A 123,103-nucleotide genomic window follows, 5' to 3' on the forward strand; every position below is an offset into this window, starting at 1 on the left:
GAACATTTAAATTAGGTGTCATCTTCTCACAAAGTGATCTGACTAAATTAGTGTATGACAGCTTGTGTTTATCAGATAGGGCGGCTATGTTTGAACTCTCAGATCTACTGATTTTCAGACTTTGGATAGTGCAGAGTAAATTCAGCTAATACAAATTATGGCAATGTTGAGTTTAATTAAACGTTTCTTAAAAGTAACAAAAAAATGCTGCAGACCCTTTGTAATGTGCAATTTCAATGTAGGCTGACGGCCAAGACAAGGTACTCCCCACTCAGTATTCCTGGGGTGATTCTCATCTCTCCTCTGGTCCCGCTGACCTTAGACTGCCGCCACACTCAGGCTGAATTTGACTCCTTCTCTTCATCTCCTGCCACTTCCCATCAGATCAGATCAGATTCAGGGCGTTGGCTGTCTTCCCCCACCTCTTCTGTCTCTCTTCTGCGGACTGACATCACCTCCCCTGAGCAGCTTCTCTAACTCTATCTGTCAAAACTTCCTCTAACTGCTGTCACATTGGCCCAGCCCTGTCACATCACTCTGACCCTAATGAAGAAAAGGCAGAGAGAGACGGAGAAGAACAGATGTATGTTTGATATTTGCTAATCCTCAGTAACGTTGTTGTAATGTTAGTTCAATATATCTCCCTTCTGCCCTTTAAACATGTTTTGCAGCACAAGAGCTAGGCTATTTATGATCCAACACAGAATTCATTGAATTTTTAAGGCCCTGTCAGCTGATAATAAACAAAGCCTTTATATGCACATTCAGAGGGAGTACCCTGTCTGCAATCCCTGCGTGTAGTCCTGGAAAGCTAATGTACAGTCTCTGACACTGCCTGAAATATGACTTTTAATTTAACTTTCTCATAAAAATTACAGTAATACAAAATGTTGCTGATAGAATATTGAAGAGAGCCTTGTAGCAACAAGGCTAAATTACTAGTGGAGTATAATCCTAACACTTAAACCGCTGATGTTGCTAATCATTTGCAACTAATCACTGTAACTAATCATTTGATCAGTACATTAGTGATAAGCCTAAAATGTCGGTAATTGACAAAAACTGCATTTTAACATTTTATTACAAGTTTATATGCTAAAGATAAAGGTCAAACTTGATGATTAGCATAGATTAGCTTAGCTTAATAGCAAAAAATGTTGTTTAAGACATCCTATTATTCTCTTTTTTCCAGCTCTTTATTCATATTCTTGAACTCCTCTAGAGTATCTTTAATAACCTTTATTTATCTTATGCCAAGACTTGGAGCAGCCTCTCAGTTCATCCAATCTCTAAAACGAGCTCCTCTCTCATTAAGCTAGCCCTCTTCTGATTGGCTGCTCCTTGGAAACAGAAAGTTTGACCAACAGGTGAGTAGGGCTCCTGCTCTCAGAAGCAGATCCATTCCCCTTAGTACCAGCTAATCAGTGTTTAAACAGCACAGCCTTCATGAGTATTGTTGCTGACCATTTGCACCTGAGCTAGAATTGAGGAAGTCACTACCTTAGCAAACTGTTTGTTTTTTGTTTTTTAGGGATATTAAACAATGAAACATGACTTTGTTTTAGAGGTGCTGAAAGATTTTGGATTTATGTCATGAAACAGCTGTGTGGCAGTCAGGACTTGGGCCCAAATGAAGGACTCAGGAGACAAGAAATTAACTCAAAATGCACCTTTAATGCTTATGTATCTTCCAAAATACAAAAACAAGGTAGAATTGGGGCCAAAAATGCTAAACCCATCAAAGGGAAACCACAGAACAAGGGGAGAGCACAGTGTTGAGGGAAAACCAGGTTATGAGGGAAGAGGAAACAGGTGGGAGCACAGCTGACACTTATCACAGAGGACCAGACAAGGGAACGAGAACTAAATATATAACATGAGAGGAAAAATGACTGTCAAAATAAAAGAGGAACTATCACTAACACTTAGACAGAGACCCAAACAAACCAGCTTAACAAAGAAACAAGACTGGATGAACAAAGGGAGCACAAAAGGGAACTAAAAAACCAATAAACAAAACCAAAGCAAGAAAGTAGAGGCACAAATTACCTCATAAGCACACAGGAAGCTGGAAAAGCTATAAAGCTGGAACATAAACTCTTTCTCAAAACAAAAACAAATTATGAGCCCACAAAAACTAAAAAAACCTGGATCCCAGACCTAGGGACCGTGATCATTTAATAGATACAGGCAGATTAAGTGTTTCCTCTATTTTTTTTCAGCCAAGTTAACAATTTCTTTAGCTTGAAAAAGTATTGACAGATCACCTAACTCTCAGCAAGAGTCACACACACCTTAGTGAAATAATTTGGTTTGCAGAGCACATAATGACTGGAAAAACACAGGGAGAAAAACAGAGTTGATCTCTGAGACCATCACATCACCAAAACAGGTTTTACAGCCTGTTTTCATGTCAGTGGCGATTTGCTAAATGCTGTGGTGGATGGTGATGGAGGGCTAAAAGAAAAAAAATGCAGGATTTTGTCTATTCCATCTCAAGGCTATTCATCTGTGTGGCTCTCCTTGAAGGTGATGGATGCCTGCTGAGTCACTGCCATGGCCCAAATCTCTGCCCTGCACAGCACATTAAAGCAGAAAATATTGGTGAGTTTTACCCAATCCCCACTATATAGATCCGTGGAAAGCTGATTTATTAAGAAGAGAATATTTGCAGACAGCGTGGACCAATTTCATAGATACAGATTAAAATAGGACAGCAGAGAGAAGTGATGATAAATTGGGAGAGGAGAATTTTTTTGTAATACATTTTGGAGGATATGGAGCAAAACTTCGCTTAAATCCAAGCTTGGTTATGATTCAGCTCCAGAAACAGGGCGTCCATGAAAGGATGTCGGGTGGGCTCAGCCTGAGCAAAGCACAGTGGAAGTTAAGTTCCTCTCATTCTCTTTCCTCTTCGTGACATTAAAGGTCATCGCAGGCTGTGAGGTGGACAGGGCTGTCAGCGGAGACAGGAGCTGAGGGGACAGGCAGGGGAGGAATTCCAATCAGCCTGAGCCATCTTTGGAGTTACGTGCTGAGAAGTTCTTAGAAAGACTGTGAAAGGCAATTGTGTCTACGCAAACTCGAAGCATCAGTGAGGAGGGATGGACGGTCAAAGCGAGTGATAATAAGGGCTGGGGAGGCAGGAAATAACATACCGCTAGACTCTTGCTTCCAGCCAGCACTTCATTAACTTTGAAGCCATTCGTGAAAATTACAGAGGTCTTAAAGTGGCACGATGATGTTCCTGTAGGTGAAAACAAGGGTGGAAAGGAACATTACATTCCTCACTTACATTCCTCATGGGCAACAGAGTAATGGAGTCTCTGGGCCGGGAAATATTATGAATAAGCACCGTGAGAGAGCAGCATAACACATTAGGTCACTGTCTCTACGTCTACAGACCGCTTCAGGGGCCTTCGGTGATGAATAAGAAGAAAAGTAATTTTGGCTTGTGGTCGGAAAAAGAAACCTGCTTCCAATTTTCAAGCCAAGTCTCGTGCGTAGACGTCTTTTTTAAAAGACCAAAAGAGCGCAAAATGACTTCTGATTACTGGGAATGATTACAGCTTTGCAAGGTATAGCGCAGGCTGCTGATAGAAATCATCCACGCCTTTTCATTCCACTATCTCTCAGTCTGTAGCTGCTTCTGTATCACATTATCTTTGGTATCTGTCAGCGTTTGCAGAATAAGTGCATCAAAAAGTAAACATCCCGTACCATCGCTGATAAGGAATAAAATGCCAAATGCTCTCTGGGAGCTGACAAGACGAGAAAAATACTTTCAAAAACTTCTCAAAGTTCAGCACCGGGTCCGTAAGGGGGACTGGTGGCAGCCAGGCCAGAAACATATTAATATTTTATTCCAGCCTAAATGTCTCTTTGAACCGTGTGGTCTCACTCTGAATTTTGAAGTCGTAAATAGATGTTTCAAAGCTGCAGAGCAGCTTGCACTTTAAAGGTCCTGAGAGGACAATAAATCATTTGGTCACACGTTCCGTAGCTACACCGGGCCCTCTCCGGATCAAACAGCTCTCTCAGCAGTACCACTCTGCTACTCAAGTATAAAGTTCAAGATTAGAGAGAGCTCTGTGAGGACTTACATTCCTATAAGTGTTGCATAATCCAATTGTCATACCACAGACACATCAATGACAAGGTGTATAACAGCTCAGCCTTACTTGAATTAAATCATCTTTGTGGATTAAAAAAAAATCCCACAGAACTATCAGATCGTCTCTGGTGGTTGAAAATCTACACGCTCAAACATTTCTGCAATCAAGTCAATACCGGGGATTCTTGTTCGACCCCCCTGGAGGAGAAAATTACAGCTATGAATGTCATCCACAGTATAAAGTAACTTCCCATAGTCTGTTTAGTGGCTCATTTCCTTACACACCCTGCACTCTTACCTGAGTGGAAAAATAAAGACTCGGGTATGCAGGGTTTTTACTGATACTTTAATATTTTATCTCTGAATGCTATTCAGCAGATTCTCTTTGTTTTGTTTTTACATGTTACTAGAGACTGTTCTCTGAGACTGCGGTTAATGTGTGCTACAGTCACAGTAGTGTAACCACAGCTTGCTAAAGAGTGCCCTCTTGTGGTTAATTTCTATAATGTCTGAACCATTGAGTGACTCCAGCAATTGCCATGGACATTATGAATGAATTAATAAATGAATGAATCATCTTTATTGGCTTTATACATAGATGGTTTGACATCTCTTAAGATTAAAAAAAAAAATAACAAAAATAAAATGAATACATAAAGGATGGATAAAGAAAAGAATAGATGGTAAGAATAGATGAGATTATCAGCATCATTGTAAACGATTTGGCCAGTTTAAGGTGTCAGAAGTGTCCTCGGTGCCGTCTTGTGCGTTATCTGTATTGAAGTTTCTATGATATGTCTATAATTAGTTGTGTAGTGTGATGATAGCTAAAAACTGTTCCTGAGGCTGTTGGTTCTTGTTCTTATTGTCCTGAACCGTTTGCCAGATGGCCGCAGTTCCAACAAAGAATGTCTCTAGAGTGTTCTGTGCTTATTGCTACTGTCTACCTTCTACTTCATCCTGATGCCCAGAGAATTACCCTTGACCCCCTGAAGTCAATAATCATCTCTTTTGTTTTTGAGGGGTTAACAACAAGCTCATTGTCTCTACATCACTCAGGCGGATGACCCACTTCCAGCATATAGGCACTTTCATTCTCATTAAAAATTAGGATGAAGTCCAAATCGACAATTTCTTGAGTTACTCGCACACAGCAGGCACCAAGCAGGTTACCACACACAGCACAATAATCTGGCATCAAATAAGGGGATGTCTCCATCTTAAAATAGACCAACTGCAACCAGGTGTGTAATCAGTGATGCTTCTCAGGTGTGAAGTAGTGAGGGTGGAGACCAGGGCAAAACTCCTACTCTGAAACACAACAGACACACAACACACACACACACTTACAGAAAGGACGGGGGCAGACTTCTAAGCACATTGCAGTGGCTTTCATCTAACTGTTGTGTATATTGTTGCCACATTACTTTTAAGAGAACTCTCATGAAGAGAGTTGCCTAAAGTTTTAAGATTTGTGTCTAACCTGTTTCTCACATCTCCTCCAGACTCCACCTGGCCTCCATCCAGCAACACCCAGGAACTGTCAAACCAGTTTGGGTCTTTTTGGCCTCCTTTTATAGTCATGGTCCTAGGAGGGAATGTGCCAAGTGTATTGGAGACTTAAATAATCTATTCATTTTAAACATTCACAGAACTGGGGCATTTTCTATACTTGTGCTAATGTTCCCACTGTTAACTTATCATTAAATTGGATGAAAGATTAAGCCTTGCTATTAACTTATTTAATCCTTAATTGATATTTAATTGTTATTTCAGAGGGTGGGGAAGCCACTGGCTATTTAGTCAGCAGTTGCTAGTGCTCTCAAGGACTAGTGTGTGCTAGGTCAAGATGGAGACTAGCCATAGTGGCTTATTGGCAGGCGCCCTAGTTACAGGGCTTGTATACCAGTGCAGAGCTGTTTCTGTTTAGTTTAGGATTATCTTTAAGATGTGTTATTTTTTCCGCTGTTTCCTTAGATTATTCATGAATGAAGACAGTGATTTGATGCATGTAAAATATGATTGACTGTCTTTATTGTTTCCTCCTATCTCTCTACCCTGTGTTCTCAAAAGTGAACACAGGGTAGAGAGATGAGAGATGAAAGGAAGAGGTTGGTAAAGAGTGTGAAAGAAGAGGGTGGAAAAAACAAAGGGATAGAAAGGTGGAAAGAGGCAGAGGAGAGAAAACCCCAACAATTCCTTCTGAACAAGCACTAGACAACAGTGGGGAGGAAAAACTCCTTTTAAACCGGAAGAAACCTCCAAAAGAACCAGGCTGAGGAAGGGACAGTCAACTGCCAGATGGGGAGTGAGGGTGAAAAAAGAAAGGAAAAGAAAAGAAAAAAGAAAAGAAAAAGGATGAAGAGGAAGGGGTGAACGAAGAGAGGTGATAGGAGAGAAAGGGAGAGAGGGGAGAGGAGAGGTGGAGGAGGAACCAGGAGGGTCCTTCCTGAAAAAGTGGAAGCGTTTTTTCTTCTTTCTCGGGCACTGTTCCTGGAGCTCTTTTATCTGAAGGATGAGATTTTTTATGTCATCGATTGTTTCTGCATTTTGCTTCTCAAGTTTCTTGAGTCTTTTCTCCAGTTCTTAAATGTTGCTTCTTTTTCTTCAAGCTTTTCTTTCAGTTCTTTAGATTTTGCCTCCTGTATTAGCTTTGCCTCATGCATGTCTGTATTCCTCCGTTGTACTTCATTGTAAATGTCTTCTAACTCCTGAATTCTCCTCTGCATTTCATTGAACCTACACTGCATCTCTGAGCATTGTTTTTGCAGTTTTTCCTTTTTTCCTTCTAGTTCAATGGTTTTGTCCTTCTTTTTGTTATAACATACTTGTAGTTCTAGATTTTTCCTCTCAGTCTTGGAGAACAAGTTGCATTATTTTCTGTATTTCTTGCTGTTGCACTTTTTCTTGAAGCATTTCTGCATTTTTATGCAGTGCTTCATCAAGCGTTATTTGAAGCAATTGGTGTTTTTCATCCATGTCTTGGAGTTAACACTCCGTTTGTTTCTGTTTTATTTCCAGTTGTTTCTTCTGTTGAAGAAACTCTTTTTTTCCCCAGCCCTTCATCAAGTTTTACTTGTAGCTCCTGGTTGTTTTTCCTCTGTGTCTTGGAGATTCCACTGTATCTGCTCATTAATAGCTTGTGTGTCTTCAAGCTCATAGGACATTTCTCTTAATTGAGTACAGTTTTTCTTGTTTTCTCTCATCAGGTCTCTAATCTGCTGGCGTGCTTGACCAAACATTATTCCCCAGCCCTCATTTATAATCTGAATGTTGGGCTTGTATTGTGTGTTTTTAATTTGTTGGTCATGTCAGCACCTACAGACAACAATGATTTTTTTTTTTTAATAAAAGAAGAACAAAAAATTTTTTAAAAAAAACTGTTTGAATAAACATGAAAAGAACAATGGAAAGGATTTCCACACTATTAAATTTTATTTTAACATTATGAAATTCTGTTATTCCAACTTAATGTACGCATTTAGTGCAACTGAGTCCAACTTAATTTAAATAACTTAAATTAGGGGCCAGGGGCAGGGTCATCCCCGGATAGGTGGTCGCCAGTCCATCACAGGGCTAACACAGATAGACAAGCATTCATACATATGGGTAGAATCACCAATTAATCTAATCCTACTAGTTGCGTGTCTTCGGATTTGAACTCAGGAGCTTCTTGTTGTGAGGTAACAGTGCATATAGCATACACGTAGTGTGTGTATGCTTTTCTGCCTCTTATAACCCCAGTGATTTTCCTGTGGTTTGAAATCTCGTGTGATCTTGTGAATTTCGCGAGTCCAGGTAACTAGCCACTCTTACTAGATTGTATCGTGTCATCTCACCAAGAATACATTAATTTGTTGAATTTCATGCAGATCATACATGATTTAATTACGTTCACCATAGAAACATTAAATTATTTTGTTCAAATTACAATTTAGACTCTTGTAAATGCAACAACAACCCAATTTATTTTTTTGAGTGCGTAGAGGCCGGAGGTCTCGGCTGTGTCACTGAAGGGTATTTCTCTACACCCGCCTCGCCTCCCCGTTCCTCCCCTCCACAGAGGGTATCGTGTTGACCTGACGAAGAGTTCAACTCCCTGAAGGCTTTGTCCCTCTCCAAAGCCGCCAGCATGACCTGCTTTAAAACGACCTCATATTTCTCGTTCATCCGCTTGATCGCAGGTTCGTAGCTGTCGCACTGCATCTTGGCTTTCTTCATCTCCTCGATGAGTCTGTTTCTCTCCTGAACAACACGCTTATGTTGCATCCGGTGAAAGTCTCTGGTTTTTTGCACCTTCGCCAGAGTCCCGGCTGCTGCAGAGACTGCACGCCTGTACTCCTCCATCTCCTTCAGAGCGGTTCTCAGCTCGTTTTCCAGACGCTGGTTTTCAGTGTGCACGAATGGGGTCACCATGAGACCCTCTTCCTCCAGCAGTCCTTTCTGCACCATCTCACTCCACTCGTTTTGAAAACAATCGAGGGTTTCTGTCATGCCCATTTGGAAGAGAAAGTTCCGTAAAAAGTCAACTACGGCTGGTGGTTTGGATGTTCTGTTGGTTGAACTGGGCCTTGCACTGGCTTCTGCCCGGTCTTGGATGGCTTTCACCGTCGCTTCCAAGTCTTCTTCACCTTCTTTTAAACTCCATTCGTCTTCTACAGAAACGTCTTCACATTTAAAGTCATCGTCACTGTCAGGTGATGTGCCGTCACCCACTTTTTCTTCACTTTCCTGAGCTGCATCCATTGCTTCGTTCAGCCAGAGTTTGACGTTGCTATGGTAATACGGCGCTCACTCAACGCGAGATTTCACAAGCTCGCGTTTGCCACCGTTCCAGCCGTCATTAAACAATCATGGCGGACTACCGAGAGGCGCCCTTGGCCACTCGGCCAAAAACATTGGATCCAAACGAATATTTCAACCTTTCGCCGGAGCAGAGGCGTGCCGAAGAAGCCAGGGGTGCAGTGCGAGCAAATCTGAAGCGCCAGTATCAGCTGCAACTCAATAACCCGCACAGAAAAGAGCTCATTGTAAGTGGCTACTTGCTAGTTAGCAATGTCACCCTTGAAAAGGGCTCAAGTTATTGGCCAGAATGCTAACGGGTAGCATTAGCGGAGCACAGCGGTGACTATATGTATTTATTTAGTCTAAATTTTACATAAGATTATAAACGACACCTTCCACTCTATGCTAGTCACTACTACATTACGATGATCGCTTACGTCTTGGGACTTTAGAGACAGAGAACCGTGCGCTGCAGTACATATTGCTTTCTTCCTGGTGTGCTCTGAAAACTGACAGGTGACAGAAAAACAGGGGAAAAAAAGACCCCTGCAGTGTGTTAAATTAGGGGGTCTCGTGGTTCTGTTATGCTCCTAGGAAGCATTTCGCTGACATGGTTTGGGTCCACTTCAGTCTTTAGTGTGAAGAGTCACTGTATCCTGTGATGAAACATGTCTTTACAGCTTGGAGTAGCCCCCATCCGTTAGGCACCAGGGTTCACTGAATGATTTCATCGTTATATAAAATAGTTTGAATCATATGCCATGGCCTTTGCAGTCACCGGACCCCAACCCACCTCGACACTTATGAGAGATTGTGGGCCAGCATGTTATACAGCGTGGTCAACCAAAATCATTAAAACACAATATAACTGAATATCTTGTATAATATCTAATGACTTGAATCGTTACAGTGCAGGTTCTGCACTGAAACTTAAAGTCATAGCAGATGTCCACCAAAGTAGTTGTAGCAGCCCTTCATGCTGACTTAGTTTGTCACCTGTCTGGATATACTTCAGTTGTTCATAACGCTTTGTTTCTCGTCGGTGTATTTGGATTACCTCATTTTTCCATCTATACTGTGTGCGCTGTGATTGTTTTAAAGGCAGACATTTTGCCATGTTACTGTTACATTTTATAATGGCTTTGTTCTATTAAGTTCATGAAACTGACCAGCAAGCACAATACCAGTAAATTACATTTACTTTACTGGTACATTTAAACTGTTTAAAATATGTACACCAGGATTTTTATGGAAAAATGTCCTGTCCTTAGAAAATGACCCCCCCCCCCTTCTCTCTTTTCTGCTGTTTCCTGAGTTTTCCCCACCTAAAATAAAAGGTTTAAGTATAATAGATATTAATATTTTTTAACGTCACTATGAGACTTTTACATTTTGGTTGATTTGTTGTAAATATTTGAGTCTATTTTTCTGCTGTGAATTCTACATTTACATTTGGTGATAAATGTCATTGCTTACTTCTGTCTGTACAGGAAGACCCTGCCTTGACACGCTGGGTGTACGCACGAGCCAATCCCTACGCACACTTCAGGCCCACAAACAAGACCTCTCTGCTGGGTGCAATGTTTGGAGTTGTACCTCTCTTTGCCCTCTACTACATCTTCAAGACAGACAGGGTATGAGACAAGAAACACTGTAGCCTTCTCACTCGCTGTCTGCTTGATCTTAATGGGTAGTTTAATCAGCTCAGCTGTGTTTTCTCATCACAAAAGTTTGTAGAGAGCTCTTGAACCACAATTTAAGCCCCACTGGCCCTCTTTAGGCTGTCTAAAGGCATGCGAGACTAGAACCAAAACAAGAACAATAGAAACTAGGAGTAAATTGCCAAGTATTGTTGGAGGTTAACAAAATATCAGTACATTTACTGCAGGAAACGAAATAATTCAGTATTGAACACATGGTTACTTTACACTGTTACAATAGTGGTCATTTTTCAGCCACTGTAATAATTTGACCATTTAGAGTATTTGATCTGGGTATTCATAAAATGTGATTTGGTCACAAATGCTATCATAGAAACCTGAAAAGCTATTTAGTTGATGATTGGGACTCATTATTCCCATGTAGGTGCACCGTTGATCTGGTTTTCTTTCTTTTGACACAGACCCGCTCACGTTAGAAATGAATGCTTCATCCAAAATGCTGCCTGCTTTCATTTTCTACCCCATTGTCATGGAGATTCACCGTCAAAGTCCTCGCCAATTGAGATTCCAGGGAGAATTTGGTGCAATTGTCACACTGCTGGGCTATCATATTTGTCCCCACCCCCCTTTTTTTGCTGCTGGGAAGGGGGAAAAAAAGCTGCTTGAAAATCATAAAATGCTCACTCATAAAACATGGAGTTTGAGAAAACGTCCGGAAGGCGATGAGGGTGAGGGCGATATGACTTTGTTTCTATGGAAACCGGACTAACCTATCATCTGTTTGTCATCTGTTTTACAGGATAGGAAGGAGGAGCAGATTAAGGCCGGTACCCTCGAGCGCAAGTTCAGTTTGTCATCTTGAGCCCGGATGTAGAAAGACCCTCGTCCTGTGTGTTCTAGAGATGATGTCCATGTGTGTAATTATTATTAACCGAATAAAATTATATTGTCAAACCAGAGTTACGTGGCTTTCATGTGTGAAAGTACCATTTGCATGTCTGCAGTTATACACAGAGGCAAGGAGGATGTACTTGGAGACTGAAGGACTCGATTCCCCCCTCTCACATAAGTTCAGATTTGCACAGGAAAAGAAAATGCAAGATATACTGATATCAATGATCCCCGCGTCACATAAAGCAAGACTATATATAGTCCAATAAAGAAGCGCTGCAGTGTCATTTAGATATTAAAGGATAATGGCAATATTGGTACAACAGTGGCATGAGGGGTAAAGACAGGGTCATTAGTGGTCCTACCAAACACCTCTTAGTAAAACAGAATGCTGGGCTAAGGTTACCTCTTATTGTTCCTTAATTTTGCAGTTATGTTTCTTAAAAATAAAAATACACATGTCACAACAATTTGGTTTTATACTTCTGTGAGAAGGAAATTACTTTATTCTTCCTGTTTATTCTGTCAACAGATCCACTCGGGGAACACAAATAAATCGTTGGATTGCTTGGTTACATTTATAAAGTGAAATTTTTATTTTGACATATTTATTTTGATTTGTTTGCTCTTAATGCATTCTGAATCGCTGGGTTTCTACTGTTTGCCCGGCTTCCAGTTGGGGTTAAAGTGGCTGCGTAGAGGTTCCCAACATTGGTAGTAGTTCTTGTCAAGCTTCTGGCATGTATGAAGACCCCACTTCGTCACCGCCATGCTGAAGGACGACTCGAACATAAAAGCCTGGTGATAGGAAAAAGCATGCTATGATAATCGATACTGACTTGGTCATGTGTTAACCTTATAACCTTATATTTTGTTTGTTTACCATGGTTCCCTCAGCCACCCTCTCAGGTTTGAGTTCAGCAGTGCTGTTCTTCTCAAAGCAGTCCACGTCCGGGCCGTGCGGGGTCATTATGCTGTGGAGGCTGGCCCCTCCTGGCTGGAAACCCTCCTCTTTGGCCTCATAATGGCCTTTGATCAGACCCATGAATTCACTCATGCAGTTACCTACAGTGACAAGCAGGAGGAGCTGTAACACAGCAGCATCATGTGCCTAGTTTGCTGTTGAATATGCCAGGTGTAACACTGATTTCCGCTAGATGGCCTTATAGGTCTGCGATGAAATCGGACAAAAGGGGACTATTGTGGGGTCTCCATTGAAGTGAGTCATACAGCAGGTGGTTTGTTCTCACCTACTGCCTTGACACAGGCTGGGTAAATGGATGTGTGTGCGTGTGTCTTACGGTGATAGTATGGTGGGCGGAAGGTGTGGTCAGCCACACCCCACCGTGGGGGGAAGATGACAAAGTCAGCAATGGCAACCCCTGGTCTAGTGGATTTGGCAGTCAGCACAGTAAAGATAGATGGATCCTATATAGAGAGATCATAAACATGCGACGGGTGAGGAGCACGGCTATTTGCATTCAAAAGTGCTGTTGGTGTGTCCCTAAACACGACTCTCACCGCATGGTCGAAGGCCACACAGTTGATAACCATGAAGTTCTTCAGGTTGTATTTGTAAGGCGTGTAGTTACCGTGCCAGGCGACCACATTGAATGGCGAGAAATCCTACGTGCAGAGCACAGAACAAAACAAATAAGAGGAGTCTACCCAAGCAACAAACACAAAAGGTTTTAAATTGAGCTTTTCACAGGGAAAACGGAACAATGAATAATGTCTTTGTAATCTTAAATTCCCAGAGAGAGTACTTCTTCACATAAAGAGAAAAAAAACTGGTCATAATGAAAAGGGTTGATTGTGAAAGAGGGTGTGCTTCTTTCATCCTTTCTTCTCTTTCATTCCCCCCTTTTCTTTGTGATACGAGGCTCCAGGTATTATGGGGTAATTGGCTTCACAATCAAACTTTCCCAAACTTTGAGCATTTTGACGCTCGCAGCAGCGCAGTTATGGGGAGAGGGGAGCAGCGGCAGCAGTGGGTGCAGAGATATTTCTTTATCTTGATTGTTAAAACCACAGCAATTTTATATAGTTTCTCTGTTCTGATAATGTCACTGCGAAAAAAGACATTCAACAGCAGCTCTAAAATCAATATAGTTCATTACAACTCAAGCTGCCTCCATACTGACCTCCCTGCTCCTTTACACACAAGCTTTTCCACACACGAACAGCTAATACACACCAACGATGAATACTGACAAATACATATACATATACAGATGCATTCACACACACACGCAAACATTCGTGACTAATGAACGCCGAAAACAACTTAACACACACTCAATTGACAGTAGTCGACGTACAAAGAGGCCTTCGGGAAATCCAGTGCAGGTAATTTCTTGGACATTCATCTGTGATAACTCCACTACATTCGATTAAAATGAAGGGAGGAAAATGGAGGCGAGCGAGCACTTGCGCACACACGCACACAAAACACAAACATATTGGTCCAGTCAAGCAAATAATAAGTTAATTTGAGCAATTTCGGCACTCTGCGGGGGAACAAAACAGCAGGACCAGGCAGGAGCGGCAGCATCTTCCCTTATACGAGGCCTCCGCCGCCCCATCTTATTTTCTTACCCCTGCAACCTCTCTTGTCCACTCTCTGGGAAGAGTGGACACTGGGAAAAAAAAGTGTTCCCTCTGACCCCCCCCCCAGCATATAACTGGTGGCAGAAGCAGTGAGGAAGACGGGAAGAGGTCTGTTTTGCTTCAAAAAAAGAAAAGACAGTATCTTGCCCTAGTGTACTTCCTATGATGAATAATAACAGTGTGGTTTGACATGGTTTCCACGGTTACAACCCCCCCAACCCCCACCCCTGACAAACCTCTCCTCCCACCTCCTCCCTGCCTCAGTAAAAAACCTCCTGTCAGACATTATGTGTCGATCCAATTATGCGCCCAACAGGACATTTCGGGAGGGGGAGGATCATTCCCCGGCTGAAATATGTTGAAATTAATGCTTAACTTGAAAAAGGTTTTTTCCTACAAAGCAAAAGCTTCACAGGTACACTGTCTGCAGCTCCAGAATGCCTTAACTAATTATGAGTGATTAAGACTCATAAGGGAGTCGAGGCGGAAACCTGCTGAATGGATAACAGCTAATGCTTCGATATTAAATCATCAGGGATGGCAATTCAGTCGGCAGGAGCAGCTAATGGATCATATGCTTCACTTGGACAGTTTCCTGTTAGTCACTGCGGCAGTTCGATGGCGTTCACTGAAGCAGACACAAAACTAAATAGGGTAATAGGGCAAGTAAGCCGTGTGTGTGTGTGTGTCTGTGTGTGTGTGTGTGTGTGTGTGTGTGTGTGTGTGTGTGTGTGTGTGTGTGTGTGTGTGTGTGTGTGTGTGTGTGTGTCCCTGTCAGACCACAGGTATGCGTGGAAGTACAGTGATACAGATAAAGTTGTGTGCCACAATAGCCACCTGTTGGCATGCAAACAGCTTCCCCTGGTATTTATTGATGACGGTGTAACCAGTGGGCACTTTGCGATCTTCATACCATGCAACGGGACACAGGAAGTCTCTTGGGTTAGCCAGACCATTGGCTCCTGCAAAACACACGCAAAGTGTCAAAGTAAAGGCAGTGTAGGCATAACTATGATGATATCCATATATCAGATCATGTAATCACAGGTGGTTTCATGTAGTTATGTTGTTAGCTTATTTAGCAAAGATTATGTATCAGAATTTCAGGAGCGGAACCACGCCTCCAAACACGCTGTCATCTATATAGGTTCCCCCAGTTCTGCAAGCTGTTCATTCTCGTTTACGTGCCCCACCCTCCCTCCCTCCTTGTTTTCAATTCTTTAACTTCTTCATTTCTATTTAGTGCTTGGGGATCTGCCAGGCCCGGGAGCCGTCGCCAGTCCCCTTCGAGGCCTTCCCTCAAGTCATGTCAAAGCATTCACTTTTACCTATTAAAACGCTGTCAAACCTAAAATGAGGACGTGGGCCCAGCTAGAGAATAAAGGTAAAATAAAGATTAAAACAATTGTAGGTGTGAATAAATTAAATGATAAAACATTATTATTAGAGCCACGATGCTTTGTCGGAAAGCCAAAACATCTTTGGTGGGCACAAGAAATATTTTTGTTATATGTAGGAAGACAGAAATCTCGAGCTAGTCACTAGTTTCCTAAATGACTGACAGCAATATGCTACTCAAAGAAGGATTTTGTGTTGTTGTTGCTTTTTATATGTACCCTTAATGAAATTTCTAACTAATCCGTGACTGGTATTTCATTGCAATCCACAAATCCACAATTCGTTGGAATTTTCACTCAAATCTTAAATAACACAACAGTTACACCGTAAATAATCACCAAGGCAAGCAGGGTTTATCCTCTGAGCACTGAGTGAGTTATGCAAAGTGTGAACAGTTTTAGACATGGATAGTCTGTTCCAAGACATAGATGTAAAAGAGCTTGGTGAGCACGTTTCAAGGAAAAGTGAACACAAAGACATATGCTGCACTTATATAGACTCACAAATATCATACAAACCTATTGGGCCAAGGTCAGGCAGTTCAAAATGGGCACCATACACCTCGAGTATGTAGCCTCTGGTTTCCCCAAACACATCCACACTGAAGCGCATCCCTTGCTAAAAAAAAATGTGAAAAGTGGCAGTGAGAGGAAATTTTGTCCTATTAAGTATCAACTGTGTGCTGTTTCAGTTCTGAACGGACTTTGAAAAGCACACGTGCTGCTGTCCAGGTGGTCAGGCTTTCGGTAGCTTAAAACCTCTTTTCCACCGTCGCTTATTTTTGAGGTCACTTTCAAAAAGCACCAAACAATGCCTTTCTAAATATGGTAAGTGGGATGTTGGGGCAGACACAACGGCAGATTTCTTTGAAAACCGGGGAGATGGAAAACATACAGCCCACCTGGATGACACAGATCTCGTTCGGCTCGACCATCATCTTCCCAAACTCTGTGGTGATCAAGATCTCTCCCTGCTGAGGGACTGCACACACAAACAGACAAGACAAAGAGAAACACAGAGAAAAGAAAATTTGAACAAGAAGGCAGGCTGATGTTTGAGCTATCATTGTTCTTATGATAGATGACAGTGAAAACAACAACAGCGCTCCTTTCCTCACCAATCAGAAAGTCTCCGTCTGAGTTGTTGAAGCACCTGGAACAAGAATAAAATAAGATCAAAGGAAGGATGGAAATGTTTTTCATTAATAAAAATATATCCTTTTGTCGCATAATGTATACATTCTCACCTGTCGACCATGGAGGTGTTACAGGTGTACACGTGGACTCCAATTCCATTACGAGATTTGGCATCTCCAGCACCGCAGAGAGTGTGCAAACCCTGAACCGTGGAGAAGGACGCAAATAAAATCAGATGGAAATTTTCATAAAAATTAAAAATAAGAGAAAAAATTAGCTTGACTTACAGCCACAAAGTCCACTTTCTTCTCTGAAGTTTTGGGGATGGTGAATGGCAGCCATCGAAGCTGTGAAAGAAACCTCAGAGTCAGAATCAAACAAATTTTTACTGTAAAATTATAATAAACTACCATAACCACCATTATTTCACAGTGGGCCTGCTTTACAGCTTTTTTAATTGTTTGTTTTTATTACTTACCAGCTTGCTGTTTATATTTAGTTTCCCAGCTATTAGTACTTACAGTACTAACCGCTACCTATGAGTAGCAGTAGATTGCTTTGCAAAATACTAGCTTTTACTTGAAGCGGTTCGTTGTAGTGTACTTATTGTGCACCTTCAGTGAATTTAAAGAAATCAATCTGTGGAAAATATTTTCTAAATAAGTTACTATACATAAATATATCTACTGTTTATTATGCTTCATCGTTGCTTTTTGTAAGCTTGTCTGAAATAGACAAACCTGATGATGACGTCAAGTACAGCATGTCTCCACCAATCACAGATTTGAAATTTGTGGCTTTATGTGCTCTTATGTCGCCAGCATTTTTTAATGGAATGAAACAACACTGTTACTTTTAACAGTATGAAGAGCTTGAAATTGTTTCCTTGTGGAAAACATTGGTATAGCTTCGGTGTTTGTGTGGTAAAGCTAAAGGCACAATACTGAAAATGAAGGGAATCTGCTGGCCCCCAAACAATGTCATTTACCACAATTTTTGTATGGATTAAAGAAAAAAGATGAACCGCATTAATGTGAGGTTTAGAGAAGACAGTGCATAGATTTGGTTGCACTGGGGCATCTAAACACTATGCTAAACTTTGTTATGGCTTCAGCTGAACATTTACCACACACATGTTAAAGCGATGAAAGACTTTTGATTTGTAACTAAGCCCAAAATGAGCAGAGACTCCTTGTGTTGATATACCTGGTTAGGATCAGGCTCCACTTCGTTCCAGTTCTCTGTTAGATCCCCACAGGGAACCGAGGTGAATGGCTTGTGTTTAACAGATGGAAGGATGCGGTACAACCAGCTAGAGAAAGAAGAGGAAGGGAAATGTTTAGTTATCCATAATGTCTGGGATCCATTTGGAGTCACTATAAAGCCTGCTTTAGGTTTCAAACAGAGATGGACACCTCCTCTTATTGGCTGGACGCGGGCAGGTGAAGGCAGAGCCGGAAAGCTGCTCAGCATAGAGGCCATATGGGCAGACTTGAGGATTATTCTGCAGAGACATGGAACAAAAACACAATGCTGATGCTGTAATGTGTGCATATGTACACTATATATGGTGTTCAATTACCCTCATTTTCAACAATTAGAAAATAATAATGAATAAATAACAAAAGGAGCCCAGGGAGGGTTTTTACCTGTCCCTCGGGTAAGGATCCAGGACAGCGAGGGTCTTCAGATGAGAACTCGTTCCCGAAACCGCTCATGTACTGAAAGAGACAAACACACAAGTGAAGACAAGTTGAAGTGAAAAATAAAAAAATACATCATGCAGCTTCATTGTAATGCAGGATAAATGTGTTCATGCTGGTTATAATTAAATTTGAAGGCTTGTCATTAAGGCTTGTCTTTTTGTTAATTGTTGTCATATTGATTCACATTAGATCTATGATAAAACAAACTGCAGTTATGCCAAATTTCCCCCCTTGCAGTCATCCATTATTTTGTGTTATTGTGCCACAGAAACAGCCTAATTACACTTACATCCTCTGCAGCATGTTTTGATCAATGTTCCATCTAGGATAAGAGTGTTGTTTTGCATCTCGCCTGCACCTCTACTGATCGCGTCTCTTCTGCCACAGGAAGAGCAAACTTGTCACAGTGTACATGCATCTTGCTGAGTCATTGTGAGTTTGCAAGAAAGCACACTCACAGACACAGATGGTTTCCATATGTGCGCGATCATGTGCCAAAGTGCTTGTTGGAAGCTCCAGAGTGTCCCAAGTTGAAGGAACGCTTTACAAAGTCAGTTTTCTGTCCTCTTAAAAGTTTATTAGAGCTAGAGCAGCAACGCTAGACTTAGCAACGATCCCAGCATTCCTTGGATAGTTTGTTAATAAGCCGAAGCTATTCCACTATAGCCAAAGCTTGGCATTTGAGTAGGTGTCATGACTATGAAACCTTCAGTCAAATATTAAAGGTCCTATATAAAAAAGTAATCTAAGCAAAGGCCTACTTAATGCAGCCCATCACCATATTTCTGCAGCAATGGCAATAAATTGGAAAACTGGGGTTTAAAATCATGTTTTTGCAATTAAATTGAAGCGTTCCCACTGAAATTAAAAAAAGATTTAGGCACTTCAAACCACATCTGGGCAGCTGCAGAATGCAGCGCTCTGATTGGTTGGAGGAAACGCCTCCCTTCGGTCAGCGGCCACGGGAGCTGTGGTGGCTTTAAGGCGCATGAATTTCGCACATTCTGGTGCAAAACAAATAAATAAAAAATAAAAACTTTTCTTCTGTATTTTTGTATAATATAGCTCTGCACCCTAACTCCACATGCATGCACAGTCTGATAGTCGACACAGACGCAGCTCATAAGCGATAATAAATGAATATTTACACATTTAGCAACAGTTTTGCTTCGAGGAATTGTCTCCTTACCTTGAGTCCAGCCATTTTTGTTGTGTGTCAGAACTTTGTCTATGGCAGCTGTTTCACAGTGGTTACAGATCGACTTGCAGTTTTCTTCTTAATGTATTCCCTTCGACTAAAATCCACTTCGGGGTGTCTGCATGTTGCTGTTTGGACAGACTAGGGAAAAGGGGCTGGGATTTATATGCTTTCCCAATCTGGGTTTAATTAGGCCTTGACTGGCTCCGTGACGTAACAGCTGGGGGACACGTAAAAGGGAAAGGACGGGTCGGATGGTCAAAGTGTGCACAAACAAGGGCCGGTGTCCCTGCCAGGACAAACAAGGACCGATTAAAAAGAAATTTGTGATGCAGGTAAGGAACACTGAGGGATTAAAGTCCAAGTCATGGTTTTAAATGCCACCGCGATCCTAGCACTGACAGCGCATACAGAGAAAAATGTACGGGTGCTAGGTGGACAGAATCTTGTATCATACATGGAACACATTATGCCAGAGTTCTCATTCTGCTTAAGTGGTGACCTCATGCGCACTACTTGTGCAAACACGGGCGCCATGCACATCCACACGTCCTGCAAAGCAAACATCTGGGCAACAAGAGTTTATTTAATGGCTTAAGCCCCCATATTTGCAGTGTAGCCCAATATTTAGCTGCATTGTTCAATCTGCGTGAATTGTTTAATATGCCATCGACCCCTGGGCCCCGCCAGTCCTGCAGATTTCAGTGCTTTCATCAAATTCGCCATGCTCAACACAATCTCACTTCTTGTTTCGTGTAAAGTGAGTTATCATTCTTGTACACCTACAATTAATTTCGTTTTCCTAAAACCAGGATTCGCCTCTGTTCAGATGACCTCTGCGCGCTGCAGCGAGCCCGTCATTCCTCATAAAGCGAAAACAACAGCGCAAGGCCTCTAAAAGGCCTATACATTACTTCACGCAAAATTTATTCAGTTCATTTCTTGAAATAGGTGGTCAAACGAGGTGTGCCTAATGTCCCCCAGGCAGCATGTATCAAAAAGAATCAATTTCGCCTTTCTCATTCTTGCCTCGCTTCCCCCTGCTTGTCTATTTCTTTTCTCTTTCTGGAGGGGGGCGCTGGGGAAGGGTAAATGATGGCAATTCTCATAGCGAGGCGCAAATAAACTCGCCGCGGCAGAAGTAACTGTTCTCCGGCGAGGCGTGCAGTCAGGCCCGGGCCTCCCGCTGGCAGCCAGTCAGGGTGCTGTGCCAAAGACGAGAAAGCCCAATGGCAGGAAAATATCACGTCCCAGTCTCCGGAAATTGATCTGCTCCTTGTATGGAGAAAGAAAATGAGCGATTTTAATTTCATCCCCGAGTCTGATGATAGAATTCTAGAGTATCTGGGTCCAATCCGGATGGTGCCTGTGTGTTTTAAGAGAAGAAGAAATAGCTGGAGACGGAGAAAAGGGACTGTTGTTGCCTACTGACAGTTATATCTATGCATGCGTAAGTGGGCCATAAATGCTTTGTTATTAGATGCCTGCTGAATTCAATGGTTTGATGGTAAACGGTACACTCACCTGGCACAGTCTATCCCAGTGTGCATAAACAAGCAATCTCTCTCTTTCTCTATCGCACACACACACACACACAGTAAGTATTCTGTTTTGTGATGGCATCTTTAGCCTTTCATATCACACGCAAGTACACTCACTTTTGCCCCCTTAGCCTTAGTCTTACCGTTAAAGGTTCAGTTCACTCAAAATACACACAGAAAGAAAACATTGTGTCAAATCCTCCGTGATATACCCTGATCCAGGACAAAGCATATCTTTCAATCTGTGCCCAGACCTTTCTGTGTACAGCTTTTATTGTCACAGGCATTAAGGACGAAACCTTTTTTCTGCTTTGAGAAACAAAAACATTATTCAGGTAAAGCATTGTTAGAAATATCAAAGAGAGATTAACCTTTTAAAAAAAGATTTCCTGGTATGTTATTAGGTTGAATTAGTCCTTTAAGTGTCCTGCATGGCTCACAGTTGTTATTTAGGGTTTCTTTTATTTTTTGCTGTCTTTTTTTGTTTGTTTGTTTTTCACAAACTGATCAAATGTATGCTAGGGACAATGCGTGGTAATACACATAAAAATTATACGTTGCCCCGTTCCACCAGGTATTTTCAAGCAAGCAGAGTCAGGAAGCTGTCGATCAGTGATCATCTACCCACACATACATAAAACCATAGCTGAACAGCACAATGGTATTTTCTCTTATCGAGTCAGTGTCAGGGCCTGAAGCATTCACCTGAAGTTTTGTCATACAGTACATATAATACTTTAAAAATGTACTGTTTACACCCTTAAACTACAGTTAAACTTCTACCAGAGTCTGAGCAGGGAATTGTAATCCAGTGTGGTTATAGCCACAACATTAAAACGTTGTTACAAATATTTTGCAAGTCCTCTTCATGTCACCAAAACAGCTCAAATCTATCTTGGTTCGGACACAGGAACTAGGGGTCTGCAGTGGTGAATGTTTGGTTCCGATACAGCCTCCAGATGCTCGACTGGTTTGGGATCTGTGGAGGTTTGAGAACAGTTCAGCACTTTGGGCTCTTTGTGAGCAGTTCCTAAGTAGCTATTATGTAGTATTAAGTAAAGTATAAATGATCAACATAGTGAAGCTTAAGATTAATTCCTAATGAAGAACAGGGATTTGGCTACAAAAAAAATTACAGATGTATAGAAATTAATAGGAAAACAGCCCTCTGCTTCTTGAAGTATGACTACAGAAAATGCTTTCCTGGTCAGTTCACGCTCTCAGTCTGTAGTTTCATTTCTTATCTTCCCTATTTGTGTCCAAAAGGACGATAAAGCAGGGTGGGCTTAGCCTTACCTTCTGTAAACTGAAGTATCCGTCACTTAGGGAGGCACATTGTCCAGCTGGAGGCTGGTGCCATCGGGGAGTGTTACTAATCCACATGATTGTGAAGAACAGAGACTTGTAATGAGATGGTCGATGCTATTCACTCCACCTGTGAGTGGCTTAGACATGGCAGAGTGGCATATACTATATCCATACTAATAGCAATATACTGTACAGATCAACAGCACTCTTGACTGCGCTAATCAGGTAGTGGCAAGTAGCAACAACTAATTAGCGTGTGCTGGCACATTTTCCTGCTCTTTCTGTTGGAATAAGTCTTTTCTTCTTTGAGCAGGGAAGAGCAGCTGCAGATCCGACAGTCCTCAGAACAGAGCAAACCACTTTGAACAGCATAGCTCGGCGTGCCTATAAAAAACACGGATTTCAGCCTTTTGTTAGTCTGCTGATGCTGCACAAAATGCAGCCATCAATGCAAACAATGTCTGCAATTTAGAAAATGCTAGTAATGTAATTTGTTCTAATTAGCTACTTCTTTGTATTCCGTAGAGCTGCTGCCACAAATACAATTTGCGCGACACATTAAGAAAAAGAAAACATTAAAACTCAACTTTGTGAAGGACATATAAGTGCACACGCCATTTGGTGTTATTTTGTGTATCACCAATAAATGACTGCTGTATTTAGATGTCACATCTGGATTCTTGCATTTTGTAATTACAGCCCTGTTATATACTGTTGCGCTTTAATGTTAAATGACTCCTGACATGAGCCTTCCAGTAGCAAATGCACACTCACACAACACACACACACATTTGACAGCTCCATTTAACGCTGATTAGATTTGCAAGGACATGTAGTATACCCTCTCTGTGTCTCCTGTGTCTACTCTCTCTCTGTCTCTCCCTGAGTAGGTTGAGTATCTCCTGAATCTTATCTATCGTGGTAATGTTATGCAAATGGTTTAATATGAAGATAAAAGACTGTTGCAGCGTGTGGCGCTCTCGTGGTTCACAGCCCCGCGTTTCCAGGACGATAGCTCTAACGAGGAGGGCACTATTTGGGAGTCATTAAATGATGGCCTTCCTGACATGCACCCGCTCACCACCACCGCCACCCGCCCCGCGTTGGCCATTAAAGCGGCTCACACCCACACCAAGACACACACTACAGACACCTTTTAGCGCCAGCTCCCAGTTTCTTACACATCACAGTGTCACAGAATAGAAAATTACACTCTCCTCCCACAGAGAAAATTGCTTTGGAATTGCTTGGTTATAAAGATGTGCTTTAAAGAGAGGGGGTGCATGCAATAAAAAAAGGACACACACAAACACAATTACTTAAGCACTCTAAGGACAATTCTTACAAGTTAATCAGAGGATTTACCAATTATTGATGTCAAAAGGATTTTGTTGTGTATGTGTTTCTGGCCTATGTTTGTGTACTGCACGTACTTATCTTTGCATTCAGGATATTTAGCATGCATCCTCTCCGTGTATGCATGGCACACAAACACACGCATAAACTCAAAATGTGCTTTCCCCAAGGGCATAGATGAGTTATTAAATTAAAAAAAAGAAAGAAAGAAATAAAAGGCGATATGTGAAAATTGCAAACAAAAAAATAGCTGGGTGTAGCCAGGGACAACTGAACGAATTGCTCCATAGCAAAGACACAAGTGGACTATTGAAGACAACAGGGTAAAAGATGTGTCAGCATCAAGAGACAAGAGAGGCGTGAGCGAGCTGAAAGGGAGAAAATACAAAGTGGAAAATAGTAGAGAAGACAAAGCGAAGGAGAGAAAAGATACAAGATGGTAGCGCAAACACAAAAAAGCAGGATATCAGTGGCTCTATAGCAGTGTTATTACAGGATGGGAAAGCTCTGTCCTGCCCTTCAAAGCAAAAGGTATAGCATATCTATAAACTCTTACACTTTGCAGTAACTACAAAACAGTTTAAAAACACTGAATCCTCTTTTTAACCACACTCATTTTGTAATAAGTGAGCTCTCTGCAACAGAGAAGACAGCCAGCAAGACTGTGACGTGTTAGCGAGCTGGTGAGATAGCGCTACGATCTGCATTATAGTATAATCTGTTTAGAAAGATGACGCAAATCTTCCCATGAAAAGAAAAGTGATGTAAAATGGTTTATAAAATGCAGAAATGTAACTGTATCTGCAAAAGGCACACGGTCTTTCATGACATCTTCCAGCTCTACACTCTAGAGATGAGCTATGTTCATTTAATGCCCTGCGAGCGGGTACTGAGACTCACTGAGCCACAAATGTCCATCTATAGGATATTTTGTCACACTGTTCCTGGACCCTTCCCAGCGGCACATCATCACAAATAGAATTAGCTCCCTGGACAGAACCAAAATGACAGTGCCGGGATGTTTGGCAGGAAGCGTAATGGCATTGGGGAGCTGGTGGTGTTTTCCTTGCAGGGGAACCAAAAGGTAGCAGTGCATATCAGTCCAGACACTTGGTGTGGTGCCAGTTATGCTATTCACTCCTCCCTCTCTGGAGTGTGCGGACAGGTAGTGAGGATGCCTCCTCTAAATCTGTAGTTTAGCTGAGGTAGGTTTGAGGGGTGGCCTAAGATGTGAAGAGGAAGACTTGAGGTGAATGGTCTTTGGACAAGGAATGAGTGTGTTCAACATCAGAGAACGAGGAGGGTGTGTTTATATCTGTGTGGTTTTCTTCTCAAAGTGTGTTTTTGACTGGTGCAAGAGTGTGACTGATGTTATATCAATCTGGGCATGATTGCGTGTGAGTTTCGGGTGTGTACGTACAAAACGCGTGCATCTCCATCTGTGTGTACGCATGAGTATATCTGCGTCTGTCCCCGGCACCATCATTAGGTCGTAGGCAGTCCCAGTGCTGGGGGTGTAGCTCGGCTGCTCCTGCGGCCTCTCGGGCCAATTTAGGTGGAGAAAAGCACTTCGATCCTGGCCTGCAAGTCTGAGGGTCCCCAGCGGGAGGCAGCGCAGCCCTGCAATCTATATTGGATTTATTCCTTTCCCATCTACAGGCCCCGCACACCCCACAGAGAGGAAGTCTCAACTGCACTCTCTCTGTCTCCTTAGACAATATGTTATGGTACACACATGAGTACACATAATTGTGTAAACACACACAGGCACACACAAGGAGACACACACCCAGAGGCGCCCACACCTAGTCCATCTTCTAGGCACACTCCCCCACAGCAAGGAAGTTATCACGGCACACTTTCTGTCACTGTGGGTGTTGCACCGGGGTCAAGGTATACTGAGATTTGTGACAGACAGCAAGACAGACACAAAAGAGCCAGTCAGGGGATCATCCAAGCTACTGACACACTGAGTTATGTTTTGAGGTTGACCATTGTTTCTCTCATGGAAAATATTGTTCAGATCTACAAAGGCCAAGGTTTAAAAAATGCACTTTTATCACATTAAAGCAAAAAAAAAAGAAAAAAAAAGAATTTACATAAAACTCAGACAAGGTCAGGGAGAAACGAGGTTCTTAATTTAGTCTAATCAACTGTCATTTGCATCGCGCCATTTGCGCAAGGTATTGCCACTAACTGAATAAATGGACTTCTTCAGACTCAAGGGGGGGCACTCCGGTTTTGATAAGCTGGCAACATAACTGATTTGCATATATTACTTTGATTATCTCATTACTAGGATGATTCTTGCGGAATTTTTGACACTCGCGCAATCGAATTAAAATTAAGGCACGCAATCAATAAAAGGGCAACGCGCCTGTGAAAACACACAGCGCCCCAGGTTTGTATGGTCAACTAGCGGTGATGATGAGGATGGTGATGATGAGGATGATGATGTCGATGGTTATGGTGATGATGAAGCATGATGACCTCTTCAGTTCGCGAGCTCCCTGGACCACGCTGGAGGTTTACGAGAGTCTCGGGCTCTTGATTCCTGTGATCAAAGCAGTAATCAGTGGAGACAATGGGGGCCGTGAAATTGCCGCTCTCGTGTGGGTGACCTATCCACCTGCCATGAATCCAAGAGTGGCCCGCAGGCGTCTCATGTTCCCTCAATCGATAATAGCGCTCACATCTTTCCTCCGACTCAACCCATCTGTGGAATGATGAAATCATGCGTAAAGACGCGCATGCAGGCGCTTGGATGATTTGCGAGGCGGTAGCCACAATGACCTGCACATAGGGGGGGGAAAGATACAGCCGTGAATGAGGCTGGACTCCAGAGTATAACCAGGAATCATCTGCCACCAAACCCTTCAGATCTGCACTGATGAACTGCATTAAATATTGCATTTATTATTACATTTAACGGTTTGCCCAACTGCATCCGGTCCATATCCTTCGCGGTTTGCTGTTTGTTCTAATGTCTAAATCTATTATCCTACATTATAACAAGTGGCCCATTTGTTGCCACACACAATTTGCTTGAGAGAAGGAGACTGCGAAACTCCTTCTCTCCTCTCCTAATAGACTCTCCCCCGTCTGCGCACTAACTGGGAGCAGAGGCACACGTCCACGTTTTAAATTCATGATGTAAATAATTACGGGTCTGGAAATTGATTTCCTTACCACCTTCTCCAGCAAACTAGGCCTCCCAAAAAAAAATCCTCTCCCAAAGAAAGCTACTTCTGTTGAAGCATTAAGTCATTAATTATTTTCCTTACATAAGGACAAATTATCGAGTCAGTTGAACGAAATTAGAACCCTTTGTTTCTGATCAGACCGCATTACCGCTGGAAATTACGGATGATGGCTGCGTGCGCGCTCGCCTTTGTTGTTTCGATCATCGCCTGTCGCTCTGAACTCGCGCTAACAAAGTCATTAAATTGACTCCCTCTCGCTCTCATTATGCGGGCTGTTAATAACCGCTAATTAACTTTGCTTACGCGCGCCTTAAAAGCCTCCCTCCCCTCCCAACACACACTCGCTCCCTCTCTCCTTCTTTTTCCTGCTTGGCCTCTCAAGCAGAGCAAGTGTCCAATTATGTCAGAGCGCGGGGATGGATGGAGGATGTGCCGTCGTCACCAAGGACAGTTGGTGCAACATGGCGATGCAAAGCGGAGGCAAACTTGAGGGGGCAGCGGAAAACGCGACTGCAAATTAGTAGTTAAAAAATTATTACAATAATAATATGAAATGCCTCACGTGCTGACCTGTCTCCTAAAGGTGGGTGGAGGTTTCCGCTTTGATTACATTTAATCCACCCATATGAACTGGCAATACAGGCAGTGGTGAGGATGGAGCAGGAAAGCGCAGTTACAGATGAATGGTGCAATATGGACACGAGTACATGAACTGCTTCTCACCTGTGCGAGCAATTTGCTATTCCGTCCAGAAGATGGCGCCAGCTGAATGACCTGCTATAGGCCCATCGCAACCTGCTGGCCCTAGATGGACTTCATTAGTATCACTTCCCTGGCCTTCAGAGAAGACGAGGCATGCGCTGCAGATAAAAAAAGGCCGAGGCACGCCATTAAAATGCACGCATGCACTACTAAATGCGTCATTAGATGAATCTTCCTACTGGCGTGAATGTGTTCAGAGGCCTCTGGACTTCTAGGGTCTAGTTCACAGCTGCACAGCCACAGTATGCGAGCGTTAAGCGAACAGAAAAGCGCACAAGCCGGTGTTTCCCCTTGGATATTATCAAGTTAGGATGTTATGAAAATACAGGGTGGGGAGGGGATGGGGAGGTGGCGCTGCAACTGAAGGCGGCCTCTTTCCTCCATCTCTTCACCTGCACGTCAAACAGACGGGAAACTGAAAAATGTGAAAATTACGCTCAGGCTATTCCGTCCCCCTCTAATGTATGCGCGTAATTAGTGCATTTAAACAAAGCGCGGATGTCCTGCTGGCTGAAATGGCGGCTGACATCTCTTTTTCCACAGGGTTAATAACAGTGTGCGGATAAATGAATCAAATTGTGGCCCCCAAATTACAGAGCGACTCTAAATACCCGTCTGTATTACGCACGTCTGTTTGTGACCGCGCAGGGAAAAGGCATAACATTTTATATTGTTATTACACTCATTACATTGATTTGCGTGCAAAATAAACAAGCTCGGAAGTTTGTGACACCACAAAATAAAAAGAAATAATAATAATACTAAAAAAAAGTTGCAGATAGATTAAATGTGACACCATCCGTGAGGTGACAGCATGCAGGACTGCGTGTTTTATCGTGAACGCGGATGACGAGACGATATTGGCTGTTGTCTTTGTGCCGTCTCGTATCGCAGATTTCACAGGCCTTTGAGGAAATGTGCGGCACGAAAGGTTAATGCTATCAAAAAAGCATTACTTTTCCTCTCATATTACACTTCCGCCGATACTTCTATAAAAGCACCTATGTTAACTTTTTGTAAGGCTCTTAAACGAAAAGAAAAAAAGGAGATGAAACCGAGTTAGGTGGGTTTACCTTCTTCTAATACTAAGCGACCTGCACCTTAACTTAACTTTGCTGAGATCAATTGCGCTCTTACTCCAATTCCAATCACAAAAGGGGCCGTAAAGCTCTGACTTAAAAATAGATAAAAGAGAAGAGAAGGGGGGGCAGTTTGTACAATCTTGGACATATATTTTATTGTTATTTTTTGTCTGCTGCGAAGCTCTAGCTGGGCAGATATATACTGAGGGGAAGAGGAGAGAGAGGGAGAGAGTGGGAGAGAGTAAATTGCAGCTTGCTGAAGTTTTTGGATTGAATTCTGAAAATGATCCTTTTAACAGTGATGGGCTCTGAGGCGAGGATAGGGGTCATGCCATTCACAGCGGGTTAAATAGACTTTCATTTAAAATTACATTCTCGATCCATCTCTCCATCTCTCCCCCTCTCCACAGCGGAGTCCCTGCGTGCCATCCCGGCTCCCCGTGCGGCGTCTCATCACCGCGCGCCACCCTCACTTTTTAAGTCAATCCCCAACTCCAGCAGAGAGCAGGCAATTGAAGAGAGACAGAAAGTAAGACATAGATAGATAGATAGATAGATAGATAGATAGATAGATAGATAGATAGATAGATAGATAGATAGATAGATAGATAGATAGATAGATAGATAGATAGATAGATAGATAGATAGATAGATAGATAGATTAGATGCATGCTTACACTCCAGTCAAAATAAACTTTTGTTTTTAAAAGCTACAAAATTCTGATTTCTGTGTTGATCTTTTATATTTCTATGTGACTCAGTCTGTGACATGGCTCACGCAGGTGCAGTGGTTAAACACAAACTCCGCGCCAGATTTTTTTTTTTCTTTTCTTTTTTTTGGGGATGTTGGCACAAGGATTTAAGCCATGTGCTTAAAACAAATGTAGAAATAGCCTAAAATGTTATAGTTATAATTATAGTAGAAAAGTAATAATAAAGTAAAGACCATGAAAATGATCAAAGAAGACAAAAGCCTATTCCTTCATATTATTGTTATTATTATTATTCATATTATTATTAATTTTATTGTATTTTTTACTGTTATCGTTATGTTATAAAATTGCTAATAAAAAAAGGTAAATATCATCGTCATTATGGACATTACTACTCCCGAGTAGTATTATAAATTATACTGCTAATACCATATTTTATATATACAGTGTACATGGCAAGTAGGCTATAGCTGTTAGTGGGCCTTTTCCCCAAAAATGCTGATAGGCCCCAACTCTGTTTTATTCAGATACCTGGTTAGCTAGCGCCAGTAAGCCAGCAACATCAACTTAAAAGTCAGCTATTATTATTTTTATCGTTTACACGTGTGCTTTTATTTTGAAATGTAATGGCGTGTAACCTGGGGAAGGAAAAAAGCTGTGAAATTGTGCTTTGTAGCCTTATGTGTGGTACTTTCCTCCAAAGTCATTGTGCTAATGACATTGCTACACTTGTTAGCCTGTCAGCACCCTATTGGTTTATTAAATGAGGTTATATCGCTAATAAATTACAGTGAGTAAAAGTGTTAGAGACATTTTACACCAACGAGCAGGAGAAGCCGTTATTTTTTTTGTCTTTTTTAGTTTCTTTGGATTTTGGTGCTCCAGCCGCTTGACTCCGTTCCGCGGAGGAATGGGAAGTCCATGTCGGGTTTTGTCGCCTCTCCCTCAAATTAACTTTAATGTAAAATATATAAAGCAGCTGCGCGCTGTCTCTCTCCCCACATACACACACCAGCCAATCAAGAGCGCAGCAACAGCCCACACGTAGCCTATGCTGAGCGAGCGCGCGGAGCGGAGAAGCGCCTGGCAGACCCGGAGCGCAGCGCGAGGAAGCCAAACCGCTGTCTGTCATTAGCTGAGAGTGTGACACAGGAGTGACAGAGGGGAGAGAGGAGAAGGAGAAGGAGGGAGGAGTGAGCGGTCCCGGTAAACAGACGAGCCGGCCTGAGAGGAGCCGAACAAAAAAAGAAGAAGACCCCGAGAGAGAGGAAGGGGAGAAAGGTAGAGAGAGGGAGACTGACAGGCGTTACCGAAAGACAAACCGAAGCGTCGACATGAGCGGTCAGTTTGAGGAAGATATCCACGACCGGGGCGAGAGGAAGAGCAGTAAATCCCCGACACTGCTCTCCTCTTACTGCATAGACAGCATTCTGGGCCGCAGGAGTCCCTGTAAGGTCAGACTGATAGGGGCTCAAAGTTTGACGGGTCTGCCCGGCAGAGTGGAGCTCGACAAGACCGCCGACGGTGAGTTTATTTTAAAGAGAAAATTGGAAAGGTAGTTTACATTGGTTATTTGGCAGTGTTGTAAGGAGTGGTGAATTTGTAACAAAGCAAACTAATTTAGCCCTAAAGTATGCGAGTAACGCTTCTGCAGGAGTTGCTCTAATGAAGCTTGTAGGTGAGCCCATTATAGCCCCAAGAATCTCTCTTTGGTTAATTAAAGTGTTTCCACGACTAAGCAGGTCATTTTAAACACCGGTGAAAATATTACATTTTATTTTAGCCTTGAAGAAAATTGAAGTGCCTGCTCATTATTTTTGACATCCTTCACACGCTTCTTTCTCAGGGCCAACGAAAGAGCCTCTCTCTCTCAGCGCTGACATGCACCTGCCTCCAAAGCTCCGCCGGCTGTACGGACCTGGGGGGAAGTATCTCCATGAGCACGCAGAGAAGCTGGAGAGGGAAAGGCTCCTGCTGGAGCAAGCTAGCGAAAGCCTCAAAATCAGCCAGGCGCCACAGGTGAGCATCAGCCGTAGCAAGTCCTACCGAGAGAACGCGTCGCTGAGCCGGGGAGAGGGTGACCAGAGCCCCGGAGAGGCCTCGGAGGACGGCAGCATGGGACTGGTGGAGCTCGGTCCGCTGAAGTTCGAGGAGGACGCGGGGAAGGAGGAAGAGGGCTGCGGGGACGCGGTGGCGCTATCCCCGAAGGACGAGGAGAGGGAGAGCTTGAACGCCGGGGATGGGGACGTGAGGGACGGGGAAGACAGCGTGTGTCTGTCGGCGGGCAGTGACTCGGAGGAAGGGATGCTGAAACGGAAGCAGAGAAGATACAGGACTACCTTCACCAGTTACCAGCTGGAGGAGCTGGAGAGAGCTTTCCAGAAGACGCACTACCCCGATGTCTTCACCAGGTGAGAGAAAAGAAAAGAAAAAAAGACAAGAAAAGCAAACAAAAAACGAGGAAGTGTTTGGAAAAAATGTTGTTGTTTTTTATTGTAAAATTTTAACCTAAAAAAATACCGTTTGTTATTTTCAGTTATTCTGCATCACTCCTTAACGAATTAAAAAGCGACGATTGTAGGCCTATTAAATGGAGTTTTAATTTCCATGTAAAATATATATAACTGTGTTGCCCTACATTATTATTATTATTATTATTATTATTATTATTATTATTATTGTTATGATTATTATTATTATTATTATTATTATTATAGCTAAGAGTGAAATGAACACGCTTAAACCTTAAACGAGTCATATGTTCTTTCATACTTCCATGACTGAAGGCGATAATTAATTGCATTTATTTTTAAATAAACACTTCCCCTAGCCCATAAAATTTTTTCAGAAACAGTCCCAGTAATTCCACGCGTGTGTAACAGGACACTGCGCTGATCACAGCTCATAAAATGCCCCACACTAAATCCGTGCTTTAAATAAGTGAGCACAATGGGCCTGTAAGTGCTAACGGGGAGCCCCCCCCCCCTTATTAAAAAAAAAAAAAAAAAAAAAAAACAGTGCCTGCTTCTACATATGGCAGCGGTGTTCCTGCGTGGAGGAATAATTAAGTGGAGCAGCTCAGGTTACCTGCTGGACATGATACTGCGTGCTCAAAGTCAGGGCCTAACCTCAAGCCCAAGGGCAGGTGTACACACGCGTTGTCCCCCCCCCCCACACACACACACACTGAAAGAAATCCAGAGCTTTACAAGCTGATATTTTATACATTTTGTTAAAATTATGTTATCCAGGAATTTTTTTTAGTAGTTTGAACCAAAACCAAATAAAATAACCAAATAATAATAATAAATCTCATTCATTTTCTGTTAAATTGACACTTCTGACTTTTCTTCTGAAACATCACGCAAAATTAATTTTTCCAATTTTCCTATTTGGGATTATTCACATATATATTTATTTTATTTTATTTTTCAGTCGATCTACCTTAAGGCGACTCGTGGGTCTAATTTAAACTGCGAGCCCATCTTGTATATAGCTGAAGGGAGCGTCAATTGCTTTGTGGCAGGCTAGTTTAGATGTCATTATTTCAACCATTATGTTGTTACGGTGACAGGCCTTGGCTAAGGAAAATCTAACAATCACTAGGCCTATTTCTTTCCATCCGTGACAGGGAAAATAGAATATGGCTATGGCGTCTTTCTGCAGTTCATGTCGGGGAAGAGAGGGGGAAAAATCCAGCCTATTTTTGGTCGTCTATTGTTGACAGTGAACAACAGGAGGGGACAAAACAGCAATTCTGCGTTGCTTCCAAATGGTGGCCTGTAACCTTGAATCTTTTCTTACTGTCTCTCTGCTTTTTCTCCCTTCCTCTTTCTGTCTTTGTTATTCTTTTTATTTCATTTTTTTAGAGAAGAGCTCGCAATGCGCCTGGATCTCACCGAAGCCCGCGTTCAAGTAAGTGGCTCCTGTTTATCTTTTATATGAAAAAAAAGAGAAGCTTGACTTGTAAATCAAATATAAGGGGAGGGGGATGGAGGGGAGAAAAGGAAAAGCAGCATCCTCTAATGTTTTATCTGTCCTCTATAAAATGTCTCCGATATGCAGCGCTGGATAATAACCGGTGATATGCGTCACTGATTGAGGATCAACGATTACGGGCCAATTTGAGGCAATAATTTATTACAGTAAAATGTGTTAAATGGCCCCAGTCGCTGCGCGGGGAAGGTCCTTCCTGTTATTGAATGTTATTACACGCGAACGGGGGACGTTTTAGTGGCTATTAAGCCGAGGCCGGCGATTCATAAAAAGCATACTTAGTGCAGGAGCAAACACTGTCTGTATTCCCGGGATGAGATGGTGTTTGAATTCCCATCAGAGGGGACAGATAGGGGGCGAGGCCGAGGTGTGTGTGTGTGTGCTTGTGCAAAAAAAGAAAAAAAAAGAAAGAGAGAGAGGAGGAGGGAGGGGAGGGAGAGAAAGAGGGGAGGGATAATGCTATTTGATTTCCCATTATGTGATTGCAATAGACCTGCATTGATCCGATGCTTTGCACTTGGGAGCGAATGAGAGACCATTAAAGGTGTTTGCTCCCCCTCACCCCTCCACCACCACCAACCCCCCAATCCCACTCTCTCTCCATCCATCCATCCATCCATCCATGCCTCCCCCCCTCTCTCTCCCTCCCCCCTCCCTCTCTCCTTCGCTTTGCACTGAAAGCGTGGCTTGCATGTCGAAAGCCCGGGCTCATAACCAGAGAGACAGTTCAAACACCGTGGAAGCTCCGAGATGTTATGGCCGAAGGTAAAACAACAGATGTCTCTTTCGGGGCCGTAGGTGAACAAATCACTTAACGGGCGCCATCAGGAGGTGATAAAAACTCATAAATTCCCGAGGGGCTGTGTAATGCTAAACAGCCCTCTGGGAATAATGTGTGTGTGCGCGCGCGCAGTGCCTGTCGCTCAAGCCCCTGCTCTGTTCAGTCACTTTCCACATGTTGACATTTTGCTCATTGTGAGAGCCCCGTGCTTCTGCAGTGCAAACTGGGCAACAGTGGATGCGTGGGAAAGTTAAATAGTCTCTTGGATGGAAGTCACTCGTTCGACGTCTCTTAAGAATTTAATTTAAAGCGCATTAATTGTTATTGGAGCCAGTTCAGCGGTAATTTTCTGGATCTTTTGTTAACACCGCTCTTAATTATCTCTCCCCACCCCGAAGCCCGTCTACAGGGAGGAGGGTTTAATTAGACAGAAAGTAGATTTAAGGGACCGTGAGCGGCGGGGTTTACCTTGCATGTAATTACCGGTGACTTTCCGCCTGTTGGCCACCACCTGAACTAGACAACTATTAGACTACACTGACACAACATTCAATAGAGATTATGTTAATTAGAGTGCAACATTGCTGTGAAGTAAGCAGGATAGAGAGTTATAGATCTAATTTTAACCTTACAACTAAGTCCAGCTTTGAGCAGACCCCTCTCTTGCCTCTATGTAGGAAAAATTGCTCTTTCTTTTCTCCTTTATCACTTATTAGTGTAGAAGTAAATTCATTTTGTGTTGTATCTGCCATCTTGCTCCTAATACTAATGTGTTTCTCATCTTTTTCTGCCCTCAGGTGTGGTTTCAGAACCGAAGGGCCAAGTGGAGGAAACGCGAGAAGGCCGGGGTGCAGGCCCACCCGTCAGGCCTGCCATTTCCAGGCCCTCTTGCAGCGGGCCATCCTCTCAGCCACTACCTAGAGGGAGGACCCTTCCCTCCTCACCCACATCCAGCTCTGGAGTCTGCATGGACGGCTGCCGCAGCTGCAGCTGCAGCCTTCCCAGGCTTGGCTCCACCACCTCACAACGGCTCTGGCCCACCCTTGGCTGCCCCACTCGGCCTGGGCACTTTCCTGGGCACGGCTGCCATGTTTCGCCACCCTGCCTTTATTGGACCCACTTTTGGCAGGTGAGCTGCACAGATCGACAGACTTCCCTTGGATCTAATGAATGATAATTCTTTGCACAACACATCTCCCGTTGGACTTTGATCCTCTAATAAAAAAATTGACCTTCATGTTTATTCCTCTGTTTTATAGTAAATGACAACAATTTTAGAGGCAGACACAGACAGAAAATGCAGAGCAGCATTAGAGCTTAAAATAAACTCCCACAACTCTAATGAGTGATGTTTACACTAATCCTCAGTCACACTCCCTCACTGTTTATCTCAGTGTCTGATTACAAATATGTTATACTGTTAACCATTCACAGTGGCATGTAATCACTCTGTCAAACACCTTAATAAATTAACAGAACGTGTGATTGTGCAAGACAAGCTGTGAGGAGGGGTGACACGATACTCTCCATATGCCACAGTTACTTTCTCCATTATACACCATTATGCTTTCCATTTAGCTTTAATATAAAAGAAGTCAGCATGGAATAGATGACATAAATCTTTCCAAGGAGGAGGTTTGAGAATTCTAATGAGCAGGCAATGCTGTTCCTCTTCGTATGCCATCACACTGACAGGATTTTGGGTCATCCTGCACTCTGATATAGGAAGCAAAGAGAGTGAAGTGCATAAATTAAACTTGAATATGATTTTAATTTCAAATAATATATATAGATTTCTGCATTTTGTTCTTTCAGGCTCTTCTCCAGTATGGGTCCTCTGACCAGTGCTTCCACCGCTGCAGCTCTCCTCCGTCAGCCCGCACCTCCTGTAGAGAACCCCTCCCACACGGGGCCCGTCCTCCCTGACCCTTCCTCATCTTCCTCCACTACTACTTCTTCAGCCGCAGCGGACCGCAGAGCCTCGAGTATCGCCGCGCTGCGCCTCAAGGCCAAGGAACACTCAGCTCAGCTCACCCAGCTAAACATCCTGCCCACCGGAGCCACAGGGAAGGAGGTGTGCTGAACACTCAACACCAGCTCTAGACCTCCCCGTCCTGGGCTTATGTCCCATTCCATGACACCCCACCCACCCAAAACTCCTCCAAATACCCCATTTGTACCTCTGGAAGCTGAAGTCCTGATGCCCCCCCCCCCCCTCCATGTTTAGCCATCCCTGTTACCTCATGTTCCCCCACTCCCCAAAAATAGCACGACCAAATTTAAAGGAGCACTGGTTTTACAAAGGTGTGTGTGTGTGTGTGTGTGTGTGTGTGTGTGTGTGTGTGTGTGTGTGGTAATTGCAGTTATTATTACATTGCTTTACACTCCATACACACACTTACCTGACAGACAGTCCACTAAATTACATATTTAACTTTTTAAAATGTTTCTACTTTTGGATCATTTAAGACACAGTCTAATAGAAGTCTTTTAAATATTTCTTGATTCTTTTATAGTATACATGAATGTGGCTTACAAAGTCTAACTACCAAATACATAAAAAATACAATTACATTAATATATAAAATAAATAAATCACCATTGGAGGAAGGTGGAAGTATATTTACTAAAATAATGTACTTAAGTACAAATATTTTGAGTATTTCTACTTCACTTTTGCGACATTTCAGAGGCCTTTACGTTATTTAATTATAAAATACAATTTAACTAGATTAAAACTGTTTCCACTTATTGTAATCCATTTTAATCCAATTGTTTTTAATAAATGTGGGTGACACCAAAAGGCGATTTTTAATCCACATTTTCTGTGCATTTTTCTAATTCTTTCTCCGCATTCAATTATTTTAAAAACACTTTTTTTCTTTTCTTTTTTTAACCGACCATCTTCAGGCTGTTTTTACTTAAGAGTCTGTCATCTTCCACACACACACACACACACACATATACACACACGCACACATGCACGCGCGCGCGCGCTGTGAGAGCTGAAGAACCGCAGGGGAACCCAGACTTCTAGAAAGAAATCTTGTGCTACTTCAAATGTGGACAACGGCGAGTGCTCGACATTAACACTGCTTAATCTGTATGCATTGATGTGGGCTGAGCAGGTCTGCATCTATAACAAAGGCGTGTTGGAGGAGGTCCACCCTGAACCAAAGGAAAACTGTCCATAGACCTTCCATAGCCTTCTCTTACAAGCCTGACTCCTCTCCACTGCTCGCCTACCCGACAGTCACACTCAGCCGTCATATATACGTATATATATATATATATATAAATATATATAGGCCTATATTTTTAAATCCCTGTATCAGTTCAGTGTGATTTAAGGTGGTTTGAGTCCACGTCAGGGCGAGATTTCTGTAAATTTACTGCAATTTTTCTCCTCCCTGTCTGATTATCGCAGCGGTGGCATTTCCGCTGAGTGTGACTGCAGGGCACGCGAGCAGCGTTGAGATCTGGTGTTTCTTTAATGACCTGACTGTGTGAGAGAAAACTGTACATATTGTGTTTAAAAAAAAAAAAAAGAGGAGGGGGGAAAAAGTTAAAAAAAAAAATTCAAAACAAGGTCGTGTATATTTCAAGAGACCGTGTTTTGGTCCTTTGCACTCGGTGTAGTGTGTAATGAATGTCGCCCTGTGTAGAATTCCACCCGTGTTTATCAATTATTAGGTTTTTAGATAATTATTTATGTCCCCCCCCCCCCTTAAGGAAATGAGTGAAGAACGCTTTTTGTTTTTGTTTTTCTTATAATTATTAAGTGATTGTAAGTTTCCTGGTTTAATATAACTAATTTGAATAAATTACATTGGTAAAATTTGTTATCGTTTATTATTTCAGATTCCTTTAGGACTCACATAGGCCTAAAACCAGGAAAATTAAATAATGCGAAATAGAATATTATAGAACTATTAATAAAAAGTGTTATGGAAAAAAAAACGCTTTCTGTCTTAAATTGAATATTTATTTATTTATTTATGTTAAATTTATGCCACCGGTGCCATTAGAGAGCAATGCTGGAATGTAAAATAAATATCCAGCCAGCTTCACTCACAGGTTGCCTGGTGTTCACTCATGCCTGCAGGCCAGCTGAAACAAAGAAGAGGAATCTATCGAGATGCAGCTCCACCTGCAGAAAGCCAAAATCCACGAGGTGTTTAATCCGGTGCGCTGCGTGCGTCTATCCTCTTCAGTGGAGTTGACAAAATACTGACCATATATTCATGAGCTTAATCCCCAACATGTGAAACGCGCGACAAAGGAGAGGGGTTTTCAATTAGATCGCCCACTTTATCTTGGGGGGCCCGTCACAAAACTTCCTTTAAAACCCTTTAAAGGCGCTAAATTGGTCTTAACATCTGTAATGCCGTCTCGATGGAAGCGAGTCCCCTTTGTCATTAATGAAGTAACAAACCACTTCATCAAACGGCTTTCACACACACAACCTCGTAGAGTTAATTCCCCTCAATCCCCCCCTCTTACCCTCCTCTCTCTCTCTCTCTCCATTGGATCTCGCTATACTGATGCAGGACTATTACAGCAATCAATGGTTACTCTCCTCGGTGCCCGACCAAATCGCGTGAAATTACCCTGCGGATTAATGTAGCCCATGTTTTTATTGTGTGCATCTATGGAAGAAGAAGTAGAAGAAGAAGAAAACCTGTTCTTGTCCCTGCTCTTTGGTTTCTTACACCTGTTAATAAGCCAATTTACTCCAAACATGCAGGAATTAGATCCGGCAGTAGACTGATGGAAAGATGTATCTGAATTTATTCCACTGCAGCTTCTGACAAAGTCACCCAGCCGCCCCTTGGAGCATAATGCAGAAAAAAAGAGATAAAAACCAATTTTCTCCTATGTGTCCAAACCACCATCCACGATGTGTGAGAGCTCCATGTTTTTTAAAATTTCCCCCATTCTTTTGCTCAAGCTCGGTGGAGCGTGTGTGTTTTTTCCTGTATAGGGTTTTGATGAGATTGTCCGGGAAGTTTTAATCTTATTGTGAATATAACTAATGAATGGCAAACCAATTTGTCCCTAATATCTGGGGAATGCCAGGAGGCGGGTGACCCGCTGGGAGCGAGGCTTAAACTTTCTTTGCAGCGCAAAAAGGCGAGAAAATTGAAATGCTGTCGAAGGCCAATGGCTCTGGATTTATAAAGTCACACTTGTTGGATGTGTGCCCTTCCATTCAAGACAGCGCCTGCACTTGGGATTAGGCCAGGAGGCTCCTTATTGCATGAATGACCATGATAATGAATGTTGATATAAAAATGGGGCCGGCTGTCCAATCACGAGCTGTTTTCTTGCAAATTGGCTGCAAGAAAAAAAAGAAGAAGAAAAAAAGACGCCAAATCTGCATTATTTGCTGGATTGCGTCAGTGCACCGGGTCTTAATGCAGCCCGCCTCTCGCAGGTAAGTCCAAACGTCCAGAAAATCTCCCCCCACTGACTTGTCTGCCCATTTTCATCATTCTCCTTCCCCGAGCTGCTGGACTTGATTTGGTCCGTGATTTTGGATTCTCCCGGGCCTCGTCTCCCCCACCACGTCCCTGCCAGAGAGAATAGGCCCAATCACTCCACAGCCTCAGCCGGATCAGTCCTTACTCAGTCCCCGGGAGAGGATCTCTAAAAGGCGCTTTGATGAACGGCTCCCCCTCCTTTCCCCCCAGGCGGAGAACCAGGCCCGATGAAAGACCTGAATAGCAGGGCCATGGCTCTCCGCTCCCCTCTCGGATCGCCCCTTAATTCCCCCGTCTCTCTTGCTCTCATCCAATTAGCTCAGTGTATTAAGCGGTTTATCGTCTCATAACCGCCCTTTCAGCTCCAACAAGGGAGACACTTTGCAATAGGACCAGCTCTCCTTTTGACACCCTCTCTGGTGCTTGTATGTTCCACCGCGCTATGAATAACAGGGACAGAATAGGGGACTAATTCCCTCATCAAAGCCTACCTTGTCCATCGCTGGTCAAAACGACAAGCAATAAAGCTTAACACGACAATACAAAGAGACTTGTTCGACCTTATTAGCTTAGCAGGGTCAAATTAATGCAGGGGACTTCATTTGACTGGTTTACTGCAAAGCGGGAGGACAAAACGGGGGCCCTTACTCAAAAAACCCCGCAGTCTGATAGAGGGAACAGGAGGCCTGAGCACAGCTACTGTGAGCTGAGGGTGATTAAATGGAGGGGAAAGTAAAGAAGGAAAAAAAAATAAGTTAGTGAGGGAGAAGTAGTGGAGCTAATATGCTTTAATAAATATGTAAAGTTATGGCTGTAAATGCATGCAGACGCTTTCTCTCACACACACTCAGCATGTTCTATCCATTGCATAGTGAATCACGGTTTAAGTGTTCAGCCCACTTAAGGTTGCCTTCACAAGTCACAGTGGTTTGAAGTGATTTGTGAGGCGTACCGTGTTTATGGAAATGCACACGGCAGGATGGAGTAAAAAAAATTCCCTCGACTGTATTAACACAAAGGAGAATTCTTGGGAGGAAAAACGCGAGAAACACTCGAAGCAGCGGGTTACATGTTGAACTTTAAGTAGAGCTGAGTAAATACAGCCAGCATTTAGTACGCACAGGCTGGCATTACTATAGATTAACATGCATTTGGGCAAACGTTATAGCTTAATCCCTTTAACGGTGTGCTTGCACTGGGAGCAATCAGTGAGCAGGAATGCTTCGTGCACCGGGATTTAACTGGGTAAAATACCCTCAAATGATTACCTAGAAGAACAAACTAACATGTCAACATACAGGCTTATAAAATGTCCTAATAGAAGGCTTTATGTCTTCTCTCAGCTCCTGGTTAGACTGCTATTTCTGGGACACGACTTTTCTGTTGGTCTTTATGTGAAAATATTCAATCATCAATCCATCATCACTCCAAGCCTTAAGCTCCAGTTCTCAGGAGTGCACACATTCTCTTTCAGAAGATTAAAATATTCATGTATATAATATTAGGACATTTATTTCATTTAGTACTCATTATAGACTTTATTAGCAGCAGTTTGATGCAGGAGCAACATTATCAACACTACATATAACCTGCTGCAGCAGATTCTATATGATTCTGAAGATGCGGAGCAAAATGACGAGCTACATCAGGCTCTGGACACAGATTACTGGGTAGTATGATTGATTCATTGTTGCTTTCAGTTGTCCTGTGAGCAAATGATGCTGAACGATGCTCTATTTAGCTACCCAGATGTCCCAATGTTGTGAACATTTTTTCCCCCCATTTAATAAATCTGACTTTTATCACAGTGCCATTACACTGTGTAGTGGCAAACCAGGATCTCCCCCACCCACTCCCCAAACAACACAGGACTAATTTCTTATCCATTTAGTCTTTTATTGAGGTTTCAGTATGAAAAACATTAAATTGTTCAATATCAAAATATTCTGATCATTACAAAGAAACAGGACAAAAACCCTACCGAGAGATACAACTCTGTTACACAGAAAATTAAATGCTTTAAAAACAATTTGCACAGAGGAGGAAGGGCAGGAGAGAGAGAGGGGGGGGAAAGGTGAAAGAGACAAAATGACATCAGTTAAACAGACGCAGTGGAGGAGAAGATCAGCTGTTCGATACTGGGACAAAAGAGCGAGGGAGCAGCGCGTGTGGCCTCCCTCACCCCGTCACTCCCTGCATCCTCCTTTACTCTTTTCTTTCATCCACTGATCTGACTCACACACACACACGCACACAGACACACACACACAGGATGAATGGTAGTAATCAGAACAAGTGTCCGATCGCTGCAGGCATCCAGTGGTCTTAGAGGCTGGGGTCACTATCATTGGGTAATTAGCTGCTTTTGGACTATACTGGCTGCTCTGAGGATAAGTCATTTTTACACTCTCACACTTACACACACACACACACACACACACACATCTGGGCACAGCTAGCCTCTGCACGCACAATAGGCTGTCATTTAGGTATGATTGCTGCTCCCCTTTACCATACAGAGCCAGGGTGACGGGGTCAAATAAGAGAGAGAGTGTGTGTGCGCGGATGGGGAAGCTGTGATTGGGTTTTAAGCTATATTACAAGCCCATTAGCTGCAGGGTAGATGACATAAGGGTTAGGAGGCTGAGGTCTATATGTGGAAACTGCAAACAAAGAAAACATGTGGTTGTATGTGCATATGTCCAGCTTTTTGAGTCAGAAACTAGAGCCTCTTGGTGTTGACGTCTTCATGGAGGTTTTTGTTGTTTTACTTGAGGGAGGAGAAAGCCTGGAAGAGTTTGGCCAGGTTAATCTCCGAGTACCCGCTGGACGCCAAGGCTTTGTCTGGTACTTCCTTTAGCTTCCGATAGACCTCTTTTTCTTGATTCATCTTGATAACAAGTTCTGGAGGAGGACAGAAAGAAGATTTGATATTGTTAGAGCTCTGTAGAAGATCATGCATGCATTTCAACCTAACTATTCACTCTTGGATGACTTCAGCTGCCCTCCACCCGTGGGATTAAGCTGTGCAGAGTCCTACTGTAGAGCAACAAAGAGCACAATGACTTTGTTTCTACTCATAAAAACTTAAAGAGTGTTTTAACCTTAAGTGGAGAGAGCTAACAGATCCAATGCTATCTGCAAGTAATGCTATCAAGTTTGAGGGCTAGGAGGGCGACCACACAGAATTGGACTGATGGGTCGATGGCGCGCACACACACACACGACCATAAGATCGATAGAAAACCCCAACGAGAGCATCAAGTCAATATTTTGCCCCCGTTATCTCTCCAGGTGGGCCGTAATAAGGCCAGAGAGAAGACTGAGCGGGCAGGGCGGCCACTACAACCAAATCTTTACGGTATTATACCAAGCGTCAAGTGTAGATGAAGTATCATGAAACCAAGTAATAACACAGCATCAAACCAATGAGTGCAGCAAGCGACATCAGGTATAACAGCGAGCTGATGCAGGTGAAGAAGCAGGAAAATGGGCACTGTGTTTTTAATCTTTTCATTTTCAATTATAGGGGAGAAAGAAAAAAACCCTCACAAGCCGCAGTCATCACTTTTATTCACTTTACTTGCAACGCTCTGGTCCTCGGAGCTTCAAATAAAAATCATTTAGGCACCAGCACCACTTATTTGTAAACAACAACAATCAGAGGGTGTCAGCAGCAAATTAAAGTCAATGAGCAGTGAGGCTGTGGAAAATTGCATGGGGCATTTTTTTTTTAAACTATTATTTCCTGACACTTTATAAAACAAATGATAAATTGAGTAAATAATTTGCATATTAACTGATTAAAAAGGAAAAAAAAAAGCTGGCAGCAGCTGGGACTGTGGCCGTCTTCAGATGTTTAACTTTGGACGATTTCAGGAAGATCGCGCACGGATATTTTTCCCCAATTGTAGCACCCAGCAGGGGTCCGGGTGCTACATGTGCAGCCAAACTCATTCTCAGGACTGGAAATACAAACATGAGATTCACTTGCTAGCAGTGAATGCACCAAACAACAAAGACTTGGTGCCAAAGCAGGCTGGGAGCCGGTTAACGTCCAAGTGGACTACATCGGACATTTACGCTCTTGCAAGCACGTCTGGCGGGCGATGTCTTTAAGAATGAAGGGCTGCAGTGCATGTGTGAAAACTGCTTATGTCACCGCTCCCCTCAGCCCAAAGTGATGAGTTCACATTGCTGGTTTAGGTGGTATAATTCCATTAAATACTAAAGGCTTCATCTTTTTAAATGACCAAATGATTAAACGGACATCGATGTGATTAATTAAACAAAGTGTGTGCGTGTCTGTGTTTATCTAAATCACACACAAAGTCCTCCATATGGCCGACTGTCATGTCCTCGCCATCTCCACAGCCCTATCTCCTGTCTCGTCCTTCCTGCCTGCTGCATTAGTGGCTGCTGGATAAATACCAGCCTACCGACTGCCCAAGGGAACAAAGGTTAGATACACAGAGATCAACAGTGAGGCGCGCACACACACAAAATACATGACAACGAAGGTAGTTAAACACTTAAAAAGCACAATAACTCAGTCACTAAAGACATCTATGTGACAGAAACAGCAATCACACATGCATGTGCACACACACCACACACACATATAGAAGATGGTGTGGTTGACTTTAACACCAGCAGCCACTATTACCAGATAATCCTCACGTTAGCTAAGGATGGACAGGGATGGAGGGAGAAGAGAGGCAGGGAGAGGCAGACTAGTCTATTTATCCGGGGAATAGAAGGGGGGTGATGATGCATGATCAAGCGAAAGCAATCATGTCATCATTTCTGAAAGGTAGGAGAAAATAATTCTCCCCCCCCCCTCCTCACTCCTTTCTCGTTTCCACCTCAATCACTGCGTGGCGAACGGATAAAAGAATGATTTAAAAGTCACGGAGAGGAAAAGAAAGAAGGAGACACCTTGCTGCAAGTCGGGGCACAGTAGGGAGTGCGGTTCAAATAAATAGATTCCCCCTAAAGAGTGAGCGTGAGGTGGAGGTGTGAGGAGAAGAGAAGGGAGGGAAGATGGTGATATTGGGAAGGCCTAGATGTGAAGGGAAAAAAGGGGCAAAAATAGAAAAAAAAAAAAGAATGAAAAGAGGAACAAAGATATGAGAAAAGAAAGCACAGGCATCCTGAAAAGTTTGTCAAATTGATGAACCTGAATGGAAATTTGTCAACCAGGACACCATCTTTGTCTCCATGACACACACACACACACACACACACACGTGCACATGGTCTCTCATGCGCGCACGCGCACGGTGAGTGTATCAGGGGTTATCTCTGCTCTAACTAGGTGTTGTCACACACTCGCGCACACGCTGGCGGTGCTGGGCACGAGTAGATCGGGGCTCTGCACGCTCTAACTAGGTGTAAATACAATAACAAGCCTGTAATTAAGTGAGCATGATGAAGTTAATGGAGATCGGCCATTCCGTCGGCCGCCTCCATGAATATTCTATTAGGCTGGTGGCGACGGGCAGCTGGAATAGCAGTTAATTTAATCACCACTCGGAGCACAGGGAAACTTCTTTGTGTGAGTGTAATTGCACAGAATGAATAATTGATTTGACAATCGCACCCGCGGATTTTGCCACCCCGCTTTGTATCGCCGGAGAAAGGGAGGGGAGGCGGGGAAGATGAGGAGAGAGTGAGGGAAGAAAATGGAGAGGAAAGAGAGGGAAAGGAGGAGAAAGAAGACAAGAGTGAGGGAAAAAAAGAGAAAAAAAGACGACGAGTGGGAGGGTAGAAGAGGACCAAATGCAGAGCACTGAGAGGTGGCAGGGAAGCTGTCGGTAAATGGATCATTAGAAAAGCGCAGCTCAAGGACAATTTATATTTTATCAATGCGGCAAAATTACATTATTGCTCACACACGCAATCATACTGCCCACACTCAAGATTGAGACCTACGGAGGGTGGGGTGGGGGTGATGGAAGGAAGAGAAAAGCAACAGACAGAGGAAACGAGGGAGGAGGGAGATAAAAAGGGAGAGCGGGGGAGACTGAGAGAAGAAAAGTGACATGAAATGATTTGAAAGTCATTGATACGGGATGTTCCCAGCTAAGGAATGGACAGCATGTTTTTTTTTTTTTTATCATAGCAGTGTGTGACTCGGCGCGTGAGTGTGTGTGTGAGTGCGCGCGGGCGTGTGTGTGTGCGCAATCTATTAGAGATCTCCTGCAGCGGATGAAATTACCTCCATGTTTTACTCAGTCGCAGCAATCAGGCACAAAAATGCAATGTACATGTAGATAAGACAGGAGCACGCTTGCAAATGTGCGCACACTCACAAACATACTGAAGCACCGCAGAGGACAAACACATAACACACAACACACACAAAAGCACACGCACACACACATGCGAGCTGATCAAATTACATTCGGCTTTGAATCAGAGCTCTTATGTAAAGCTATTTTCTTTTAATGGGCTTTATTATATATGTTCAGAATAATGGTAAACATTCAGCGTTTACAATGGTTGGACAATGCATAAATACCCAGATACAATCAAAAGTATGTGACACAACGGGCAGCATATCACGATGCATGTGTACTTTTAGTAAACAACGGGAAATGCAAACACAAAAGGATGAAGCCGCTGGCGTTTTATCGCGCTTTTTCAACAAGTTCCCTTCAAAAGACCAAAACCAACATCTTGTTAGTCATCTCTCTAACATATAAACACAGCTATCAGGAGTGCTGACAGTATGGAGCATGAAAGATTGAGAGCAGCCTGCTGAGAGTAGCAGTAGTAGAAATACTACCCCTAGTACTGCAGCTAGTGGTTTCCAGTGTTGATCAGTGTCATGGGCTTCTTGTTGTATTTTCCTGTATCCTCTGTTCTGTCACTATTCGCCCGTGCTAAAGTTCAGCTCGCAGTGCAATTAAATGAACCTGGAATTCGGTGAAATTGAGAACCAAACATAAAAAATCTCCCAAACAACCTTGATCTAAACAATAGAGTATACGGAGTTTCATCAGCTACAGACGAATGCACATTTCGTAGGCTGGTAAGTATTTTTATCAGCAGGTGTGCAGAATAGCAAAATGACATGAATATATGTTTATAGCAATAAAGAAACATTTCATGCTTTGCAAGCTGAGTGCAGGCAGGGTGGAGTGGATGGAGAAGCACGTCGGGAGTGATTTGCCACTGAAAGTGTGAAAGGAATATTTTACACGATGGTAGAGAGACGATGTACGTTATATCGGTTGGAGATGGGAGGCGGAGCTGGAGGCAGGTGAGTTAAAGATGCTGAGTTTTGTGTTGGCTGTGACGGAGATGGACACGATTAGAAATGAGTGTATCAGATGGACAGCTCAGGGACAAAGTGAGACATGCCAGACTGAATTGGTTTGGACGTGCAGAGCGTGTGTACTGGGAGAAGAACATGCAAGACGGAGCTGCCAGGCAAGAGGAAAAGAGAGAGGCCAAAGAGATGTGGCGAGAGAGGAGATGCAGGTGGCTGGCAAGACAGAGGTAGAAGCAGAGGACGGGAGGAGAAGCTGAAAGAAGAAGTCAGGCAGTGCTACAGTAAGGCTGGAAGAGTTACAGGGCTGGATGATAGACATTGATAAGGTGATAATACCTAAAGTATAAAAATAGATGGTTTTGTTTTCTCAGGCATAACAATAACAGGAATCCCGAATTTAAACCTGCGACTTCTGCAACTTCAAAAACACTGGAAGAAAAAAAAAAAAAACAGCATAAAAAATATTAAAAAAAACCAAACAGATTTGACTGGTGATTCTATACATTTAATTAGATGACGCTTCACAACAAGCTCCCACAGGCGGTTTAAGATGACTGCCTAGTAGATCGGCAGCACTTTGATCCTTAATGGGCCCAGCTGCCGAAAGATGACTCAGTTTGAGTAAGATTTCATTCTAAAATCTTGATTACCTTCAAGAGTCGAAAACAAAAACTTGAGCCCCCACAGAGCCAGACCAGCTCTTTTTAGTAGCAGCACCCTGTCTCCGCTCACCAGCTAGAAAGAATTATATTATTAAAGCCTAGATGGTGTTTGTGGAAAAACAATGCTCATAAATTAGTACTGGTATACAGTGACACAGTATAGAGTATAGGATCATATGTCTCCTCCCTGTAATCTGAGCAGTGCTGGCCCCTGGGTGTGTAATGCAGTAATATGGGTTATTACTGCCCCAGGACTGAGGGATAACACAGTAAACCTATATTTTATAGCAGCGTGAGCGTGCGCATGTCTATATTTTGCTGACTTTGAGGAAACGAGTTGCGTGTGTTGTATATTAGTAATTTGCAGTGCTGTGCAAAAGTCTTGAGTAGGTACTAAAAAAAAAAAAGGTACCTAGTACCAGGTACTACCACCTGAATGAAAACCCTAAAAACAGAGTCAGCCGATTAATTCCAAGCAGATTTTAGTGGAAAAGGGCTAGTGGTGTTTTATTTTTGTATCCAGGTATCCTTTACTGCATTGGCAGTGTGTTTGGGATCACAGTCATGCTGAAAAATGAAGCTTTTGCTAATCTGACAATACTTTTTTGTATTAATATTTCCATCATTTTTGACAAGGTCGCCAAAACCATTGGCTGAAATGGAAGCCCACACCTTCGCACAGATGGCTGTGGACACCTTATGTCGCATCCCTCTCCTGATTGCCTCCGTACATCCTGATTTTAACTAAAAATTTCTAATTTGGACTCATCACTCCATAAGGCCTGCTACCACTGATTTTCAGTCCAGTTGTTCAGTTGAGTTGTTGTGTAATTAGAAATGCCTCAGCCTTTAAAAATGCCATCTTGACAGCCACCCTTCCACTGAGACCATTTCTGATAAGGCTTCAGCAAACTGCATAAGGATCAACTGGGTCAACCTGATCTCTCAGGTCCTATCTCAGGTCTTTGCTGGACCCCCTCCTCCCCTCCATTTTTCTTAAGGAAGCTTATTGACTATATAAGTTGTATACTTCTCCACTTATATATTTATATTTGTATTTTTGTGACAGGCTGATAATAAAGTGCCTTAAGATACAAACTGGTTGTTTGCTAAGTCATCTGTCATGTGTACACAACACTGAGTCATCCCTTAATATAGGTGCCTTTTTTTATGCTTGAATGACTCACAGGTCAGTGTCCAGTGTCACTGAAAATGGTCAGATACATGGACTGGACTGAAAATAAGTGACAAAGCAACCAGTGTACAAAGAAAAACTTTGAAAGATCTTCAGAAAACATGGAGAACTATTTCTCAAGACCACTTTAAAAGGTTAAAAGAAAGTCTGGATCCTTGAATGTGAATTAAAAGAAATGAAGGGTGGCTCGAGACTTTTGCACAGAACTACAGCGGACACCATTGGTTTGTTAGTATTTCCAGACAGGATTAATGGATACAGCCACACAAAGCAAAACCACTGTTAACACAGTGACGTATGTGTGATGACTGAAACATGACATGTTGAATTATTAACATTTCTTTGATAAATGCGGCCTCAATGTCATCGAGATTTTCACTTTCTAATTTAGATCAGTATTCCTAACATAGCTGTTTGAGAGATGTCACCTTGATGGTTTCCAGCATCAGGGCATTAGAGCAGCAGCAGAAGTTTGACCATGCAGGAGCTGCCTAATAGTTAATAGGCGAATCCCCAGAATCACGGCCATCACTGCATCTGTCATGTCAGTGTTAACTTTGCAGAGTGCTGGGCAGTGCAGAACAACACTGGGTGTGACAGACAGCATCCAGTCACACATTCCGTCTCTCAAACAGGTTTTAGGGGAAGAAGCATGAAAAGAGAAATTGGAGCAGTGGAGATGTGATTTATGAAACTAAACCATCCAAGTGTGGTGAAGAACAGCGGATTGTGCTGTGGTCTGGTGAGTGAGTAGAGTAACAAGTTAACATGACTTCCACTTGCAGTTAAAACCACCGTCTGGTGGCTCATCACATCCCTCCAGGACCCTTCTGATCTGTGACCCTTCACTGAGGCACTTTTTCTACCATGTCAAGAGGAAACTGGACCACTTCTCTCCACACTTGTAGCTACTCTTTGTACTCTACTACAGCTGCAACATGCTCATGTTTAACCTGAAGAAACACAGCAATTATTAGTGTGATGTGTAATGTCTGCTACGTTTCTTTTTTTATACTGACAATGAGCTCTTGTCATATTGGCAGGAATAAAATTTCTGGCCATGAGATCAGAACAGTGTCTGCACTACACTTTACTCAGTGTTGCTCTAAAGGGGAGCTAACAGTAGTTTCCTAGCTGAGAATTGACAACAAGCTGATATCGACACAAATAATCAGGCTGAATTAATAAGCAGAGTTTTAGTTTTTGGTCTAAGTGGATCTCTGCACTTAATTGGAACATCGCATCACTGAGCTCCTGGACAGCCTGAGATAAAACCTGGTGGTGTTGGATGGACTGAAACATAATGTCCCAGTATTTTTTTTTGGTTTTTTTAAAAATTGGATTTAAGTCAGGCGAGTTTGGGGACCAGTCAGTGGTATCAATCCCTTTGTCATCCAGGAAATGCCTGCACAGATCACCACATGAGGCCAGACATTGTGCACCAGGAGGAACCCAGGATCCAGTGCATCAGGGTCTTGACAGTAGGTTCAACAATTTGATCCTGGTAGCTAATGGTAGTCAGGGTGCCTGTAGAAGTCTGTGTCCCTACAAGGATATACATCCACAGACCATCACTGACCCACCACCAAACTGGTCATGCGGAGCGATGTTATAGGCTCCACGACTTCTCCAGACCCTTTCACATCTGTCATATGTGCTCAGTGTGAACCTGCTCTCATTTGTGAAAAGCACAGGGTGCCAGAGGTTGACCTGCCAGTGCTGGTATTCTAAGGTAAATGCCAATCAGGCTCCACAGTGCAAGTAGCAGAGGGCCTACTAAGCCACCCTAATGAAGTCTGTTTCTGATTGTTTGGTCAGAGACATTCACACCTGTGGCCTGCTGGAGTTAATTTTGTAGCTCTGGCAGTGGTCATCCTGTTCCTCCTTGGGCAAAGGAGCAGACACCAGGTTTGCTGTTGGATTAAGGACCTTCTACTGCCCTGTCTAACTCTCCTAGACCAAGTGTCTGGAATCTCAACGCTGCTGAGACTGTGCTGCGAGACACGAAACCTTTTGGCAATGTCACATATTGACGTGCCATCCTTGAGGAGGTGGACTACCTGTGGAACCTCTGTCAGGTCCAGGTATCTCCTATCAGTAGTAATATTCACCCAGAAAATGTGGAGTAAAATGTCAGTGGTCTGTAAATACATTCCCGTGTTAGGAGTTGTCTCATTGTTGGCCCTCTAATGCACCTGTTGTTAATTTCATAAATTCCAAAGCAGCTGAAGCTGATTAACAGCCCCCTCTGATACTTAACTGAACAGATCAATATCCCAAATCAAAAAGCTTTCAGGAATCATAAGTTAAGATGTTAAACAAACCCACAACCATCCAACCATTTGCTGTTTACCGAGCACTGTATAGTAAACTGAGTACCCTTATAGTGGATATACTGTACAGTATTGTGCTGTGAGATACAAAAATGAGAAACTGAGGACACGAAAGTTCAAAGAGATCAAAAACACTGCAAAGCACAGGAGCATAAAGAAAGAGTCGAGGATTGATTGGCGACGATTTCTTGCATCTGGGCGAAGACAGAAATAAAAGCAAAAAATGTAGGCTATAATCATGTTAGTCTCCCCCCACTCCTCTACAATGGTCCAATCCCTCCATTTTAGCTCCCTCCATCTTCTGAGTGGTCATCTGTTGATTACACGTTATATTTAACTCTGCTGTCTCACTCTTTCCCTGCCTTACTCAGGTCCCAGTGTGCACACCCGCAGCATTCAAGCATACATACATAAATAACATACATACATAAAAAATTTAATCAAATAAATAAATCACTCGGCCCAGCGGCCCTTTCTAATCAAGTGACATCAATCAGGGAGAACTATGGGTAAAGAGGCCTTGTGGCTGACGCCTACTGAGTGCGCCCAGATCACTGGAGTAGCGTCTATTTGAGTCCAAGGGGGGAAATATACGCTCCATGTCCCATTATATGAGAAGGGCTATCCTTTCGTCAGCGCGCCCATTACTCCCCCTATCATTTCCCCAAATCTAAAACCTGTTTTCAATCAACACAGCCAAACGAGTGCCTGTCCAAGAGAGGGGGAGAGAGAGAGAGCGAAAAGACCGAGAGAGCAAGGGAGAGAAAGCAGTAGAGATGGACAGTGAGGGTAGGGGTAGAGGCAGAGCGATGGAGGGCTCTCTCCTTCTTTCTTCTAGTGATTGGAGCGTTTTGCATTCTGTATGTGTGTGTGATTGAATCCGACTCCTAAATTAGGGCTGTCGAGTCGAGGAGCTGAATGTCCTTAACCCCCCTTCCCATATCCAATGCCCAGGCTCCGCTACTTTTGTGTGTGTGTGTGTGTGTGTGTGTGTGTGTGTGTGTGTGTGTGAGCGCACATGTGTGTGTGTCACATCACTGGTGAATATTTTAAGTGCAGCCTGGGTAAAAGGTTTATGTTGAGACATTGATTGCTAATGCTATGTTGTACATGTATTTGTGAGGAAGCTTTGTTAGGATATTAAAATTCAAAGTTCAGCAGTGGCTCTACTAACTTGATTTCACTTTCAGTGGCTGTATAGCAGAGAAGAAGGAAAGAAAAATGAATAAAATATGACTAAATTTACAAAAGCAGAGCCAGTTTCAAAACAAACACAAAGCAAAACTTTGGAGGACAACTCGCCCCAAAACTTACTTATTCTTTATCACAAAGAAATCAAAATACATCAATCAATATTGGTTGATGTATTAATTTGGCCTTAATTTTTCATTTGGCCTGTAGTGGGGTTCAATCATCACCTGTAGATTGTTTCGGTGTAAAAGCTGGCCCGTTTGAGACAGATCAGCCTTCCTTTGAATATAATGGAAGTGAATGGCACTTACCTTCTTGTGCTCAATGCACCAGTAAAAATAGTGACTCACAAAAAAACAAAAGTCCAAGCATCATATCGTGAGCATTTTCTTTCTACTGTCTACATCCAACATCTATGTCACTCTGAAGATTAAAACATCTGTACACCCAATACAAAAGGTTTAGCACTTTTAACACTGTGACAGGATGTAAACATTAATGCCGTCCGCCCTCAGCTGGTGGATGTAAACAGTAGAAAGACAATAGTTCCTGCATGAATGTGTTCACAACAAGGTTTCTGCATCATGTAACTAGTTATATTCTAGTAAAGGCAGACATTGCTACACAAGAGCTCTCTAAAACTGGGCGGCTCAAACCAAAACCACCTACAGGCCAGGTGAAAAACATGTATGCTGGGTGTGTATTATCTTACTTCTTTCTTCTGGATTTAGTACTTTTGTGACTGCGTATTCCCAGTCAAAGATGAACCTGTAGAAGCACAGCTGGTTGTATAGGGCCTTCTCCGAGTACTGCAGAGAAAAAACAGACACACACAAAAAGAGTTACTTCATCAAGAACCCCCCCCCCCCCCGATATGGATTAAGGCAAAAGCTCTGTTGTTTTGAGGCGGATGAAGAGCCTTGTGTATATTTTTTTGCATGTGTGGAATACCCCTGTCACCACTAGTCTTATCCAGCCACCTCACCAACAACACTACTGCTTCATTTCTGCATTAATAAGTGATTAATCACCATTATTCACTCTGCCGAGAACGGAGTCAAGATCATGACAGGAGGGGAAAAAACCTATCCACAACAGAATAATAAAAGTGGTTTACCAGTTTGAAAAGCAGGCACATTAAACATAATTCTAAGAGGGTGCACCTAGCCCAAATGACTATACTTCCCTGAAAACATCTCCCTTCCTCTGTGTGACACAGTAAAGCGAGAAAACAAATTTGCTTGCTTTGTTAATCTCCACTGCAATTAAATGGAGCCACACGACAGCCTGCCAGAGGGAGAGAGGGGAAAGCGACGGAGAGGATGAGCAAGACAGAGCGGTGGGAGGGAGGGGAGAGAAAAAAAAAAAGAAAAACAGAGCAAAAGAAAGCAAGACTGGGAAAGAAGTGAGAGATGGTGAGAGAGAACGAAAAGAGGGGATCAGGCCTGAAATACCCTCCCTCATAATAGTTTGTTGTGATAAGCCATTGTGAGAGAGGCATGTGAACAGCCGAGGCTGTCAATTTGATTAGCCATTATACTGCATGTTTAATTGCAGTTATTGGCTCGTCATTTCCCTGCTACGCTGCAGAGGGCACGCTAAGCCCCGACCCCACACTGCCATCAGGTGTGCGCCGAGTGCTTTATTATTACCACCAGGAAGAATCCCCTGACAATCCCTGTGTGTCAGTATCCGTGTGTCTCTGTGTGTGTGTGTGAGTGAAGCGAGTATGTGTGCGCCCATTATACCTGCCAATCGGGAATGTGCGTAATTGTAATTTCAGTTTTTACTGCTGTGGCATAATCAAGTGGCAAGAGTATCTAATGCAGCTATACGCAAACTGTGTGATGTGTGAAAGCGAGTGTGTGTTTAATGGCTTTCTATGGCTTGCCCACATGGCACGCACAGCTGTTGACCGCTGATGCACTTGCCTAGTCAACAACCAAACCATGCGCATCCCATAATGGAGCCTCGGTTACGGTTGCCAAGGTTGAACAAGCTCGGTCGGTACACACACAGCGCGTCGCTTCTTCCTCTTTAAAAAAAAAAAAAAAAAAAAAAAAAATGCACACGCACATGCACACACACGTCTCACATTTGAACAATATAATGCTGATTGTGGGCGGGCCAGTCGCACCGTACTGACTGACTGACAGGTGTCAGAAAGGCGTGGCTAAAATGTTACAGGATTGTTATTGAATTTAGAGCCCCTCAACCCCACCTCACTCTCTCCCACACTCACACACACACCTACCTCGTCATTCAGCTCGGCGCTTTGTTCCTGCACTGACACCATTTCAATTTGCTCCACAAATCTGCAGCATTTTCAGCCTGACTGCCTAAGGAGCAAACCAGCTGTGAAATTGCCTCTCTCCCGGGAGTGTTGGACCCCCCAGCCCCCACCTCGTACCGCTTGCTCCTTTGCCTCCCTCATCCCTGACTGACTACCCCCCCCCCTTTCCCTTGCCTCCCCACAGATGCACACAACCCCGACCCAGCAACAAAACACAGTTACACCATAAGGAAGATGTGTCAGGAGGACGATAAAGTGGGAGAGAGGATATATACAATAAAAGGTAAAAGAAAGAAATAAGAAAAGAGGCTAAATCATACAAATTGATCCAAATCACAGAGCAACAGTCTAAAATGGCTTCACGCAATAAAACAAGCACTCAAGACTTCCTCAGTCTTAAAAACACCTGCCTCTATCTTTTACGTGACACACACGCGTGCGCACATATCCGACCTCCAGAGAACTTTTGCGCACTACACTGTCGCTCAGGTACACCAGTGAAGCAGTTAATGAAAGGTAGTCAGACAGACAATATTCTGCGAGCATGCGAGGGAGAGACGTTGCAGCAGGCCAAACAAAAACAAAAACACAGCCAGTTTTTTCCCCCGCTTTTTTGGGTTACAGAGGCTGGAACATGTGTGAGCTGCTGTGAAACTACAAGCACCCAGTGGCTTTGACATGGCAGAAAATATCCCAGCACCGGTGACACGGACAAGGCCTCGGCTTTGCATGCTTCTTTCTGGCTTTGCTGCAAACATGCATTGTAAATACTGAGTCTACAAGCACTTGTGCTACTGCAGCTGCAGATAGAGAGAGGGAGTGAGAAAGGGAGGGAGATGGAGAGAAACAAACATACATTTTTCCCTCAGCTGTGAGGCCACAAGGCTTTAAAACTCTTGAGCTTTTTAGATGCGATGAGCGTTATTGCCGGTTGTGGTAGTCACGCCGATCAGCTTCACAAGACACCATAATGAGTCAATATATGTAAATCTTTACTAGGCAAACACGGCGGGAAACAAAGGCATTTAACTGGTGCTCTCGCCCGCAAGCCTCCAACGATTCAGCACCGGTAATTTCTCCCCATTGAAAGGCATAATTGCCTGCTATTTGAAGATATTCATGCTCAATTTTTGAAATTAATTTCAATTGGGGGGAAATGTAGAAATGTCAGCTCCAGTGAAAGGGATTTGATTTCAATTATCCTCGCTCAAAGGACTGTGATTTCCAAATACACTTAAGCAAAATTATGACAAGAATTTTTGTTCGGCAAAATTCAGTGTTTAAAGAGCGATTAGGCGATAATGGGGCAGCTTTGAGCCGGCAGTGAATGCAGCCGTCTCCCTCTGAAAGGCACTCAATTATCTCTGATTGCTCCCGCTATAATGTATCAAATAGAGATACCTGCTATTGCCGTAATTTGTGTGAAAATTAACATGCTGCAATTTCCACTAGAGGGAAAAAGGGAGCTCTAATGGGCGCCTGAGCGTACATCAATAAAACGAGGGGAGAAAAAGAGAGAGGGAGAGCGAGAGAGAGACAGAAAGGGAGGGTGAGAGGAGGAGAGAAAGAGAGCGAGCCAAGAGAAGAGAGAATAAGTGTAGGAGCTAAGGAGGGAGGGAGGGGAGGGAAAGAAAATAAAAAGAAAGGAACAGGGAAAGAAAGCATTGAATAAAGAGGTGGGGGGAGGAGGGGGAAGGAAAAGTCAGGACAGATTTGAGACAGGGTGAGAAAAAAAATAGCCTATTTGAGTTAAGCACTGCAGAGGGAGCGAGAGGAGAGAAGGAGAGATGAAGAGTGAGGGAGAGAGGAAGAGAAAGAAATTTAATTTACTGAAAATATTACAAATTGCACCTGTGCATAACTCCCCCAAATTACCAACCAATCAAGACAGAGTGCCTATTACTCTCCCATTACATGGAGATCAGATCACGCTCTGAATCTGTGTCCAGAGAGAGAGGGAGAGGGAGCGAGAGAAGGAGGGAGAAGAAGGAAGAGGCAGAGAGAGAGAGAGAGATAGAGATGGAGATGGAGGAAGGAGAAGAGAGAAGAGGCAGCCCCACAGTGACGGTAAATGTACCATGATGCAGAGAGAGAGAGACACGGGAACAAGGAGTCACAAACAAGATACTCCGTTTACGGAAGCTCTGGCACACACAAAAAAGTGCTTTTGGTGCAGCGTACACAAAAGTAGAACCACTAATCGTCTTTGTGGCTGTTGCAAATTTGAGACCGATAAACTATGTTGATGCTGGCAGACGAAAAGCAGAAAGGGAATCTGTCCAGAGTGATAAAGCAGGCAGGATGCACATGAATCTGATGGACGTTTCAAAAGTAATCAGAACTTTAATGCATTTAAAAAAGAAAAAAGAAAAAGAAAAAAGGAGACCACCGCTCAGTGGAAATTGGCTAATTTCTCGTCTTCTTCTTTGCTAGTGTGAGCAGTCCACACCAGCTCAAACAGCCATGAATGGTCTCTTGAATACTTTGCATAATTAGCAGCAATTAAAAACGTAAGCTGCTGGACTGGTAATCTCTGTGCACTGGCTCAATTCAGACAACAGTGCTGAAAAGTCAAAGTTAGCCTACTTTGAATCATAACTTACTCTATTGCAGGAAAAAACAAAAAGGAAATCAGCAGCAATAATTCAACATTAAATGTCTTGCTCAAAGGGTACTTCAGCCTTTGGTATATTGCTAAGTGGCAGCCCTTTGTGCTAACAAGGTATTTAAAGAGCTGTAATGTTGAAGCTAGCACACTAAAGGCCAATAAAGACTCAGTGACGTACTTGCGAAGGGATTCCGAGATGAATTCATAAGAAAATAAAAAGTATTTTTAATATTAGTCTAATGAATCTGTTTACTTACACACAAGAAGAAAAACAGACTAAACTCTGCAGCAATGCCATCTTTAAAAAGTGGTTCAACATCATAAAAACAGTCAAGTTTATTCCCACGTGTAATGTGTTATATTTCGACCAGACGTGGCAAATTTCTGTCGCACCTCCACTTGTCTAAAATATTTGTGAGTGGGAAAACCAGGACAAGAAGAGGTGCCAAAATCTGAACATCACAGAAACAACTACACTGTAAAACAATTACTGCTCTAATACTTGCTACATCATGTCTACCCCATGTGTCACGTCTGTTTATTCCAGCCTCACACTGTAGCAGCAGTCGGTAGTGATACAGACGTGAGCCACAGAAAGAGTAAAAGTTGGCATTTTGCACACAGCGCCTCCATCAAGGTTCAAATCCCTCAACAGACAACTAAAGCAATAGATCAGTTTCATGTCAGTGTCCAAAATTATTCGTTTGTTATTCACCTGCAATGTGTGGAAACTTCTACAGTCTTTTATTTAATTAAGACAATAATGTAATCTGCCCATATCCTGCTTCTGATTTGTGGCTTGTTGCTTAGTTAGCCTTCAAATTACATGGCTGGTTAGAAAGGCCAATCAGAGTCAAAGCAGGGATGGGTCTTTGCACATTACAGTCAGGGGAAAGAAATGCAATACTGTTGAAAAGTCTTGAGTGATTTTTCTATCCAGCTATGCTTTTTATGGCATTGGTAGAGCGTTTGGGGTCACTTAGATGCTGGAAAATGAAGCTGTTGCCAATCAGATGTTTTCCACATGGTGGATCCAAATCTGATGGTACTTTTCTGTATTCATAATTCCCCCAAACCACAAAGCCTCCACCTTATACAGATGGTTGTAGACACTCACTGTTGTATTCCTCTCCTGACCTTCTTCATGACATATCAAAAATTTCAAATGTGGGTTCATCACTCCATAAGGCCTGTTGCCACTGATTTTCAGTTCAGTAATTGTGCAAAATAGAATACCTCAGCCTTTTCTCTTAGCTTCCTCCCACAGTCCAAACACATGCACTTAGTGGGGCTAGGTTAATTGGTGATTCTAAATTGCCCATAGGTGTGACTGCAACAGTCCACCCACCCACAACCCTGAATAAGGGGAATAAGGGGAAGAGAAAGGATGGATGGATGTACTGCACAAGGACAGGACTGAAAATACGTGCAAAAAACAGCCAAATTACAAAGGAAAAGTAATCAGGAAATCTGGAGAACTATTCCTAAAGACCACTTTAAAAATGACAGTCGGGTTCCTTGGAAACAGAACAAAAATAGTTGTGGCGCATGACTTTTGCACAGCATTGTATTGCGTATGGCAAACTTGGTAGACACAGTCAGCAAAGTGACTTCTTTTTTTGAAACACGACTATCTCAGTAAAAACATTTGAGTCATGAAACAGTAAAACGGTAAATGGACTGGTTTCTCTGGTTCTCATACGGCGCTTTTCTACTTTACCCAAGCACTCAAAGCGCTTTATACAACATGCTTTATTCACACATTCAAGCACTTTTTCATACACTTTTCTATCATTCACATACATTCACACTCTGATGGATGGAATGACGATGAGGAAAGCAGGTGGGATATTCAAAAATAAAAGAATGTAATCTTAACCCTTTGATTCCTCACTTTGCCATTTATAACCTCTGTCTGAATATAACAGGAGTATTTGTATTGTAGTTAAGAAGCTAAAAAACATTTAAATAAACTTTAATCAAATGATGCTGCAAATTTTTACTCCTTGTTCTTAAAAGAAAATGCCAAGCCTGATCTCCACACATGTTGTCTTATCTAATGTTTGAATTTGAAACAAGAATAACATTTCTTTCAACAATTTTAAATGTATGCAAAGCACCTTGCAAGCAGGGATGGAATTAAGAACAAGCTTCAGATGAAAACCTGTTCCAAGTTGTCCGGTTTATTGGAAGCGTATGGCTCCAGGCTTATCAGTTCCTTTTAGCAATGCTGGCATGTTTTCCTGACAGTTGCACATTGCCAAACAAAAATTTTGAACACCTGAGTCACATGCAAATATTACTGAGCGATGAAAACCTGAAAACCTGATGTTCTTCCCCACACAGAAAATCCTCACAGACCCGGTGGAGAATGCTTGCACTGGTATCAATAATATCTTCTGAGTATTCATCCTGACTTTTACACAAAACTGCTTACATCTGTCTTCATCATCAGCAACCCATGGATTTAGATAAAAAGGCCAAGTCTGTGGAGTCAAACCGTGAAGTAAAATGAAGACAGGCTGCAGTTTTTAAAGTAGAGAAAGGGTGCATGAACGAGCACAGAGAGTTAAATGTTTTATTCAGCCCACAGTTTAAAGTGCCACGGCCCTCAGGCACAGCAATGGCTGCCTAAGTGGCTACAGTGACAGCAGAAATTGGCCTTCTGGTTTACAACCTGTCGCCACAGAGCCAGACACAGCAAAGCAGCCGGTGGGGGGTGGGGGGGTGGGGTGGGACAGAAAGGAGCAGAGCATGCATGGTTAAAAAAAACGAAAGAAAGAAAAAGAATTGACAGGAGAGAGTTAAGGCAAAGGCTTGAGACAGGAATGGTAAGAATGGGACAGAGACAGAAAAGACAAAAAGCAGATTGAACTGTCACGCTCAAATTGAAAGGGAGAGTGTTTCTTTTAAATCCAGTGGTCAAACTAACAAAGTGTTCATAAGGCGGCTACCAGAGCTGGACAGACAGATGCTTTTAATGGCTAAACTACCATCCAAGCTCTTAGTGCCTTCCAAACACAGACAGAGTGGCACACATGTGCACTGAAACACAGTCGCGCACACACACAGAAGCTACACCACAAAGTAGAAGATTGGTTTTATCAGAGTGTATATTTGAGGAAATGTGACGCTAATGAGCAGAAATGCACAGCACATATGAGAGCGGATATTGCAGCTCCATAGCACCATCAACTGGAAAAGACCCACAGAATGCAACAACCCATGCTGCTGTGGAGATTTAACTCAGCCTGGGATATATTTCTTTTAAGCCAATGGGAATGCAACGCCACGTGTGTGCCAGTGTGAACTCTGATGTTTGCGGGTGCGTTACCTCGGGTCTGAGTGTCGCCCTGCTGCAGGCGGGGCAGATGGGTCCATGCCGGGAGAAGGCGATGGGCAAACGTCTGGTCCTGTTCTGACAGGCCTGGTCCTCGCACATCAACCAGCCCTATGACACATGAAACTAGCTTAGTTCGGCCAGCTGTGAAACAGCTGCAAACACACAAAGTTTTCCAAATGTTGCGATTTGTTGCTTGTTAGTTAAATTTTTTGTGAAGTTTTTGGATGAAAATGTCAACTTGCTGCTTTGACAGAGAGAAAAACACAAAGGAAAAACAAAACAAAACCAACATTTAAAAAAAATAATTTTTAAAAAAATAAGTTTTAAGATTCAATTTTTAAGGCATTTATTATACTCTGAAGTTCTACCGCAACAGTGATTAGAAATCATGTTTAAAGGATTCTTGATGAAAATATGTCAAAACACATGAATTAATGTACATTTCCATCAAACAGATGAACACAGAAAACACATTCAAAGCATCCAATGTCATTACTCATTTATAAATTGTGTTGATTTGCCACTTATTTTGTTGCTAAAGGTGTTCTTAAAAAATTGGGGAGAAGAAAAAAAACTTGTTGTCTTGAGGTGCTTTTAAAAACTGTTTCTGGTAATGAGGAAATTTTGCTGAAAATTGTTGTTTCCATTTAGCTGCTCTAATTTTGCACAACAATCTGACAAGAAATGCACTGCAAATAGGATTTGTAAAATACAACAAAAAAACTGCATGAAAAAAAAAGAAGTTTACTGACTTCACATTCTGCCTTTTCATGTTTCCTTTTCTTTACATTTCGATGTATCTTCAGCTGCTGTGTGTCAGGGTCCTGCTCTGTCATACAGGCAGAGCAGCAGACAGCCAAAACGGCAGTAGTTAGGACCTCCTGGAGTGAGGTAGTGACCCTGGGCAGGTGCTGTGGGCTAACCCTCTCAATCTCCCCATATTCTTCCAGATCACTCCTCCCCTTTCTGCTTCTTATGCCCTGTCATTACTAAAGGCGGTTTAAAGGGGAGGGGGTTAATGCCCAACTAATGACAGAGCATAAGACCCACCGCCATCAACGCCTTTGCTCCTTTCCTACATCCAGCTAGCCTTCGTTCTCCCCATTCACTCAAAATAAACCCCTTCAAAACGCTGCACCTGTCTGCCTATCAATACCACCCCCCTTCACCCACCACACATGCACACACACACACAGGGTAGCTCCGATTGATTTTTAGGTTCGCCTTTGTCTACTGATCAGTTTTGAAAAGCAGCAACCAAAAGAAATGGTGAGGATTATTTTCTTTACAGCTGATTTAACCTTATATGAACAACTTTTTCCCCTGTATGGGTCCCTTTAATAATCTGTCAGGTTTTTGAAGGTTATTGTAAAAAGCAGGTTTGGCTTTAAGGATGCATTTCTCCTGCAAAATGAGGGGGGGGGGGGAAGCACACAAAACCATCTTTAGGATGTTTCTATAGTAATCCATCAGCGAACAATACTGTAATGGTAAATGGACTGGTACTTACATAATGTTTTTCTACTCTAACTGAGCACTCAATCCAGTTATTACTTCACATTTACCCATTTACGCCCACACCCACATTCATACATCTCTTCATTCTATGAATTTAAACACTTTCTATCACACACTTCCACCAGTGGAGCACTTTGGGGTTTAGTATGTTACCCAGGCATGCAGGCTGGAGGAGCTGTGGATCAAACTACCAACCATGTGCCTGGCAGACCGCCCACTCCACCCCACTGAGCCACCCAGTACAAATGAACAGCACTTCAGTTCAGCCACTGTTTCTTTATGCAATTTGGACTTCACCGGGTTCCAATGAAGTTGTGATGCTATGACATTTATATGAGACGAGTATTTCATGTCAGGAATTTCTGACCAAAAAGCATCACATTATGGATCACTAATTGCAAAATTTGTCCCATTTTAATTTTCATAATGTACTAAATATTTTCAGTGGCAGGTCAGTTTAGGAGTTGGACTGCTATAGAGCCATCCTCAGTGGCCGCTTTATTAGTTACACCTTGCTAGTACCTAAAACCAGGTTTCTGCCTTCAGAACAGTCCGAATTCTTCATGGCATTGATTCAACAAGATACTTGAAACATCTCTCAGAGATTTTGTTCCATAATGACATGATAGCATCAGAGAGTTGCTGCAGATTTAGTAGTTGCACATCCATGATTTCTCTCTTGTACCACCACATCCCAAAGGTGCTCTGCAGAATTGAGATCTGCTGACTGTGGAGCCATGGAGATGGGTACACTGAACATAAAGAGATGGTCAGCAAGAATACTCGGGTAGCTTGTGGCATTTGAAAGATAGTCAGCTGTTAATAAGATAACTATGGTGTGCCAAGAAAATATCCCCCATAGGCTGAACCATTGATATAAAGAAGGATTGATCCAACTTTTATGTTCATGGCAAATCCGACCATCTGAATGTCACAGGAAAACTTGAGACCCACGTTCAGTCAACTTTTTCCAATATTCACCGATCACACTGAGCTGCAGCCTCGGTTTCCTGTTCTTAGCTGACAAGAGATGCTCTTCTGCATATCTTAGTTGTAAAAAGTGGTTGGAGTTACTGTTGCCTTTCTGTCAATTTGAAGCAGTCCGCTCCATTCTCCTCTGACCTCTTCAATTCATTTTCGCTCACTGGATAATTTCTCTTTTTGAGGCCATCCTCTTTAAAACTCTAGAGATGATTATGTGGGAAAATCCCAGTAGATTAGCAGTTTCTGAAATACTCAGACCATGTCATGTCCAAAGTCACTTAAAAATCACCTTTCTTCCCCATTCTGATGCCCGCTTTGAACTTCAGCGGGTCACTTTGACCACGTCTTCAAACCTAAATGCACTGTCCTGACTAGATATCTGTACCGATGAGCTGTTGAACAAGTGCACCTAACAAAGTGGCTAATGAGTGTATGTTCCTCCATCCTCATTCACTTAATTTAACAATTTATTGAACTAGATCAAACCAGAGACAAATACATCTAACCCAACTATTCTTCTGCAACTGCACACATTTCCAGTAACCTCATGTACACCTCACCACATCAACAAAATTCAGCAAATTTATTTATTGTGTTCAACATGAATACCAGAAAAAGATTCATTTTTTTAGAAAAAAAATTGCATGTTTTTTCTCCCCCAAACAGGAGATGAAGGTGTAGACATGTCGTCTACACAAACAGGCTACACACACACACAAACACACACACATACAAACAGAGAGAAATTTGGCCAATCTCTTTTAAATGAAAACCAAACACACACATATGTCCCAAATCAATTAGAAAGTCCCAGAGTTCACAGCTTTACCCACAATACCCAGCACCAGGACTAATTATCCAAACACCTCTGCTGTTCTTGTGCAAAGAGCTAGGCATCATGGGAAATGAGACTGCTTCACCATGTCTGATAAAGACACACGCAGGACAATAGTTCATGGAGGTGGGAGATAAGGAGTATGAGAGTGGGAGGCTGTAGCGCCGTCTTTTTTTGTGTACTTCTTATGACACAAGCCTTGGCACACACTGCTGTTCCCATGGGCCTGATTCACTGGCACACAAACATTCAGTGTGCGTACAAACATATTCATTGGCGTCCATTCACATGAATTAAAATGAATTAACAAGGCACACATCAAAGACCGAGGAGGTTCAAAGGAGGAACCCACAATGCCCTTCTGCTCTGCCGCTGTGACCCCAAAAACCCGTCCACATACAAGCCACATACCGAAGGAAATAAAAAATTAAGTTAAGATTAAGTGCGGCAGACCTGCGAGCCACATAGAAACGACTGAAAACAAGAAGCACATCAGGACCAAAGAAGGATAAAAAAAAAAAAAAACAGTCTAATTGAGGCATATTGCAAGAGCGAGGGTGGGCGGGGGTGTACAGTCGGACGCGAGAATAAAGGCTCATAATTGCATAATTACAGCAGTGGATACCTGACACACTGAATGCAGACGTCAAATGAGTTCCACATAATTTAACCAAATAGAGGCAAGACCAGGCCACGACAGGGCCCACCGCGAAATGTACCCTTCCTCTGCAGCTTCTTCTTTGTTTGTTTTTTTATTTTTAAAACACATTTATCTCATCCGAAACCCTCCGCTTTGTTACATTCTTATAATTTAGGCTCTGAGAATTCAACATCACACTCGACGCTGTAGTTCATAAACCTTCCCTCATCATCTCCATGTTTATTTATTTCAGTAAGCAATGCTATAAACAATGTTCAGTTTGAATAATCCACTGATAATATTCCATAAATAACTGATCGAGTGGCCTGCAAAGTTATAGATAACCCTTTAAAGTGCAGCTACTGAGCCATTTTAAATACAGCTTGGGGAGGGCAATTAAAGTAGAGGTTTGACGATTTTGATTCAATTAATTCAGTTGTGGCTAAAACTGACAATAAAATTAGATTTGTTTCTTACATTACTTCTATACTGTAGACTCCTGCTGAGAAGCCACGCCCCTTTTTTAAGTCTCGATCCTCTGCTCTGATGGCTCACCCAGGCAATGCGTTAGTGAGGAATCCACCACTACACACTGATGCAGACCACATGTAAGGCTGTGTGCTGCTCAGGGCTTACACAGCACCATCATTATGGATAAACCTGCACTGGTTATATGTTCAGAGAAGTTGATAGATTATCAGTCAATCTGATATTATGGCACTCTTCCAGGAACAACAAGGTCCAATAAACTCAATTAGGTGCCATTTCTATACTTCTCTGTAAATCATTACAGTTTCAAATCCTGTATACATTTCCAGTTTGATCATTTCTTTTAAAACTGCAGTTTACCTTACAGTGAAGTAAAGAGTAAAAAAAGCCAGTTTAAAGTAGTTTTTCCAGCGCTGTTCTTATTCTACTCTCAGAGAGCAAACATTCACATCTAAAAAACAAAAACAACCCAAAAAAAACTATTGATAATTGATGTTTTGTAAATCAAATAATTGATTAATGAGATAATTTGAGCTCCATTGTTGTACTGTATAAGTGGAGAAGCCTCTCTGATGTGACTTCTGCAGCAGAGGAATCCACCTGCCACACACACACACACACACACACACACACACACACACACACACACACACACACACACACACACACACACACACACACACACACACACACACACACACACACACACACACACACACACACACACACACACACACACGCAGAAAGACCTCTAACTGTTTTTTGTGCTTTGGCAGTCAACACTTCCAGCTCTAAAGTGAATAGACCTAAAAATCTGTCTACTTCACAGACACGCACTCTCTCACACAGACACACACACACATATAGTGAAAAGAGCTCAAACGGTTCCACTTTGTACCTCCTCCGCTTAATCAAAGCTTCTCTATTCAACAATTTGACCTTTTGTTCAAAACAGGATTATCACCTTCTCTGGTCTTCATTCACCCTTTCTCTCTCTCCCTCCCCCTTTCTTCTCTTGCCCCTCAGCCCGTTTCCAGGGGCGACCCGCATGACGAGGGTAATTGCAATAATTTGTTAAATGCCATGGTAACGGTGGTTAGATGGGAGGGGTTAAAAAAAAAAGAGAAAAAAAAAAGAAAAAGAAGAATTGGGTGGTTCAGGAAACAAGCGAATCTCTCATTTTGCCAAAGACAGCGGGGATGAGAAGAGGGAATGATGGCTGCGTGTGTGTGTGTGTGTGTGTGTGTGTGTGTGTGTGTATGAGAGAGAGGTAGTGAACAAGTGTTTGCCCATTCTCAGGGTGCTGGTTTATTGATAATGGTGGGGGTGAGGTGGGGAGCAGAAGGTAATTTCACTAATGATTAATGTCTCTGTGGTTGGAGCTAAAGACGCCAACACATATGTACGTATATCCGTACACACACACACACACACACACACACACACACACACACACAGAGGTACAGAGCTTTCACTCTATCTGCCCAGACAAACAGCTCTATTTGAACTCTCCCTCGGCCTGAAAGGAATCCTTAATTACACAATATTACCCCTCTTCATTGCCCTGCTGTGTGTGCTGTGTCCACTGCTGTTCAGCCCTCGGTGTGTGTGTGTGTGCGCGTGTGTATAAATGTGTGTTACTGTGTGACGTGTAAGTATTCAGTGGTAGCAGCTGTTTCACACATCGTGACAAAGGGGCTGAGGGGGACTCACTACCCACACATTCACCACGCTAATTGATTTCTGTTCAGCACTGTGGGAGAGTTACCCTGCTACACACACACACACACACACACACACACACACACACACACACACACACACACACACACACACACACACACACACACACACACACACACACACACACACACACACACACACACACACACACACACACACACACACACACACACACACACACACACACACACACACACACTGCATTCCACTCACTGAAGAACAAGGTGTTGGAAGCTATGAGGAGATACAGTCCCCTACGAAGACAACGCAGGCATCCTGTTTAATTCACTCCCAGGCTGCAAACCGACTACACTGTCCTCTACACAGTCATGTGTCACAGCCTCTCGATCTACTCTGTCCAAGAGGAATCTGCAGATATCAGTGTTCACATACTTTACTGCCATAAATCAGAGTGCCACGGCATGGCAGACTTTTGAAAACGACAGAAATAAATCAAAGTCTTTTGCAGGAGGACTACAAATCATCTTCTCAGGGTCTATATTGATGTAGCAAACGTCTTCAATTTCCCACACTGCCATAACGGTCATGTTTCTGTTCAATAACTTCACTGACACTTTAGCTAACATAGTAGTGAATTATTGCAGTTTTATCATACATTGCATATTTTGTATGAAGACTACTTCTTGGGGCCTTCTGCTGTCTAAAAAGCTCACAAGATAAAACGGATGAGGATCTGAATTGCTCGCAAAGAGGTTTATGAAACATTCACACCCATCTCACTCCAAGTATAGTTAGCTGTGCGAGGTGAGGAAGTCTCAGCTTTTTCAATTTTTATTGTTAGAAACTAATCGTGGACTTTTTAACTTGCACTACTGGGTGCAACTCTATATTATCTGAAAATGAACCTAATTCAGTTTTTAGACGATACAGTGTTTCCCTTTGCCATGACTCTGCATTCCAGTGTGACTAGATCACATTTTAACACGTGTTTCTTTGGTTTGATTTGTTACCAGAGAGAAAATCTTAAATTTTTCAGTTACGTCCATCTAAAAAGGTCCTGAGACATTTTACTCTGCACCAAAGTGGTGTACTGACCACTATGAGTGCAACAGTGTTGCCATGTTTACAAATAAATAAAAATACAAAACTAGTAAAAGTTTTGAAAATATGAAATGTTATCAGCGTCTAAATTAAGTGATAAATAATCAACAATATTACTGAATTATTATCCTAACATGTAAAGCAAAACATACATGAAACTAAGTTGCACTGTAATGCCTGCTTTAACCTTTTTTGGGACATAAGATGTCAAAGTAGTTCTGGTTTGAAACATTACAGCATAGGACTGTTGTAGGCGAAAAGGGCTATCTTCAGGGCTATGGCACTAATCCAGGATCTACCCGACCACTCTGAGCCACTTTAACTTGTGATTGGTCATTAGGAGCATGCTGATCCTCAGCTTAAGGCATCTGCCGATACCGAGAACTGAAATTAATAAACTGCATTTCTCACCGTGAGGAAGAGACAAACATTTCTATGTAAAAGTAAACATCGCTTTCCCAACTTGACAAAATATTTAGTTAGTCAAGGCCATCTGTTCATTTCCAAACCATAGAGACAAGGTGGATAAACATTTTGTAGGATGACCAATCTTCGTCTTGTTGTTATAATAGTGTCCAACCAACTCACTGCCCGTCTTCTTCTGCGCCTTGTTCCTTCTTTGCTTTGTTAATTTTCTAATGGCTGTCGTTTTCTGATGACATGGCACTGACAAAACTGTCAACTGGTGTTTTTTCTTTTGCAACGAAAGGCGAGCACGGAGAAAATCAAACTGTGTGTAAGCCTTCTTCTACTTGTCAGAAAAGTATCCTTAGATTTGAACAGAGGCTGCTGTTATTTACAGTTGCGCTTCTTTATAATGCAAATATACTGGCATTATTTCTATAGGTATGTATATTTGACAACCATTTCATCATCTGTCAATGCACAGCTGAAAATATGAATAGGTACCAGCGTAGAGAGATGATGATTCACACTTTCACGCCTTCCATAAATGCTTAAATACAACCTGCAAAAACGATTTACGCTAGAAAACCTACAGCAAATAAAAATTGTAAATAGTCTTTCAAGTAAGTGGGTGTCTTGTATTGAGACAAATCTGCTTGATCTTTAAAGTCCATTATGTTTGATTTAAAGTAATTTAAGTTTTTGCTCATACCTTAATGACCCCGTTTCCCACATCTATCATTTAAATTTCACCTTATCATCTAAAACTGCGTGTGCGTTTTAAACTTGGTATTCAGAGTACAAATGGCCATTTAACTATTTCCATGATCATGCGCCGACATATCTTTCTGGAGCTCTTTTCCATTTTACATGCTCAGTGTGCTCTTTGGTTGAAAATGTCAGCACAGTGCCCTGCTGAGGTTTTCTTCATCTTTTGCCCAACATCCTTTTGATAGCTTCTCTTAACATGACTGCATCTGTTGCATCCCCCATTGTGTTAAATACAGTCCAACTCTTTCACAGACACTTTGTGGAAGGTCAATTTTACCGAGTTTTGACGATTTCATTACACACAGCTCAGTTTCTGTGACCACTTGAGCTTGTATTTTGTCAGCCAAATCCTTTATTTAATTACTTTAGCAACGTGCTGCTGTTGTACGTAACAAGCATAAATGCAGCAATGTGGACTCAAGACACACTTGTTTATTTTTTGTTTTGTTTTTTTAACATTAAGAAAAGAACATTTTGGATTGAATGAACACATTTTTAGTACTACAGAGAAAGATTTAAAATAAATAAACAAGGAAAGCAGTCAAACTAGTTAACCCTAGAACCTTAATGTGCAGTTTTCTAACACTATCTTTAATATTGGGCATATTTTAGTCAATGAAATATATTAATGCAAAAAAATACATGTCAAATTGAAGTGCTTTCATTTCTACCCATACATCTCAAACTGAAATAAGAGATCACCCTATTAAAAGGCTTCAAAGCAAAACAATGAATAATCACCTGGCATTGGTGTACAAGGGTTAAAGAAAACTGTATTTATGCTGTTTTAGAGTCCATCGGTTTTTTATTTTAGTTATCTGGAATCAGCTGCACATCAAAATGTGACTATCAGAGGCAGACGGGAATACAAACAGAAATACTCACAGCGTAGTATCTTTTGATGTGGCGACGGATGTCAAGCACAAGTTTGTTGCTGATGTTGACAACGTAGTCAGCTGGAGAACCTCCACAAGGGATGTGACAGCAGCGCATCAAACTAGGCTCAACCTTTGCACCCTGAGAAAGAAAGTATATATTACATTCCTGAAAAGAAACCGCATGTAACCACGTACACTAAGCTTGCATGATCCTGTAATGAAGTAAACTAACTTTATTTTATTGATGGTAATAAAAAGAAAATGGAACCACAAATCAGGAGACATTTAAAATTCCTCCTATAGTTTGCATGCACATGTACTAAAATGCTTCAGCAGGTAGAATGGCTTCTAAGGGCAAACATCAACTATAGTCTCACTGCCTTATATGCATACTATATGAATTCATCACAGCTCCATATTTAACCCTGTAATCAGCAAACCCAGTTTTACAACACACAAACACAACTATTACCTTTAAACCTTAACAAAGACCACGTCAAACACAGAACAGCTTAAAGAAACCCTGGGTCCAGTAGATTTTAACGTTATTGTAGCCTGAAGAAAACAGGTCAACATGACCCCGGTCCCCCTGAATTGTCCACTTGACAGCAAGGCTTATAGTTAATGCAATGAAAAAAGTAGACGCACTACATACCAATTACACTAAATATAACGCCTTTAAACACTTGCTCCTTTAAACCTCAACTCCATTTACCTGTCGCACTGACAGCCGCAAAAAAAGGTTTCTGCAGGGAAGTCTGTGACATAAAAGAATGCATGTGACACCCCCCCACCCAGCCACACACTGGCTTTTTGTTTGCCTACATCACTCCTTTTGGGGAGAAAAAAAAAAAGAAACACACACACAGTTTTCTACCAGTTAGAGTCAATCAACTCATTTGATTTCTCTAATAGGCAGCCACACTTATGAACACACACACAAACACACATCTTAGCCTTGCTTTACTTCTCTCATTTCAGTCTGCTCTGGATGACAGCAAACTCCCTTCTTCTCCCTCCATAATCTCCTCCCCTCCTGTTCTTTATCTTTTACATGTTTCTTTCAAAAGTTCACTTTCAAGAGCAGACTCTCCTTCCCAAACAAGTTGTATCTACCACACCACTTTCTTGTTAGTCATTTTATTGCCGGGCAATTAAATGAAAATATGAAACACTCAAAGTACCGTCTTGTGACTGTGCGAGACTTATGAGAAAGGGATGATATCTTCTAACACTCCCAGTTCTCCTCTACGTCTGGCTACAAACCCCGGCCGTTATCTGGACCGCCTCATGTCTGCACATTAAATAGGCTTTTGAAAAACAATTTTAAAAGGTTTGCCATGCCAACTGCCTAAGCAGGCCATTTTGTCAACGTCTTGGTTTGTGCAGCTTTCACAGCGTGCTGATTTAACTGCCTGCGTGGGATACCTAACGCTCTATTAAAACTGAACTGAGGGTATTCCCCTGCAGCCTTATCCACATTTTTTTCCCCTCTCTGCACTTAATCTTTTCATCCTCCTCTCCCGCTACCTCCATCAAACAACTTTCCTCCTCTGTCTGTCCTCCATCATACATCACCGCCTCCTCCTACCATCTCTGGCTCTGTGTCAGCGGAGGAGTCAAGGCCCATCTGTCCTCCCCTCTCTCTCTGAGCTGTTAGACCATGCTCGCCACCTTAATTAACTTACCGTCTTATCAGTATCACTGTGTGTGCGTGCATACCGGCCTCCGGCAACAGAGAGGAGAATTAACATCAGTAATCAGATGATTCCTGGTTCGTTTAGACTAATGCTATATTTTATTCTGACATTTCAAGTTCATGCATTGTACTCTTAATAGCAGGACGCAGGCCGTTTAGTACAAGCACGATCACTCAGGCAAGATTATTCTTGTGCAACTGTTTCAGAGTACAACACACCAGCATATCTGCTCAAGTGTGTAATGATATTATCCTTTTATGGAAAGTGTGTGTTTAATACTCCTGTTTTAATTATTGCAAGTTCTCTCCACCACTCGAGGCCAAAGGCTTGTCAGTTTTATTAGTGTCTTCTAGACAAGAAAAAGCTGCGTGCCCTGCTCCTCATTAGAAGCTGATAACACACACACATACACACAAAACCTTGGCCTGACAAATGGTAGGAGATCAGTGTGTGTGTGTGTGTGTGTGTGTGTGTGTCTCCATAGAGCCGCAGGGGTTAAGGAAAGGCTTTTCAAGTTGTGGAGTCCAAACTATGCCAATGAAAACAGAGTCCGTACTGGAGCCAGGCAGCTGTCTTAAAATACAGACAGAGACACAATATGGAGGATGACTAACGCATGAATCCTTCACAGGAAGTTTTACTGAAATGCCTTCGGAAACATTATTCTCCCGCTGTCGTACTCTTTATTCGTGTCTCTACTGATTAATCCATTAGACCAGTGAAACACACCATTACTGATAAAAGCCATCTTCCCTTTCAGTCTTCGGCCATATCTGTGAGGTGCTTTGTGTGTGTGCGCTGAGAACAGACAGCACATTTCTTCAGCTGAAGTCTAAACTGTCAAGGGTTTAATACGACTTCAAATACAACTCTAAGAAAGATTATCTGGTTCTGCACAAACACAGAAAGCAATACAGAGGAGTTTTATGATGGACAGCGGTGTGTTCATCTACTCACAGCTCCTTCAAAGACGCTGTCGTAGACGTTGTCAGTGCCACACTGAGGACAGGTGAAAGTAAACCTCTCACAGTCTTTATAGCGCTCCTCATCAGTCAGCTGGACGGGAACACCCAGCAAGCCATCGGCTTCCTCCTCCCTCTGGAACTGCTGCTGAGCTCTGAACTGACTCGGGTCCAGACCTGACACGGAAATAAAACATTTTTAAGGTTTACAGCAGAGCCAATGTTTATTCAGAAACACGGCTGAAGGCAAAATATTTCATGCCTGATAAACACCAATGAAAGGTGGTCATGCTGCAATTAAGGACTCTGTATTTAGCTGTTCGGCTGTCTACAGATGTTATTATTATTTAAAAAAAATTAAACTGTGACCCATAGACACTTCATTTGAGTGTTTACGGGAAATGTATTGTAGTGAAACTGGAAATAATTTGCAGCACTTGACAAGATTATTAAGTAGGTATTATGTCTTCTGGGACAAGAGAGGAAACGTGCATACAATATGAATCCAAGTAATGATTTAATCCATAAAACAGTTTTCCAAAAGCAGTATTTTCATCTGTAGGAAACTTCCTCGAGCAATTTGGTCATTTTATTTCTAAGTAACACAGCTCCTTTAAACTTTTTTGTAATTATTTTCCATAATTTATCATTTTCCTAAGGCATAACATTACTCACTTCTGGGGTCTGCAATAACTTGTAATTCACTTACCCAACCACGAGGCTATGAGTACACCGTCAATACCCTCAATAGGGTCGCAGATGCGAGACACCACAGGGTGGATCTGCTGGGCCAGGTAGTACTGTGTGTCCAGAGTGAGATTCTCCTGTTTCTGGAGCTGCTCTAGAGCGTACGCTCTCTGACTGGCTGGCAGGTTGGAGCCATCCTATTGGGCAAAGAAGATGCATTTCCAATGTATTTGTACTGAAATATCACTGAAACACACAAAGAAATGAGATATTCCAGTTTCTCTAATAGATACACACTTTACAGATGAGGTAGGAGATGGTATCTCCAGCTTTGACCCGACGACCACCCTGAGAGTTAATCCACAGAGCAACGTGGACATGAGGGAGACTTTTCTTATCAGGGTAGTCCTGAGGATCCTTTGTCAGCGCCTGGTGAAGTCAAGACAAGACAGCAGTAATAGATGAGAATGGGAATGGCACAAAAGACAAACCCAGCATGTACAGAGTCTTAAGCCTCACTTTAATCAAATGAAAAGTAAACACACAGTGATTCCCTCACCTTGTGGATCTCATACTGGTTCAGTGGTATGTCTCCACTAGCCACCTTCTCTCCCAACTCCACCAGGTGTTTCTGGATGTTCTCCACAATGACATCACGACTCTGATCAGACAGGATCTGGCCAATCACGTAGCTAGAAAAATAAATAAACACAATGAATTTTTCCTTACAAATAAAAAATCTTTTGTAAGGTGCTACCAGTGCTCTGTACACTGACGCGCTGTTTCCCATGCTAACGTACTTGCCGCATTCCTTAGCCAGATCACACCAATCCCTCCGGACGATGTCCAACCCTTTGAGCTCTTGCTTCACGCCAAAACGTCCTTCTCCATTTGGCTCCACCACAAGGGCGGCATACTTCTTCTTCTTCAGCAGCAAAAGAGACTTGAACACACCATCAATGTCGATCTCCAATAGTTTGTACAGCTTGTTTACTTCTGCCTTCACCTGGGATCAAAGTGCACACACACAGATTCAGTGACAACATCTGGTTAAAATCTCCACTGCATGGTACGCATGTAAAAACTGATAAAACACCCAAAGCACACACCTTATTGCCAAGTTTAAAAACTTCATCCAGACACTTGCTGTTTGTGTTGATCATGATAGAGTCAGTATCTCCATAGATGACTTCCAGATTCATCTGAGTCACACAAAAGGGGGGAAGAGAAAAAAAAGAAAGAATCCACACAGTTACTGGGATAATAAACTGAATATTACACATATCAAACTGCACAATTTCTAAAACAATCTCATGTTAGATTTGGCTACTTAAATGATATTTAACCCAAAGTTTATCATTTAGCTGCTGAATACAGATGCAAGAATCCAGGCGTGCTGACCCAGTGAGGAAGTGATTATTAAAAGGATTATTTGTCCTGTACATTTTACATCATTCTGCCCATAATTACATATCATATTAGAGATATTAAACAGGAACAACTTGGTAATGACTGACCTTCTGAACCATGTCTTTGGTGTGCATCAGAATCTGGAGAAAAGAGACAACACTATGAACGATGCCAACAACAAAAACAACACAGTACAAGCACAGTAAACAAACATGTCACTCAGGAAGATGAAATGATTAAATATTAAGTTTCCGTGTTATTTACTGTGCGTGTGTGTGTGTGTGTGTGTACACACATTTGTGTGGACATGGGAGCAGAGCAGGTGATTTGCTTTAAATGGGGGATAATTGGCTAAGAGGGCAATTATGAGAGCATGCTGTGACAGGCGTCTTTTCAACCCACACAAATTCACAGTCAGGCAACACACACACACACCATAATGACTTGTAATGGCCTTTATAACCTTCTGGTTGACTGACGGAGAAATAAGAGAATTCTGTAAATGCAGATTGACCACTGTGTGTGTGCGCGTTTGTGTGTGGGTGTGCATGAGGAAAGCTCTGAGCAGCAGAGGGATCCTAACAGGTGGGGGCCCAGAGGAGGGGAGGGCAGTGTGGGGACCTCAGGTCGCTAATCTGGGGGGGGTCGGAGGGACGGAACGCAGTGTGACCTGTCACCAGCAATCTGCTCCTCAATCAACCACAGCCGCATATATACACCCCGACTCGCACTGTGCTCCGTGTGGGGACAAGGACGCGGCTATTTCAGAGTGTGAGGAAGGGGCGGGGTCGGGCTTCCACTCCCTGAAACCAGAGTGGGCCATAAGCATGCTTTATGGGCTGCTACATACCGCTATACGGCGGGGGGAGTTTGAGTCATTCAGGGAAGAGCCTCTCCATTAGGGACTGCAGTCAAGGTCAAGGTCTTACCACAAACACACACACAGTTTTTCACCTCTGCACTTATGCAGTGGATTTTGCTGTTAGACAAAATGACCCCTGCCTGTTTAGCAGAAGATGAAAGGTTGGAAAAGAGGAAGATGAAAGAACTCTTTATTAATACTCAGACTGAGTGCACAGGTGCTCCACTCCAATAATTCTTGAATACAAATCTAATTTGAGACATTTTTAAAACTGCAAAAGTAAAGGCCTCGATTCATGGTTTAAAATGTGAATGACAGTTGCCTGCAGCGAGTGTAGAGTAGTTTATTTACGACAGAAAACGAGCCAGAGGAAATGATCATTCAGAGATATAAAATAAAATGTAAAGATGACACCAAATGTGCTCAGTCTGCCAGACTAAAGGTCACATTTACTTATTCCTTTTTTAAAATTCCATGCATTTGAAAATTATTTTGACATTTAACTATATGAAACACTATAACTGAAGGTTGATGTTTCAAATTCAGCCAGCTACTGAACACAAACACCACAACAAGCAGCTGTGATGGTTCAGGCTCGTCTGCTAAGGAGTCCTTGGTTAGACACTAGGCCAGCACCTTGCATTGGTGTATGCACATGTGCATGTGACTAAAGCGTTTTGTACACTTGCTAAGTGTTATCAAAGTGCAAACCAAAGTTCACACAAATAACAAAGTATCTGTCTTGGAGGGAAAATCAGGCCTTGTATACCGAGCCACATTTTCCTCTGTTAACAGCTGCCACTGAGCAGCAGCTCTTGAGTAAGAAAAACTCAGCTGTGCCTGAGCTGAACCGTCCATTTGTTTAATTAAAAAAAAAAAAGAAGAAAGAATTCTCCAAAACAGGTGTGTGAAATTGCAGCAAAGATTCCTCCCATATTTCAATCATTAAAAGTAAAACTTGAACCGTCACATTTTTTTTCCCTTGGGTAATGTGATTTTATGAAGCAGAGGATTATCAGAAATAAAGATAACAATGCGAGTGTCACATAATCAGATAAAGGAGCCGTTTCAAGCCAAATTATTTGAATCAGATCTTAAAATTCAAGTTGGAAAATGACTAAAAAGTAAAAAATACACTATAAAATCAGCAGGATATAAAACTCATGGAAATTCAAATGCAACTAATTATAACTAGCTCAACAGAAATGCTAATTTAATAATTAGATCAAGTCCCTCGTTTGTTGACTTGAACATTTCTAAACAAAACCCAACGTATCCTGATGGTGTTCAGACACCACTGCAGGAAAAAATGCAGGCACAGGTGTCACAATAAAGAGCATTTATAAGAATAAAATGTCCATATCACATTAACCAAAAATCACAATTAGTTGTGTAACTTCTTTTTGTATGTTTTTGATTCTCTCGCTTACAGTCTGAGTTGACCTCATTTGCCAAAAAGGACAAATGAACTTAAAGATGAATGTGACAGAAAGCATTAATATTATTATTTTTTTAATTTTCTACAGATGTAACAAAAATATAACCTTTGTTGATTAATCTAACCCTCAACCACAATCATTTACCTTAGCTGTCTATAAAGCCAGCATATAAAGCCTTAAATGTCACCTTCCCACTCCTTAAATGGAAAAATTAAATAAGTCATCATAATGTCCCATTTGAAAGAAACCAAGTGCATACATCACAAGATGAAGTTCAAGTTCTCCAGCTAACAGCCAAAACATGTAGGAGAATAAAGAAAGAGGAAAATAATATAAAAAACCCCACAGAGTCCGGGTATGATATATCTTGAAATTCACAAATGCAGTCATCAAATAGACACCATGGATTGTATTTCATTGCTTATTGCTACTTGGCACAACACACGCCCACCAACAGAGCCCAGTACAATGTTTTAATGCAGGCCTGCTGATGCAGACAGTAAAGGGGAACCATCTTAGAGAAATTTAGCCATGCTCATTATTCTCACAGTGTCAATCATCCCATCAACAAAACTCGGCTAAAACTCTGCTTTTGTATTCCATTTTGAAATCTCCAGTAATACTTTTTTTTAATAATAACAAAACAGCAAAATAAAAGCATTGAAAGGAGAAAGAGCCAGGAGACGAAGCTGAAATGATGGAACGGATTGAATAAAAAGTGCAGAGATGTGATGAATGGGGAGATGTGGGAAAGACAGACAAGCGAGGCGAGCGAGGTGAGAATGCGTTGATGTAATTGATGTGTGGACTCATTTAGACAGGTTTTCCATATGCTGTCAGTTCCAGCAGGACAGACTGCTTTAAGGAATGAACTGTGTGAAAGACAAGTCGTTTGACCATGACGCTGGAATGTGTGCAACTGACAGTGTGTGTGCACGCGCGCTCATCTTTAAACGCATACCGACATACACATACTATACGAACCAATGCAAACACACATCCCCGGGGGGTAAAAAGAGTGCATGTATATCTTCACCGTGATGACTGCACTCGTCAGCACCGTGAATGACGCTCATTCTGGGCCAAACATCTGAAAAAACTCAGCAGAGGGGCTCACAGTGCTTAATGTTAACCTGCTAACATCAATCAAATTGATCGGATGAGTCTGTACCCTCGCTTGGCTTTTTGTGCCGATCGCATTTTCGCTCCAGCTACGAAATAAGAGTTGTTCTTTCAATTTTTACAATCATTACTTCTGACTGAGTTTTGCCATCTTAATACCTGCAACCAGTGTAGCTGCTTCCCTTAGTTTAACCATTTTCTACAAAGTGAATTTAGATAATCTATTCAAAATCTTCCAATTACTGAGTCGCTCTTTTTCCCTCGCACTATAAAACCAATTTTCTAACATTCCTGCCTCTCATCCTTTCCGGCTCCTTGGTGTTAATACAGTGTAAATAAGACCGGACAGTAATTGAGCAGCTCGCTGACAAGTGCTCCTGCAAAGTGAAGGATCAGGATAGAACACATGAGACTGAATTTCTCACGTTTGTAATCAGTTTCACCTCATCCTTTTGACGCCACATTGCAGGTGAGGGCTCACATGTCAGGTTGCATTCCTTGGACTGAGACACCGAATAAAAGGACATACCTTGCAATAAGTAGGATATATTCTATTCTGTGCATACGCAGCAACATCAGCCGCTGCTCCGAGTGGTCACAGTCCTAGCCCCTACCTTCAAACCAGCCATTTCAAAAGCAATGAGATTACAAGTTTGCTATAATTTTGTCTGTGCCACAGTCTCCAACCCCAGAGTGCCTAGGTTTGGTTCATTTGATTTGAAAGAAATAATCACATAGCTACTGTAGACGTTTAGTTCACATTAATATGGTCATACTGAATATTACATAGTCACATCTGGTATCGCGAGATCTGTACTGACCTAAACCGATGGTTCTCAAATTTTTTCTACCATGTCCTACTTTAGTAGTAAAAAAAATAGCTTTTGTGATCACTGCAAATGATATATTTAACAAACTCAACATTTTTCACCACCCATCAAGAACACATCTGCAGCGCTTTCATATCCAACCAGTGTGCCCCACTAAAATGCAAACCCTGCAATAAACATAAACCTGTGACTTGCAGCAGAGTCAAGACACTGCAGTTGGCAGCAGACGCTCCAAGTTTAGATTCAGCAGTTAAAGTGTTAGTGCGGTATTCCTGCAGGAGTTTTACACTGACATGCACAGCTTCCATGTGGCATTTTTCCTTTGCACTACTCATTTTTAAAACCTAATGTACCCAACAAATCTGCCTTGTGACTCGAACACACAGTCTTCAGGGCTCCAGAAGATGTACTTTGGTTAAGTGGTACTACCACTAGTTTGCAACACTTAAAGATGCCAAAAAAAAAGAAAAGAAAAAAGTGACCAGGAGTGACAACTACAGGAGGAAAAGTCTAAGGGAAATAACACCTCCTGTCCAGCTGAATAAAACTCAGATTTCAAATCAAAGTTTAAAAGGGAGCAACGGATTTCAGACTGAATATTTTTACAAAGCCGCTTAACACAAACCCATCTACACTTTTTAATACTCGTCCTAATATCTCACTGTAAAAGCTGCATTTTCCCACCGTCTTTGACTTGACTTTTCACAGCTTGTAATTCCCTTTTCATTTAGTGCTTTTAACAGCGTCTCATGTCTTTGCATGTGCACCTGTGTGCCTGCACACGAGCTGTACCCATTAGCTGTGCGTTATTGCACCCTGTCATGCTAATTGATGAGTGGTTCAGCCTTGTTGTGATATCCTCCTTTTCCCAGCTGTTGCTCAGCTTTTTGTTGGCCTCATCTATTAGGGCCTTACATGTCTTGTTGTCACGTCAATCTCGTGTATTCTTTATTTGAATCCACTACCCCCCCAACCCTCACACTCATACACTTCTCATCAAAATATCTTTTGTCTTTTGCCAGGCTGTCATTTTAATAAGAATATTAGTCTTAACTGACCTGCTTGGTTGAGTGATGAGTAGTTTGCAGACTGAAAGGCAGCAGTAAAGACAAAAGATAAATGAGCGAGCCCCCCCACCCCCCCATTATCATTACATTTTGAACTCTGGCACAAACACATACACACCACATACATCCTTCTGCTGATCAGCAGATCAGAAGCGGCATGTTAAACCTCTGTGTAGCAGAGGGCCCTTGTAAAAAGAGTCTGGGGCACCAGTGACGATTGTTTTGAAAAGCACTCAGCTGAAAAGCATTTTGGGATGACAGTCGGTCGACTGAAATAGCACCTGTGGAGGAACACACCACTGTCAGAGCTGGGGGGTGGGGGGGTGACATACACACAACATGTCCACAAGGCACTTGAGCATGCACGCACACACACGTTCGCAAAACTCTTTCACGAACACAGCCTCGCACACGCAAAGATGCATAAAAGATTTACAGGCTCTCTTCTGCTACCGTGAAGTTATATCTGCACACACCTCCGTACACACCCACAGAGACCGAAAGGCCTTCTTTCACTAAAATGATTTCACTTGCATGCAAGAATTCATGAGCACAGAGCACAACACACACAGACACACAGACACGCACACACACCTGTCCTGGCAGATGCCATAGCTGTGTTCTCATGTCTGCCATCGGGAAGGTCAATCTGTTGTAAAGCTGTGACTGATTTAATACAACCGGCCAAGATCACAAACGCCGACGTTGATTGAAAATAACTCAACAATGACAACAATCCTCCTGCTGTCCGCTCAATTATAATACTGTACTTTAATAGCAGGAAAAGATGCATCCTGGTATGTCACTGCATTTTTCTCTGCCAAGTTTTTAATATGTTGTCAAGTAAATAAGTAATATAAAGGCAGATACTCAACAGCACCAGTGAAGCCAGATTTTTTTACTATTTTTATTTATTTTTTATTTTTTTTTAAATGGGGGTGGCAATACAGCTGTCACGAAGACAACAAAAAGTAGTGAAAATTATTGTGACCAATATTTAAATCATGATTATCATGAATTTAAATGATTATTCATACTTTTGAAATCTATGGCTCTATCGAATAGATTGAGTGCCTGGGGAATAAAGGGACAGCCAAGGGGACTTACTTACTTTTAAAAGATGCTAGCTCATTGAAGTACTCAAGTAAATATGCCACTGGTTGGTGGGGAGTGAATTTGAGAAAGAAATGGTTCCCGAAAAGCAAAGAAAAGAAAAGAAAATGTGGAATAATGATAATTTAATCTCAAATATCTGGTTTTACTAATCACTGAAAGCTAACACTAAATAAATTCAACTCACTCCACAGGGTAAATAGTAATGCTCTTTTTTAGGGGTCACTCACTATAATTATTGACGAATTAATATTGTTATCATGAATTATTTAATACTATTATTAATACTAATTATTACTCAGTATGGCTGCCATTCATTTAGAACAAAGTCACTAAAATGAATTTTAAAAACTTGTGCTAACAGTTACTGAAGTTAATCTTTTTTAAAATGTTAAAAGCTGCCTTTGCAAAGAGTCAAAATGTGGTTCTTCCTTATTTAAAATTTAAATAGCTGCTCACTCATAAAGCATGTCCATGTGGACATTATTTAGTTTATTAGTATTTATGTAGAACTTTTCAAAATAAAGTTATAAAGTAAACAAATAAATACAAAAGCACACCAGATGAATCCATTATCAATTATAATCTCTGCCATAAGCTCATTCTCACATGGCCTCATTAGCAGGTGTTACTAAGTCGCCGTTTAAACTCTGAGCCCCTGCGCTGTCCACCGTCCGCCCTCACAGACACGCTATTGATGCCAGAATAGCAGCGCTGCTCCCATGTGACTATTTGTTAAGTCCACTCCTATCAAGAGAAAAGCCCGCTCTTTAAGAGGACTACAGGATCATGGAAACATCGCAGCCCTCATTTCCCCAAACGCACCGGCGGCGTAGGCAGGCTTATGTATTCTTATGTCTAATTCAGGGAAATGTAAAAATGACTCCTGTGATTCTGAAACCCTCAATGAAAGAAATGAGGGCAACAATATTTACTCACACGACATCAGAGCATGCAGTCTGACAGATGCGACCACAAATGAGACGTGATAGGGTGGTTCAGGTATTCCTGTGTCTAATTCTGGGAACCGATTTGTGATTCTTGAGACAAGACAGATGATACAGAAGCAGAACAAGGGACACCAGGGGCAACAATATTTACTTAGACTTCATTACGAGCACATGCACCCCTGCACACACGTACGTACGGGAGAGGGTTTAACCTAAACCAAACTCTGACCTCTCTGCACCCTCAGCTCCGTTACAGAAGCCAGCTTCTATCTTCACTCTGCATGCCAGCCAATAATGTCAACTACGAGCTCCTGTCAGGCTGTTTTTAAACACAAGGACAGAGACTCAATTACAGCAGAATGGCTTTTAGGAGTCACCCTCCATCCTGAGAGACACACACCTGCTAATGGTTGTCAGATTTGCAGGCAAAAGAGTCAAAGGTCAAACCAATCTGCGATCCGCAACAATAAGCGGCTTCCCTCGGCCTGCGCTGTGAACATCACTCGATTAAGAGGATGTAAACACACCATCATGCAAGAGAAGCAGGCCAAACTAAACAACTTGAGAATTTTAAAAGCGAGCTTCTGATTTCATAAACACAAATGAAATTCAAGTACACTCTTCGCCATTTCAAGTGACTAGAAACATTAACACTAACACAGGCCAACGAAGGAAAAATCATGTAGTTGTTCTAATCCTGCAGCTGATTCCTCGTCCCTAAGCAGGTTTGCGGCAACCTTTTCCCCCCAAATTGAATTCTCCTAATTTATTGGATGAATTCAGAGATCCAGCAGCCTGTGGCCAATAAAAATCTTTCTGGTGTGACAGATGCATTTATCAACCCATTAACAAAAAATAAATAAATAAAATTAAAAAAAAAAAATAATAATCACATGTGTGCAAGCTGTCTGTCTGTGTCATACAACCATTTCTCTGCACCCAAATGCTCTCTGGCGAACATACAAAAGAACCCAAAATAACGCTGAGGGGTTGAGGGGGACATCAATCTGTGGAGGACCCTCGACTGTGTAATCCTAAACCTTCACCTTCCTCTTAATACCCATCATCCCCCCCCTTTAATACCCACACATACCAGGACAGAACAGGGCCACAACAAATGGTCCCGACAAAGGGCAGAGTTCGGCCAGTAGCACTTGTGCACGCACACACAGATGGGTATTAACACATGCGGGCGCGCGCACACACAAGATAGAAGACCTACCCAAGGAAGACGCACAAGAATCAGGAGGAGAGGTAAGTGGGGGCTTTCCCCTCTTAAGTTGGCAAATTTGATCAGAAGATCCACAGCCAAGGGTCTGTCAACCCCCATCTAAGCCCAGGGCTGAGACACTGCCGTGGCCTGCAGCCTGAGCCATCCGGCCACACTGGGGGGTTAGGCCTCATTTTAAAACGAGAGCGAGAGAAAGATGAGAGCCGGGCCAATCAATAAATACAGAGAACACATGTACATTCACTCTGGACACTCGTCCAAACAGATGAAGGGAACGCGCGCAGGGACGCGGGAGGAGGGTGGATTTACACTGTGAACAGAGTGGTGATCAGTGTACATGTTACAATTACAAAAATAAAAAGCCTCCTAAATCATGAGATGAAAGTGGAGTGCAAATGTGACGATTAAAATGGGGGTGGGAGTGCAAATGGCAATGCCCACAAATACACTAGAAACCCAGTTATAAATGCCAGCTGGCTTTTCTGGCTCGCTGCAGTCGGAAACTACCGAGAACTACTCAGCTTGCCTCCTGTTAACTTTAGAACTCTATACAAATTCAGTAAAACAGACACATTTAGTTTGTACTACTGCTGATCTGCTGCTTTTGCGTGACAAGCCAGAGAGCATACGATGCTCAAGTGCTGGAAAAACTGTCCTACAAAAATCCTATTTTAGATGCTATAAGATTTATATACACACACATTTATATACAAGTAAAACTGTCAAAACGTAAATTTCAAAGAATATCCTCCACAGCATGTTGCCTTATTATCAGCGGGGTGGTGCTGAAGCCACGCGCTCCCCAAACACACAAGCTGCTATATAAATAGAGTTGTGGTAGGATCATAGATACAAAGTAAACAAAACACTAAGATTGTGTGAAGTGGGATCTCCTGCTTCATCAGCAAGCCGAGGTACGTGTGTACACCGCACACTGACTGATGACCTTTTTGATGCACGTCTCTCCAATTTGTCACGTCACTCTGGAGTGTACTGAAGTCCTAAATCCAATTTGCCTACAGCCTCCCTGCCACACAGGAGAACTTGAAAAGTTTTAGAAAACTTTGGAGAAAATTTTAGTTTTCAACAAACCTGCAAAGCATCTGAATCACTATTAGTATAAACACTCAGCTGACACATTATTAAGTACACCTCGATAAACCCAATGCAGTCTAACGAGACATACCGCCAGTATAACTTTCTGGATTAAGCCTTACAATGTTCAGCAACTGTGTAAGGATAACTGTAGAGTAGTAAAGTATTTGATCCTGACAAATGTATTTGTGTCACATTGTGAGGCTTGGAGGTTGACTTCATACTTGGGTGGCTGTAGCTGAGGATGTAGGGCCTCTACTGACTGGAAGGTTGGCTGTTCAATACCTGGCTGCTCCCGTCTGCATGTCTAAGTAAGATACAGAACCTCAAGTTGCTCCTCTGATGCGTTCATGAGAATGTGAATGTTACAAAGCACTACTTAGGAAGAAAAAAGTGCCTGGGTGACTGAGGCATGTTGTATAAAACGCTTTGAGTAGAGTAGAAAAGCGCTACATAAGAACAAGTCCATTTACCGCTGAACATACTAATTAGAGTAATAATTATTAATAATACTAATTAAGTAACAATCATTTCACTGAGGAGTAACTGCAACAGATAATCAGGTAAAAATCTGGTAACCAAGCAACTCTTTAATAACAATAATTTATGTTTTTATGCTTTATTTTGATAGGACAGGTGGAAGAAGCAGGGGGCAGACGCGCATGGCTCACACCAGGCCTCGCAGAGGGTTTGATACTCCGTGGCATTAGGGGTCAGTCGACCAAGCCTAATCTACACCCTGCCCTTTTCTCAACACAGAGGATACAGGCATCTGTACCAAGTACCACAAAAAGTATTAAACATGGACATAGCTTCCGGTTAAAAAAAATAAACCTGCATTCAAAATGAAAACACTCTTCAAGGCTTCAGAAACCAATGTGTGATATCACTGTAGCTACCTCCATCTTTTATACTGACCGTAACAAGGACTCGGCACGATCAGTGTGAGCTCCATATGGGGGCAAAGGAGTCCCAGATTCAGATATAGAATGGGTTTTGTTCAGGAAGCACAAAAAACAAACAAAAAAACCCATCTTTTATATACACATCAGTTGTTCTTAGACTTTTTCAAAAGCAAGGACAATTTCACATCCTTCCAGCCCGACTATTACAAAAGAGATCCAGCTGCATAATTTTACTGTTACACCACTTATGCTTCACAGGTTTTTAATACAGCCTTGGTTAGATATGTATAATCCCATTATGTATGATGCAAAGTCCCTTTTGCTGCATAGACATTGGACATCAGTATCTGTATTCTCAACGTAACCCATCTAATCTGTTCTAGTGAAACCTTCTTACTTTCAGGCACCAGCAGAGTGATCAGCTTGAAGGTGCAGCATATAACTATCTTAATGTGACTCACTAATGGTGACATCTGTGTCAGCACTTTCTCCAACTAAATTTGGATTTCTGGGCCTCTTGTGATAAATAACTTTGAGGTTTCAGTTTTTATACAACAAATAAATCACCAAGAAAGGTCGTGAAAATAGCTGCTAGCTGTAAGTCTATTCCACATGATTAAATTAGGGCTTCTAAATCTAGCAACACGGGCAAGAGCAAAGCCTTCGAATAATGGAAATCTAGTCTACTCCTTACACGAGAATGGTGATGCTTCCCGGATTATGTAAAGCAAGCAGGAGGTACAAATGTAAATGAACCCATCTACCTCAGGCTGTTGATAATACAAGATATAAGCGGTGAAGTGTTGAGGGACAGAAACTCCCACCTGCAGCAGCAAATCCAATACACAACTTTAACAATGTAGCTCTGTCAGCTGAACAACAAGCATGACTGGAGCCCCAAACGGACTGACAAAATAACAAACACGCACAGTGAGTTACTGCCCTGCCCTCTATTAGGGAGCACAATGAGTGTGTAAGGGGATCTTAATGAAGGACTCCCCTGAGGCAAAGCCTGATGCCTCTGCTGAGGACTTGTACTGTTAGAGCTCATTAAATGAACATGAGTACTACCACTGACATAGTGGGAGAGTGTGAGTGTGTGTGTGTGCTCATGTGTGTGGGGGGTGTTCAGTTACAATACCAGCTTTAGCTGTTTATGTCATGCAGTACACATGCTGCTTTGCACCAATTTATTGAGCGTGCATGCCCCTGTCATTCCATTTGTGTGTTGAAAGAAGTGCTTACACAATGAGACTAAATGGAGAGTGTTAGATTCAAGAGTGGCCGTGGCATTCTGTTATTGGAAAATACTTGCATAGTGTCATTGATATCACCAAAAATAAGGCAAGTCTCTTATTCTGACTAAATTAAATTGAAGATGTAATCATATTTGGAAGACAGAAAAGGGCACAGGGTGTGGGAGAAACAAAGACATTTGTAGAAACAAATGTGAGTCAGGATAAAGCAGAAAACAAATGACAAGTCAAAGAAAATAGGCCACAGTAAGGAGTGTTGCACAGTGCTGAATATAATGTAGCAGTGCCCTCTTGTGGATGAACGTGGGACTGTTCTTTACACTTTTCAAAAGAAAGTAGGATAAACTTGTATTTAATCAGTCTCAGTGTATCTGGTGCCAACCAAAAGCTTTGATCCCTTTTATAGATCCAGATACTGCTCTAAAAAAAAGGTTTACAGCTAAAACTCTGGGTGTCCACATAGCCTACAGAGTCAGCAGTGTGTTTGTCTACTCACCTCCCTACCCTTGTGTGTAACCAGGGCAGCAAGTGGCTTGGCGTAAAAGCGGCTGTAGCTGAATCCCAGGCAACCGTACATACTGTTAGCAGTCAGCTTCAGAGCCTTCTGACGGATGTCGTACTGAGGGACAAAAATATTCCAATGGGAAAACCGGCTAAAAGAAGTGCAGCGCAGCAAAATATTTATCAACAGATTTAATTAATCTGATATGGTATGGCTCCAACATTATAAAGGACTTTAATCATGTATTCACTTTGTTGTCGTTTGTCTGGAAAACAGGATCTAAAGACCCACACTTCCAGATTCAGGAACAGTCTTTATCCAACAGATGTAACTCAGTGAAAGACAGTCTCACTTTCCAGTATCTTCATTCTAATAGCTCTATATCAGTAGATGCACAGTAACAGCACCTTGTACACTGAGCTTTCAATCATTCTCATCTAAGTTTCTGCTACTTATTAGGTACACTGTTTTATACACTGCATTGATTTTTATATATTATTACATATTGTTTTTCATTTATTGAGTATGTGTGCAACTTTAGCCCCCTTTCCATTAGTACCTAATCGGATCGACTTGCCAGGGCTTGACTCGGATAGTCTGGTTTTGCATAACAACTGAATACCACCTAATGTGCTTGGTTGTTGTTATAGCAACACGTCTGGGCATCCCGTGACGTAATTAGTATGCGACACGAACGCTATAACAAAGGTGGACATCGAGGCGACCATAAACCTGCTGCTCCGTCTGTGACTTTTCGTCCGACTTGGGGACCACAGCGTTGATTCTTGTAGCCATTTCCCTCGTTGCCGGGTTTTTAAAAAAAAGGCGGTTTTGAATTTTGTGAACAAGGCGCCACTGATCGGCCAATCAGTGGCGTGCAGTCTGATGACGTTGCATTTTAGTACCTGCTCGGATCGCTATGGAGCCCTGGCCGAGCAGGGGGTACCGGGTACTATGACCTAATGGAAAACCCTGAAAACTGTGGTGAGTAGGTACTAATGGAAAAGAGGTTTTCCATTCATGAAAGACATCACATGCAATAACAATAAAGCTTCTCTATTCTATTCTGACACAAGCTCACAAATACCACCCCTACCGCCAGTGTGTGTTCACGTGTAATCACATGTGTACCTGCAGGTAGAGATCTGGGTTGATGTCTTGCTGTTTCATGAGGCCTTTGACCTGCTTACGCCGTTCAACCAGCTTCCTGATTTCCTTGGGCAGGATTCCCATTTCTAGGTTAGGATCTGGAATCTCGGGAATTTCCTCTGGTTCATCCTCCTGTTGCCATTTAAACACAAGTCAAAAGTGTGTAAATGAATTGAATCTTGACTCTGAAGCATTTAGCATTAAAGTAGCAGGACAACAGGCTCAACCTATAAACACATCTGGTGACCACAGTTTTTGAACACTACCTCTTTCTTCTTCCGGGAGTTCTGAGCCTCCCTCTGCACGGTGGTGAAGCAGATGTTGAACTCTTGGATGATTGAAGGATACAGACTGTTGAAGTCAAGCAGCAGCACAAACTTATCATAGAAACCTAAAAATGAGAAGAAGAGAGTTAAGATAATGACATAAACATGAACAGACAAGGTGAGTAAATACATTTTTTAGACATGCCCAGTGCTTACCAACTTTAGGATCCAGCACCAAACCTCCAGCATAGGCTGCCTTCTTCTTCCTCTTGCCTTTGCCTGCATCCACATCATCTTCGCCTTCAGCCTGGAAAAAAAAAGAAAAAAGAAAAAAAATAGAAGGAGCTTTATTTCAATTAACTAATTTGGAAAAAACAAAAATTCAGCTGCGTGTGTTATTTGGCTGCATCTTCACCGTCTCGAGCTGTGCTTTTTTGAAAGAAGGTTTGTCAGGGACGATGTAGTCTTTCTCGTGGAAGGCATGAAGCAGCAGGAACTCGTTCCTCTCAGAGCGGCCTCCCATCAGAGTACGAGACTGCAGAGACAAAGCAGGGAGAAAAATCCATTTTCCAGGACATTTTCTGTCACATACGGCAATTAGAGCTTCCAGAACAAGATGTCAAAAAAAGGATTTTGTTCTGCCTCAAAGAAAATGGGAAAACATGTTAGTTTGGACTTGAAACAAGTCGGTTAAAAACACTAATGAATAAAGTTTTGTGAAGTAAAACTGATGTCTTTGTCAAACAAGCGTGAGTGGATTGTGACAGCATGTTTAGTTTCTTGTTACTGATATCAGCATTATAAAAAATTTTAAAAAGTAGATAAAAGATTGGAGAAAAACTCATCAACCCATGTTATTTGCGCTGACATTGTATAATTTGCCCACCAGAGGGCACACACATTTGGACCAAAGAGCTGATCCAAGCAGAGCTGGGTAGAAGGTAAATGTAAATGACCTCATTAATATTTTGTAAAGTGTTTTGTAAACTTATGAGTTGCTATTATATTGTTAGAGCTTGGACCCAGCGGATGCTTTTATTTTGAAAGTCACAGAGCGACACAGCGAGAAGGTGTGCTCTATGGTTAATGGACGGGAATAGGAAAAAGAACGGCTATAAAGGTGCAATCCTGAGTTGAAAGCAGTTTCTTAGCACCTGGTTGATGAGGGAACAAGGTTTGTAACAAAGTTTGTCCTGTGGATATGTACTTTGTTGTTTTACGGAGCATATAGCTGCTGACCTACTAAGGATAAAGGCTAAGTTTTCACCCACTAGAGGGTGCTAACGTACCTCGTCATGTTTAGGCAGCGATGCAACGACTTCACTGTTACATGCAATAATTTACAAGTTTCAGTGTTATTTGTTATGTAAGGTAAAGAGAATTAATTTGTGATTAATAAATAAGTCAAAAGGTTAAAGGTAACACACTGTTTGATTTACTAATAGTCTTTTATTCTGTATGTTGTAGCTCTTACGGTGTGTTCACATACACGGCTGTTTAATAAAAGGATTGTGAACCATCAGTTTGAGAGACCATCTTTTCAACCGGGGATGCTACAGTAAATGAGTAAATAAACAAGTAAAAATAACAAATGTTGGGAGTGGGAAGTCTGTTTACTGTATTGTGTGTCCAAAACACTAAAGAAAAAACATTATATATTAGCCGATAAATTGGAATGTCAGATTTTTTTGAATCTCTGTTAAAAAAAAGATAAAATATAGGATATCAGTTGGTCTATAGTCACTTTAAATCTGCCCCAACTCAATAATCAGAAAGGCAGAAAGACTACGGTGTGAAAATACTTTGTGTGATCGCTCTGATATACATGTTTGCCATTTTAGCTGTATTAAACTGGATACCAAAGGTCATGTAATTCTGTTATTGGTAATAAATGCTAAATTTATGATATCAAGAAACTTGCAAAACAGGAATTGATTGAAAACTCAGTGAAACAGTTATTATTTCCAACACAAATATGTAAAACTGCAGCTCCTGAAACCAGCTGCTTTAAAATACGATCCTACAATTAAATTTTATGCTTTTTGAAATGAGAACTCTGTTTGAATAAAGCTGCTTTCAACATCTCACCTGTTGCTTTTGCAGAAAATACCAAGATACAGAACGCACATGACAATCCAGCATATAAATATCAACATCTTACCCAGACCTACAGCACACAGCCCTGCAGGTTTTAGCCCTGTGGTTTAGACTTGTAATGCTTTTCTTGATCAGTTGAGAGAGTGCATTATAAGTATGTGACTAATTGAATGTTAATACCCTGGTATTCTGCAAACTGTCAATTTGAGTTTTGTGGCTCAGCCAAACTATAAGATCATTGTGCATGTTAAATTATGCTAAAGAAACAGCAGCATTGTTGGCATTACCATGACATTTCCAGCAATATTGGTGATCTGCAGGGCGAGCGGCAGCACGTTGAGCTCACACATGATCTGGAGGATCAACTTGGCGTCTGTCCATGTCAACTCCAGCAGGTACAGGAGGTGAGGAGAGTCACTGACACACATATTCATTCATATATTAATGTACACATTTCCCACATTGATTTGTGAGCAAAGAAATAACATGTAGAAACTTTAAAGATGAATAATACAAAAGAAGTGACTTCTACTTCTTATCCTGTGTTTTTGGTGAAATTACCCTTTACATGTATTTACCTGTAGAGGTTTTTAATGTCTTCCTGTGGGACTGTGATTCTCTCAGTCTTCAGCACCTGAGCAGTGAGTTCAGTCAGATGATAACTTTTACAGCGAATCAGCTCTTTGGCTGAGATCTCCACGTCACACACCAGGCGGCCACAGGTGGCGTTCTTCTCTGCAAAGGCACTACGACCCTGCAGATTCAAAAGCACCAGCACAAAACACCATAAAGCTTTTTTTTTCCCTCTTTCTAATACGTTCAAAGAAAAAATTCTCAGCAAATTTGTTTTCTTACCCCTAATTTGGGCATATTGGACCTCCTGAGGCGTCCAATTTTTGACCAATGGGGAACCTTACACACATTGATGCGCTGGAGAAGAACTTCCAAGTCAAATCCAAAGATGTCATGACCCTACAGAAAACAAACATGTACAGTGTTTTTAGCCAGAGAAAAAAAACAATATAACTTCAAACCCAATTAAAAATCATTATCACAATCTCAACGTCTCCTACTCACCACCAGCACATCAGGGTCAATCTTGTGCATCTTGGCCAGGAAGAAGCCGAGCAGGGTCCTCTCTGTAGAAGCAATCTCCACCTTCCCATTCTAACAGAGCGAGTCACACCATCAGTGTTTTCACTAAAATACAGCACCCTACTTCAGACATACAGTCATCAACCCAAAATATGTTTTTAACTGACGTTTATAAATTATACTGTCTGTCAAACAAATAAATGAATTTTTTTTTTTTAAAGTGTTTCTATTCAAGTTCCATGTAAAGCAGCAAAATTAACTGAATTTTAATCACATTCACAATTTTGGCTTCCCAAACTTCAATGAGGGATATTGGAAATGCGTGCTACACCACTAAAACAAAAAGCAAATCAAGCGCTCCCTCAATCACCACTGATGTGTTCCAGTCACAGCTGTTCCCTGCATTGTGCAGAAAGAAATTTCCTAAACGTGCTCGACAGCAGTGATACGCTACTGATAACAGACCATCGATAGAAAAATAAAAAATTAAAACAAATACTGGCACAGAAGATGAAGCTTGTTCCAGTAAAGTCCAGTATGATGAATGCAGCAAAAACAAGAAAAACTCCAATGCTTGCTAATATGAATTGTCAAAATCAACTAAGACATCCATAAGTGTCCAAAAAAAACATGGTGATTAACAAAAGGAAAACTGTTAACATGCTGGACAAAAGAGCAGTATGTTGCATCCCTGTTGTGCAATTATTTGTCCGAAGTGACCTGCACTGTATATGAAACATTAGAGGAAAAATAGAGAGGGATGTCCCAGAATTTGTTTGTGTCATTTGAGTCAGTTTTAAAGTTTTCAGGCAGAGTACGGACAACATCCGGAAGATGATGAATCCCAGATTTGTGCACTAAACGTTAGTATGCATGTTTAAAGCTGAAGTTTGTGATTATGAAGTTTATGAATGAGTGCAAACATCTGGATACGCGCTCACCTTCTTTCTCACAGCCTCTTTGAAGTCATAAGGAAAGATGCAGTCAGCTGGTCTACTGATAACTGAGAAGACAAATAATAAAATGACAAGCCCACTCATTTAGTCTTTGGTTTTACTTCTTAACCGACATTGTGTTTTACATGTTAAGGCTGGGGATTGTTAAAATAAACAGCAGTCTGTTAAATAACTATGCATGCAAAGACTACATTCTCATGTGCGACGCCATGAAAAAACTCACCGCAGAAATGAGTCTGGTACGGAGGCTGAGGAGGAGCTTTATCCATGTGGAAGCGATAGTGTATAAGCGCAGCTAGAGACACAATCTGCAGGGGAAAATACTGCATTGAGTCCTCACTTCTTTAGAATTTCAGTCTGTTTGCAAAAACCATAAAATCACAGTATCCAGCAGGATATTTGATTGTGTGTTCTGACCTCATTTTGGTGAGTTTTAGGGTTCTGGACAGTCTTGAGACTGATGGACATGACAGTGAGTGGTGGAGGTGGGAGATCTTTGACCACGGAGATTAAATCACTCCTCAGAGAGAGCGCCTCCACCTTACACCAGCTGACCGGCTGGTTCATTAGCTCTAACATTGACACAGTGAAGTTTAGAGACAAAGTTTAACATGCCATCTGAAATTTTTTGCAGAATTCCAACAGATAACATTAAACTCAGTAAAATCTTTCATCAGTAATACAAAAGTCTACATCTCCTACTCACGTGGTGACTTGATATCCAACCAGCAAGGGCCTTTAATCTTCCTGCTGAGGAGAAAGTGCTCCAGACTGGATGTATTGGTTCCAAAAATGTGGGAAAAGGTCGCCCCCTTAAGGTCAGAAGGCAGCGAGGGGAACTCAGCCTGCAAAACAATATTTCCCAAAGGATTAAAGCTTATTTAAACATAAAGAACTGGATAAAGCGTGGACAATGTGGGAATAGCATATATACAAGTCTGCTCACAGAATATCTGACTTCCAGGTACTCGCACTGAGTGGGCACATCAGGAATTTCAAACGCATAGTTCTTCTCCACTTTCTGTAGGACAAGAAAAAGAAATCAAACACAAGCTAAAAACATGACTACATTCACACTTTACAGTCCATAATCAGACCTTCGACTTGAACTTCATGATCTTAAACTTCTCAGAGAGCTCGTTGAACTCTTGGTACACATCCATCATCCCTACTGGAGTGTTGGACACCTCCCCGGTCCTGGGGTTTGTCTTCTGTTAAATACAATACAAACACTAATTAAGACTTTTAATCAGTAGATATTTCTGTATAAAACTTACATCTCACTTTTTAGATTCCAACAAATATAGTTCCATATATTCAATTGCTAATATTTTGTAGAGGAAAACAAATAAAAATACTACTTAACTCAATCATAGTTAAACAACACAATCACATAGCTTTCTACTTTCACAGGTAATGAATTTTTCCACAGATGAAACTTACATATTCGCGAGGTAGGAGGTACATGGTCCGCTCAATGTTCTTGACGCTAACACTGCAGCTGACATGAGACTTTGCAGACTCAATCCACACTTTTCCAAACAGGTATACCACACCTTTAATTTAAATTCACATATCAGGGTGAGCTCTACAAACCTGCCCATGATTTTTTAAAAACAGTAAATGTAACCGCATTGTATTTAATCCTCACAGTGGGTGAAAATGGGACCCACCTGGTTGGTTGTATGGGTCTTCGAAGGCATCCAACCAGTAAAAGCGGAAAACCTGCTCCCCGTCTGGCCCCTCCACCAGAGGAAGTTGGCTGGAATCGACCTGCACCTCGGCCGGAGCGTCGTTAGCTCCGCCCTCCTCCTCTTGTCCCCAAGAGCTTCCAATTCTGCTGGACCTTGACAAGGAACACAGCAAAGAAACTGCTAAAAACTCATCTGCTCATATGCAAACCATTCCAGTTTAAGAACATAATTAGTTCTGTGGGTCATGCTAACTGCACCTGCAATCATCAAGGTGACTGCACAAAGCAGTGAATATAAAAGCAGGCAACACAAGACTCCCATGTTTTTAAAAACAAGCGTGAGGAACATTAAATGCTGCTCACTTGCTGGGGAATTCATTTTTGACTTCATGCAAGTTGACAACACAACAAGACGGCTTAGATTTTTATTTTTAATCTGGAGTTACTCACACCTACAATCATTTCAGACCTTAATGAGTCCAGCAATGTTTTGTGGGGGGTTGACTGCAGGTGTGACACAGAAGTGTGACATGTTTCGTCTTTTTCTTTACTGTATGGAGCCCTGCCGTTTGACCCAGACAGATTTGTGAACCACTGAAGTGAACTGAATTGCAGTCATTTTCATAATAGCCCATGCAATAATCAGCCATCGCATTTAGCTTTTCGAATTCCTTTAGAAACACCGGCATGTGCAGGTAAACCACGGGAGGAACAGATGCCACAGGACTAAACACCTGTTTAAAGGGCATTTAAATTGACTTATGTAAACATCGTGTTAACTTTGCTATATGCATTTTATATTTTCCTTGTCCTTGCTTCGTTTCCTCCAAACTGGAAGACACAGCAATTTTAGCACGACCCATAGAACTACAACTATGGGAAATAAGATGAGGTTGGACTAAAGGCATAAAAAACTCACATGAGGACTGGGTCCTGAGGTTCAGCTTTGGCCTCAACTTTGACTGCAGTCACTGCTGCTACTTCAGGTTTAGACTCCGTGTCGTCTTTCACTACAGGTGCCTCCTCCTCGAGGCCAACCTCCATCGGTTCATCAAAGTCCATCTCATCAAATGCCATGGCATCATTCACTGAGGAACACGTTAAAATGTAAAGTTAGTGCATAAACTTTTCACAAAGCAAAAAAAAGGAAAGAGATTAGAAACCGTCTTCATTACCTTCTTCTTCGTTCTTGTCTTCTTCATTCAGTTTTTCCACTTTTACCTTCTGCTTTGCCATAGGAGAAGCAGATGTGGAGGAGGGAGGGCGGACTGATGACCTGGGGGCAGACTGTGATGGTGGCGTTCGAATCACTTTTGCCTTTAACCCAGCTGCTGAGGGCGAGTCCTGCTATCAAAGGGATGATGATTCATTACAACTTCAGGTAAGCCACTTTATAAATTTGTCTAAAGAGATAATCAATATCCTTTGATTAGGAGGGTGGGCTGAGTTACCTTTGGCAACTGAGGTTTGATAGAGAAGGGATTCATGGGTGATCCCACAGATTTCTTTTTCTTTAGAGTCACCACAGGTGGAGGAGTCAGAAGAGCTGGTTTCTGGAAAGACGGAGCATATTTTAAAGCCACATTAACAAAGGCTAAGACACCAATAGAAAGAAATTACGGCCTTTAAAAGAAAAAAAAAAGCAGAAGGGAATATGTCATCATGCCCAAACAGGAAAAAAGTCAAAATGGCGTGAAGAGAAACCTAATAAAAGACTGCAGGTTTTAGAATAGCATGTGTAATCTCAAGTGTGGTTAATACTACAGACTACGGTCACATTTTTAAATGAAGAATTACCAACCTCAGAGTGCAGGTCCTGCAAGATATCCCCTAACAGGTCATCTTTGGACAGATCAACATCTTTCTGTAAGAGACAAAAGTACAAAAACATCTGACAAATGCATAAGGACAAAAACAAACAAACAAACAAATAAAAAAAAGCTGGATGTTTTTGAGCTTTACACTGACTGGAATATCCAAAGCACCATGCAGGCACAGAAATCCTTACATGTAGACCTGCATGGGGCATTTTTCACAGAAGCAAATCAAAGATGCTAACAAACACATACCTCAGCAGGCCTCTTGACGTTGCTGTTCATGAATAGGCTCTTAATGCTGTTGGGTTTGGCTACGACAGATTTCTTCACATTCTTCTTTGAGTCACCTCCTTTGGCGCCTCCTTTTCCTGATAAAACAAACAAAACCTATTCACGCACCTGATCTGGACAACTTACTCCAGAAAATGTAATCAACTCCTTGTGTTTACCCCTTTTGTCTTCTACTACATCATCATCCAAATCATCGTCAAAAATTTCTCGTCCATCCTCCACGTATCCTGTTCCATCTGGCAAAAAAAAGAAAGAAAAAAGAAGAGGTAATAAAACAATTGTGACGTTGGCACAGTATAAATATTCCTACAGCAGGCTGACTGACACTAACCATCATCAATAATCCAGTCATCCTCTTGCCTCTCTCGTACCATCTTTGAGTACTCATCCTCATCCACCTCCTCATACACACTGCTGAACTCCTTCACCTGAAAAACACAACACTGGTTAAAACACAGGTGTACTACTGTGATATGACACCTGCATACAGCATCCTAGGATAGAGAACAGCATGAATCATTTTAATGAGTGAAAAACAGATGCTGTAAAAGGAAGTATGAAGATACTTAACCAGCTTTGTTTATTAAGTCACAGTGAAGGAGTTAAAACAGGTGTTTGATGCAAATTAACATATTCTTCACACACCTTGAAGCAGAAACCAGTGATTAAGGCTGCCTTTCATACCTCATATTTGATCTTCTCTCCCATCTTAGCCTTCTTGAGCTGTTCCAGTGCAGACTTCCTCCCCACCTTCTCCCGTTTCTCCCGTCTGGAGCGAGTCTTCGCCAAACCACAGGCTTCACTTCCATCGTCTGAGGAGAGGTTCAAGACAACGCAGTATAAGGAAGGACGTTTGACTCGTTTCTTCAAACATATAATACACATATACCAGATCGACCTGACCCCTGTGTTTCTTTTACCATTCAATTTAAACGTCTGAAGACTTACTGGTGGTCGTTATATAGATTTTTCTCGTTCTCGAAGCGCCACAGAAGGTTTTAGTGGCGAGTTAACAGACCTCCACATCAGCGCTCTTCTGCTAGCTACCTATATTTACCTTCATGTCCTCCTGCTTGAACCTTAATAATACTCATTTAACAGTGTAAAACGCTGGCAAGCAGACAACGGTGGGCACTTTGGGTGTTAATGACCGAAGCCTGATAGCAGGTGTATTAATATAATCTGAACTAGCTAGCGTGTCAGCTAGCTTCTTTGCTTTCCCACCGCAATGTCGCCAAAAGTCAGCAAAAACGGAGGCGCGAGGCCCAAAACTCACCGCCGTCCGGAGCGTCCATGTCTTTGTCAGGGTTTGACACTGGAGCCATGGCGAGAAGTGGTGGTTTTGTCTTATTTATTCGTACGGTTATGGCAGGTCAACACAACAACAGAACAGCTCGCGCCAAATCGTCTTCCCGGGGAAAGTCATATGTCGGAAGTGACGACAGAGCGCCCAACCAATAAACTGGCACGCTATATCACCTCTGTCCGCAAGGTGGCAGTGTTGTACAATATAGCAGTATTATTTCTCCCTATGGGCTGCACTGTATCTTCTTCTCTGTGCACCGGATTATATTTATCTGGCAGGCAAATGTGTGTGTGATTACTGAGGTCTGGCGCGATGTGGCATACAGAGCATGGGCTTAAAATATATCCACAATTTCGACCGTTTTCAGAATTTACACTGAAACCAAGTTTATGTAACTTAAAGAAGTTTAAAATGCAATCATAAGAATATAAATCAGAGAAAGTTTCTGAGCAAAATTTTGTCAGTTGGTCTCAAAAAGTCAATTTATGTGATATTAGCATAAATATTGTATGAGGTTCAAACGAGTTTATAGTGACTTTTTATTTCTTTTGATTTAATAAAATCGCATCGCAATTTGGCTAAAAGAAACAAAACAAGAACAATATATATTTACAAAACAAAAAAATCTTTTAAACCATTCTATAAATCCGGGGATTTTTAGTAAAGGGGCCATTATTTTGCTCTGTTTTTCAAAGCCTGGCTACCCCAGTGAAGCTGGTTTCCACAGCAACCAAACCGGTCCATGGAGAGGACAATAGATTCCTGTCCCAGATTGGGGCCACAGAGACACAGTGCGTCCAATAATGAAAACACAAAGCGTGTTTTGTCCTCCATTCACACGGCTTATTTTGGCTTTCTATACATTAAATGACTGATTACTTCGCCAAGTTCCGGTGGACTGCACAGTATATTGCAGGTTATAGAAAGGCTCTTTGTAGTATTCATCTTATTTTTGTCTTTACAACATTAGGCTTTTTAAACTTGTTCTCATTAGGGTAAGAAGTTGCAGATTGCATGAATTAGGCCGTTTGCTGAGGTACAAAACTGAGGAAGTCTACTGTAAGCTCTGCTATATCGACTATGGCCCACAGTTGTCGCTGCTCATCAGCGCTGAGCAGCTGATGCGTCCTTTGGTCAGAGTAGACAAACAGCTTGTTGTTGCTCTGCTGCACTTTTGCCGCTGCGCAGCTCGCTCACTTTATAAAGAGCAAAGCAGAGAAAAAGTGAGTCTCATTGTGATATTTTGTTTGTTCCACCATGGTGAAACAACGACGCGTCAGAGCGCATTCCTCTTGCGCACCTGTCGCGCCTTTTTGTCGCAGAAGAGGATCTCTAAAGGTAAGACATCCCTAAACAGACATTAAAATAATTGTTTCTTTATGCGCAGTTTATATGCGTATTCCATTTGTTGACTTTTTTCTTCTTCTTTTTGTTGAGGCCTCGCGGGGGTAAGTTGCCCGTTAGCTTGGAGGGTAAACTTTCTTGAGTGGTCGGAATCTAACCCTAAAGAAAATCCGCCAAATATTAAAATACGACGATCCTGTTACAGTCAAATGCACTGCTGTACTCTATAGGAGCTTGGTTTACCTTAAGTTATACAATGAGGGATACTAAACTAGTCAGGACAGTTTTTTTTAGCTTCTTCTTTTCCACAATCATGTTTGTTTACAAATCTCACACAAAGATAAGCACATACATTAGACACGTGAAAACCCACATACTTCTATTTAAATCAGCGTTTGGCGGATAGCGGTGCCACTCAGTGCCATTTTTCACTGATGGTGCTATGGCCTGCTCCACCAATCCTCACCGGGTATACTGGCGGTCCTCTCTCATTGGCTACCTCATGGAGCTCTCTCTCCTCTTTTCCGTCGCCATGGAGAAAGCTCCTCAGTTCGCAGAGATCGTTTACGCCGACACAGATTCACTCACGGCTGGTGAAAAGATGCCAGTGTGATCTCTTAATTTATCTTCTCGCTGTTTTGGGTTGAATCTGTGCTCATTTGTTAGTACACAGTAATAAACAGACAGATCGTAGAAAATCAAAATCAGATTATTTGCCAAATATGTTTTCCCATGTGAGGATTTCACCATAGAGTCAAGCAGTCAAAAGAAGAGTGCTCTGGTGTTTCCCCGTATACCCTAAAGGGGCACCCCTGAGCAAACATGGTTAAAGCCTTTTAATTCGGAGAAGTCTTTTATGTTAACGCTTTAATATGACGCAAGACTAAAGGGAATATAACTGTGATTTAACAGACGGCGCTTGACGCTTTTTAAATTACTATTAAAACGCGGAAGGCAGAATTTTTTATTCCAAAAAATAGTCAGAGTGAGGCCTCTGCCATGAGTCTGCGTCTCTGCAGCAGAGAGGATCAGATGATGAGGAGAGGACAGACAGAGAGGCAGAGCGGAGAGTGGGCGGGGGAACTGAGGAAGGAGACAGAGTGGTGAGGAGAGGCATCGTTCCACTGATGCTGAGTCACATATCAGAGGGACCACAGCTGCATCCCATGAGTCTTTGGGAATAATGGAGGAGCTTGAACACACCTGCCCTCATCCCCGAACGGTAGGGCATCCGCGCCTATGTGTGTGTGTGTTTTCTCGTCTTCCATTGCGCACAGAGTGTGTGTGACAGAGAGAGGGAGACAAAGGGTCCTGTTATGAAACAGATCCCCTGTAGCATGTGGCTGTGGGATCTGCTTAGAGTGCTGAGTGGACAGTGTGTGTGGGTGTTTCTGAGTGTGTTGCCAAAGGAGGGAAGGGGTCCGTACGGTAGCCAACATAGCATGAACCTCCTGCTGAGGGGGAAATTGCCGCAGCAAGGATACAGAGCTTCCTATGTTGGGATACTCTGGTGTGATTTATTGCTTTAATGCTCCTAAAAACTCTCCATTTTGCCCTTTCCTCACCTCCGTCTCCACTCCATCGAGCCATTTTTTCTTCTTGAGAGCCAATCTCATTGTTAGTCTCATGTCCCGTGTCCCCGTGGCTCTCTCTTTCACCCCAGCCTTAATCCTTCTTATGCCAGATGTTCTTTGCTTGTGCCAGAGTCGGCATTACTGAGCGCCTGCTCTGATAGGTCAGGTGCCTGTACCTCTGGTCACTTGGTTTTCAGTCTTTACCATCTGCTGTGTTCAGATGGTGGAGCTCTGTTCTTCCTGGGCCATAGGTGAATCACGGGTGATGAGGGAACTCCTCCAGCACTTTGTTGTTCTTTTCTGTTGAAGTGTGTGTTATGCATTTATTCACTTTTAAGCTCTAATAAACACTGTTAACCAACACCTTCTGGCTGTAATGTCATCTGTAAGTGCAGCGGAATTAGGAAGTACAGGACAGCATTTAAAAGAGGAGGTTAGCTAAGGAAAAGTTAGATTGTTGAAAATAGAAGAGGCAAAGGAAAAGGCTTGTAGTGAGTTCTATGTGAGGCTGGACACTAAGGAAGGAAAGCAGAGAGATCGAGCTGGAAAGGATGTGCAGCAGGTTAGGGAGCTCAAGGATAGAGATGGAAAGGTACGTATGAGTGAAGGGATGATAAAGGATGGAAAAAGTACTTTGAGGTATACTTTGAATATAGAAATTCAATTCAGCTCAGTTTTATTTGTATAGCACCAAATCACAACAACAGTCGCCTCAAGATGCTTTATAATGTAATGTAAAGACCCTACAATAATACAGAGAAAGCCCCAACAATCAGATGACCCTCTATGAACAAGCACTTGGCAACAGTGGGAAGGAAAAACTCATATTTAACAGGAAGAAACCGCTGGCAGAACCACGCTCAGGGAGGGGCCGGTTGGTGGTGAGGGGAGGAAGACAGGACAAAAGAAATGACCGCAAAAAACAGCTGTTACACAGATAGGCAGGCTATACTGTGCAGCTTATACATGTGCAATTTGAACTCCTTTTTGGAAAAACAAATATTCATTTATGATCCAGCCATGTGCATTTTCAAAGTTAGACAAGTACAAGCAAAATTACCTACTTATCTCCAACACTGAGACAGGATCAGCCAGGATCTAACTGCCACGGTCCCTACTGTTTGTCCTTGATACCTATTTTGAGTTTTTATTTAATGTGTTCAAGTTCGAGGTTCTGTTTGTTTCTTTTATAATTCTAGGATATTACAAGTCTTAGTTGTGGTGGTGTTAAGTGTGTAGCTTTTTTATTTTATTTTATTATCTTAGAGCAGGGGTAGGCAACACACCTGAATCAAATGCTTAGTTCATTACCAGGCCTCTGGAGAACTTCAAGACATGTTGAGGAGGTAATTTAGACATTTAAATCAGCTGTGTTGGATCAAGGATACATCTAAAACCTGCAGGACACTGGCACTCGAGGCCTGGAGTTGCTTACCCCTGTCTTTGAGCTTTTAATAGAAGTTTTTTTGGTCATATTATTGGTTTTATTAGCAAATTTCTGGTGTTTCTTTTTGTGTTTCTCTCTTTTTTCATTTCTGTGTTTATGCCTTGGTCCCTCTCTGCTCCCTTCTCTCTGTCATCTTGCTAAGTGTTACTGTTGGTATCTGTTAGCCTCTTTAAATCATTACCGGCTTTTACTTTGAAGATTGTTTTCTTTTGTTTCCTGTGTCAGTTTTGCTTCCTGTCTGCCTTCCCTAATGATTTTTACCTGTTGCTGACTGTGTTCCCCTGTGCTCCTCTCCTCCCGTTTCTCATTAGTCGTCAGTCTTCTGTCTTTCTTTCATCTTTTATCACATCATCTGTTTGCTTATGTTAGTTTCTTGTGTTTTGAACTTGGATAGCTGCCACTAAAGCTTGCTTTTGCAGTTCATGAACTCTCTCCTGCATTCTGCCTCTGATTCCACCTTTCTGGTCACTAGCAGTCAGCAGGCATAAATGTTGAAATTTTGCGTTTTGATCTGTTAAAGGTTATAGTGAAAAAGGTTAATAAGGATACCGAGGTGGGTCTTGATTTGTTACCCAAATTCGAGGTTGGTAATAAAAATTCAATAAACAATGGTGGCAAGTTTCTTTTTTGATTTATGGCAGTGAGGTACTGTTTTAAGGTCAATATAAAATATTTGGAATCAATTTTCCCTTCATTATATTGGACTGCTGATGCATACACATATGCAAATAATATCTGCCCTCTAGCTCTGTGTTTTCTTCTTCATCTATTTACCTTTTTAAAACCCTCTCAGACTCCCCGCCTTGGTGTCACGTTTACTGGTTTGTCTCCATGCCAGACCGGTTGCTGCTCCTGGAGGATACATGTTGACGTCAGGTGCCTGTTTATTCCACAGAGGCTGAATCTGTCTCCATCCTTTCTTCCTCCTCTCACACTCCCACGGCTTTCTGTTCTGTGCTGACTCCAGGTCCTTTTTATCTGTGTGATTGAGATTCAGCGTTTCTCCTGCAGTTAACAGATGGCACGAAAAGACACATTTTCAGGCGGGCTGCAACACTTTAACCTTGATATAGCTTTGACACATGCTAACAGGCACCCATATCTCACCTGTGCTTTCTTGTTCTGTATTTTGCTTCCATGTCCCAGTGATAACGCTCCTCACCGTGTTCATTTTACCGCATAAGTGCTCTTCTTGTTTTGCATTTTTCCTGGGAGGCTTTTGAATCAGTAGCTCTACTCTTTATCTATCTGTCCCATCATGTCAATGCTCACACAGGTTTGCGAAAAGGTAGGTCTGCCCGCACACACTGACTGATCAATAACATTGAGTGCAGCGCTGTCTGTTTCATGCGCTGCTGTCCCAATAGAGCGTAGACATCAGCTATGATCAATAACTTAATGGAGGTTACAGTAAGTGAGGAAGGGCGTGGAAAAGGAGGCATGCTGTGCATAGCTGAAGTGATAGATGAGTGTGTTTCTCTGCAAAGGGATTTCCCATGCTTTTGGATGCTGAAGTAACTGTCATCAGTCTCCCTCGTTCGTTCTGTGTTTAACCTGGTCACTCTCTGTCTCAGACTCTCACAGAGCCTGCCATCTTTGCCAACGAGACCAGCTGTGACTGTCGCGCGCCTCATGAGAAGCTCACCATCGCTCAGGCCTGCAAAGGCACCCCAGGTAGACCTCCCGCTGTTCGGTATCCTCCTGTCTTGCGCACAGTCTCCTCCCAGCTTTGATGTTTTCCATTTACAGCATTCCTCTGCAACATCTCCTACTGCACTACTCTATCACAATTACTTCTTTTTCTACTACTACTACCACCACTGCTACAGCTCCTATTGCTGTTGCAACTAATGGTTCTGTTCCAAGTGTTTGTACTATGAACTCTCACAGCAGCTACTACACTCTTACCCCTGATGTCATTACCACCACTAATTCTGTGCTAACTCCTTCCACTAAATGTGTTGTTGTCTGCTGTTGCCATTTTTACAGCTGCCACTTCCCATGTACTCTTGTACTTGCACTGCTACAGTAATTATAGTATGTGAGATAATAGCATGTGTTTTTACAAGATAATTGGACTGAAATGGGCAAGTCATTACTAGTCCTTTTCATGTCACCACTGCTGGGGACGACTGAACTTGTAATTAATGTAGGGGTTTAACTACATCTTGCAGTAACTTGCTGGCAGTTCAACTACGCTCATTACTTCCACAAAAGAGTCTCTTTCTTTCTTTCTTTCTTTCTTTCTTTCTTTCTTCTTTGTCTTCTGTCTGTTAGCATGTTATTTAAAAAGGTATGGCTATACACTGCTCAAACAAATTATTGTAACAGTTTGAAAACACATTAGATCTCAATGGGAAAAAAAGAATGCTGGATATCTACATTGATGTGGACTGGGTAATGGTTTAGGAATGAAAGCAGCAGGCTAGTCCATTTTGCTGAAGTTTAATTGCACCAGCTCAATATGGTACTCAGTAGCTTGTATTCACACCAGTGGCCTGCTGGAGGTCGTTTTTTGGGGGTCAGTGCTCACCCTGTTCCTCCTTGCACTAAGTAGCAGATGGCGAGCCCTGTCCAGCTCTTCTAGAATAACTGTCTGCCTCCTGGTATCTCCTGCATGCTATTGAGGCTGTGCTGGGAGTCACCGAACCGTCTGACAATGGGACCTACTGATGTGCCATCCTGGAGGAGTTGGACAACCTGTGCAACCTCTGTAGGGTCCAGGTGTTGGCTCATGCTACCAGCAGTGATGCTGACCCTAGTCAAATCCAAAGCTGGTGAAAAACAGCCAGAAAACAGTGAAAATCCTTTGACTCCAAAAGCACTGCCAATTTGATCATGCTCAAAAACATTTAAAAATGTTTAAGTGAGCCTCTGTGGCTCCAGATGAAGCTGTGCAAAACTACTTTGCAGCCTGCTTATTCTCTGTTTGTGTGTTTGACTTGAGGCTATATCAACTGTTACTCTAACAGCACACCACTTCACTTATTTGTGCTTACCTGTTCCCGTGATGTTGTACTGTTTTTCTGTTTTTCTTTCTGTATTTTCAGTGGACCGGCCAGTCAGAGTCTACGCAGATGGCATCTTTGACCTATTCCACTCTGGACACGCTCGTGCTCTCATGCAGGCCAAGAATCTCTTTCCAAACACCTACCTCATAGTAGGAGGTAAGACAGACCACACTGGTACGGTTTCACCTGTCCAGATTTGTTATTTAATCACCACACCTCACGTGGGTTTTATGTATGTCACTGCTGTGCTCTTGAAACAGTGTGCAGTGATGAACTGACCCACAAGTACAAGGGCTTCACAGTCATGACGGAGCACGAACGTTACGAGGCGCTGAGACACTGCCGCTACGTCGATGAGGTCTTGAGAGATGCACCCTGGACTCTCACGCCTGAGTTCCTTGAGAAACACAAGGTGTGTGTGTGTGGGTTTCAACTATATAAGCTTTAAAGTGGATGAAACATTTTGTTCACTAATCGGCTAAGTTTGGAGACACTTGTTGCTCAAAATTAGGATCTTGACAGTTCTTCGGGCTTTAAAGTTTTTGGTTTCAAGGTGAAATTACCTGAAAGAAACTTACCTGCTCACGTTCAGTCAATGGTGCAGGCAGTGTTAGCAATTAAGTTTATTTTAGTTTAGTTTTGCTATTAAATTCAATTATATTTCAGTCAAATCTAACCTAGTCTAATCTAGTTTAGCTCCTTTAATGCTGATGTGCATTGATATACAGGTAGAGCTGGTCATTCACTTATCAGAAGATCAGTAGTTTGATCCCCAGTGTCTCCCTGGGGGCAAATACTGAACCCCAACTCCCCCTCAGTGCATCTGTCAGAGTGTACGAATGAAACACTTAAAGGAAGAGAATAAACGCGCTATGTGAATTTGTGTGAACAGGTGAATGAAGCTTGAGTGCTTCGAGTGGAAGTATTAGTACATTTACTATATGTATTGTACACATTCACCTGTCACCTGTGACCTAATACCTGTAGCTAGTGAGTAAAGTATTTGAGGAGGATGCTATGCTGTGAGTAAGGAAACTTTCTTTACCATTTAGGAGACCTCTAATTATGAGACGCGTGTGACTATCACCCCTGAAATTCTGTGTGAAATGACGTCTTCATGACCATGAAAGACCTGCTGCATGTTCACTTGTGTGTCTGCCATACAGTACGTGTCCTTTGATTGTTCCTCAGATCGATTTTGTGGCTCATGATGATATTCCATACTCCTCAGCAGGAAGTGAGGACGTTTACAAACACATCAAGGAGGCAGGTCAGTGTCCGATGATTAAAAGGACATAAAATAACTGTGTTTTCCACCATAAAACATACCTGCTGTGTGTGTGTATATCAGGGATGTTTGTACCCACGCAACGCACAGAAGGAATCTCCACCTCTGACCTGATTACGAGAATTGTCAGAGACTATGACGTCTACGCCCGACGCAACCTTCAACGTGGCTACACGGCCAAGGAGCTTAACGTCAGCTACATCAATGTGAGAACATTTTACTGCACTGTGTTGTATTTCTAAACATCAGCTTAGCACAAATTTAATGTGAAAAAAAGCAGATTTTCTTCTTTTGAGAAAGTAACAGGTCTTTGGATATTGTGCATCACAGTTGTATGGAGCTTAATTTGTGATGTGACTACAAAGCTGCGGTGTTGAAAACTGACCTCAGACATATGCTTCCTATTTACAATATTCACAATTTTTGATTTAGGTTCTGGTTCTCCAAAAATGTGGCAATTATCCGCAATATTTTGTGCCCCCAGGAGAAGAAGTACCGGCTACAGAACCAAGTGGATCGGATGAAGGAGAAAGTTCGCACAGTCGAGGAAAAGAGCAAGCATTTTGTTTACCGAGTGGAGGAGAAGAGCCACGACCTCATTCAGAAATGGGAAGAGAAATCCAGAGAATTCATCGGAAACTTCCTAGAATTATTTGGACCCGATGGGACATGGGTAAGTAACTATCCAATGTCAACGCTTACTAAATATAGAAAAAACTTTAAAATACTTACGATCATTTGGTCACTGGAATGTCTTTGACACATTTTCAAGTGGAAGTTTTATTCCCTGTCACTTGTACTTTGATGTGATAACAAGTCCAGTGTGGCGGGGCACGGTCTGTGGCGCCGCTGCAGGGGAGGCGTGATGAGCCGATGCGGCTCGGGTGTGTCAGCCTCCCCGCAGCAGCGCCACAGACCGCGCCCCCCCCCACATTCAGTTTTCTCAGGTGATCTGATTTCCTAACATTTCGATCTTCTTTCCCCTCTTTGCGCAGAAACAAGTGTTTCAGGAGCGCAGTGGTCGAATGCTCTCCTACGCTCTGTCTCCCAGAGAGTCACCCAGCAATAGCCCTCCCCGCGAACTTTCCCCCCTGCGCTCACCCTCTCCCCCGTCTCCCCCCGCCCGCTGGCACAACGCGCGGCCCTCGCCCCCTACCTCCCCAAAAGGAGCGTCTGCGTCTATAAGCAGCATGAGTGAAGGGGATGAAGACGAAAAGTAGACGGTCACACCAACCCGCACACGCGCACACTCACACACACACACACACACCTCACTCACAAACACATGCACACACTCCTCCAAACACTGGCTGACAAACTGAAAAACAGTTACCCTCAAGGATGTTGCAAATATGCAATGCAGACGGTGATCATGGGGAATGTAGTTCTGAGCTGCAGAGCTAAGAAGCCATCACTGTCTCTGTTGTTTCTGGGCAACCAAGCAGACAGGAGGAAGAGGATGAGGACAAAGTGTCAGATTTTCGTGCAGCATCTTTGACTTTGGATTGTCCAGCACTGATAGAGACTGTCAAACAGCTTGCTTATAATATCATCAGTTTTGGTTTTTTGTCTTATTATGTGAGATTATCATTTTCTCTTCAAGATGCCAAGTTTTCTTGTAACCGGTGTGATAGCTATGCGCGAGTAGGCACAGACTTACAGAAACACCTCGTCTTACATTCAGTTCTACATATCGTGCACACTGGAGCTGGTTTCATTCATTTTGTGTAATTTTGTGCTAGTTAAACAGAATTTAAACGACAGACCCCTGCGAACCCTAGAGTAGCTGAGGCGATGCTTGGATAACACACGGCCTTTGCTGTTTTAGACCGTATTCACAAAAACGATCGCATTGAAATTCACTGATCACGAGTTACTTCTAAGATATTCATATGAAATTCTCTGCAGGAGCCCAGAAGACCGTATATTGTCAAGTTTCTGAAATGCAGATGATATGTGCAAAAACCCTAAGCAAAACCCAGCAAAATACAGAAAAACAAGACATAAACACAACTTTTAAAGCTCACGTTTTTTTGGATGATTGTAAAAGAGACACAAAATCCAGTCCTCGAGGCTTACTGCACCAAATAGTTTGATGAAATAGAAAAAATAGAGCCTTCATTTATTAACCTCTTGAATGTAAATTGCATCTTTTAGACTCCACAAAGAGGTAATGTTATCACTCTCACATCTAGCCATATAAAAGGTTGTGTCTCACCTTTTAAAGGAAGCACTTGTGGATTTTCACCATTTAAAAAAAAAAGCCATGTAATTTTTTAGTAGTCTTTCATGTTTAGCAGAGATTTCTTTGGCTCTTTGGGACCTGATGTCAGCCGTCCACAAAAACCTGACAAACTCTGACGATACTTGAAATATCTCAAAAATATTAAAGCTCTCTGGGTGAATCGTCAGGTTTGAACATGGCGCTGTTCTCGCTGCGATGATTGGAAATGTACATTGCTCACGTCTGAGCAGACCTCTCTTCCACCCCAGCAACACAGTAAGTACCCTATAATGCAACGTAGAGACCTTAATGTCCTGTACGCACTATATGTTAATCTGCACTATATGAACAAAATTTGGGAATGTGTGTCTTTTTTTAATTATTAATTTTAATGTTCAAATGAATCAAAATGTGAATAAAAGAAAAAAAATGTATAACTTAATATGAAGCAGACTTAGACTTTTTAATTGATGCTAAAAAGTTAAAGGTCAATAGAGACTGGGAGGGGACATGACTTGACAACAGCTGACTCAACTGTGCAAATAAAGAGTTGAAGTAGTGGGAAGAGGTGCAAAGAACACTGTTAAACCCCAGTGATGTCATGTGAAAAAGAAGGTATGGTGTCTTTCACGTCTAAGTTTTCAAATATCAGGACATAAAAATCAATCCTTAACTGTTTTAGAAATTAAGACAGCATAAAACAACATATGACCTGTTAGACTGTATCATTATTTCCACCCTCCACAACAATGAGAAGGATAAGTAAGTGTGAGCATCTTTATGAAAGCAGAAATTTCAGCAGTTTTTTTTAGGTCTGGAAGGGTTTTCTCTATAAAAAGAACACAGCAGAGCTTAGGCTTGCAAAGTTGCATTTGAACAAACCACAAGACCTTTGGATATTTGCTCGTAATAAGCAGAGAAACCCAAACACAGCTGTCAGCATGGTGGGGGGAATGATTAGGGCTTATTTTACAGCCACAGGACCTGGACACCTTCCAGTCACTAAGCAGACCATGAATTCATCTGTATACCAAAGTATTATAGAGTCAAATGTGAGGTCACCTTTCAGTCAGTTAAAGCTGGGCTCTAACTGGCTCATGCTACAGGATAACAATCTCAAGCACAGCAGCAATTCTACAACAGAATGGCTGAAAAAGGAAAGAGTAAGTCAAAATCCAGATCTCAACCTGATTGAAATACTGTGGCAGGATCTTTAGAGTGCTGTGCATAAAGCAATACCCACAAACTTCAATTAAATGAAGCACTCTTGTGTAGAAGAGTTGGATAAAATTCCTCCACAAGAAAGTAAGAGACTGATAATTTTCTTCAAGTTACTTGCTGATAAAAGTAGTTTTTCACACACTGCTTATGTTTTTTGGCTGTTTTTGTTAAATTATCACAATGAGTAAAAAATCATGTGTTACTGTATAACTTTAGAACCTGGTAAGGCCCAGTTACATCTTTTAAATTTTGTCTTGTTTAGTAAAACCTTAGACTGGACAGAGGGTGTACTTCCTTTTCCACACCTGCAAACTTTAGGCAAGACATTTACGGGAGATTCAAACGTTTATCTGAGGCAGAGCCAATCTGCTAAAAGCAATCGATCAAAACAGAGACATGAACTGTTTAATGTAATCATGCATAATTGCGCCGTATGTGGTTTGGACCAGGATGTTTCAACACAGTGGAAAAAAACCCCGATCTGGTTACAGCGTGGATAAAAACTGAACACACCGATTACACACAACAGCAAATCTCTTTTATTGTAATGTTTGACAGTTGGTATTGGAAGTTCATCTCATGCTGAATCACATTATAAGACCACTGTAAAACTTTTTTTTTGGTGTATGTTGATGTTGCATGACCACCTCTTATCCAGGAGACTCCAAATGCAGTATTTAAGCTGGATGTACAGCAGGGTGGAAAAAAACACTCATCACTCCACACTGGCTGCATGTACAGCATATACATTATATATGATTTTCTAAAATACTCTTACCACATAGAACTACTAAAAGTAGAAGATCTTCATTTCAATAAATGATGGAAACTGGAAGTATAACTTTGATCAAGATGTGGTTTTTAGGTGACTGGTCAACAACAGGACCACACTGGCCTACACGTCAACCACTAACCTATAACGCAGCTCATCCTCTATGGTAGGTTATTCACAGGGTATCAGCCAGACTGGCATGTCACAAAGGAATTGGCAGTGATGAAATCTGATGGTTAACATGTCGGTTTCCACACCGAGTTATTCTCTCTTTACACATCAGGTGAAGCTAAATGAGATGAGAAAAAGAAGTCACTTCGTATTTGTGAAAATCTCCCAACATCTGCTTTAAATAAATCCAGGTTTGAGCCATGACTTGTTTAAGTTTTGGTCTTTTTCAGCAGCCTCAAAAAAATAAATAAAAACAAATGCATCACCATTAGTAAATCCTGACCTGGGATCCGATCCGATTTAATTAGCTCCTTGATAGAGGTCTGGAGTGATTGCATGAAAGCTACACGAGGTTAAAAATATACACGTAGGATTAGTAAAGTGCACAAAAACAGGTTCCTGAATATGATCCATGTGCCAAAAAAACCCCAAAAAAACAAGAAAAAAGTGGATGGATTGATGCACAACTTTCAGTGCCCTGGAGGCTCTGCTTCTTTGACCACATTTTCCTCTGCCGACTTATCCAAACCCTCAACTGTGTGTGCCACATGACTTCCTATTGTATAAATAAGGAAAAAAAAATAAAGTTAAAAACCTACAAATCACTAAAAGATGAATAAAAGCAATCATGTGTCAGTGCCAAAAGACAAAAAAAGCCAAGGGAAATTGTGCACAATCGTACAAATAAACTAAAAGCCAGTCAAAGTATCTGCTCTTACATTTAGCTTCTAATTCAGTTCTTTTCATTCAAGTTAAAAAAGCAAAAGCACATAAAAAAAGCAGAACTTTGTTCAAACTCAGAAGACTATGAGGATTAGTAGTACCACAAAATAGATACACGCTGACCTGATGAAGCATTGTTAGGAAAAAAAGTCAAAGCTGCGAGCAGTTGCTTATCCACCGTGGCGTGCCGGCAGGACGAAATAGGAAGTGTCGAAATGAAAGCTGTAATACCACTTTTTTTTTTTTTTTCAATAGTCCAAGTGTGATCCCAGCAGATTCATCGCATTTAGCAAGGGTTTTTTTTTTCTAAACAATACATGGTGCTGGTGTGGCTGAAAAATGACACGATTGCAGTACTTCTACTGCAACACTGCCCTTTCCTCCATCTGGTGTTTTGCTGACAGGACAAACTGACTAAAAAAACCCCTTAAAGTACGATTTATTGACGAGCGATTCAGATTATGCAAGTGCGTCGTGGCTATTCAAGCGAAGTCTCTCATGATCATTGGAAAAGGTAAAAGAGTAATAATGATGATGATAGCTACTATCATTTGAATCACAGTGAATAGACAACTCTGGTGGCATTTCCTAAGCATCCGAGAGATGCTCCATTGGTCTGCTAATAATTCTTATATCAGGACAAAGAGCAAAAATATTTGATGAGGGTTAGTACCATTTGTTAATGGTCTGCAGGTGGCTGGTTATCTTCTAAGCGTAAAGCTAAACAAAGTTGAGGGAAAGACACTCAACTTTTCACTTCTAACATCGTCCCTTTTTAAATGCTCTTCAAGTTCCAGCCTTTAAAGGCGGGCTTTTTAAAAACAATAAATATGCCATACGTTACCAGAAGTAAGGCTCGCTCTCTTTTTCATTAAATAAAATCCTGACTTTTAGAAGCTTTAAGAATAAAGTGTATGCTTCATCCATTGGTTCCCATTTCCCCCCCCAGCTAAAAACGGAGTGCAGCCAAAACAAGTCTCTATGCCAAGGGCACACCGGCCTAATTGTGCGTTCAGTCAAGAGTGTATCCGAAAGGAAGGAAGTGAAACCTCCTCCTATTCTAACTTGCACTCAAACTAACCCCTTTCTCCTGACTCTGCCTGTGTGTGGCGAGAAAGAAACAGAACATGAGCGTTTACTGAGAAAGACACTCCATCAGCAGCGGGAGGGGAGCTTATTCAGCTGCACAGAGCAGTAGCCTAGTCAGCAGCAGGCCAATGTGCGTGAGACAGAGGAAGAGATGGCAGTACTGCTATAAAGTAAATTTGAAGAAATGAAGTCCATCTTTGTAAAGGTCCACAAGAGTAACCAGTTATTTTTAAAGGGGTCGGACACTGGGGGTCTATAACATGGAAAAGGTTCATTTTAAACCTCGTCTTACAGCCAGTGGTGATGCCATGACAATGAAAGCTACGCTGATGAAGGCCGTTGCCATTGGGTACCGATATGAGTGGAGGACATCCATCCTTTCAAAACCTTTAGCGAGTGGAATGTGAAAGCAGGTCTAATCCTAACCCAGGCGTTTTACCCAAGGGCAACATTTCATCGTGCATGTTCTATGCAGAGTGCAGGCATTCTGGCTCCCAGGGGAAAGCTTTGCTAGCGAGCTGGGCAGAGTTATCTGTTGGCTTTGTATTTGGACTTGCTGGCATCACGTGGCTCTTTGCTGGGGTTGCTCCAATCGTCCGCCTCGGGGCTCGTCTTATAATGCCTCCACGCCGACTTGTTGAAGACAGGCAGACGCTCAAAGGACTCACTGGACAGAGCCTTTAAATAAAGAAACAAGACATCCAAGTCAAGGAAAAGCAACTTTGACTTATCTTTATTAGAGGAGTTATTATCATTGTTTTTATTACTTGCCAAGAGTTGGATGGGTCTAAATAACCGTGAAGCTGGAGATGATTAGCTTAGCTCAGCATGAAGACTTTGAACACTGTTTCTGGTGGCTTCCAGCTTCTATGCGGTTTTGTAGGTAATAAAGTGATGAGCCTAAGAAATCTTAATAGTGATATGCAAGGTGTTTACACTGCTTCAAGTTTTATGCTTAACTAAGCTACTCATCTTCTGGCTTAATAATCACACTTTTTATTTGGGGGTGGGGGGGCGCCTAGGTTACAGATACACATATTTTGGCAGAACATCAGCCGACATACATATAATAACTGTATAGCACCTTTCAAAGAAGCTGAAAGAAAACCAGTGCCATTCCCCTTTTTCGTTTAAAACACAGGGAGCTGCTGCTGCTAAGAGGAAAATTGTTTGTAGCAGCATGTAGTTAAATTCCGTCAAGTCAGCCTCAATCTGTCCACAGTTAATACACCGCTTGGCAATTAACACCACATTTACTCCATCACATCCAGCACTGAAACGTGAACTACTAGAGTGATTTCTTCATTAGCACATTGATGTTCATAGGTATCATAGCTATACACCAGATATTTTTACAGTATTTGATTGACTGAAATGCAGACTTTCAGCTTTAGTTCAATGGATTTAACCAAAATATTGAATTTACTGATGAGGAACCACAGTACCCAATTTTCAGAGTCTGGACATTTGACTGGCAGGTAGTTTTCAGGTGAAGCCTGTTCTCTTGTTACTCCATGACAAACATACACAATCAGTTGTACAACAATCTGATACATTTTTAAACATCATCAAAAGACCTGAAAGGCCACAGAAGACAGCTGACATGAATGACGACAGAATTATTTCCATGGGTAAGAAAAACAACTTCGCAACATCCAACCAAGTCAAGAACACTCGAGGAGGTAGACGTATCATTATCACAGTCTACAATCAAAAGGCGCCTTGAACACAGAGGGTTTACAACTAAATGTAAACCTTTGCACTCAAGAACAGGAGGGCTGGGTTAAAACAACTTGCACAGATCTGGAAAAAACAAATCTTTGGACAGATGAAATCAAGAAAAGCTTGTATCAGAATGATGGGAAAAGAAAAGGAAGAAGAAAAGAAAAAGTTCATGAAGCTCACCGTAGTTCAGGGCCAGCCACTGGTGTTTATTGACAGTGTGACTGCTGGTATGAGTGTTAGGATGACCTGTGAAGTGTGCAGGGCTACACTCTCTGCTCAGGTTCAGCTCAATGCTGACGGCGCTTCGTTTCATGGAGTAAATTAATCATGAACCAAAGCAAACTGCAAAAGCAACCCAAGAGTTTCTCAAGGCAAAAAAGTGAGCTATTCTTTAATGGCCAAGTCATACCTGATCTCAACCCAGCGCAGCATAACTTTCACTTATTAAAGACTAAACTGTAGCCAGAGACTGCACTTGGCTGCAGTAAAGGCAGTAAACTCATTCAAGACTTTTGTTATGGTATCGATTTAAAAGTCATCAAAGAAATCTACATCGCCTCGTTCTTGAGACATTGTGTGCACAAAGTTAGGCGTCCAAGCTCCCGTCTACAACAGAATACTTCACAGAGAGACATGAGTGGATTCTTCTGTTTTAATCCTCCCAAATTCAAAAGTATTTTCAACTCTCAGTTAAACAGAGGTGTCAAATTAAAGGAAAAACAAAAACAAAAAAAACAACAAAAGGAAAGGTCCTGGGTAATTATGTGTCCAAGAGTCTACAGGAGGGATGGAACGCCATTCTTTCAAAGGGCATTTCCTCACTAAGGGTTTTGATGAAGCCAGGAGAGAGTATTATCTCACACAAAAACCCCGCAGTACAGTTCGGCCATCTGCCCAGAAGATCACCTTTTGTGGCAGAATCCACAATTGAAATCACAAGTCTCCTGACAGATTTAGTAGAACTCGTGATTACATGATTGGCTGTGTATATGGCTGCCTGGATGCAAAGCCTGTGACTTGAACTTCAAGCTAAAATCCCAGCTTATAAATCTGCATACTCTTTTGACAGCTTTATGTCTGATTAATGAACCCAGTCCAAAAAAAATAAGAGAAAGAACTCTTACTGGCACTGACTGACGTCAACTCTAATTTCGCCTATTTTTACCATAACCAGTTCCACCTCTTTGCTGTCAGCAGGTCACAATCCAAGACTCCAAAATGTGGCACACGACACTGAGTATCATTTTTTCCCCATTAATCTATCTCAAGTGCAATTTAAAAAAAAATACTAAGATGATGACACAAGTGATGGACGTAATAATAGTAGGGAAAAATCCTGGAATAGGAACGTTTGAACAGCAGGAGGGGGAGAAATAATCCCAAACTGTGCCAGCTTAATGCCAACACAACTGAGGCGTTGTAGAGGTCAAGGGTTCAGTTTTTTCCTTTAATTAATCACCAATCTGTCGTGCCTTACAGATCTTTGCAACGTTACAGCATACTCAAATTTGAATAGCTCACCTTCAGATAGATGACTGCATCCGTGCCAACTCCTTCCATAGAGTACAGCTTCAGATCCCCCTGGAAATATCGGGCATACAGCCTGGAAATTGGTAAACCGTAGCCAAAACCAGCCTGTAAAGTAAAAAGAAAATTTATGTAAAGTCATACCATATAGAAAAATGCAGGAGCCAAAAGAGGCTTTTGATCACAAGGGTCGATACTGATGCGATTGTATGGTTGCAGGTACCAGCGGGACAGCTCCTGGCTCCAGGCTCGGCGTCGGGGCAGTGGAGTACATATAGTTGAAAAGACGGTCTATCTTCCTGAGAGGGACTCCTCCTCCTCTGTCGCTGATCTAGAGACAAAAAGGATAAAAACAATGGAGAAATGGAACAACTTAAAGACAATAAAAGCTAAAACACCTCTAAATATTTCTTTAATGATGCAAATGTGTGTCGAATTTACCTTTATCGAGAGATCCTCTTTACCCAGAGTGACTTTTGTCTTCACTGGTGGTAATCCCTCTTTACTGTTCTCATGAAGCTCCACTGTGGCTCTCATGGAGTTCTGCAAACATCCCAAGAGTTCATTAACTCAGCTCAGCAGCAGCCCTTACAGAATTATAGTCCTGTTACGTCTTAATTGCATTTAATTAGATCCGGGCCAGTTAGGTTAGGAGCACTGACACTGGCCTGCCTACCTTAAAGAGCTCAAATAACATGTGGAATAGATGAGAGGGCACATACACCACTTGGATGGGCCTTTTGGGAGCCTTCACTGCAAAGAAAAGGAGCATGAAGACTAAACGCACACTAAAAAGCAGCTTCTTTTGAAGTAAATGAGGTGGTGGATCATTACAGGACTAAATCTGGACCCAATCTGTGCCCACAAGCTCTAAAAAGACCGGGTCACAGGGTTGTAGTTTTTTCAGTGCTGTGACTAATTACAGAGGAGATTGCTTAAACTGCATAAATGCACAAAAGCACTCTTACTGTTGAATTCCTCAATCTTGAGCTCAGGAGCGGCCGAGTAGTACTTCTCGCACAGCATCTTGGCAGTGTCGTAAGCATCTGATGGAAGAGGCAAAACAACATAAGTCAGACCAGAGAACGGCGCAGATTTCTGCTCACAGGTCACCAATGCATCTTCTGTCCCTTCCTGAGTCACTAAAAGTGCAATGCTGGAATTCCTTTAAAACTATCATTATGTAAACACCCCGCTCAGCAAAGACTGATACTCTTTTGTTTGATTTGTGTCACTGCAGAGAGCGGCCGATGTGATATAAAACATAGCTAACCCCCACTTCCTGTGAGAAGAATGAATACATTTGCTCAGTATAACAAAATAAGTCAAACATAGAAAGAAAAATATTCCCTCTGACTTGAGTGAGCATGATCATGAGGGATTACAGCATTAAAAGGAGGATGAACACACAAGACAAACTGTATGCCCATGCTGAGTCTAATTTGATTACATGTAAAGTTTCCTGTCATTTTGTTACATAATTACAGTGCAAAATATAACATTTTATGAAATCTGGTCTAAAAAACTTTACTGGTATACAATCAGTTCATACCAAGTTTTCCTTAATGACTCATGATCTGACTAAATAAACCTTTAATTTTATATATTTCAGCTGCATTTTACTCAAAATGATTGCTTCATGTTTATTGAGGGTGACGAATCTTTTTCTTTCTAGTAAACCAGGTTAAATCGGTCATATTAAATAACTCCCAAACTTACCATTGACGACTTCTGCCACGTTGCAGTTCGGATCAATGCTGCCTATGTGTTTGGGATGTGCTGGGTTGGTATCGTTACCAAAAAGGAGCGCTGAAACACAGACGTGTGGATGTATAAACTTCAGCTGCACAGATGGATCCGATGGTCTAAACGACATAAATGTTTTGGGGGATTTTTGGAGACTCACTGTGCTGGTTGATGAGCATGCGGAACGAGATGCGATTGGTGTAAAAGCGGTCCAGGAAATACTGGATGTTGCTGCTGATGAACGGGTCGAAGCCGAACTTCTCCTTGTACTCAATGACCCCCTGAGCCATGGTGGGAACCACATCGTTGTGGCGGTTGCGGATCTCAATCAAAAGCTCCAGGAAACTAAAAAAAACAAAAAAACAAACCAAAATAAAAATCACATGAAAGAAGAAACATATTTTATATGTGCACAAAGAACAAGCCAGAAATTTAAATGTCACCATGATTTCTCTGCACAACGCAGCACAAGAATGAGGATCTGCATTGTTATTTCATTTTCCCTGGACAATTATTGGAAATGTGTTCTCTAAACAGAAAGACCCAACCACATTCCTGTCTGCGTTTATCGGTGACACATGGCTGTTTAACAGACGGGCATTGTTTTTGTATAAATACAGCGTTACCTGAGCAGTCAGCAGAGATCTATGTGCACTAAGAGGATTAGTTGCAGTGCCAGAGGGACTCTAATCTTAATGACACAAGTATACAACAGCTGGGTGTTGTAAAGCTTTATTTACTGTACATACAGCGTGCTTATTAATTTTTCATACAGCTAACATCCACTCACTCGTTCAGAGTATGAGGGTCCTCTGGCTTTCTGTTCTCGTAATCGAGCAACTCCACAAAGCTCTGCATGTACCTGATAAAACAGACAGAGGGCAAAAGGCAACCTTTACACATGCTTACTAACAATATGGCAATAAACCTTAAAACAAGTCCTGCTGCCATAAAGGCTGCCCTTTGGCAGGCGTATAAAGAACATTTCTGGAGGGAGTGTCTTACCATTTTTGCACTAGTTTGACAGAGGGCTGGCTAAGCAGTTTATCGGGGAGAAGGTTGACCTCTCTCATGGTGTTGGCCAGCCGTACGGGCAGCTCCTTACGCAGGAACATGAAGGACGTTTTCTCACATGCATTGTCCCGGCCTGAGGGAAGCAGAAGTGAGAGGCACAGATAACGCCATGATCATGAGTGCATGATCGCAGAATTATTGCCACGGTTAAGGAAAACAACTTCTTAGCAAGTCATGATCAAAATGAAATATATGGACTGTTTTAAATACTAGGATGGAAATCCTTTGCAGTCAGTGACTGCCTGAAGTCTAGAACCCTTGGAGATCACCTAATGCTGCGTTTCCTCCCTTGAGATGCTTCAGTTGCTGCTTCTTTGTGAGTCTTTCTGGCCTCAGCTTTGCCTCCAGTAACTAGATTAAACTCCAGTAAAGTTTAACCTGACCCTTCTGTTCTTAACCTGTGGTTTGCACCTCGATGGTTAATGCAGAACTTCAGTCAGAACCCTTCAAATTGAAGCTGACAGTCTAGACTTGAACCATATTGACTGCTTGATCCATTGTGGTGGTGTAAAAAAGGCAAACATAATCAAAATCGTGTCTTTGTCCAAATACTTATAAACCTAACCACATATGTGGAGCTTCCAGTTTAGTTTTCTCTTGCCAATAAATACAGTGTGGAGTAAACAATATCAGCTTTCTGACACTTTCACAATCCTGTTTATTGCCATCAATAAAATATCGTGATTAGAGTTTTTCTTTGCTTGCTTCGGCAATCAGAGAGGCTCCCAGCTCACGGGGATCAAGGTCAAATGAAAGACAAAGCTTCATATAAGAAGGTGCTTAAAAAGCAAGTGTGCTGAACTCATCTAAGAAGAGCGCTCGGTTTCAATATCCAACCTTTAACCTGATATCTTAAACTTTGCCATCTGACTGCAGCTGTATCCACATGCGTGCCAACATTAGCTCGAAAAGTTCACGCAGGGAAATCATTGGTCATATTTGCCTGGAAAGAGGGATGGGCGGTCAGGGAGACGTTAGAGGGATTGGTGTTTTAGATCTGTTGCGGGGGAACTTAACATAAAGTAGAGCCTTCTAGAGTTTGGACAGTGCTGCCCTGGGGACAACCTCAAAACTCTCAACACAGAAGAGACGATCATGACGTCCAGTGTTAGAACTTGGGATGATCAGACAAGAGGAAACGATCGAGGGAAAAGCTGGACCTGACTCAGCAGTTTAAAGGGGGGAAATCTTGTGAAATGCAGAATGAGGAAGCTTGTGCGTGAGAACAAAGAAGCCTGTGGCGACTATCCCTGGATGACGTCTCACGTGCTCCAGAGTGAAACACAGACACCGATATGTTTTGGCTCTCTTGGTGCCAAGCAGGGGTTCTCCTTAATGCAAACAAGTGCGGCACACTTCCCGTCACGCATTCTACATCCACAGCTGCGAGAACAAATTACGCAACAGACATGCCAGCGTTTAATCAAGAGGCGGATTAAGGAAAGCCTTGAGTGCTTCTGCACCATTAATAACCGTCGTCTTGTGGCACACATTGCGACGGGCGGGATTTCTACATGTCTTGGTGCAATAGAGAGGGGGAAAACATATTAAACAGAAACACATTTAAAAAACATCAATCTGCAATGACTCGTGCTCTAGAGCGACCTCACTAAGACACAAGTGAAAATAAATAAAATGACTAAAGGCTTCCTGAGCATCTTGGCAACCGGAGCGGGGCTGCTGGCCCCTCCACTGCATACGTGCTGCTGTGCCAGTCTGACTGAGAATACCTGCATGCGTTAGGGTGCCTGTCAATACTTGTTTACAACGTAAACAAATCCGCACAGGAGAGAGGACCGTCCTCTGTTTATATGTGGCTGCTTCACTGCAGGCGATCTCTACGTTTAACACACCTGACCGTAAGAAAGTCTAATGTTGCACGATCTGATATCGTCGTGTTGGTGTTGTTCCCAGATCATTATACTAAATGTTGTTCCAGCATCAACATGTTCCCTTCTATTAATAACGAGCCGGGGCTTGCGTGTGACTCTTCAGGTCCACAGCTGCGACTGATGAGATGACAAAAACACACAACAGGGCCTTCCACCTCCGCCTCCACCCTCTACAAGTCATTCAAGTCCTCTAAAGGTGCCAGGCGATGCCTTTACTCACCGAAATCCAAAAACTGCTTGATGGAGAGCGGAGACGGTGAAAATCTGGAGTAATACTCGATTTTGGGGTTGCTGTTTTTCAGCAAAGACCAGAAGATCCTCATATTGAAAGTTTTAGCGATGATGTGAGTGAGAAGAAATTAAGAGAAGGCGGACAGATGCTCGGACGGTGCGTTTCTTCCAGGGGCGGCCACATTTCCACCGGCCACAGCGGAGGAGACGGAGCGACGCGACAGAGCCAGCTCCATAAGGTTACAGGATAGGATAGAAGCGACAGGAACGGCTTCCTGGATCTACATTACTGCACGCTCAGATGAGCTCAGCTATCCAAAGCCCTTCGCAATGACATGACGACTTCATGCCATACTTTTCAAAATAAAGAAAGAATGCGCAGTATATTTAGTAATATTTTATACCGTCTATAGGGCAACACTGCAAGCTGCAAGGAGGGGTAAATTGGAAAGCCTGGCAACAACATTTATTAGTTTTATATAATATTCAAATAAAATTATTAATATTTATTAAATCAATTAGCATATTGTATATTTCATTTTCTGCACACGTTGTATATATTTAATTCTGTATATATGGTACTTATTTATCTATTGTGTTTTGCATGTATTTCTTTAGCCCTGATGTGGGTCAATACAACAATTTTGGTGCACTGTTGTGCAAAGTACGAGCGTGCAAGGACAATAAAGAGTTCAACTTAAATGGTTTATTAATTTTAATGGATAAAACATTATATTCTTATTCTTGGGATTATTATTTAAAGTCTCCCTCCCGACCCATGACCTGCATTTATACACAAATTCTGTCGCTTAACAGAAACACCATGCTTTTTTAAAGAATTTACTTAATTACTGGTGTATACATGGTCTATACGGGTCACTTATCACTCATGTTTTAAATTACAATGTCATTATCAATGTAACCCCAAAGCAAATGTCTTTGGACATTTCCTTGTTGAAGGTTGTATGAAGTTCGTATTAAAAAATATATATTTTTAGGTAAAATGGTTTGTTTTTGTCTTGCAAGAGGTTTCCTTTTTGTGTTTTTCCTATTAAAAATGAATAATAACACCGTAAACCAATTCATAAATGAAACACTTTTAGGTGTAGTTGAATGTATCCCTGCGTAGAGGCAAAAGCTTTTAATTTGAAGAGCTGATCTGTAAACATCCGGTGTAATTGATCTCCATTGACGTTTGTGGACAGCACGTACCTTCGAAAACTTCTACTCAACCGCACTTGGTGCAGGCTTGTGGATTCACAGCCGTGATTGGCTCCAAGAGAGGAGCGACAAATTCGACAATGTTATTGGTCAGAGGCTTGTCAGTCAACGTCATTAACGTCTACATACCTGTTTATCTGTTCATGCGCAGTCAGCAGGCAGTAGATGTTAGAAATGGGGGGTACAGAACGTAAGATTGTGGGTGGAGAACAGGTTTGGGCACCATTTTTAACACGATGTAAGCAGATTATGGTTCTTTTAAAACGAAAAAATAAGCCCCTTACTGTTTTTTTTTTGTTTTTACTGCCCCCTAGTGAGACAATATTTTAAAAATCTACAGTGCCCAGAGCAATGACAGTATTGGACCAGAGAACAAACACCACAGCGGAGAACTGTTAGAGCATTACCTTTTTAAAATAACCACATGTGAATAGTTAAAGTAGGCCAACATATCATACATACATGCATATGTGTATTATATGCATTTAATAATACTCTATTTGAGCACCTATAGTTTTCCAAAAAACAAACAAACAAACAAAAAAACAATCACCTTTTTTAAATTTAATGCTAATTCAACTTTTTAGAAAGACTTTTAAACTGGCCTGTTAGTTATTTCCAATTCTCTTTGTAACCCAGAGAGTCGGAGGATTGCAGGTACGCTGATGTTAAACCGTAAAATGCCAGCATGCAATGAACAAAATTTTTTTAATAATAAATTAATATTAAAATACAGTACTGCACAAAAGTCTAAAGCCACTCCTTATTTCTTTGTATTTTGTTACTAAAGCGATTAATAGGTTTAACGTGTACACTGAAATATAAGCCAATGTACTGGAAGAAGGAGAAGCCCCAAATCATGACAGAGATAGCTGAAGACACTCACTGTTGCCCATCTCGCCAGACCTCTTCCACATATATTGACGACGATTCAAGAGAAAAATATTAAATGTATTTATTGTCATAAAACCTGCCGTCACTAATTTTAAGTCCAGTTTTGATAATCTGAAATATTTAAGTATAGCTTCTTCAGAGCCAAACATCCACCTAGACCATTTCTGTCAACAGC

At 42.0% G+C, this 123,103-nt stretch overlaps 6 protein-coding genes across 10 annotated transcripts; 3 read left to right on the plus strand and 3 right to left on the minus strand.

Moving 5' to 3' along the window:
• The first annotated feature begins 8,932 nt into the window (after positions 1-8,932).
• Positions 8,933-11,519, plus strand: ndufb4 (NADH:ubiquinone oxidoreductase subunit B4). Of its 2 annotated transcripts, XM_031750044.2 has the most exons (3): positions 8,933-9,144; positions 10,390-10,533; positions 11,360-11,519. In XM_031750044.2, exons 1-3 carry the CDS (start codon positions 8,968-8,970, stop codon positions 11,420-11,422), a joined length of 384 nt encoding a protein of 127 aa, XP_031605904.1. In that variant the 5' UTR covers positions 8,933-8,967; the 3' UTR covers positions 11,423-11,519. The 2 variants fall into 2 exon arrangements, with proteins under 2 accessions (XP_031605904.1, XP_031605903.1); XM_031750043.2 differs by lacking the exon at positions 11,360-11,519 and having other exon boundaries at positions 10,390-10,539.
• Positions 11,520-11,921: 402 nt separating this feature from the next.
• Positions 11,922-19,673, minus strand: hgd (homogentisate 1,2-dioxygenase). 2 transcript variants are annotated; one of them, XM_031750040.2, is made up of 15 exons: positions 19,491-19,672; positions 18,591-18,679; positions 18,245-18,316; positions 18,011-18,099; positions 17,802-17,907; positions 16,883-16,942; positions 16,706-16,797; positions 16,577-16,611; positions 16,361-16,440; positions 15,978-16,077; positions 14,899-15,023; positions 12,973-13,077; positions 12,753-12,879; positions 12,335-12,516; positions 11,922-12,249 (listed from the first exon to the last, which is right to left on the minus strand). In XM_031750040.2, exons 3-15 carry the CDS (start codon positions 18,311-18,313, stop codon positions 12,106-12,108), a joined length of 1,314 nt encoding a protein of 437 aa, XP_031605900.1. In that variant the 5' UTR covers positions 18,314-18,316; positions 18,591-18,679; positions 19,491-19,672; the 3' UTR covers positions 11,922-12,105. The 2 variants fall into 2 exon arrangements, with proteins under 2 accessions (XP_031605900.1, XP_031605899.1); XM_031750039.2 differs by lacking the exon at positions 18,591-18,679 and having other exon boundaries at positions 19,491-19,673.
• A 10,796-nt stretch (positions 19,674-30,469) lies between these two features.
• arxa (aristaless related homeobox a) lies at positions 30,470-38,201 on the plus strand. Its single transcript, XM_031750113.2, has 5 exons — positions 30,470-30,988; positions 31,311-31,875; positions 33,334-33,379; positions 35,039-35,370; positions 36,057-38,201. The coding sequence occupies exons 1-5, from the start codon at positions 30,799-30,801 to the stop codon at positions 36,322-36,324; spliced, it is 1,401 nt and encodes a 466-aa protein (XP_031605973.1). The 5' UTR covers positions 30,470-30,798; the 3' UTR covers positions 36,325-38,201.
• Positions 38,202-41,606: 3,405 nt separating this feature from the next.
• pola1 (polymerase (DNA directed), alpha 1) lies at positions 41,607-97,870 on the minus strand. 2 transcript variants are annotated; one of them, XM_031750047.2, is made up of 37 exons: positions 97,725-97,870; positions 97,133-97,260; positions 96,780-96,876; positions 96,607-96,684; positions 96,410-96,525; positions 96,142-96,204; positions 95,792-95,893; positions 95,516-95,684; positions 95,260-95,428; positions 94,321-94,493; positions 94,091-94,203; positions 93,745-93,858; positions 93,594-93,668; positions 93,354-93,492; positions 93,065-93,219; positions 92,871-92,955; positions 92,633-92,694; positions 91,674-91,763; positions 91,452-91,568; positions 91,175-91,350; positions 90,884-91,013; positions 88,915-89,034; positions 88,716-88,806; positions 88,500-88,624; positions 88,216-88,365; positions 87,079-87,201; positions 74,820-74,852; positions 74,412-74,504; positions 74,103-74,308; positions 73,862-73,994; positions 73,600-73,731; positions 73,325-73,499; positions 72,611-72,792; positions 69,961-70,092; positions 60,620-60,736; positions 53,097-53,193; positions 41,607-42,628 (listed from the first exon to the last, which is right to left on the minus strand). In XM_031750047.2, exons 1-37 carry the CDS (start codon positions 97,771-97,773, stop codon positions 42,492-42,494), a joined length of 4,446 nt encoding a protein of 1,481 aa, XP_031605907.2. In that variant the 5' UTR covers positions 97,774-97,870; the 3' UTR covers positions 41,607-42,491. The 2 variants fall into 2 exon arrangements, with proteins under 2 accessions (XP_031605907.2, XP_031605906.2); XM_031750046.2 differs by having other exon boundaries at positions 95,516-95,687.
• A 1,075-nt stretch (positions 97,871-98,945) lies between these two features.
• pcyt1ba (phosphate cytidylyltransferase 1, choline, beta a) lies at positions 98,946-109,000 on the plus strand. Of its 2 annotated transcripts, none has more exons than XM_039617170.1 (8): positions 98,946-99,092; positions 103,694-103,793; positions 105,170-105,286; positions 105,391-105,542; positions 106,322-106,400; positions 106,482-106,624; positions 106,903-107,091; positions 107,414-109,000. In XM_039617170.1, the coding sequence occupies exons 1-8, from the start codon at positions 99,012-99,014 to the stop codon at positions 107,636-107,638; spliced, it is 1,086 nt and encodes a 361-aa protein (XP_039473104.1). In that variant the 5' UTR covers positions 98,946-99,011; the 3' UTR covers positions 107,639-109,000. The 2 variants fall into 2 exon arrangements, with proteins under 2 accessions (XP_039473104.1, XP_039473105.1); XM_039617171.1 differs by lacking the exon at positions 98,946-99,092 and adding an exon at positions 100,170-100,320.
• A 1,379-nt stretch (positions 109,001-110,379) lies between these two features.
• On the minus strand, positions 110,380-121,266 carry pdk3a (pyruvate dehydrogenase kinase, isozyme 3a). Its single transcript, XM_031750006.2, has 12 exons — positions 120,803-121,266; positions 118,622-118,763; positions 118,407-118,478; positions 117,777-117,961; positions 117,590-117,679; positions 116,839-116,916; positions 116,547-116,623; positions 116,312-116,413; positions 116,094-116,201; positions 115,865-115,978; positions 113,176-113,296; positions 110,380-111,362 (listed from the first exon to the last, which is right to left on the minus strand). The coding sequence occupies exons 1-12, from the start codon at positions 120,903-120,905 to the stop codon at positions 111,277-111,279; spliced, it is 1,278 nt and encodes a 425-aa protein (XP_031605866.1). The 5' UTR covers positions 120,906-121,266; the 3' UTR covers positions 110,380-111,276.
• Between the last annotated feature and the right edge of the window lie 1,837 nt (positions 121,267-123,103).

The sequence above is a fragment of the Oreochromis aureus genome, linkage group 9 (assembly GCF_013358895.1).
Source record: "Oreochromis aureus strain Israel breed Guangdong linkage group 9, ZZ_aureus, whole genome shotgun sequence".
In the NCBI taxonomy this organism is placed as follows: Eukaryota; Metazoa; Chordata; class Actinopteri; order Cichliformes; family Cichlidae; genus Oreochromis; species Oreochromis aureus.

Coding starts and splice junctions, on each gene's coding strand:
- ndufb4 (XM_031750044.2), top strand. CDS start 8,968: ATGGCGGACTACCGAGAGGCGCCCTTGGCCACTCGGCCAAAAACATTG. Junction 9,145..10,389: donor CGCACAGAAAAGAGCTCATT/GTAAGTGGCTAC, acceptor CTGTCTGTACAG/GAAGACCCTGCCTTGACACG. Junction 10,534..11,359: donor ACATCTTCAAGACAGACAGG/GTATGAGACAAG, acceptor TCTGTTTTACAG/GATAGGAAGGAGGAGCAGAT.
- hgd (XM_031750039.2), bottom strand. Junction 16,943..17,801: donor TGGAGCCTGATCCTAACCAG/GTATATCAACAC, acceptor TTTCTTTCACAG/CTTCGATGGCTGCCATTCAC. Junction 12,517..12,752: donor CCGCCCACCATACTATCACC/GTAAGACACACG, acceptor TTGTCACTGTAG/GTAACTGCATGAGTGAATTC.
- arxa (XM_031750113.2), top strand. CDS start 30,799: ATGAGCGGTCAGTTTGAGGAAGATATCCACGACCGGGGCGAGAGGAAG. Junction 31,876..33,333: donor TACCCCGATGTCTTCACCAG/GTGAGAGAAAAG, acceptor TCATTTTTTTAG/AGAAGAGCTCGCAATGCGCC. Junction 35,371..36,056: donor ATTGGACCCACTTTTGGCAG/GTGAGCTGCACA, acceptor TTGTTCTTTCAG/GCTCTTCTCCAGTATGGGTC.
- pola1 (XM_031750046.2), bottom strand. CDS start 97,773: ATGGCTCCAGTGTCAAACCCTGACAAAGACATGGACGCTCCGGACGGC. Junction 96,205..96,409: donor ACGTCAAGAGGCCTGCTGAG/GTATGTGTTTGT, acceptor TGTCTCTTACAG/AAAGATGTTGATCTGTCCAA. Junction 92,956..93,064: donor CTAAAACTCACCAAAATGAG/GTCAGAACACAC, acceptor TTTCCCCTGCAG/ATTGTGTCTCTAGCTGCGCT.
- pcyt1ba (XM_039617170.1), top strand. CDS start 99,012: ATGGTGAAACAACGACGCGTCAGAGCGCATTCCTCTTGCGCACCTGTC. Junction 105,287..105,390: donor CACCTACCTCATAGTAGGAG/GTAAGACAGACC, acceptor CTCTTGAAACAG/TGTGCAGTGATGAACTGACC. Junction 105,543..106,321: donor AGTTCCTTGAGAAACACAAG/GTGTGTGTGTGT, acceptor ATTGTTCCTCAG/ATCGATTTTGTGGCTCATGA.
- pdk3a (XM_031750006.2), bottom strand. CDS start 120,905: ATGAGGATCTTCTGGTCTTTGCTGAAAAACAGCAACCCCAAAATCGAG. Junction 115,979..116,093: donor AGCCAGGAGCTGTCCCGCTG/GTACCTGCAACC, acceptor TTTACTTTACAG/GCTGGTTTTGGCTACGGTTT. Junction 113,297..115,864: donor ATGCAGTCATCTATCTGAAG/GTGAGCTATTCA, acceptor CTTTATTTAAAG/GCTCTGTCCAGTGAGTCCTT.